Below are 144,179 nucleotides of genomic sequence, written 5' to 3' on the forward strand. Positions count from 1 at the left end.
AAATTAAATAAAACTGCTTACTGTAACAGGTCATTGTGGGTTAGGGGTTAAGGCTCCATAATTTCGTGTCCAACGGCAGGGTGGTGGCAATGTGGTTAGTAATTGCACACCAACCGCCTTTACTTCCCAGACAAGCTGATACACATCGATCTAAAGCTTGGTGGTCTTCAAGTCGTCACTAAGGATCGAATTTCAGTTGTGTTGTGAATATTTTCTACATAAAACGAAATTTGACAAAGATAAATTTGACTAAATATATTTATAATAAATAAGTAAAGTAAAATAAATTGGGTTCGCTAACTGCCGTATCACTAATTTTGATTTTGTGTTTTTACTTATAAACTGGTTTGTCAGTTCACTGATTTGCTCATTCGATGATTCACTGAGTCAATAATTTGTTTACTCACTGATATGGCGTTTAGCTGATTTTTCCAAACACTGATTCAGTATTGCAGCGATTCAAAAATTCGCTGATTCAATGATTTGTTACTTTTTGACCTTCTTTCCTTGATAGATATAACACTGTGTCATTTTTTTTAAAAAATCAAAAGTAAAAAAAAATCGGAAATATAATCACCAATACTAATAAATTAAACCAATTTAACAAATACCCAAAAAATATTTAATTATAAAAAAAAAGAAGAAAAATTGACCATTTTCATGGAAGCAGAAAATGTTAAATACTCTTAACTATTAAATGATTTCTGCTGAAATTAGAAACCTTTTTTCCCTGAGCAACACAGGTGTATAAAGACTTACAGAAATTCCAGGCCATCATTGTCATTAGTACTTGTTTGGCTTTAAAAAAAAAATCAATTCTTTGCAACCATTACTTATCTGTTTTTTTAATCTTCCTTCAAAAGAATACATTATAACATAGCACCTTGCAAGTTGAAAAAATACAGGAGCGATTTTCTACGCACGAGTAGGAGTACTGCAACAAGTAAGCAAATTAACATACTCTATCAAAAACCCGAAACTCAAAGCGAGGTCAAAAATAAATCACTGTAACAAAATCATGCTTCCAGTTGACTGTGATAACGCGTCTTGTCAAAAATCATTATCTAGGCGCTTTAAGAGAGAATTTTTAAAAAAAGAAACTAACATTTCGATGACAGTTCGAAGTCAAGACTTATGAGAACAGAGAAAATTTGTCGCCCGTGGAAGTTCATAGTCCTGACATTATCTTGTTTGCTGATCAGAATCCGGACCGGTGGGTCGCCAAATGCCGTTTTATTAATTGCTGGCGTCAAAGTTTATGGGAGATTTAATTTGTTTGGCGTTACCCCCGCAGCTTCTCTTCACCATATCGCAGGTCCTGTTTAGTATTTTGTTAGCTTTTTAGCACATTTCGTCGCCTGATTAGTTGTCCTCACTAAGTTTTCAAGATGGTTAATCACGTTGTTTTCGTAGCTATTTCTTCTTCTTCTTTTTTTTCCTTCTCCTTTTAGTAATCGTGAGACGACTAGGTAAATTTGGCGATAAAAAAGAAATCGTGGCGTAAAAGAGTAAGTTGATGTATCAGTGTTTAAATTTATTAGGGACAACTTATAAATGTTTTTCAAAGATTCTGCTTTGCTCCGTTCCATTGATTGAGTTAATCAAACAAAAAAACTTGAAAAAGTTTTTTTTAAAAACTTAAATTTTCATTAATAATTTATTCATGCGATAATAAATTGAGAAATTTTAATATCCATTGTGGTGTGAAATGGCGAGGTGATTAAAGAAGAAGATAATTTCTGCTAATTATTTGAAATAAATAAATAAAAGAAACAACAAAAATCATGTTCGTTAGAAGACAAAACCCCAATGTCAGCATACATATTACACATTGTATTCGTCGAATGCCATACAAATAATTATAGGTTTATCCATTTTTTTTGTTTTTTTTACTCATATATTGAATCACTGATTAATTTATTCGGTCATTTTATTCACTCACTGTATTAAGAGCTTGATAGTAATCATAGTCACGGTACAATAATAACCTTAAAAATAACTCCGATTAAAGCAAATAGCTCAAAAAGTAGTTTATATAAAATGGATGAATATAAGAAGTAAAAAAAAAAAAACACTCTAACGGCTGTCACAGTAACAGGCAATATAAAGTAACTCGCACCATTTAATGACAACGTTCAATTAAACTTCAATTAAACTTCAAAAAATAAATCTTAATTTGTATCTAGTTTATAAGCCTTCAATGATAAATATTTTCAACGTTATTCTTTTTCTTAATAAAAATTTCAATAAAAAAGTTTATCATGGATCTCAGAAATTTTTATATTGTCAATTCCTGCAAACATTTAATAATTTATTATTTCAATCTTTCGTGCACGGAGAATAAATAACTGAAAACAGCAGTGAGTATGTTTTCAGTAATTGTTTCTTCTCTATAAATATTTTGATTTCAATAAAAATTTCGATGTTTATTAAATTTAATTAAATATTTATTAAATTTCAAAATATATATATATACATTGTAAGACAGGGTTTCTCAACGTTAAGCAAAAATTTGTCAAAATAGCTCCGAAACAAATCTATATATATATTTCTCTTACACGGCACCAAAAAAAAGCCTCATTACAACTCCCCGAATGGCAACGTTAGAAAATCGACCCATGATTGCTGCTAAAAATGTCACATGGCAAATCTAGGTGAGGTGGCTCAACATATAGCGCTTTTAAAAACGGAAACAATAACCAGAGTGAGCATTATCAGGTTGTTCAATTCAGATTCATGCCATGAAAACATAATAATATTTAATTTAAACTGGCTCAACATGTAGCGCTTTTAAAAACGGAAACAATAACCAGAGTGAGCATTATCAGGTTGTTCAATTCAGATTCATGCCCTAAAAACATGATAATATTTAATTTAAACTCAATTAGGAATTAATTAATTTACCTTATTTCCTTCATATATACAGAGAACAGTCGGCAAAGAATTCTGTTGGGTTAAAAAACATTTCGCTGAAAAAAGAACGAATTTTAAAAGAAATAAAAATAAACAACTTAAAAAATGTAAATGCTGTTGCCAGCCATAGAATTTTTTGAAAGTTAACTTAGCAACATAAATCAAAATGACATAGAAGCGCAACTAGATCAAAATTATAATACCTGAGCGCTTGACGTAACAAATCCTTCAATTCTATAAGTGTTGTATCGCCAAATGCCCAGATTAACATTAATTGTGTTTTTAAAGAAATTCTATAAAAAGTTTTATATAAAAAAAACTTCTATCCAGATACTTCTACAACTGCTTCTTGAAGAACTTGGCTCATTGATTAAAAATATTGTTTTCATTTTACAGTACTAACTTTACTTCTACTTACATTATTGCTATGACCCTCTTACATTACATTTTACAACTTCATGCTAAATTTGAGGACTTTAAGTTGTTTTGTGGTTGAATACTCACATTTAGAAATGGGTACTTAAAAAAAATAATATTTAAAGGTTAAGAGTTGCCTCAGAAAAATTTGAATTGTTGACACTGAATTTAATAATGGAAACAATCGTTTTTGTGAAAAATTGCATTGTATTGCTGACATCAAAACTATATAACCTTTATATATATATATATATATATATATATATATATATATATATATATATATATATATATATATATATATATATATATATATATATATATATATATATATATATATATATATATATATATATATATATATATATATATATATATGCATTTTACAACTTCATATTTAAACTTCTGTTGTGTGTCTGAATGCTGACATTTAGAACAAAATTAAGGTTTAGAATTGCCTCGGAGAAATTTGAATTGTTAACAATGACTTAAACAAAAAGTTTTATTTTAACTGACAAATACTATATTATAATTTCAACTTTTTCTATAACTATACTCATTTTCTTAGTATTTTCTTTGTTTTTTATACATTTTATATTTCGGTGATAAAATAAAAAACTTATAGTTGTTCTGCTTCTGAACACTGATGAAAACACAAAATGATGGGCTTCATCAACAATCAAAAATATATACATTTACTTTACAAATTCCATATTATTAGGGTGGCGCCCTTCAGAGAATTAAAAATACAAAATTATCTTCATCGAAGCCGATGCTTTACATCCGGCGTTCAGTGGCAGACTACTATTTCATATTGTTTTACAACACATGGCTTTAGTCCTCTGGGGGGGAAAGACTTTAAAACAAAACTTACAACAGTTACTTTTCTCAACAACTGAAAGTTAGAATAGTGTGATTAAGCAAAATATGTGAACTGTTTGCAATTTCAAATTAATATTGAAATGTACAGGTTTAGAATTTTCTGCAGTGAAAAGTTTTCGGAACTTCAGTATTCAAAAAAGTATGCAAAAGCTAGACGTTAAGAAAGTATCCAATGAGCGAGCAAAGCGAGCATTGGATTGCGAAGCAATCCGAAAGGAACTTCGAAAGCAGTTCCGGGGGTTGACGAGCACCAGCGAGCAGGGGGCGAAGCCTCCTAGTATATTTTATTTTATGAACACTGTTGAACAGCTGACTCCATAACCTATTTTGAACCCAATCCAGAAGACAAAGGAGCCTCTGAATCAACTCTTGGGAGACATTTGCCATTTTGGAGGACTTTCTGATGGAAATAACCTGCATTTGCGTTACATGGAGAAGAAAACCCCAAAAATCTCACATGATTAGCCTGACGACAAGGGGATTTTAACCCATGGTCCGTCTACCACTGAGGATATGTTATGACCACACTTTTGCCGTGTGAGCCAGATTCGGAATTCGAGATCTCTAGCTTTGTAATTTTGAACCCAGTCCAGAAGACAAGGGAACTCCTGGATCAAGTATTGGGAGAAATTTGCCTGTAGGAAATTTTCTCTATGGGAACACCGAAATACTCGGTGATTTTTACCGAAGCTGTTTAGTAATGATAAAAACGGTATAAAAACAATATCAGACCTATTCTGACTCTGAGAAATAGTATAGCAAAAACTACCAGAATATGGTAAAATGTACCGTTTTTCTGACTCTATGGAATCCTGGTTAAGGGAAAACAAAACAAATCAGTTATTTTTACAGAAGCTCTTTGATAATGACTTCTGCAAAATTAACAATAAAATATGATTTTAATACCATGCTGTTTAGCAGTTACATGTGGTAAAATTTTATAATTTTATTATAATTCTATAGATCATGGCATAAAAACCATTTATTCGGTTAAATTAATTTATTTCAGTATCTTATTTCTTTCTAAATGCGCGGTAATATGAACTACAGTCAGACCTCGCTATAAGGTCACCCGCATATAAGGTCACCCCCGCATATAAGGTCACTTTTCCTAAGTCCCGGCTCACTGAATAGGAATTCTTTGTTACAGATTATCGGATATATGGTCAAGTTTTAAAAATCGTTATCGCATATAAGGTCATTTTTAATTGAGGTGAGGGAACTCTTTTCTAACAAAATCCTATTTAACTTCCATACAAGGCAATTACTCCTCTCGAGTTCTAGGAAGATGTTGCAGCCAACGAACAAACTACAATTTCTGAAATTGTTTCACAAGTTGTGGACAGTGAGGACAGTGATCCTGAGACTGTAGCTATAACCCAAGTAGAAGCCTTCAATGCAATAAATGTCAGACGAAATTTTCTTACAAACCATGAGGGAGCTGAGGAACATTTTGAGAAGTTACAAAATCTAGAAAGCATTGTTCGAAAAATGAAACCAAAAACGAGACAGACCTGCATAAATGATCATTTTAAATAAGGTAAGATGTAATGTATGTATGTACACTTTAAGGAAATTTGTAAATAGCTTTATTTTAAATTTTAAAAAAATTTAAAAATTTAATTTTCTTCAATTATTTACTAATTCTGTTAAAATTTATTGACTTAAATATTTAATTTATGGCCGCTCGTTTTCGTTTGTATTGCCATTTTTAAAAAGTCATAATGTGTACTATTTACGTACTTAGTTACGAACTGCTAATGAATCGGTTAAAAGGTCACCCCGCTTATAAGGTCACTTTTGCGATGTCCCTTAGGGTGACCTTATATCGAGGTCTGACTGTATTATTGTGAATACAGAATTGCCGGTAAACCGTTACCATGCATAAGTAAAAATTACCAATTAAATGGTTTACGTAACGTACATTTGGGTTTTATTAACCAAAACAATGTTCTTTTACTGAAAATGTTATTTCTACAATATTGTAATTTTGTTAGAGTTTTTCTCTCTCTGTAAATATAAGTTATTTACAGTTTCAAAGTTGAGAAATAGTAAATAAATAAGTTTAGTATAATAAGTTGTGTAATTAATATCATGCATTTTTTTTCCTGTTATGAAACAAAGCAATAGTATTTTTAGTTTTTTGACTTTAGGTTTGAATCATATTTAAAAATGAAATCAATATGATTTCTTAATATAATATAGTAAAAGGATGATAATCATGGCACGTAAATATAATTAAATAAGGGATAAATAAAATATTTTTTAGCAAATATCTCTGAAATTCAAACTCAATTAATTCATCATTTTAAATTCATCAATTTAAACTCAAAGATATTTTAATCTTATAACGGTGACATGAGATTTTTATTTCACTACGAGAATACACCGATAACAATTGGAAACGGTAAGACAGTAAGTTTGGCTCTTGGTCACCTTTCACAATTATCTTCTACAACTTCAACTACGGCTAAAATTAAACTATAATGATAACCACGCTGATCACACAGCACAACTGCATTTAAATATTCTAATTCTCCAACCCTTTCTTCAATCTATCACCTTAATTTGTTTTAGCATTATCTGTCTTACAGCTAGACAGGGAAAGAGTTTGCCACATGAACCAAATTTTTTCTCTGTCTAGCTGTCGACCGCACCTTTGCCTATGCTTTGATTTCTATTTTAACTATTCTCAAGAGATATAAGCAATATTGTTATAGTTTCCTATTTATGGAATCACACAAATCACCATAAATTAGGAACATTTCAGCATAGTAGGCGGCAGAAGTATTAAAATTATTTTCATATCGGTCGTGAGGTAAGATAGAAAATTAGTTCCAATGCTCCCTTGATTACTGTAATACTTCCACACGCACCTTTCGAGCCACCAATATATATATATATATATATATATATATATATATATATATATATATATATATATATATATATATATATATATACCACCGCGTTTATGTTTAAAATTTCTGAAGCTGTCTTAGTTAGGATCAAAAACAAATCTAAAAACTACTTCGTAACTAAGTTTTTCTTTCTACACAAAAACAAAAATATTTTAAATAAATACTCAGCGTATGTCCAATTATTTAACACAAATTATTACTTACGACAACCTAACAAAATAAATAATAACTATAGTGTTGCCAATAGATAGAGAAATACCCGGGTTTATGGTGCTATACAAGAGAATTATATACAGTGGCTCCCGAAAAAGTTCTAACATTATTAACTTTTAATAAAATAGGGCACTATTCATTAATTAAAATGAATATTTCAGAATGGTTATTTAATAATTAGGTATTTAATATGTTCTTAACAAAACTGCATGGAATATTTTAAAAACAGAGCATAAGTTTATATCCATTCTAATGTAATGAATAGAGCAATATTTTATTGAAAGTAATAAGTGTACGGACGCTTTTTAGAACCACCGTATACAGATAATATATAGGGAAATAATTTTTCATTTTATTTATTTTTTTGTGCATAAAATATTACCACTTTAAAGAAAAAGTATGAATTTATTCTCTTGTATAGAGTAAATAACGCCAAATCCTCAAAATGTATTTTTCACTTTGGAATTAACTAGATATACATAAAGAACGGAAACCTCAAAATAGCATTTACTTGGTTGTTTATAGATTTCTTTCTGTTTAATAATAAGATTAAATGTTATTCAGGCGTGAAACTCCATCATGCGATTTACCTGTGTGTGAGGCTTACATAGAGGTATGTATCCAATATATCTCTCCTTGGTTTTGATTCTTGTACTTTTTGTTGAAAAGACCCCCTAGATAGAAACAGGTAGGGGTTTTCTTTTTTGTATGATTGGTTTCGCAGGGTCGTTCGACGAAGCGTGAACCCTTAAATCTACAATAGAAGTCGAGTGGATTTACGATTTTTAGGTGTCAGGTTTTTGGAGGAGGTCTGAAAAAGTCGATTTTAAATCACTCCACCGAAAACACGGGAGGTCGGCTTTTGGAATGCTTTGTTGTTGATGCTCTGAGAGCAAGAAGACATCAGAAGTTGTGAATTCTATCCTTATTTGAAATAGTTTTTTTATCTAGAAAATCGTATCTTGCAGGAAATTTTGGAGTTTGTTAAACCATAGTGCAATTTTTTAAAAATATCGATTTATCAGAAACTATTTGACCAATTTCGTTCACAATTTTGTATTTCGTCACGTAAAATTACATTCCTTTATATGATGCAAAAATTTGTAGGCCTTATGATTCAAAATTTTTTCAAAAAAAAATAAATAATATTTTTTAATAGAATAAATAATATTCTTTTTATGAAATAAATAATATTTTTTTAATAAAATAAAAAAAATAATTAATAAAATAAATAAAAATAATAAATAATTACTAAAAGCTATTTTTTCATGGAATTATATTTTGATAAACTAAATTTATAACTGTGAGTAAAAATTTTTCAAATCGCTTAAAAAGCTCTCGAGATAGGATGAAATACACAAAAAGTAAAATTAACATCATGAGATCCAAAAACTATTGGGACCATATTTCCCAGATTGCGGGTCCCCCCCCTCCCCCATATTTAGAAGATTAAACTTCCGAATCGGTCGGGGAAAAAAAAGATTTGTTTACTCAAAAAAAAAAAAAAAAAAAAAAAAAAAAAGCACGATTTCGTATCTGAACTTGAAATATCGTCTGTTCCAATTAATTAGCATATTTGACGTCGCCCCCCTCGGACCATTAAGACTGAGTCCTGATACGTGAAGTTCCGATCATTAGATCAAAAGTCATAAGTTAAATTAGATCATTAGTTAAATTAGATCAAAACTCTTTTTTTTTTTTTTTTTTTTTAATAAAATGGAAATTCATATTTTATACTCTATGTATTCTGAAAACACCTTCTTAAATGTATATTTTTATAATCCTTGTTAAAATTAAGTACACATTAGTGCTAATAAATTAATTTAAGAGAGGAAAAAACATAAACGTTATCGAATTACGACAAATCACTACCGAAGAAGGCGAGATAAAAACATTAAACCCAGTTTGTAGTACCAGATTGTACTTGGTATTTCGAATTATCACCTTTCAACCTCACTGTGCTTCTTCGGTAATTAAACAAGCTTTTACTTTTCAGTTCAGCCTCCCTCAGTAGTGTTTATTTAAATTTCGATAATGAATTCTCCCCTTCGCTCAATTATTGATTTTCGACTTTATGTGTCTTTTTTTTTTTACTTCTTTTTTCAACAAGGATTTTGAATATATATATTATTAGTGGTCATTACAGAACACCCTTTATTTCAAATAAAAAAAATCTTTTTTTTTTCAAGAATTATATGATGAGGGTAATTTCCAGCTACTACACTTAAAACTAAAATTTCATAATCGAAATAAGTTGAATATTTGACTCAAGACAGAAATTACTTATAATACGAGTTCGATGAATATAGCAATAAATTAATATATAATTAGCATATATTAATTAGATTAATAGATTAATTTAATTAGCAATAAGGTATTAAATTAGCGTGCTTAAGATCACCCTCTCAAACTATTAAGATTGAGTCCTACAACGTTAAGATTTGATCATTAGATCAAAAGTTATTCTAAATAATCCCTTTTCTTTTTAGCACATTATACATTCAAAACCACTGCACGCTTACTATAAGTTGACTATAAAAAATATAAACAACATCTGTAACATTTGATTTTCAACATTGTCATTTGTGGCATAAACAACAAAAAACATTTGTTTTGTATAAAACAAAACGTAAAACAAACCTACCAATCAATATTTCAACTCTAGTTTTCACTCGGTTAGATGTGTCGAAACTAAAGTAAATAATTTCACTTTTAGACTAGAGATTATGAAAAATAAATAACTTATTTAAAATTCATATGACTGATTACTTTATTACGGTTCCAAGATGGAGCTACTAGGAGCGGGCAAACCAAATTGTGCCATTATTCAAATTTCGGCTTTGTTACACCTGTTTCCACGTTTATTTCGTTACAGCGTTTATAGCGAGTCTTTTACAGACGTTTTCGTGACTTCTAATTTTTTGCAATTTTTAACCCCTGTCCATAAAAACCAAAACCAAAGAGAAAAAAAAAAAAAAAAAAACTTATGTATGAAGGGTGCAAGCAACGTTACTCCATGGGTGGTTATGGCCACCTTTTCAACACATAACAAAATCACAAAAGGAAGCTAAATGCCCTTTCCCCAATACCTGACAGATTCGAAGAATAAAAAAAAAAAAAGGCGCAAGCATGAAATGACTGCTTAGAAAGAAGGCCATGAACTGTTGGACAATACTAGACAAGATCTCTTATACTCCCCACTGAGAATAATCAACGAATGCTTTTTGAGGGTCACCTTACGGGTGTATTGCCTTTTCAATCGCCAAAGATCAGCCTTCCTTGGAAAGTCTGATGCCATTTCCAATAAAACCTTAACCCTAAACCTAAATAACTAAAATAAATATATAAATAAATAAAAACAAAATAAATAAATTAAAAAAACTAGTCACTTTGTAACTAATCAGTGGACTCATAAATTTTTATTTGAAAACAAGATTTTTCAAACTCTCTTTATTTATGTCAAACAAATAGCCTAGCCTAAGGCTGTTTTTCGAAAACTCTGTCGTCAATTTTATTTTAGTTTACAACCGGTAATGAACAGCTTTATTTATTCTGAGTTAACGACTATCAATGTTCTACTACGCAGCTTGGTTAATTTTTAACCTAGCCCAGAGGACAAGGGAACTCATGTATCGAGCATTGGGACAAACTAGCTTTAGTTGAGCCCAAACTAGCACAAGTTGAGAGTCTATAAGATGAATGTTTAGTAATCTAAGGTTAACCACTTGACAGAGTTGATTAAAAAAAGTATTAATTAATGATGTTTAATATTGAAATATATTTCTTATTACCTAAGCTTGATCAATACTGTTACTAGCTCACAGGATGCATGGATAAGTGATAAAACATAATGTCTGTAGTCTTTGAATTGGTTAACGGTATTATGATAACATCTCGAATTACTAAATATGTCAAAAGATGGGTGTCCATTTGATGAATGTTTAGTTATCTAGGATTAAGCATAGTTGGATTAACAAAGTTACTTAAAAAATAACAATTAATAATGTTTAATATTACATAATAATATATATCCTATTACTTGAGTTTGATCAAGACTGTTACTAATTCGTAGGATATTAGTGATAAAATGTAAGTTTTGCAGTATTTGAATAAGTTAACAGTATTATGATAACATCTCGAATTACTAAAAATAACCAAAGTTGGTAGTCTATTAGAAGAATGTTTAGTTACCTGGGATTAAACACTTAACAAAGTTGATTGAAAAATAATAATTAATAATGTTTTAAACTATATTAAAATATATTTCTTATTACTAGAGTTTGATCAAGACTGTTACTAACTCGCAGCATATGTAGACAAGTAATAAGCTGTAATGTTTGCAATCTTTGAATATGTTAACAGGGTAATAGTAACATCTCGAATTTCGAAAGGTAATAAAATTTGGGAATATATTAGATGAGTTATCCAGGTTTAAACGCATAACAGAATTCATAAAAATATAATAAATATTAATGTTTAATATCGCACTAAAAGACACTCGCTTTTACTTAAGCTAATGGTCTTATGATCTTATCACACAGATGATCACAAAATAGTTATTTTACTAAATGTGCAGTTGATATGTTCTTTTTCAACAAATATTTTTTTTGCGATATCGACACACATAAAGAATAATTTTTATCTCAGAATAATTATTCTTTATTCAGAAATATCATTAAATTATTCCAATAGATGTGTCTTGAGGAAGACTATTGGAATTTCCCAATTATAGTTTTCTCTTTATATAATTTTATTTTATTATTTGTATATATAGGTTATATATATATATATATATATATATATATATATATATATATATATATATATATATATATATATATATATATATATATATATATATATATATATATATATATATATATATATATATATATATAAAACGATCAAAGTTTTATATTTTAAGACCTTTAAAACCTCAATGAAAGTGTTACAAATTAAAAAGAAAATTATAGGAAATTCTGGCGTGGCACTCAAATCGAACGAACGCAATAGAATGCCTCATTTATAGTTTTTTTTCTTTCTCTTCTTTTCAGGAAAGGTGTTATAGCTTGCTCAGAAACAAATATTTAGCCGCCTTCGTATTAGTTTTGGCAGCTTTTTTTTTTCTTCGCCTTTTACAGCTCTTCGCAATCGTGATTTTTGTTCGCAACTGTCAGCTATTGTTTTTTCAGCTGGTTGTATGCGACTATTAGGTAAGAGTGAATATTCGTGATGACTAACTGTGACTCGAAATAAAATTTCAGTTTTATCTCTTCAATCTGTCCTCGATATGAACGGTTCTTTTTGGATGAATTATTCAATAGTTTAGGGAATGCAACTTTGTTTGCTCATCTCTCAATTCTCGCCACGTTGAAGCATCAGCCTAACTATACACACACACGCCCACTTCTCCCCCTTGACGTCACATTGCATGGTTTAAGAGACATATACAAAATTGGGAAGATTTATTCTGGTGTGAAAATGACCTTTAAATAATGCGTACTTATATCGTTTAAAATTGGAATTACTTGTAAAGGGAAATGCTAGTCTATAACTTAAATAACTTAATTCTGGGGTGAAGAATAATTTTTAAGTAAAAAGGGACCTTTATTATATCCGAATGGGAAAAAAAAGGTGTTGATCTTTCTTTACTGAGAAAAAAAGTACAGTCAAAACTACCATAAAAGTTAAAATTTACCCTGCTTCCAACTCCATGAAATTACCAAGAAGGTGGGTAATTTTTACCGAGCCGCTTTGGTGATGATTTTGGTAAAATTAACAATTAAATATGGTTTTATAATATGAATTCAAATTTGGTAAATATGATAACATTTTATAATTTTATAGTAGTACATCAGAGCATGACATTCGGTTAATTATTCGATTAAATTTACTTTTCTGCTTCGTATTTTTAACAAAATGTGTGGTAGTGAGAATTATAATTTTGAAAACCAGAATTTCCGGCAAACCGTTACCATGTGATCAAAAAATTTACCAAATGAATGGAGTAAATATCGTATATTTTGGTTTTATTGGTTCGAAATTACAAGGCTACGGAATTGAACATTAGTGGTCATAAACTTAAAATTGGGTCGGCAGTTCAACAACGGATATTAAAAAAAAAAAAAAAAAAAAAAAAAAAAAAAAAAAAAAAAATGAAGAAAAAAAACTAATGCCTTGAAATTCTTTTTGAAAGTTTGCCCAAGAAGAAAAATTTATTAATATTTCACCAATGGGTAGCCATCGCAACAACCAACTTAACGAGCACAATTTTCTCTCTTTTGTAATTAATCGTCATTATATCTTAGAATATTTTATTTAACTTTTGTATTCATTAGATATTGTTTTAAATTGGATATAGTGCTACAGGAAAAATGCTTTTTTTGTTGTTGTTGTTAAAAATCATAACATTGATTTTAATTTTAAAGACTGATTCTGGAGTAAAACGTGACATTTAAGTAAGTTCTTAGATATGGTTAAAATTGAAATTATTTATTGTATTGTCTACGACTAATGTCATAAAATCTTTTCTGTGAAGATAAATCCCTTTGAATGAGTGTTCAGAAACGAATTAAAATTGAAAATATTGTTGAAGGGAAATGCTGTATTCATCTCAAAACATAAGTGCAGATTAATTTTGGAGAGAAAAAAAAGACTTTCAAATGAGTTCTTAAATAACTGTTTAAATTTGAAATATTAGGAAAAAATTGTCTTTATATCTCGAGACCATTGAGAATGACGGCCTCAAAACATTTTCAGTTAGTAAAAACTAATTCTAGAGGAAAAATAACTTCTAAATAAATATTTAGTCATTGGTTTGTTAATTATTTAAGATTGGTTTATTAACACTGATATATTAGTACCAATATTAGAAGTGAAAAATTTTGTGCTTCACAAGTTCTTCAAGAATAAAAAGTATTTAATCGATTGGTAAGGATTAAAATAATATTATTTTTTCTATTGGTAAGGGTTAATCGATTGGTAAGGATTAAAATAGTAGAGTTATAAGCAATTAAAATAAAATTTGCAGAAAAGCTTGAAAGTTTAAAAAAAAATCACAAATTTTTTAAAAAAATAATAAAAAAAATATAAATAAGGAATCATAAAATCTAACAATTTAAATAAATCAAGGTAAGTATTAGAATCCAAGCATTGAAATTTAAAATATCGCACGTAGAATAGTTAATAGTAAGGATTAACAAAATGAAGATGAGCATTCCAGTTCCCCCCGTGACTCCCCGTGTAGTAAAATGCTGACTGATACACGTTAAATCTGTCGAGTCGCAAAGTCCTCCATGTTCCCATAACAAATCAATACCTCTGGAGGTACTGATCCAGAAGTTTCCTTGTCTTCTGGATTGGTTCAAAATTACAAGGCTACGGAGTTGAACATAAGTCGTAAACTCAAAATTGGGTCGGCTGTTCAACGACGGATATAAAAAACACAAACTAATGCCTTCTAACCATTTGAGAGGTAGGTAATAAGCAAAATTTTCCTTCTTGGCGACATTTTATTCCTGTAGTCTGTTTATCTAAAGAACTCCTCACGCCATTTGTCTGGAGTAGTGGTTGTGACTATGGTTACAAGATTTAAAGCTGTTTTTCGAAGCTTTGTCACCAAGGAAAATAAAAAAGCCATAGTTTAAGTTCCTAACACTTGAAGCAATGCTGTGATTTTAAACTAATATACTCCTGCCGCGTATCTGGGCTTTAAAACAGACAAATAACTTAAATATTTTAAAAAGTTATTAAACGTTTTGAAAACTCATCAATTTGGTGACATTTTTTCACCTAGATGAAAATTTTCGAAATCATTGTCGTATTCTCAGTTTTTTGCAAATTTTTATGAGCCCAGGTAATGCCGCACTGGGGTAAGTTTTTAAATATTAAAAAATTAGATCACGTTTGCTTTTCATTTTTCACAAAGCTGTGGCTTTTCTCCATATTGACGATTTGTGCTGTTTGTGCCATTAGGCGTAGATAGCGGTGGCTTTAGATAGGCTAAACTTGATCCAACAGCCATGAGTAACTGCTGCAAACTCACAACAGTTATAAAAATAGCATGTTATTCACAAAAAAGCATAATTCCACATCACGACGGAGCCTTCGAAAAACAACCTTTTAACTATTTCAAGTTGAATCAATATTTAAGACGGGTTTTGAATCGGGTTTAGGGAATCAGGGTAGAGAAAAGCTCCCCTCTTTGAAATGCGCTGTTTCAATAGAATATAAAAGCTTTTTAAAAACCCGAATTTTTCATGTAAATTAAATGAAAAATGTTTCTACTTTTGTCACAGTTAAAAAGACGGTAATATTACTTCTCTTTTTATATACTTTTATTACAACCAAAAATTCTCAGCCCTTTCACCTTTTTCCTTTTATCCGCGTCAAAAATAGAATTATTTTCTCCTTTTTAGTCTGCTTGAAATAAATTTATTTTATTTTATGATTTATTTTTAAACAAAAGTTCCATCGCAACACTTTTCCTCTGCTAAGCGTACTGACTGCAGTCTTAAAGTACTGTTAGCATTGGAGCACTGTTCAATCGTCAAAGAATTCAGCACGTGTGTATTACATTATGTAACAAAGGTTTTTATCATTGTTTATCAGTGAACACTTTATCAATAAATGGATGAAAGTTAGTTTAAAATGCTGCATAAATGCCATAAAGAGAATGCCGGTGATAAGACTGATGTATCAATTTACTACTGTAAAAATACTGCATTCTCATTAAAATCTTACGGATTATCTATTAACTGCTGATTTAAGCATAAAGGTTGTTGGATAAAAGAATGATTCTCTGATTATGTAATGAGATTTTTTTTAATGAGCCGCTACGTTTGAGTTAAAATTTGAATTTTATTCAAGCTCTCATCTGATTACTCCATTGTGACAAAAACTGATAATTCTGCTTTTGATCGCTTTGATCTGCTTTTGATGCTTCTGCAGCTTAATAGTCACATAATTCGGAAGAAAACGGTCGTAAAAGTGGTGTTTTTTTTTTTTTTTTTTTTTTTTTTTTTTGTATTGAGGAAAATTATTTATAACTAAGTGAATGATCATCAATTTTCATTATTTGAAAATCATTAATTTTTGGTTTTATCATAAATATAATGAGTACTGACATCCATTTTAAATAAACTATCTCTAAACACATTACTGGTACTGCGATTTGGTGCATAGATGAAAAAAATAAGCGTGATTTTTGGCATAAGAAATATATTTGTTTAATCTTTTTTGGCTCGTTACTTCCGAATACTCCAGCGAGGAAATATCACGGGTACGAGAAATAGAGGACAAAAATTCACCCCGTCATTTTGACGGAGCGAGAAAGTAGTAGAAGACGTTATACCATGAGAGAAACTTTCAATCGCAAATTTTCTTTCACCTCTATACACAATTTAAAATTTAAAGTATAGAAAAAGTAAGTTCAAACGAACTTAGAGTAAGCTACGAAGTTTCAAAGATTGAAAAGAAATTTTCAAAATATCGAAAAGAAAATAAATCACGAGCGAATAACTAAGGATTACTCAACGGGGAAGTTCCCCTTCAATAATTTGTTTATATTTTGATAATTAGAATTTTTTTTTTTTTTTTTTTTTTTTTTAGTACTTGAAACTCCATGGCTTACTCTAGGTTTGCCTGAACTCACTTGTTCTATATTTAATAATTTAAGTTAGTTATAGAATTGAAACAGAACTTGCGATGAGAAGTTTCTCCAGTGGTATGGCGTCCTCTAAATAGGCTGCTTTGAAAATTACCATTTTTTTTCCGCGACTTATTTTTGTATGGCTAATAATATAATAAATAAGAAACGTAATGAAGTTCAGAAGTGAAACGAATGAAAACAGGTATTTTCGAATTTATATGAGTGGAAAAAACACAGACACATAATGTTTAAGTCTATTCATAATTTTCCAACAAGTTTTTTTTTATTTAATGGGTACAACAAATTACTCAATGAACCCTTGCTCAATTTTTTGCATATTTGTCCTCCTTAATCAATAGCTCTTTATCGATGCATTTTTTTAAAAAATACTATTTTCTTTATATTACATTAAAAAATAATCTTTCTAAACCATTTCTCTTAATGCTGTTAATGTTAATGCATTCTTTTTGGAGAAACAAAAGAAGATAAAAAAGCAATAAAATACGATTTTCATTACCAAAGAAATTCCGGAAATATTTGGTTGTTGATAAAAGTTTTAGTGGTGATGACCAGTAAATAATTTATTTATGTGTTTTATAAAAATATTTTTTTTTATGTTCTACTTTAATTGCAAAGATATTTAATGAACATTTGTTGAAGTTATCTTCAATTATTTTTCCATGTTATGCTGTTTACCATTCCATTTCATTTTCTGTGTTTTCTTTCTATTAAAAAGTTAAGTTACAATCATAATAATCTTATCCGAACTGGTGCAAACTAAAAGTGGTGCTTCCTTATTGTATAAAATAACTTTACGATAATCAACAATTTTATGGTAAACGTATTGAAAAAATGTTTTACTATCATTAAGAGGTAAATAAGTTCGATTTATTTTTATAATGTTACTTTTGTAATCTTTGTTAATCGAATCATTTCCAAATTATTTCATTAAATCCTTTTCAGTTTGATTTCTAAATCTCTTTGAAATCAAGAAACAAAAATGATTTCAAAGCAATCGTAACGGCCCTCAAACCCGTCTACATATTTTTCATACTTTTTTCAATATTCTGTTTTAATCTCAAAATAAGTTAAAAATATTGCACTTAACATTTTAATAACTTATGGTTATGAAATACAGCAAGAAACACCGGTGTCTTTTTTTGCTTTAAGGGAAAACTCTTCCAAACTCGGCTTATTTACAAACGATAATTTTCAAATTTGCACTCATTTGCAGCTATTCAGATTTAAGAGAAACAGCTATTTATCATTGAAATTTTTTCAATTTACAAAATCAGTTATGGATAAACATTTGAATATAAACGAAAGAAAAAATTTTGCCTTCTACTTTTTTTTAAAAAATCTCATTTTTAAGTCAAAATATAATTCCGATAATCTAACAGATATTTTTAGTATCTATTAGACTGTTTTTGTACAATTAAAACATATCAAAGTACATTTTTGTTGATAATTAGAGAGTCGAAAAAAAAAATTAGAAAGGGACACCGTTGTCCCATGAGCTTCAAAGGGTTAAAACGAACAATAATATAGTTCAATTTAGCATCATGTTAAAGTTTTTACAAAGGTGGACGATATTATGGTTCAATACGTTTCAAAATTTTCAAAAGTGAGGTAAAAATATACAAAAATAGAATTGTAAAAGCTGGGTTTTTGTATACGTCCTTTTTCAATTTTATTACTTTTCTGTTTTGAACCAAAAGAAAGTGACGTTTGACTCTAAAATTCTATGAGTGATTTCAGGTGAGAGAGCTAGCAGGGTCTGTAACTTTCTATGTGTCGTGTTTGAGGAGGTGAAATTTCTTCCTCTCTCACACTGTTGGTGTCCACTTTTATAGATATTTTGACCCCGGTGGGGTCGTGTGAAGATAGGAGTGTAATTTTTTTTTTCTTTCTTCTCCAGAAGTGAAGACAAATAGTTTGCTTTGAATTATGATCTGCTATTAATTGAGTTCTTTTTCATGCAACACGTGACACGCTATTGCTGAGAAAGACAGTCGTTGAAATGTCTCTGCGTCATCACAATTAGTCGTAACAACTACTAGAAAATTTTTATGTGTTACAATACATGTATATAAGTAACTTGAAATGATGTTTTTTCTTTTTTTTTTCTTAATCTATTTTGATGCATTTAAGGGGGTCACAATACCTAAGAAATGCCTAAAATATCGGAAATTTTTCTTCCATACTTTTTCTTTATGAATCTCAAACGGTTTTAAATATACTCAGGAAAAAAAATTTACCTAACCTAAGCTAAACTAAAAGCTTTTTTTTTTTTTTAAATGTTAAGAGTGATTTTAAGCAGCAAATAACAGGGAAAAAAACTACCTGAACTAGATTAACTAAAACCTATTATTTTTGTTGTTGTTGTTTTTAATGTTAAGAGTGATTTTAAGCAGCAAGCAACAGGAAAAAAAAAGAAGAAAAAAAACTACCTAACCTAAGATTAACTAAGAGCTTTTATTTATTTATTTATTTATTTATTTTTTTTAATGTTACGAATTATTTTAAGCAACAAACAACAACAAGAAGAAAAAAACTATTAGGAGGCCTTTTTCAGGCGCCATCTTGAATTTTAGGTTTGATTTTGCGGTTTTTTCAATGGTTTTTATTATTATTATATTTGCTTTGTTTTTAACAATTTTCTTTGATGATAGAGTATGAATCAAAAGCACTCTACCTTTAATTCAAAATAATCGAAAAATGAATGTAGAAGTTATGTGGTTAGTAGTTTTGAGCGAGTAAGAGTTTTAATCGTTAGGCATTTGTCTGTCTGCCGATATTTTAAAATTTACTTTTAATAATACTGAAAAACCTTTCAAAAAACTGACAACAGTATAATTATATTGATGTTATTTTTTTTGGAAAAAAACAATTAAAATTCGAAAAATAACACGAGCTATATTTTTCTCATTCTGCTTCGATGACAGCAGACTATAATTTTACATGTATCGAAAGACACTGTCGAATCGAGCAGATATCTAATAACAGTTTCTTTCAGAAAATTAACAAATAACGAAATGTTGCGGAACTGGACAATATCAGGTCAAGAATGCTTACATATTGAATTATTGAATTAATTATTGAAAAAAAGGAGAAAAGTATGATTATTGAATTATTGAATTAATTATTGAAAAAAAAGGAGAAAAGAGTGCCATTATTCAGGTCAAAAATACTTACATATTGAATTAATTATTGAAAAAAAGGAGAAAACTATGATTATTGAATTATTGAATTAATTATTGAAAAAAAGGAGAAAAAATTGATTATTGAATTAATTATTGAAAAAAAGGAGAAGAGAATGATTATTGAATTATTGAATTAATTACTGAAAAAAAAGGAGAAAAGAGTGCCGTTATTCAGGTCAAAAATACTTACATATTGAATTATTGAATTAATTATTGAAAAAAAGGGAGAAAAGTATGATTATTGAATTATTATTGAAAAAAAGGAGAAAAGATTGATTATTGAAATACTGAATTAGTTATTGAAAAAAAGGAGAAAAGAAGGATTATTGAATTAATTATTGAAAAAAAAGGAGAAAAGAGTAATTATTGCATTATTGAATTAATTATTGAAAAAAAAGGAGAAAGAGTGATTATTGAATTAATTATTGAAAAAGTAAAGGAGAAAAGAATGATTATTTAATTATTGAATTAATTATTGAAAAAAAAAGGAGAAAAGAGTGAACGCATTATTGCGATCACTTGGTTACCCATGCGATGCACTGGTTACCCATTGGTCAATTTTCTCCTAGACTTTCATAAACGCCGCAACATTTTACATACTTCCATTTCTTCAACTTATTAAGTTTGTAGCAAATTTGTACAGCAATCTAGTGATGATTCGCTCAACAATAAACCATTTTATTCGTTCAAAAATAAACCATTGTGCTTGTAAATTAACGCAAATTTTCAAATTTCGAGTTATAATTTTTAGATTAACATGAAACTGTATTTTAATTAAAAAAAATCTGATCCGTTAAAAATTTTGCAGTGGTGTTTCCAACGAAAACCGGTAAAATTAGCGCTTACAATTTAGAAGAACCTTGTAGGCCGTAGAAATATTCTTCGAAGTAACATTAAGCGCTAATTTGAAAAACAACACCTCTTCCTTTGATGTTCGCGTGTTACGCAACATTTATAACAAAAAAAGAGGGGATCATAGGGGTCCAACATCCTTTTTCTAGTCAACCGCAAATATTCTTCTTGATTCCGTTGAAAACAATCCGTGAGTTACTCCCTTATTAACTCCGCAGTCAATTTTACCAATCTGTTCTTCGTAATTTAATGATTTTGGCGGCATTTACCTTTGTTAAAAAAAAAGTCACCCCTGAAAAGAAAAGGGAAGCGTGCTACATAAATCTTAAATCCCCTTTTGATCCCTCCCATTTCTGGGGGTTATTTGATGATTTTAGTACTTTTGTTTTTTTTTTAATTTGTGACAGTCGCTTTATGAGTATAGTCTTGGATTGAGTAGTTAAGATGTCAAATGGTTCTTACCTTACCGGATTACGGAAGTTTAGGAGAGTTACGGGTGAATGGTTTTCCAGTGGTTCTCATGTTATTACCGCAATCCTTATATCACTGCCACTACTTATAAGAAAACGCCAAAGAACCATATACAGCCATTTTCAGATCTAGAATGGACGTAACTCACTGTTAGTAGTATCATGTTCCTAAAGGAATATTTAAGAACGAACGATTAAAAAGAATATTAATTTTTCAAAGTTACTAAGATTTTTCAAAAAAGAAAGAAAAGAAGAAAAAAAAAAGCAATAATAATTTTTTATATGAAAAATATATTACTCTCATAAGGTAAAACAGACACATCAATCCATTTTCACCTCATGGACTATTTTATTAAACTGCTGCGAGAGCCCATTACAATAGCTCTCTTTTTCTCTTCATTGTTACTCGCATCATTAAAGAAGTTAAATTCGTTGAATTCGTCTAAAAAGTCCTCCAAGAAGTGCCTCCTTATTGTTACAATCCGGGAATAGAACGCTTGTCTTCCAATGAGGCGTCCCAAGTTCGAATACCAGAGGTGCCTGATCAATTCTTATACCATTCCTGCCTCACATCAACGTAAGTGCTTTCGACGGGCTGACCAGGCTAGTTTTCCGTACTTTTTTTGAAGTTATACTTCTTATGCGACTTCCAACAAGGTTGCGTTAAGCGTTTAAAGCTACATTTTTATTGGCCGGGAAATCACGTGGTAGGATCCAGTTTTCCCTCATTCATTTCCATATTGTTTTGGTTCTCACTAGCAGAAAAATAATAAAAGTCATAAAAGTATTGTTTTTCTATAAATATTTTTTTAGTCTGATTTGATACACATATAATTTAATAGGGTAGTATTTTTTATTTTCAAATTTAGTGGATAACGATTGTAAAAAATAAGTGAAAACAATCCCACGGATAATGCGACGGATTTAAGGTTAGGTCAAGGTACGTCTCATGTGAATATCAATTGATTGTTTCTCTTCTGAAATTACATTATGACGCATTCACATACATTATTAATACAAATACATTTTCCAGGGCGAGGGATTCCACGAGGGAAAAATGCACAATATTACCGTGATTACAGAGCACGGAAGCGAGCGGAGCAGGAAAAAGAGTCGTTGAATAGAACTAGTGATCCTTCTACGACTGATGATTCTTCCACAATTAGCGTCGCAGGTTGCGAAGTTTAACTTCCTCCGCACGGAGGGACTCCACGCACTATTTTTCTCCGTGTAATGCAAATGCGGGCTAGTTTCTCTCTCAATGTTCAGCGTTTATTACGAGGGAGAGTATGTCCTAAGCCATGATCCAGGACTTACCTTTTAAAATGTAGTGTAGCTTTAAAAAAAATATTGAAATAAAAACATCTGACATTTCAACATATATCAAAACAATTTCATCACCATACCAACATTTCGGTGTTGTATTAAAGGGCGTTTTCTGCAAACGTTAGCTCTTTTGCACAAACCTACCGCATGAGACGAGTTTAAGAACGATTATCTTAATCTTAAGATTTTTGGGTGTCGAATAAAAGATGTTTAGACTTACTGTTCTCTGAACCATTGACGCAATACGCCCTCCCAACCGAGCATATTCTCATCTGTAATTAAAAATTTAATGGATACGCATCGCCGTTGCACGTGCCTCAGGAAGATGTATGTGATGGATCCCACCAAGGGTGTGGAGCTCAAGTGAAGCATTTAGCTCGAATTCGACAGGTACAGACAAGTTATTAGCACCTTGAAACTCGGAATTTATTTATTATTTTTTTTATCTCGAGAGCATTCACGTCGAAACCTCTAATTTTCTTCAGGTGGAGTGAAAAAGAGGCTTTTTCTTGACCCACCTTCCCGACTAGGGTAGATTCTTTGAAGCCGCAAGCCCGGAAGAATTTGTTGCGGTTGTCTTATTTCCTTCTAAAATGTCACGAAATACAACTTAATCCGCAATTAAGACTGAATTAAAAATGTACATAGGCATCGTAGGCAACAGTTCGTGCTCATGTAAAATATCGTTAATGATTTTATGGGAGGATGCTGTACTATGCCGTTAACTAAAAACGAGCTCACTTATTTCGGAGGGAAAAAAAATTCGAAAAAAAGTTAGAAATCTTTACTTCATGGAGCTATGTGGCATATTTACTTATATGGCATTTAAAACAATTCTTGGCAGTAACTTTAAAATAAAAAAAAAGTCGTTAACCAACTTGATTTAATTGTAGGTATACATTAGTGTAACAAGGTGAAAAACAGCTTTTTTTTTTCATTGACAAAATTGGTTCAGCTGTTGGCTCCAATTGATTTCTCAATGTTTTGTATTGATTTCTTGCTATTTTATTATTTACGGCAATGTATGAGGAAATAGAATAGAATTCGGGTAGAATTTTTTATTTAAATAAGCAGTGGTAAAAGGCAACTGACTACTGATGGTGTGTTGCAAAAATTAATTGCTTTATTACAAAAAAGTTCTGGCTGTAAAGTTGCCAGAGATTATCCATATGCTATGGAAGATACACTTAGACAGAAATTTTCTGAAAGAAAACACTATAACAATAGACGCCAAATAACTATAGACGCCAGATATTTTCCGCAGGTCAGGGAGAGGTCTACACTTTTGCACCTAGGCAGAGAAATTTGGCATGAAGATAGCTGTATACTCCCTGGATACTACACTGTAAAAAATCTGGGTAAATGTTTAACCAATACTTGGGGCAAACTTTCTAATTGCACCATAAATTGGATAAATGAAAAATTATTTTATTTAGGTCGTGCCATAAATTGGTAAATATGATCAAGAAATGCGTTTATGGAGCAATCGATTGCATCAAGCTTTCTTACTATGGCAGACACGAGCTTTAACCGTGACCGATAACTTATTTTGTAGCAGTTGACTAATGGCGGATTTTGTTGTCGAAGCTTGCTATCATCTCACGCAAGTTGTCTTTGAAATCGTCTATTTCTTTTGCAAGCAAGTAAACTTTTCTTATTTATTTGCAATAATTGCAGTTCATTTCTTTCATGTCATCTTTAAAAATTTTGTTGTGTGTTCTGAAAGAGTTAGTTTCAAATTTCTTCTAGAAAACTATATTCGTTGAATGAATAATTAGATATTGTAAAATCTATATTAGCTCCTTTTCAATAAATAAGGAGATACATCCATTTTATGCGCACAGAAAGTGCAATAAAATAATATGTACTTTCTGTTAGGATTAAAACTTCTTATCAATATCTATGCTTCTGTTTTGATTTTCATGTTCTATATTGCTCATTTTCGTTTGTAATGTCTCATAATTACACGAATTTTTGTCTATACATTCTTAAATACCGTTGTTGCAAAATTTTCAAAGTTAATTATATTTCCGTTCAAATTTCAAATTAGCACTTGAGATTTCCAAATGCAACCGTTGTCATGGAAACTGGGTTTCTCTTTGACCCACGAGGTAGGGGGGGAAAAGGACAAAGAAGCATATTGGCGTTAAGGAAAACAAAAGGCTAAATTTTTCTTTTATTCACCAAGAATCTTACTGGAATTTGAACAAAATACAGACCAGAACAAGATTTGTTTTAGAGCATTTAGAAATAAGCTGATTTCTTACGATAATTTTTTTTAAAATATATTATCTTATTAACATTTTTTTACTAGCGAAGCAAATTTTAAATTGAACAAAATATCGTATTTAATAAGTTAATAAATATATTTTCATTATATCTAAATAAAAAAAAATACTTAGATGCTCATAGATACCTTGCTATAGATACTTATTTTTTCATGAATTATTATTAGATATAAATCTATTATTAAGTTTTTTTTTTGTAATTTACCCAAATTTGCATTTTGTGAGGGGGGGGGAAGACAACATAAGCATAAAATCGAACGTTATAATTGATCATGAAACAGGTCATATGTATTCTTTATAATATTTACAGTTGTTGTTTTTTTAAATAATTTTTTTTTAAAAGTTTTATTTTAATTATAAAAGTAACAATATTTTATTCCGAAATATATTTTCTTCTATGAAACAAAAGAACTTTAGTTAAAAAGACAATCCTCACAAACAATATACATGTGGAGGTTTAATACCATCCACATGAATACTGCTTGTGTGTTTATCAGCAGCCATATCCCGCCCTCTCAGACTTAACACGAACTCTTTGATCTATCCAAGTGATGATCATATTGTTCATTTAATATTTTAACAGTTGACAGTACCTTCTACAAATTTTTTGCGGGGTCACCCTGCATGAAATTCAATTCAAAATTTATCATGAAGAGAAATTCTACTTGGGTGCTTTGGCGCATTTTAACAACAACAAAAATATGATAATATTTTAAAATATCAAAACTTTCCTTTTCAGGAACTTGGTGAAAGGAGTCTTAAGATAAAAGTACTCCCTTCCACTATAAATAGTTGGTCTCGAAAAAATATTTCAGATAATGAAATGTTAAAACATTTTTCTATGTAAGAACGACAATTTCTTAATTTATTTTTAATATCGTATTTTAAAAATAGTAATTAAAATATGACTTGCTTTGATTGATCTTTCTATGTTTTAAAAATGTAAGGGTTCAAATTTTACTTCGTCTGTAAAATTATTTCAATTCCTATACATTTTATTACTATAAATTACATTAGTTTTAATCTTCTTTCATTAGCACAAAGGCACCAACAACTTCAATGCTTTTAATCATGAAAGAAGCTTAGGAAAAAATATTGTTATTACTAGTGCAAAGCCTATTAATAAAAATATTCATTCTGCCGAAATTACTGGAATTCTAGGAGGTTATAAACAGTTTTTTCAAATTTCAAAGTTTCAAGAACAGCTTACAAACAGAACCTGTGCTTGGAAAAAGAATTATTATTTTGTGAAAAGGCTCCAAAGTTTCATTTGTGTGCAATCTTTTTAAATTTCGTTGCTATTTACAATCAATGTAATGTACTTAAAATAATAGCACCAGAAAAATCTATAATAATGAATATGTAATAAAAATATTGCTTTTTCTCAAATACTCACCACCACTTACTAATTTATAAAAAAAAATGACTGTAATTTCTTTCCAAACTGAGTTAAATTTTGATCTTTTTATCAAGTAGTAAATTGTGTTTGCAAAAAAGTAATTTAGTTATATTGCAAATTTTAATTCAGATGAGGCAAAGTATATCAAGAAATTTAGTATCTTATTAAAATATTGAAAAATATTTTTAGATGAACCCAAATTTCGAAACTGTAAACATTGAGGCTTATGCTAACATAATTTTTATTTTAAATTACTGTAAATTAAAAGTAAGTTTGAACTGAATGCACTCTCTTGGTAACAAAAGTAACTTGGTAACTCTCTTGGTAACTTGGTCTATCTATCATATTTTTGAGTGAATATTTTGTATTTTTTTAATGAATGCTGTGATATGCATAAAAAGTATAGGTAATATATTCTGATTTCAACATTTTGCATAAAAATTATTATATTCTGTCCATGTATACAGACATCAAAGTGATTGTTAATGAATAAATTATGTTTGAATATCGATCAGCATCTGTATATGTTTTTTTTCATATTTCTAAGCTACATCGTTATTTTTGCATTTCTTAATTTACTTCAATTTAATATTGCCAATGTATGGCGCATGTACAATGCAATACATACGCCAGTGTAATTAATATTGGAATTCTGAATTAGAGATTAGGGGTTGACCAATCCAATATTTGCCTACTCTTTTATATAAATTTTCATTTGTGAAAGTAATATTTTCATTTTTAAATAATAAAATAATTTCGGAATACATAGTAATAAGAATTTGCTTCAGCCCAAAATTAAAATTCTCTTTAAAACATTAGTGGTACTAACTCTATGGCATCGGTTGGATCTTTAACGAATGAAGTGTGAAAAAGAATTTTAATCTTACATATGTCAGCTTGAAGAAAGAAAAAAATTTTATATAAAAAAAAAAAATATTCGTAAAGCGCCAAAAATCAGAGAAAGTTGGCATCATTATTAAATATTTATTAAGAAAAAGAGAAGATAATTTAAGTCAAATTCATATATTTCAAATTATAACAAAATTATTTAAATCTATAAAAATTAAACTATTTTTGTTTATTTTAGATGTGTTATGTAATATATATATATATATATATATATATATATATATATATATATATATATATATATATATATATATATATATATATATATATATACATATATATATATATATATATATATATATATATATATATATATATATATATATACATTCGGTGTTTAAACCATTTATATTTTTCCGTTCATATGGTAGAGGCTTACAGTAAAATCTGATTTTCAAAATTGTAGTTTTTATTACCTCGCATTTTGTAAAACATATAAAACTGAGAAGTAAATTCAACTGAATAAATGGTTTTAATGCCATGCCTTTAGGTATCGTGATAAACTGCAAAATTTTATTACATACAGTTAAACTATATTTTATTGTTAATTTTACCTAAATATTACCAAAGCACTTAGGTAAAAATTACAGAATTTTTCTGATGTTCCCATAGATCCAGAAACACTGTAAATTTTACCATATTATGATAGTTTTAACCTAAAATATTTATTTTAAAAAAAATATTGAAAAAAAATATGCAGCCAAATGCTCATGAGAAAAAAATAAGAATTGAAAGAAATGGAAATGTAAATAATTGAAAATAAAAATACTAAATAAATTCAAACTATTATTAAAATATGTATTTAAATGTATAAAAATTTTCCACCATAGACCCCTCTCCCTTGCTCTTTTCAGACCAGTTTTTCGAACAATTTATCGCAATATATAATATTTTCTAAAAATTTGCATTTTCATAACTCTCAACAATATTTACATGAAAAAGTACCACATGCGTATCGAAGTTAGAAAAAAAATAAGGTGAATAGAAGGCCTAATGTTCGCTATAAAGCCAAAATGAGAGAAAATAACATTCTTTTTCGCAATGGCACCTCAAAGTGCCAATTTGCTAGCCATCAAAACCAACCCCCCTCTGTTGATGATTGCAAACAGAAGCGTTTCTCTTGTTTACGAATTTTCTAGCTGTTTCAGAGCCTTGTGAAAAAAAAAATATTTTTTTTCACCTTAATGCAAGAAAACTAGAGTTAGTATCGGCTATTGTTCTAAAAAAATGTTGCGAACAGCAAATTCCACCCCACCGCTTGCAATGATTACTTCACGGTCATTAACAGGTGTTAAAGCGGTCGAACAAAAATAGTTTGACACCTGCACAAGAGGGTGCTAGGCCTATCCGGGAGGGCGGCTTTGAATCTGTCTGCGGTTCTCTTTTAAGCCCACCCCAACTGATGAATCATTAGCCAGCAAGCTGTAATTACCAATGAGAAGTAATGCATATTTTAATTTTTTTTTCCTTTGCCGTACTGTAAATTTCCTGAAGGAAATGCTATAGCCTCAAGAAAAAGTTGGTATTAGGAGCCTATAATTCCATTAAAAGTACTTCCCATTAAGATTTAGTATGAATTAATTATGTGATAAATAAATGGTGAAAATTTAAAACACTCCGTCTGAATAAAAATGAAAAACATAGGCCATTATTTTCGTAAGACACAATAAGAATTTTCGGTGGAGATTATAAATTATTACACAAAAGATATTCATTTTGCGTTTTTTCTGACAAAAATGAAATTATATCAGTCTTTTTAATCTACCAGCGGGTGACCGAGCTCCGCTCGGAGAAAACAGGTATCGAAGCTAACTCGAAGATTTAAATTTTCAATTGTGATTTATCAAAACAATACATGCCATAAGAAAATTTGTGAAACCATTGGTGAAAAGATAACCGATTAAAGTGCACCATTGTAAACTATCTAAACAAAGTTAGAGTTTGGAAAGGGAACTATTCTATACAAAGGTAAAGTTTGAAAAGTCATAGGAAATAAAATGTAATTGATAACAAAAAATTATACAATTAAAGACACTGTTCACAACGAATTCGTAAATTTGCTTCCGTTCATCCGCTTCTTGAAAATTCTTGTCCAGGAAAAGGCGTCGATGAGAGAGGTATTGTCGAGCATAAAAGACGATGTAAACTCCGCAGGAAGACGCGTCATCTTGGTGTTTGTAAGCGTTGCGAGGTTTCACGATGCATCCTTTCAGCTTTTCATTCGTAACAACGGTATTCAAAACGTGTCGCAGTATTTTTCTCAAAACAGCATCGATGGGCAGCGGGTTGTCGACTGGATCGCAGACTAATAGTTGACGTTCTCCATAGCTTGCTTCGTAAATTCCTAGCATCCAGTGCTCGCCTCTATCCATTTGAGCTCTCTTGTGAATGGGAATGAGTAGCACGTCGAATCCTTGTTGAACGCCGTATAGATAGTTAGAAGCCTTGTTCTGGTCGCTGATATCGTTGAGAAGAGCCATTCCTTCATAAGCGCCATCCGCTGTTGTAACGTAGAAGCGTGCGACAAATTCAGGGTGAAGTACGGCAACTTTGACGGTCGGGTAAGCTTGTTCGGCGTAATGGAGAAGCATTCTGACAATGACGGTATCTTCTAGTTGTCCATTTGCGGGTAGAATTGAGTTGATCGCTTGTCGTTCCAAAATTCCGGCTCCTTGAAGAATTTCATGTAGAGGTGCGTTCTGTTGAAAATGTAGCTTGAAATCTGGCGAATGTTGAAATGTCGGACTTTGTTGACGGTGATTTTAACACAAAAGTTAAACTTTTCTCCACTTTGATAAATGTAAACTAATGCGAACCTTACAATTAAATTATTAATTCCTTCGTATATTATTGGTTTAAGTTGTCGAAAATTAATATTTCAATTGTAAGGTTCGCATTAGCATACATTTATAAGAGTGGAGAAAAGTATCTATGGCGAACTAATAAAGTTTGAAAATATCCTATCTGTAACTCCGAACTGCTCGACCGTAGCGCTTCAAAACCGGCGCCAATCGATTCCTCGTGGCCAAAAACCCCAGACCCCCAAGTTTACCGGAGTTTATTAATTCTGGGGCGATTTTCGACTTGGCAACCATTCCTCGTATTATAGTATAATATTTGAAATTTTAATTTTTGAGATAGATCTTTTGTTTCATCATTTTCTTTTTTTGTGTGTTTCTTTATTTGTTTATCAAAATTTCAGAATTTTGTAAATTTATCAAATTTTCTTTTTTTTTTGTGTTTCTTTATTTGTTTATCAAAATTTCAGAATTTTGTAAATTCATCAAACTTTCAGTTAACGGTGCACTATTAAAAAAATTCCGAACCAAATTACGGGGAAAAGTACTAGCACCACCGGCATACTTAAAATCAATTTTACCGTAAAATCTATATTCACCATAAAATTACACGTTGGAATTTTTACAGTAATTAACTAATCAAAATTATGAATGGAGTGTCTAACATTTTCTAATAAATGTTGAGAACGCTTAAAATAATAATAAAAATCTCCTTTCTAATATAATTGTTTAACATTATAAAACATTTCACGGAAGATATTAAAAATGAAAATAAAGAATTTCAAATTAAAAGTCTCACACTCACTTTATTTCCATATCTAAGTCATTTAAAATAGCGAGACAAAAATCTGTAGTGTATTTTTCCGAAAAAATTTCGACATGGCAGAGTTTTTCTTCTAATACCTTTTAGCCGGCACTCTTCTTTTTCTTCTTCTTTTAATTGGGATTCTTTTACTTAAATTGATAAGAAATTATCTCCGGTTCTTAGATTTTTTTTTCAACAAAATTCTTAACGCGAAATGTTCACGAAACATTTAACCCTTTGACACAGAGTGGACAGCAGTGTCCCTTTTACATACTTTTTTCTGACGCTCAAATTGCAAGTAAAAATATATTTTGGTACCTATTTATTTAATAATAAAAAACAGTCTAACAGTTAATATAAAAAAACTATGATAGATTATCTGAATCATATTTGTACTAAGGCATTAATATCCGAAAAAATTAGAAATATTTTCTCATACATATTCAAAAATGTATCAATAATTGATTTTTTAAATTAAAGAAATTTCAGTGATGAATAACTGTTTCAACTAGATCTAAATGACTGCAAGTTCAAATTTGAAACTTATTATTTAGAAATGAGCCGTGTTTTTAACGCCGAAATTCACATATTTTCTCCTTAATTAATACAAAATAATGAATAAAAGTTTGAAAAATATTTTTAATAAAAATTCTGCGACAAAGGGTTAATGAGTTTGATAACATAAGGTTAAAATCAGGAAAGGATACTCTCACGGATAAAACTATTTACCTTTCATAAAGGATTAATCATCTTGGGAGGTATATGGCTGCTTAAATAAACGAACTCTCTTACCACTTTGTTATTGTACTAAACTTTCCCAGTCAGACGATTCGTTTCACTTCGTTTCATCTTGGTTTTAAGTCAACACCTCATTGCCATCTGTGCATGGCAGTTAATAATGAAATGTCACTACAACACTGCTCTCCAATATTTTTATCACCCATGACAGATCAACGTTTGATAATTTAAGGAACAGGGAAGAGGACCTTTATATTTTAGATGGTTTTGAAGTAACAAGTTTAATTTAATTGTATTAAGACATGCCTTAACGGAATACAATTACATGTTTGGTATTAGGTGATTCTTTTCAGCTCCCACTTAATCGCTCGTGCATTTAGTGTCCAAAAAATCCGAGAGACATGTACCACAGTAAATAAAATGGAAATAAAATTCAATGTTCTTTGGGTGGCCCGGTACCGTTTGATCCACGGTGCCGGCCTGGGGTTGGGGACCATTGTGCTACAAGAGCACTCAGTGAACTTGTAGTGCAATGTAGACAGAACACATTTGTACTACAGTACATGTAGTGTAATATGTATGGTACACGCAATATCGACAGAAGGCCGAGATAGCCTGGTTGGTAGGGCACTGGGCCAATGTCCAAGAGTTCGTGGGTTCAAACCCCGCCGGCCGAAGACTCCCCGTGTAGTAAATGGTGACTGATGCACGCTAAATCTGTCGAGTCTCAAAGTCCTCCATGTTCCCATAGCAAATCAATACCTCTGGGGGTACTGATCCAGGAGTTTCATTGTCTTCTGGATTGGTTCAAAATTTCAAGGCTACGGAGTTGAACATTAGTAGTCGTAAACCCATTAGCTGTATCGGCTGTTCGACGATGGATATAAAATAAAATTTTAAAAAAAATGTAGACAGAAGGTAAGTGGTATTATTGCTTATTAATTTTTTTTTTAAATTTTCAATCAAAATTTTTAAACTGATGCGTTCGTAGTCTTTGAAGCACGGAGATTAAGCGATTGCTCAAATTTGGGGGGGGGGGGTTTCCTGCTAAACGTGAGCTACGCTGACAATTAATTTTAGCTTCAAATTCAGCGTTGTTATAGTTTAGTACGTGTTTAGATAATTATTATTTTCCGCACTCCACGTAACTAAATATAGAAATTATAATCATAAAATGTTTAATATAAGAGATAAAAATAAAATATAATTAATTAGTTTAATATAAAAGTAAGTGAAATTGGTTCAATGAAGGGAAATGATCGCTCTCATATAAAGACAGTGAGTTTCAGTAGAGTTATTTAATTTTTTAAAATCGTCTCCAGACAAGTTATTAGAATGTAATCTTTAAAACTATCTATGAGCAAAATACGTATAGATATAATGCTGATTTCAAAGAGAAGCAGACAAGGAAAAATATATTAAAATTTCGATGTACAGTGATCAAATAAAAAAAGATATCACTCTGAATAACTTGCGTTCTACTGATCAGATGTTGCGATCATAATGGTTTAAAGAAACAACCTCAAATGTGCTAATTAGTGATATCTATTAATAAAATTACAAAATCAGACACAAAAACATATTTCGTCTAAAAAACATAACCTTTTTTTCCTTGATGGATTTGGATTTTCAACTATCAAAATAGGTGGGGGCGGGTAAATTCAGTCAGGAGAATATGGTGCCAATAGTTTAGTTAGGAGAGCGGTTGAAAGTTTGGACCCCTTTGTGTTCATTTAATTATTTAGGGTATTTCACCATATTTTGAGAACTTTTTAAATTAATCGAAATTTTTTTTGCACACATAAATAAATAAAGCCATACTCATGCACATTACTGAAACTGAATTAACTTTGGAATGAATCAATTCAAAACTGAAATTAAAAAAAATTATGATCTCCAAGAGGCGATCACTGGTTAACCATTGGCAAAATGGTTGTTGTCTAATTTTTTCCCGTCTATGTTCATTCGCTTTAGCATTTTCAGCCTCGGTAAGCTTAAGCCTTGGCATCGTTTTTTTTTTTTTCTTTTTTTTTTTTTTTCTTCTTTTTTTTCTCCTGCTTTTACTTTAACCTTTTGAACCGTATCAATCAGTTTGGGACCCTCTTTATTTGTAATATTCATCTGAATTAGTTTTGAAAACGATCCAGTTTGAACTGTAGGATAGAATTTCTGATTCTTAATTAAAACAATGAAAACAAAAAATATCGTTCGAATGACGAAATTCTCTTTTATTCACAATTCAAGAAATATTTATGGGATCTCTCTGGTCCCAAATCTCAAAAATAAACTCACCAACTTAATGCATAACAAAATTAAAAGGGAAGAAAAGAACTCTAAAAAAATTATCAAACAGCAACGGTTTCCATAGCAATCCATGCAATGACAACTCATGCCGACTGTTTACTATTACTCTTGATTATTGTAGTTGAAAAGTGTGATGACGTCCAAAAAAGTGCGCATGCCATCAAACTCAAAACAAGACCCATTTCGCCAATGGGAAGAAGACAAAAAAAGGGGGGGGGGATTTTTACTGCTTTCCGAAAGATTTCGAAAACAGCGGCTCGACAACGATTTCATTTCCCTGCTAATCAACGCTGGAGTATAATTTCAAAAAACTAATTTTAAAAAAATGTCGCAATTTTTTTTTCTCGATAGGAAGATACGTTGATTTCTCTCTTGCATTGCAGTATTCTGGTCGGTTTGATAGAAAAATTCTTTTTTCCCACTTCGTACTTTAAAAAAAAATTAAGTTTAATTTTTTAGGACTAGGTGACTTTGAAAAACGCATGCAAATGCAAAACTAATTATTTACTAAGATCTTAGCTCTCTCTTACAATGAAGTATTTATTGCTAATTTCTTTTAACTTTTTCTAAAATTGGAGAAAACAAAAAAAGAAGAAGTTTATTTTCGTTTTTTTTTCAATTGTATCTTAAGAATCTGCAAAAATTCAAAAGTAGTTTATTTAATTTTTTATTTAAGCATAAAAATTATTTATAAGTGATTTAATAACAGTTAAAGGAGAAAAAAATTCAAAAACTCATTAAATATATTCTTGAATTGCCTATTATTATTCTTGAAAGATATATTCTTGAAAGAAGAAGAATATATTCTTGAAGGAAAAAATAGGATGATCAAAACAGGGTAAAATTTACATTGTTTCTATCTGTATGTGAACACCAAAAAGCTCTGTAAATTTTACTGATGCGTTTTGGTAATGACTTATGAAAAAATTAACAATAAAATATGGTTTTATTACAGTGCTTCTTTTAGTAAATGTGGTAAAATTTTTCAATTTTATCATGATACCTTAGATCATGGCATAGAAGCCATTTATTCAGAAAAAATTACTTTTCTGTTTTGTATTTTTTATAAAATGTATGGTTGTAAAAACTATAATCATCATGACCAGAATTTCCTTTAAACCGTTATCATATGAACGGAAAAATTATCAAATGAATGGTTTAAATATCGTATAATTTGGTTTTATTAACCACAAGTATGTTAATTTTATTTTATTTATTTATTATTTTACCAGAAATGCCATTACAATAAAAGTACGGAAATTTTAGCAGAATTCTTTTTCTCCGTGCTCAAGTACAAAATTCATCCGTAAAAATAATTATAATAATAAATAAAAGAACTAAGAAAAGTTGTTATAAGTTTTATATAATTGTTGTCAAAAAGCTCTAAAACACTTTTTGACAGATACAGAATTCTTTTATACAAAAAAACTAAAGTATAAAAGCCCTAGGAAAAATTGTATAACACAGTTGTAGTTGAGAAATTCCAAAATCCTTATGTACAGAGCAAAAATAACAATAATAATATAATAAATAAATTAAATTCCCCCAAAAATATATACTATAAGCATAACGTATTTTTTGTTATGACATAATACTTATCTGCCTGGAATATAATATTGATTGCATGAAATATTGTATTTCACATTTTGCAATAGATATCTTTTAAAAACTAGTGAATCCGATCTATCAAAATTATAGTTTTATAAAGTATTCTTATGTGTTGCATAGTTCATTGCAAAAATAATCCAAATAAATAAATAAAATAAATAGAGCTTTTCCTTAAAAATTTTTTAAATGAAGACGGTATTATGTATTCTAAACAATCAGTGAAAAAGCTGAAAATGATGTTTATTATTTTTAATAAACTTATACAGTAAAATATTCTCATCATTCATATCTAATTTTATGGAATGCCGTTAACTAGTAAGTATACGTATTACAAGCATAGAATGTTTATTACTACAAGGTATATTTTTTCTCGAATACTTATCATGTAGGTAGTCTTCTGAAAAGATAGTCCAAAAAATTTTATTTAATGAACTTATAAAATTTTTATAAAGATTATTATACTTATTTATGTGTTTAAAATAGCAGTGAAAAAAGCAAACATTTTTTATTTTTTAAATTACTTGTAAAATGCAAATATTCCTAAAATTCACAATATAATACAATACTTCAGTGCATTGCATAATTCATTACAAAACTAAGCCACAAAATACTACGATGAACTCTAAACTTTTATAAAGATTACATTTATTTATGCATACAAAATAGTTATACAGAAAAAATATTAGTGATTGATATTATTATTATTTTAAGTAAATTACAATGTAATAAAAGGTTTTCACCATTTTACATCAGTTATAAAAACGATAAATTTGCAAGATTCTGCAATAAGTTTTTTAATTTGTTTTTATTTTTCTGTGAAGATAATACTTATTTATATCATTGAAAATATTTAGCGTAAAAATATTAGAGATTTTCTTTTAATTAATCTTTTCAATATCCCCAATATAGTAAAATATTCTTGTCTGTTTAATTCATAGTTTATTTCAAAGAGAATCCGTAAACATATTACAATGAGCTTTAAAAAAAATTTAATAAATATTATACTTATTTTCGTATTAAAATAGTCATTAAAAAAAACAACTATCAATTTTATTTTCTAATAAATTAAGAATAACTATTCCAATACACGCAATCGAACTCATTCCAGATCGATTTAAATCTCAGCAAAGAAAAAACTTTTTCTAATTGTTTGCAATTTTTCTTCAAGTGGTAGAAAATAAGATTGTTAAGTGCTTAATTCTACACCTCAGAGTCACGCGACGACAGCTCATTCAACGTCTTTTGACCAATAATAGGTGATGTCCCTTAAGTGCGCTTACTCTCATTCGCTGAGAAACAGCTGTTGCTGATTAGTGCCACGCCTACCAATAGCTGATGAGTTCTCCTACAAGTCCCGCCTACTGCCACCCATGTAGGTGATTTTCCTCCTCGTACAACAGCGCCCTCTGCACGACTGTGAGAGTAAAGCTGTTAGTGGCTTGAATAGCCTTAGTCATAAAGCAGAAAGAACCAAACGAGTGGTTTGTTTGGATCGTTATAGCGTTACCTCTAATTATTCGCGATTAATTTTTGACCAAACGATAATTTTGCTCATCAAAAATCATCGCCATTATTAAAACTAATTACCTCACCTTGATTGATGGGGTTTTAGAATGATTATGTCCGTGAATTTCAATCACGAAATCTGAAGTTTGATCGACGGAACCGACTCGAAATTCAAGCGGCAACCCCAGCGGACGAATATCGGTTTAACCGAAATCGCTTACTGATGCTTCCAGAAACTGAATTCTGAAAAGAAAGCAATTGTTCATATTAGCAGAGATGCTTCTAGTGTGCGTTTTATTAATTTAAGTTGTATTATGTCTTAAAAAAGAACTTTTAAGCGCCAGTTCCGGGAGTCATTTTCGAAATTAGAGAATTACCAGCATGATTCTGACTTTTATATAATTCTTTTCTGAAGAGTAGAATTATTCTTTAAACAAATAAGTGGAACATTTTCAACAAAGTGGAAGAACTTTAAATCAAAATGTTGATCTCCGAAGAAGTGATAGGGACCGAGGAATCGTCTCGGTCTCCCCAAGCTGTGACCAAGCCTCAACCCTGTCAAAGGGCTACTGACTTTTCTATAGCTGCAATAATGGCAAAAGATATTGCTGTTGCTCCTAAAAGACGATCTAGTCCTTTTCAAGGTAATGACTTTTTTTTTAATGTTAATAACTCTTAAAATTGTATTTTCTTTAATCAAATTTATTTTCAGTTTTCTTTAAATGTAATATTTTGAAGCCAGCAATTTTTATTTATTTTTATGACAAAATTATTGATCGCAGAAAAAGAAAAATTAGTATGCTCATAAAGCTCTTTTCTGTCTTTCTTTTACCTCTTTTTTTTTTTTTTTTTTACTTTAAAATTTGAAAGCTTTTCCAAATTTAAATTGTTTTTACCTAATCTGCAGTTTTTTTCAAATATTAAGACAGATGTAATATTTAGAAGACCAATGTAATAATATTAAGACCAATGTAATACTGGTAATTTAAACGTAAAAATTTGTGTTCCACCAAATTTAAGGAGAGTTAAAGAATTATAGAATCTTTTAGGAACTATACAATTAAAAAAAAAAAGCTTTTAACATTTTATTTTATATAGATAATGAATTTATCGAGACAAGAAGTAATTTTCATAAATGTTTTATGTGTTACATTTACATAGTTGTTACTTTGTAAAAAATAAAGAAATGTTGCTATTGTTATGAAACATCATAATCAGTAAAAAATAATATTTAAAAATGCAAAACATTCAATTTATATTTAAGAAATATTTAATAGTATGCGTAAGTTGTAATTTATGATTGTTACGGAATCGTTTGTTATATAATTTTGTAAACATTATTGTTTTGGATGTTATTTTAACGTTTTTGAAGACAATTTAAAGATTTTTTGACACTTTTAAATTATAAATAAAAAGCAAATCAAATAAATACTGTAGTTTTTATAGAATGAAGAAAACCATTCTTTAAAAAAAAAAAAAAAAAAAAGAATTTCTGATGCTTTTTACATTTTTGAAATGCAACAAGGGTGTTAATTATTTCTAGCGTGTTTTTACATTACTTATACTGTGGGGCTGTTATGTTCTCAACAAAAAAATCTTGTTAATGTGTTTCTCTTTTCTCAAGCTTGTTTTTTTTTTCTTTTTTTTTGTTGAACATTTTGCTATTGTTGTTATTTGTGATGCCTTCAGAATAATCGATTTAGTTTTGGGTCGTAATTTTGATACCTGCTTAGAACGTTATGCTGTGTAAATTTGCTGCACATTTAATAAGGTGATAAACCACAGTATTGTGTCATCAAGTTTGAGAAGTACCATAATAGGATTCAAAATTACCCCAAATTTGGACGATAATATTGCTTAACACATTCCAAACTTTCTTAATAGCCTTACAAAGAACATAATAGCAAATTTTTATATTTTAATTAAAATATTGATTGTTATTCTTGTATAAAGGGTCCTAGCTTTTTTTGCCATTCCGTCACGGAAGTGGGAATAAACTCTTAATTCGTAACATTTTATTTCATATTATAATTAGACACATCTAAAGTATTCTAGATAAAGATATTTTGAAGAAAGGGTTAACTATTTTACATGATTTGTCTATCTGTGTTCACTAAAAAAAAATGGTTAAAACTACCAGAATATGGTACCAAAATCTACCTGTTACCAAAGAGCTCGGTAATTTTTTAATGAAGCTCTTTGGTAATGATTTTGGCAAAATTAACAATAAAATATGGTTTTATAATATGTGATTAAATTTGGTAGTTTTATCATGTTACTTTAAATCATGGTACAAGAACTATTTATTCGGTTAAATTTAATTTTTAGTTTTAAATTTTTATTAAATGAGTGGTAATACGAACTATAATTAATGTAAAAGCAATGAATGCAATGAAAAGCATTAGCAATGAATGTAAAAGTTACCAGGCAAAAGGTCATTACCGATACAGTATGGTAACTGTACCAGAATTTATTTATCTGTGTGAAGTAAAGTATTATTAAAAATTGTACTAGTAACATAACGAAATATTTGACACTATTTGAATTTGTTCATAAATCATTTGTTTTATTTAATTATTTGTAAAATAGTTTACATACTTTGAGTTTGTTTCTTTCAACTTACCGTTCCTTTTCATTTATTTTTCATTTCGTGAGATCTTATAAACTTTAGTCTTATCGAAATGCAACAATGCTAGTCAAGGCACTATATTGTATTTTTGACATGCGGAATTAGTTTTTTTTTTTTTAATTTTTAATATTCAGTCTGTAATTGCTTGATATTAATTAAATAATAAAATCTCAGTTTTTAACATTTTTTTTTATTTTTACATTAGTTCTATATTTTAATAATATTGACTATGTAATACTTAGTTGCATTGAACATTAAGTGTTTTTATTTAATGAAATTTTTACATTTTAATCTTTCTTGTAATTTGAAGTGCATAAGGATTGACTGCGCTTTAACTTTACTAGATATTTGAAAATCATCAGTACACGATTTTCCATTAATTATTTGATTTTTCTGGTAATCACTTAAGATTCATTTAATGGATTTAATCGATTCGGCAAGCGAGACATTCACATGATAAGTGATGGTTTGAAATCATATGAGACTTATTAAATTACCCTTCAGCTATGCCGCTCTATTAGAACACCCCGAGTGCAGAACAAATCCAAAACATGCTAAAACCACCCACGAACAGAAGGGTTTACCTCCCAAGTTCTGACCACTGACTTATTTCTGTCCCGTCTCTGGCTCTCCCTCTCTCGGTGAATATGACAATCCTTCAGAACCAAGAAATGAGAATGTTTTGAGGGTTATTAAGAAAGTAGAAGAAGGCTGTTATTTTCTATACAAGAGAGGATTCATCTGCAACAAAAAACTCTATAATGTTTTCTTTCACTTTCAATAGCTTAAATTAATAAGAATGAACTAAACTTTTTATTACAAACGTATTCCGCCGAAAAAATAAACTTAGCTACGTTATTAAATTACATTAATCTCGATTGTTCAAAAAGAGAGTATCTCACACTGTAAAAAATTCCGGATCGAATTTCGGTAATTAAAAGCACCGGCACTCAGGTTGCCGGTACTTTCTATGTAAAATCAATTTCTACTGTAAAATATTATTCCCTAATTTTTACAATAATATTTACATAGATAGAGTGATTCAGTGAATTTTGGTAAATATTACTGTATAGAAATTGCAGTATATTAGATTTTTGTTTCGTTCCATGTTTCGGTAAAAATTGAATTTACTGTAAAAAGTTTCGGAACCTTGAGTGCCGGCACTTTTTACTGTAATTTGATCAAGATTTTTTTTACGATACACATTTTTTTTATATTTATGCTAAATTTTATCCAATATTAGGATGCTGAAATTTACACAATGTCGAAAAAAGAACCACTGCTTAAATTAGATGTTTCATACAATCTTAGACAATGAATGCAACAAGAAGTGTGTTAAATTTCGATTATATTCGAATAAGAAACGCAATAAAATTTAGACAATGAACACATTAAGAAGTATGCTAAAATTTAGTCTATGCTGAAAAAAGGCGGATGATAAAATTTGGTTCATGTTCAAATTTTAAACAATGAACTGCTATGCACCGAAAATAGTAACTATATATTTAAAAAGGCTATATTTAAAAAACTGGGAGGAGTGTATGTTTTTGTTATTTAATTACATATGTTCAACAATATTATTTTTGGTGTATAAATGAGTTTATATCAATTTTTACAAATTTGAAAAGTTTAATTTGTTTTATAGTTAACTTATATTATGTTTCATAAATTCGTTTGATATTAAGCATTCAGGGTAGAGTTTTAAATAGAGTACAATATGTTTCGTAAAAAAACTCTTTTGGTGCTTATTATAATTTTAAAAATCATGAATATATATGCAGAGATTGACTTAGATTAAGAAAATATCTGACCAAAATTACCAGAAAGTGATAAGATTTACCCCATTTCTGGTCCTATGGGAACACCAAATATCTCGGTAATTTTTACCAAAGTGCTTTGATAATGGCTTTTAGTCAGATTAGCTGTGAAATATAGTTTTATTATCATGCTGCTTGGTTGTAAATATGGTAATTTTACCATGATACATTGTATAAAAACCTTTTATTCGGTTAATTTTACTTTTCAGTTTTGAATTTTTACTAAATGTGTGGTGATACGAATTATGATTTTAGAAAACCAGGATTTCCAGTAAATCATGACCATACAAACATAAAAATTACCAAATGAAGGGTTTAAGTACTCTATGTTTTGTTTTTATTTAAAGAATTATGGTTTTTATTTTAATTTTTATTCATTTATTTATTTAAAAAAGCGTAGTTACCATACCAGTACGATAATTTTATCTAAACTATTTTCCTCATGTAGAATTAGTTATTAAAATCTTAGAAGTAAAATCGGTTACGTTTTTAACTTTTATTTAAAGATTTAAATTAGTTTCCAATTAATTTTAACAAAATATTTTTGAAATTTCAGACACCTTTTATTTCACATGGTATTATTATGCTAATAGTTAAGTTTAAAATTTTTCAGTTTTAAGATGTAATTCGCGGTATTAATGTATTTCATTTTATTGACAACGAGCTGTTTTTGAAGCTGAATGTGAGAAAATTTTTTATTTTGGTCTATATTTGAAACTTATCATTATTAGAATTTGCAAATTATTGCTTTTAATAAAGACTAAAGACCAATTTAAAACAAGATGTAAAAACAAATTTACAAAAGAAAAACCTAGGCAGTTGAGCTGTGCTTTTTTAACTGTTTGAGTAATGAATAATCTTTTCGATAACGAGCATAAATACAGTTTGTTAAAGTCAATATTTAAATGAAATAATTGTTACTGGAGTAAGAAAGTATGTTCGAAACTAACGTAATGTGGTAAAATTTACCGTGTTTCTGGCTCTTTGAAAACATTAAAAAGTTCTGTAATTTTTACCGAAGTGCGTTAAAATTAACAATAAAGTAAGGTTTCATAATGTGTTGAAATTCGATGAATGTGGTAAATTTAGCATGATGCCTTAGAGCATGGCATAAAAACCATTTATTTGGTTAAATTTACTTTTCAGTTTTGTATTTTTTTACTGAATGTGTGATAATAAGAGCTATAATTCTGAAAACCAGAATTTCCGGCAAGCCCTTACCATATGAACGGATACTGTTTTCAAATTAATAGTTTAAATACCGTATATTTTGTTTTTATTAATCAGAATTAGGTTGTTTTTATTTAGAATACTTTTCTAAAGTTTTTTTTAATTGTTAGCATATAAATATTATGTTTTTCTGAAAGAAACTGAATATAGAAACGCTTTTATTTTCTTTCGACAAATTTCAATACATTTCATTAAGGTGAATCAATGTCTTCATTGATTCTCATTACAGTAAATCAATTTCTTTAAGGAATCTTAAAATAAATCAAAATTTTCAATGAATCTCATTAAGATGAATCAGTGCCTTTAATGAATCAGTGTCTTCAAGTTGTGACATGTAAAAGTTATTTGACAACTTCTTCATTCAAATCAGACTGATTTTACTTCTTTCAGATCAGCTCGAAATTTTTGAAAAATAACTTTTTTATTCAGCACTAATGCATAAATTCATTTATCTAACATTTAGGCACGTTTAATTCATCTTCAATACCTTTATAATAATTTCGTTATTTTATGTATTAGTTTTTTTTTAACGGCTTTTTTCATTATCTTGGCCATTTGATTTTTTTTTTTATCAGATTTGATTTATTGCGCCTATTAGGATAAAAGGAAAGGAACTAAACAAAGCATATAAATATCTCTCCATACACTGTAAAAAATGATTTCTTAAAATGGAGCAAAAATGTGTTGAAATAGCTTCATAGCAAATATATAGTCGAATTTTGAAACCTATACACTCATTATCTGGTATAGTGATTTGCTCAAGATTGATGCATCATAACGAAATGACACATCATCAGATGTGACAAAGTTCAAACTTCACTTACCATCATTACAAATTTATTTCAAGAATAAAAAATGCCTTCAGATCAACTTTCTTCCACCTTGCCGCCATGTTTATTTGCAAACGAAGAAGCATTTTTCAGAGTTGTTTCAATATTGAACTTGCCTCTAAATTCAGTAATGAGTACATGGGGTTTTCATATTCGACTATATTTGTTTCGGAGTCGTTTCGACACATTTCTGCTCAATTGCGGAAAAACTTTTTCTTACAGTGAACGTTATTTTTAAACATGAAAATCTTATACAATCAGTCAATTATTTATTTGCAACATAAATGAGGCTCTAATTTGTAAAATTCAAATCCATTACTAAAGAACAATTTATGTAAGTTCGCAACTTATTTTTGTATACATAATTTAATACTTTAAAAGTGTGCTAATTTTTTCTCTTTACTAAATACCGATATTTTGATATTACAAAATGAAATTATCATAATTAAAATTAAAGCTCCATTTGTTTCTTTTTTTTTTTTAATGAGTCTTGTTCTATTGTAATTTTTCTTGGTTTCATAATGAAGAATTCATATTTAATATTATAATTCCGACTTTTACATACTAATATGTAAGTTTTGGTGCTTTAGCACTCATACCAATGAATTTTGTTAACGAACTTTATAGATGCTAATTGTATTTAACATCTCTAAGCATTATTAGGATTAATTTTGATAAGCAAATATATGGTGGTAACAAATTCTTCCTAATCTAATTTTACTAATGATAATTACTAATGGTAACCTAATGTTACTAATGAAATATTTTTAATACGTTTAGCTATTTTTATTGAACCGTGATTAAAGTCTGATTTCGTTTTTGAAATCTGCATTTTATATAAAAATATTTTGCTACATTTTCATTTAAATATAATTGTGAATATAACTGTTACACTAAAAAAAATTTTAACAGTAATTTTGATCTAACAATTTATCGTATATTTAATTATTTTATCGCTTGATGTTTGAATAGTTCATCGTCTGATGTACGCACCAGAAAAAAAAAAAAAAAATGAACGCATTATTTACCAATGACGAGTTAACTCGGCTTCGTATGCCAAAACGCTGGGGACCGATAGCTAGTTAACTTGTCATTTAACTTGCATTATCTATTTCAATTTAGGAAAACCAGGGCGATACAGAATGTGGTAAAAACTTTGCGCGTCGTGTTTAGTCTAAGAACTTTGGACATAATATATCGAAAATAATAGCCGATGGCATGGCATAGCTTTTATGTAAAACTCCCATGTCAACCAATTGCCATGTTATTTAAAAATGTATTGCATTTTTTCTTGTAAAGCAACCTTATTTGTTATTAGGAATGAAATTCAATTTGACTTATATTTATTAAACTTTAATTTTGATTTTCCTTCAAATTTCTTTCTGCAGAAAATAAATAAGCTTTCTTTTCCAATTCTTACATTCTTCCATTGAATTTTGGTGCGTTTTTTATTCCAAATCAAACAAATTTATTTGTAATGAGTTTTTGTTAAGAAGACAACTGGAAACTTATTTCAATGCCTGATTGTTGTTTATAACAGCAGAGAACTATTCACGTGCCTAAATATGAGTATAATTGATTTAGTAATGAAAAATAAAACTTATTTATTGTGATATTATCCATCAGTAAGGCAATGACTAAATGCTTATATCTTTCAAGATTAAATATACTAAATTGTCATAAATGTAAAGTTTTTTTCCTTTTTTGTTTTCTTTTTTTAAGGACAAAAGTAGAAAAAAAAGGTGCTAAACATTGTTTTCTTAATATTTCAAAGTTATGCATAATTTGCTAAGTAAAAAAGTATTATTAATGCTTTTTATTTACATTCGATTCAAATTTACACACATTATGTCATAATTAAAGTGTATTGACACTTATAGCATAATTTAATAATAATGACAAAATTGAATAATAAATTTGTATATTATTTATTTTTTTTAGTCGAAAATAATTTAAAAAAATTCCAAGTGGCAACTAGTGAAGAAAGTTTTCACAAGTGAATTTTGCTTGACTTTGATAAATTTAAAACACCTTTTTTGGAAAATAAATATTATAAAGGACAAAGAACATTTAACTTTCAGAGAAAAAAAGGTGCTCTAAAGATTGTTTGTTTTATTTTAAAGTTCTTTCTTATTTGAATTTGCATGCAAATCAAAACATAATAGCCTAAAGAAATTTTTTCAAATTTATGTAGTCATAATTATCTCATAAATGACATCATTTAGTAATATTGATAATATTTAATCGTTTTTGTATATTATTTTATATAGATAAAAATAATTTAAAAACGTGTTAAACAACAAATACTAAAGAATGTTTACAGAAGTGAATGCTGGTTCATAGGTTTTTGTTAACTTAAAGATTACGACTTATTAAATAAATGCTGCTTTTTATAAGACATGTAGATTTATTATTACTATTTATTTCCTTCTTTTATAACTAGAGGTTCATTGTAGTATTTTATACGAGGAATAACGTAAACATGAGAACAAGGAATAACGTATTATACAAGGAATAACGTAAATAATAAGAAATAAAATATAATCCCATATATTGGTTTTATTTTCCATAGTAATATATACAATTGCTTAATTATTATTACTTTTATATATTATTAAATTCGATTTATTTTCTGAGCAAAATTCTTTTTTGAAATAGAAGAAAGACACTTAAAAATTAGTTTATGCTGATTCGAATAGTTGTCATTATTAAATTTATTTCTTCACGATTCTCTTTATCTCTAAATCCTTTCAGAGAAATGCAATTTCTTATGTCAACACGATAAAAACGATTTTATTAATTTTTTTCTAAAATTGCAAATAAAAAATATTTAAATTTTGAAATCCCTCATTTAATTCTTTCCTTTTTTATTTTTTTAACTTCAAATATTTTCGATAGTTAAGATAACTAATTCTAAATAAACTCAGTTTCATTTATACCTTTATAATAAATTGCCTCAAAACAAAGACTTTTATGATTGATTAATTAACGTCATAATTCCAAACGATATATAGAGTAAAAAAAAAAAAAAAAAAAAAAATTAGATAAACTCGTGATATCAGACGATTTTGTTGGCAATAAAAATCAGCTTTATTCCGAGCGAAATTTTTAATGGTGTGTTCACACTGAACGAATCTTATACCTCGCTGAATGCAACTACTCATGAAAATATTTCAAACGAAATGGTTCTGGTGTTCTCTTCTCACTGAAATTTCAAACTCGAGAGAAATAAAAGACTGAGAGAGTTTTCGTGTGATCTAGAGCAGGTGCTTTAGCGGACATTGTCTCAGCTGCTTTTCTGAATGGGAAGCACTACTCGTGTTCAAGATAGAAACTTATGATGACGCTAGAAGCAGAGTTTTAGAGGAGAGGCGCAAATATAACTTGAGGTTTCGCCACGTTAGCACCCAGTTATGCACGCGCACAGATAAACGCAGCACTTGTGTAAATTGACATTACTTATAATCTACACCACTTCCGGAAGATGTAAACTCATTATTTTTTAAAACCCATAGAGTATATATTATTTTAGATCGAAACGAGACCCCATTGCTTACAGTGTCAATTACGTGTCAATAACATACAGTACTAGAAATACATTCTCTCTCTCTCTTCTAAGAAGGAATATATATATATATATATATATATATATATATATATATATATTGCCAAAAATTTTAATTTTTTTAATTCCGCTAAAAAATATTCCAATTTTTTCAAAAAATATACCTTCATTTCATTCATATATATATATATATATATATATATATATATATATATATATATATATATATATATATATATATATATATATATATATATATATATATATATATATATATATATATATACATATATATATAATGAAGACGACCTCGGAGGAGCGTTTGATCTTATAATTAATTGTCTTTTCTTATGCTACAGTATTATTTGTTAACTAATTCTGACTGACACTGGCATATTAAGGTACTATTTGGATTTAAAAAATGTGTTTTGAGGTACATTTCGTAAGTTTGAGATGCATCGAATGATGCTTCCGATTTTAATAAATATCTATAGCTGTAAGTTGAAAATGCTTTTAAAAATGAGCCTCGTACAAAGTCGTTTGTTTTAAAAGCTATTTTTCAGAATAAGCTCCTTCCCTTATTTTCCCACCCACCAAAGAAAACAGGACAATCATATTTTTGCGTTTTATACACATTTGCTTAATGATAAATTAAACATTCTCGCTAATAATAATAAATTAAAAACTCTTCTTCAAAGCAGAAAAACTGCACAATTCGAGTAGAGCTCTCCTCTAAGTAACAGTGCTGATAAAAAAAAGTTCTAAAAAAATACTAATTGCTATTATTTAATTTTTCTCATAGAAATTGCATAAGTCATATTTTTGTCCCGCGTTATTTACTGAAATTTAAAACGAGGAAATTGTTAACCCTATTTTCGTTAGGCTTTTCTAATTTTGTCCGAAAAAAAAAGAATGATCTAAAACAAAAGCTGTTTTCCTAACCTTGTCACTGTCAAGCTTTTAAAAAACAATTATTTCCTCCTAATTAGTATAGCTCTGCAGATTCTATCTTAAAACTAAATAATCTCACCTATACCCCGAGGCGTAGGATTTCATTCATTTTACAAACAAATCATCTAGTTATTATTCAACATGATCTCGGATTTACCCAGTTAGATTATAACGCTGTCGAAAACTTCTTAAATCTCCCAGATTCTCTATTGATAAGTGTTATTATTCAGTGTATCATTTATTATGTATTATTATGGCACACTTGCAATATTATTGGAAATTACTTTCCTTTTATTCAAATTTTCAAAAAATGTCAACACGTTCAACTATTTCATTCATTCATATTAAATTTATCTATTTATTTTACGATTTCGAATATATTTTACTTATATCCTGCACAACACTGCTACATGGAAGAAGAAAAATTCGGAACAATTTTGTTAAAAAAAGACCGCAATTCTAGTAATAAACCAATCATTTGGAAATTTATCCATTCAGATGGTAATGGTTTACCGGAAATTTTGATTTTCAAAATTATAGTTCTTATTAGCGCACACTTAGTAAAAAATCAAAAGCAGAAAAGTACATTTAACCAAACAACTATTTCTATGTTATGCTCTAAATAAAATTACCAAATTTTACACCAAAAGGTCTAAATTTTTTCACATATTTGGAAACCATATTTTATTGTTAATTTTACCAAAATTAATGCCAAAGCGATACGGTAAGAAGTACCGAGCTTTTTGTTGTCCCTAGAGACAGAAACACGGTAAATTTTAACATATTCTGGTAGTTTTTCTTAGTGTAGAATGATGCAAATATATGTAATTGTCAATAATATTACATGCTTTCCTGTTCTTCTGGACATATGTCTTTGAAATTGATTTTATTATTTATTACTTTTATTTTGTTGCGATAAAAAAGCTTTCCAGAATGGCACGGAATGGCACTGTAAAATAATTTAATGTATAGTTGCCAGCATTTTTGGTGTTGAGGTAAATTATATTTTTTTGAAGTGCATGTAGTCACATTTTTTATTTACTTTATCACTGTTATAGTTTTAATTATTTATTTATTCCTGCCTTTTTTGTTTGTTTGTTTACTGACAACACATATTTTCATGCGCATTAGAATCAATTTTATTGGTTGTGTTGTAAAAATATTTCGTTTAAAAAACAAATACATCTTTAGTAATATATTTACGTTTATTCTTCCAAGCAATTGTTATTTTGTTAATTTTAAATGATTTTTTGCACAATAGCTACAGTTCTGTGCTTAAAAATGTATATTTGGTTTAACACTGAAAATGGTGGCAATTATGCACCCAAGTTTTCTACAGTTTAGTATCATGAATTAATGACAGTAATACACATAATCAATAACTTAATTAACGATAGTATTATAAATGAATTAATTTTATTTTGTACTTATGTTGTATTCTAAAGTTTTAATCAGTTCATTTTCTTAAATTTTAAAAATATATGGCATTAAATTTTCGACTGAATTTCTTTTCCATTGGAAGAAGGCTTCTCGTTTTCATAAAGTTATCTATGCTTATGATTCTATTGGTAGAAATTAAAAAACCTTGTTTGAAAATACTAATTTTATATAATTTTACCGCTAAGTGAATTATACTATTATTTTTGTTGTCATGACTTATTTTTTCTCAACGTTATACTGATAACTTTATCGCATGTATAAAACAGCAAGCTCTTTTTTTAGGATTTTGAAAAACCGAAATCAAACCAAAAATAGATATAATAGTTCTTTAAGCCACCCTGGATATGTGTTTGCAGCTGTTAGTGTGAGGTGATATTTCATGCAAATTTTCACACCAACAGCGTAACAAACCGTTAAACGTTTCACACAGTTATCTTCCGAATGTGTGTTATCTTATTTGTACATCTTTTACTTACTAAACAGACTTTCTCATTATAATGACTGACATTTCCACCACTTAGTCATGCAATCGCATTTTTTTCTTCTTCTTCATACAGAGTCAAAGGAAAAAAAAAATTCTAAATGTGTTTATTAATTTCTGTAAAAAATATAGCACTAAAATAAAAAGATATTTTACATATACTATAAGTAACTTTTTTTTGTTCAATGTAAAAAAAATTGCTACGAGTTTATAAAAAAGTTTTTTTTCTCTCAAGAAGCTTTCAAATCAGAGGTTTTTTTGGGTTATAATAATCTCAAAACGCTTTTTCAAAATTGATTTTTTATTTAATTAATTAATTTCTTTTTTTCTAGTTAGCACTGAAAGCGATTCTGAACGAAATTATCTTTCATGTCAGATCTTAATGACCACCTTTAATGCATAGTTTTAGAATGATTGTGAAAAACTAAGTTAAAAGAGTATATGAGTATAAGAGTAGAGTATAAGAGAGAGAGAGAGATCAGGGATTAATCGCACAGTAACATTCGAGTAAAAAAAATGCAATTGAAATCCATGGAATCACTAGTGAGCGTCAAATCACTTGTAACAATCAAAACTGGTTTGATTGCCTTATAAAATTCTGAAAATGGAGGTTTAAACTACTGTTTTGAAAAGGGACTCTTTCAACAAGCTCACCAAATCTGAAAGTTTAAGACTTCGGAGCGATCGACTTTGGAATCGGGCCCACAATGCATTTCGTCCCGGCGGGGCCCGTTAAGTCAGCGTTCGAACTTGTTAAAGTTCAATGGTTTCAAGGCTACTTTTTTAATACTTTTAGCAAATTATGATTTAAATAGCGCAAAATGGTCCTTTTAAAATTCCTAGTTTTCAGCTAAATTCTTAATCATTTAGTTCTTCTGTGCGACTTAAGAAAAATCAAATCTAGATTGGCGCAATGCTGCAATTTTCCATGAGTAGGCTAAAAAGTTTTCTTAAAAAGTCAATGATTTGATTGAATTATTTCAAATAACTTTATCGAAAACAATAAAATCAAAATATTGAGTTTCCTGTTTCAAAGTAATCCGGTAATTTTATTTTATTTATTGCATAGCTTCCTTTCGCTTAAATGCTTTAAAAACATGTTATGGTCATCTATAAAAAAAATCTCTATAAAAAAAAATGACTGTAAATAAGCGATATCAATAAAACAGCAATTTGTTTCTGAAATATATATTGGATTCTCATACGGTGATTGATTGTTATTATTACAATCATAATACAAATATTGACAAAAAGTGCATTTTTATGAACTTCGGAAAAGTGCTTTGAAAAATTATGAAATGTTGAAATTTAGAGACCAGGTGCTTAAACTCATAAAGTTGAATTGTCGCCACGTGCCAAGGTTACACAGGATCTTAATTTCTGTTGTAAAATAGCTCTCTTTATTTATTATATTTAATAACAGAATGCTAAAAACATTTCGTCATAATGGCTCATCGTGATGTAAACATTAAATTATGGGACATGCTGTAATCCATCAAATTTACTGAAAAGTGTTGTTTATTCCGAGCAACTTGATTTGTTTATTGCATAAAATTTCTTACGTGTGAAATTTAATTAATATAAAGTAGGGGCCATTCAAAAATTACTCTAACATCTTTTTGGGCTATTTTTAGAACCTTGCTTACAAACTTATATTTTGATCTGTCTTATATGTACGCATACATTGAATATCTGATTTGAGCACTTGCATAGGAGGAAAAACAACATCCATAATTGATATTAAGTTTATTTTTAATGTTTCAAGCAAAATTTAAAATAAAGGAATAATCAGGCCAGAGAGAGAGAGAGAGAGAGAAAAAAAAGACATAATTTTTAAAAAAATCAAAGCATCTTCTTTGTACCACTTGAAGTCTTTTTTTTCTTCTTGTTCCAGTTTCTTTAAAACTCGGGATTTTGGATTCACTTTCCTTTTTTTCAGTTGTAAATCTATAATAAAAAAATACTATCCTTATAAAGTATTTTCGATTATGGCAAGAGTTAAGTGTTAATACCAGAGATCAGCGATAAAACTAAAAAAATGTCAACATTTATTGTCTTTAATTCTTATAATTTTTTTAAGTTGTTACTTTTTTCTGTGTTTCGAATTTCACGAAAAAAAACGTGATTTATTTCATTCATTTTACTGAAATAAAATGTTTTGTTTTTGTATTTAAATGAATATTAATGACCATTACGTTAATTCAATCAGACTAATTTTTCTTAAAATTTCGTTGCAGGCTTTGAGAGTCAACACACGAGTAATGGTGAATCAGATCCTCGTTCCTGCTATGTACCACCTCAACCCTCCCGGTTAAAATCCTTACCATCTCAGCAACCAGATTCCGGTATAGTGTCACCCCGTTCCTCTGTTTCCTCGGACTTGGAAGAAACGATGAGCCCTTCGCCCCGGCCGGGTTCATCCCGCCCCAGCTCGGAGGCAGGAGAAGGGGAAGGAGGCAGCAGGGAGGGGGAATCACCCCGACCGGCAAGCAATGGTCAACAGCAGGGATCGGGCAGCAGTTCTTCCCGGTCAGCTAACAATCCTTATGCCGGTTTGTCCAAGCCCCGGTGCAATAGCGAATCCTTACAAGGCGTCGACTGTCTTTTGGAAAATAAAGATCTCTGGGACAAGTTTCACGAACTCGGAACAGAAATGATTATTACCAAAACTGGAAGGTAAGTTACAATTGTTAATGGTAATTGGAGATTATATTGTATTTATGCATATCAAGTTAAAAATGCAAAGAAAATAAGGGGAAAAAATATTCCTTCTAAAGGGAAGAAAAAAACATTGTTTATAAAGTAATTTTTGTTTAAAAAAATTAAATTTAAATTAAAAATTTGTAAGACAAAATAAGGAAAAGATATAATCTCGTCATCAGCTCGCACGATTATTTGCGCAAAGTAGAGTGCTTTCTAATATTGTATTAATATATCGAAAGCAAAATATATCAATGCAATAGTGTAAGGCCCACCAATATATATATATAGTGAATAAATTCATCGTAATCATGATATTCTATATTTATCCCTCGTTTGGCTCAAACTTGATCTGATTCTAAATCTCCAACGTAATTTTTTAAAACAAAATAGTCTGACTTTTGTTAAATTATAGAATGTAACATGCCCAATGTCTTATTTGTTTTCTGTTCTTGTAAAAAAAAAATTCTGCTCCTTTAAAAGTTGCCATTCTTCAGAAATCGAATGAAAAGATTGTGAGGAAGGAGGTAGCCTAATCAAGTTCCGAAAGTTAAAGATTTTTAAATTCGAATTTTAGCTTGTCTAAATAGTAACATTTACTAGTTTTTTTTTTTAAACATTTTAATGTGAAATTACAGCATTTACCAAAATTATATTACGTTCGCTATCGTATGCAAATCGTTTGAAGGTGATAAAAAAAATAATACTGATATGTTACGTTTATTTATTAACCACAAAAGCAAAGTTATGATAATTAAAACAAAACTGTTCAATATTATGCTCCCTTATGACTACTTATCATAAAATAATTTTTTATTTCCCACTTAATCAGTTTTAGTTAAACACATTAGCTAAAAGTTTTGCTTTCTAACTGAACCAATTTTGTATTAATAACTGTTAATATTTTACAGCAATGTTTGTATTTATACCGGAGCAGAAGTCTTATATGAATATACTCATTATTTAATACTTTAATATTGAAGCAGTGTTAATCGAACAGTTAATCTTAAAAATTTGCATAGTTTCTATATAAATATATAGTCAGAGCAATTCTATTCCAAACTTGCTTGTCCAAAAATTTATTGGCTACAGTTTGGAAAACATTTTGAACAGTCCACGTCCAGAATTAAGTCCCAAAACAATGCACCGGCCTCTCTCTCCGGATATTGATTTTTCCTCCTCTGTGCTATTCTTCTCTTATGGCCCATAATTTTCAGCCGAATGATTCGTTCCTAACCGATCGCTTTACGAAATGCTGCGCCGCCGAGAAGAGAAATTGAGGCGTAACGAATCACTTTCCGCCATTGAACGAGACGGTTCGGCTTTTAAAAGGTAAAATTATATTAAAATAAAATTAGGCTTTATTGAAAGGATGAAATATGAAGTTACCGACTGTGAACTAGCTTTTAAATTATTGATAGCTCTTTTATTAGATTAAATAGAATAGGTTATTTTTAAAATCAGTTGAAAATACATTTTGACGCAAGAAATTTGTGATTTATTGCAATAGAATAAGTGGATATATAGATAAGATGATATACAGTGCAATGATTACCACAATTTTGTTTAAAAAGTTAGTTGTTCGTAAAATCTTATTGTTTGTAGTTCTTTATTTCTCGATATTTAAAACGTGTTAATATACATTGGTAACAGAGCATACAGTGGCATATAAAAATTTGAAAGATTTCCTTCTTGCCCTGTAATATATATATATATATATATATATATATATATATATATATATATATATATATATATATATATATATATATATATATATATATATATATATATATATATCTGCGTTTTGAAAGAAATAGGCTTAACGATTTCAAAGTCTACGGTAAAAATAAATAAAAAATATGATGACAATATGGATAACGGACGCCTAAGGATATTTTTATACCTTTCAGTTTCAATTTAAAAAATTGATTGTTTTTGAATGGAAAGATAAAAAAAATAGAGTTAGATCATCTAAAAATTGTTTCGACTTAAAATAATAATTTAACTAATTATTTATACGAACCTAGTCTTTTAACTAATAATTTATTAAGTTGTAACTTAAAATAATATACAGCCATGTGTTGTTAATTAATCCTCTGTGCAAGTTTTTCGGTAGCTGAGTATTACTTTAGGACTACAAAAAGTTAAAATATTAAGAAAGTTGAAAGCAATAATTCTTAAATAAGATGTAAATACATTAAAATGAAAAATTTAATTTTTATATAAAATAACATTAAAAATATTTTTATGGAAATTAAGTAAAACCTTAGAATCAATTAATTTTTATCATTGTTTGTAAAACGTTTTTGAATGTTGCAAACTCCATGCGTAAAAACAGTGGCTATAATTCTTTTTGTTCTGAAGTAATCTAACCAGAACTTAGTAAACTAACACTGAAGTAATCTAACAGTATATTTTTGTGTCTACTTGCATTAAATAATTAATACATATACATGATTTAACGAGACTTCGTTTTTTGCTTACTGTATGATTGTTTCTGTAATCATGTTTAAATATTTTATTAAAGATTCTATTGAAAATGGTTAAATAGAACAGGGAGCTTTGAATTACAATTTCAAATAAATATTAGCTATTTCGATTAATTTTGTTAACGTTTTTTATTATTTATTTTTATAGAGATTTTACCCAATTCCAAAACTATTCTTAATTATTTTTTTTTGTCTCAAGAAAATAAAGTGATTCAGTGAAATCATCGCTATTTCAAAACACCTTAAAAATTTATTCGATTAATTCTTGTTGTCAAAATCGATCGAAACTAACGTTAACGTTGACAGCTTTCACTCCGTGCCAAACGATTTTATTTATCAACAACTTTCCAGATACAATATCGCTTGCTCATACTCGCACGCGCACCAAATTCACGAACAAACATAAGCAGTTGAAACGCGAGTGAGAGTTCTTTTGCTGTTTCTGTGGAAGAACAAACAAATCGAATCAAAAAGGCGGCAGACGATTTTGCGGTCACACACACGGTCTATTCGGTCACGGACGGACATCTTAGAAGAGAGTTCTCTGTTCACGGCCATGGCTAAAGGGGTCTGGAAAGAAATGTCTATATTTCTCCCTTCCTCCACCCCTAATTTCACGAGGTTGTGTACATAAAAAAATAAATAAATAAAAGATCGAAAGTACCTAGAATCGAGATGTCAACTTTCGCCGAAATCACGATTTTGAGTTGCGTGCAATCATAAAAACGACCGCTACTAAATCACGACGCCCTTCCCCCCCAACCACTGAGAAAATCTCTGTTTTAGAAGAGACTTTTTGAGACAAAGGTGCGGTTATATATACAAATGTGATTTCATACATATATTTTCTTTTTATTCGGCCTGTTTTTTTATTGGTGCATTGTTTTTATTTCTTGGGAGGATATAGATGGTTTTTCTTTAAAAAATGTTTTCTCCCGGAAGTTTTGCAGGTAAAATTTGAATAAGTGTTTTTCTTGTTTATTCCTTACGATCTGACGAATGATGATTTTTGTGAGAAAAAAATACGTGTGAACTCGTCCATTTTGCTTTATATGGCCTTTTACGAAGAACTTTCTATGATTCACTTCTTAATTCTTTTCATAACAATAAACCTCGTCGCATTTCGTTGTAGAACTAACTACAAGAAGTACATTCTATTTCAGTTCGAATTTTTAAGTGATGTTTATTTCCGTTCAGTTAGTTTAGAAGGTAACAACATCACCTAATAAAGTATACTAATTTTATTTGCGTTTGTAATAGTTTGACTAGTTAATGTGAAAGTTTCAAGCTAACAAAAAAAATTTGCATTTGCAATTACTTTTCACGTGAGTTAGTTAATAGTTGCTTAAAATTATAAAAGTAAATCTCATGTTTGTTTGTCAGCATTTCTTGTTCAATTTTTAGAAAATTCTGACTGAAATTTCAGAAAATGTGAAAAAAAAAATGCTTTAAATTTCAGTAAATAAGAAATTTCTTATTGAAAATGTGTTATGCATGACATTTGTATTGCGTCCTGAGCTCAAGCTCAACGTTGCTCGTTGGCGATGTCCAAACAAAGCTGCCAAATCTGTTGCACTTCCTGATCAATTCTGATTGCAGATCAGTTCTGCAATTTTTATAAGAAATGTGAAAATCGAACTTCCTAATTCTCCACGATATATAAAGCGCTAGGTGATCCACACGAATAAAATAGCATAAATATTTTTTTATTTAATTTCTGTTGATGAAACTTCAGAATCAGATATATTTACTTAACGAAAAGTATTTACTTGATGATTTTCTCAAAATAAACTTTTATTAAAAAAACTCCAAAAAAAATTTTTTTATGGGTATATTTCAAACATTCAGCATTACTTTTGATACTTACTTCATAATTCACGTACAATTACCTTCCTTTCTGATATAAAAAAAAATTAAGCATTTTGTCAAGGCAAATAAAACTCCTCAAAATTAGCACTTGTATGAAGAATTTATAAAAATGACATTTTAACAAAACAATGGTTAATCCACTTCGTAAGTAACGAACAATTGTCTTCATTCCTGATAATGAAACTTCAGCAATTAGAAGGTTGCAGAAAATCTAATCCCATCTCCCAACAGGTCCGTACAAAAGACCCATGCATAAGCCCCATCAACTCTCTCACAACACAAACCTCAAAGCTGTCATTACAGAGGGGCAAATAGTATTAGGAAATCCATTTCCTCAGCAGTCTCCCCATTCCTTTTCCCAGAGTCATCCTGCTAATTCAGGATTCCACCTCAGAAGCTACGAACTGCGCTGAAACCCTTTTCCTTCGGTCCAAAGTGAGGCAGTTAACAATGGCCCGTCTAATGACCATACTTATTCCAAGCCGAAATGACTTCAACTAATTGAATGACCCTTAGGGAGGAGATGTCCAAGGGCCTTAATGAATTTTGCGCCGATGTTCACCACTGGCCGGATTGCGTAGTCTTGAAGCATTAAGTTGCACGGGGTGGCAACATTAAAGTGAAGGGCTTTAGCGGGAAAACGATGGGTCTGATTAATGAACATGTCCTGACTGTGGCCAGCGAATGTGTGTCTAAGCTTGGAAGAACTTAAGCCATGCTTTCCGATTCGCCGAAGAGAATTCTGGAAACGGGAATTAACTGGATTGTCCAATATTCTGAGGGAAAGATTATTCTAGAGTTAATGCAGTGGTATTACACATATAGCTTCGAATTATTCGGATATACGCATAGAATAATTTGCTGATACTTTTCGCTGTTTTCGTCACATTTTTTATGGATAATTTTAATTATTATTTTACAAAAATAATACTATTGCTCAATGGAGTGAAATAGTTATTTTTATTTCTGCCAGGGATAGATGCTTTGAGATTTTGTTCTATGTTCAGTTATTTATTATGACAAGTAACGAGAAGTCTTCAGGTTTATTAGGAGTAAGATTTCGATGTTCTTGTTAATTTTATTTAAAACTGTCGTATTTGGTTTTAAAAAAATGCTTATTCAGTTAGAATTTATGAACGAATGTTGCTCATCTTTGCAACATTCAAACTGATTAATGAAAAACACCATGCAATGCCATATTAACTTACACTATAGAAATGTTTATTGTGAAAAAGTAATTATTCTGATTTGAAATTTTCGAGAACTTGATTAGGAAGCCAAACTATGAATAAGTTGTTAAACGTAACCAAAGTCTTCTATAATTAGTTCAAAAGATTGAATTCTTCTTATCTATGTCAGACCTTAAAATAAAGGCTTCTATCAGCGACATCTTGGAGTTTAGGCTAAATTATTTGTTTTTTCGTTCTCTTGATGTTCCTTTGTACTTAAGTAACTTTTGATGATGTAACAATATTACAATATCTTAAAAACAAAGGGGTCGCTTTGTTAGATTAGGAGAAATAGAACTTGATAATTTTTAGAACTTTAATGAAATTTTCCTTAAAACTTTAAAGTAATAAAAAAACTGTGACTTGTGGCTTTGAATCAGTAACTTATAACTACACGCTTGTTATTTTTTATATTTTTTTTAAATCTAATTTTATTGTTTAAATTGATAAAAACTTATTTGGATGATTTTCATAACGTTAATTGTACAAAAAAAAAAAAAAAAAAAAAAAGACGATTATCAAAAATTTAAAAACAGACAAATGTATACTATTAAATTACCTTTCAAAAACTACTCATTGCATAACTGTATTAGAATAATTTTGTCAGGAAACAGTGAAAGTGAATTTAAATTATCACACTCTTAAAAGCATATTTAGAGTTTTCCCTCCTCGTCTCCATCACTTCAACAGATGGGGTCGGTCGAGGGAACAAAGGCCCCTTAATGCGTATAAATTGAGTAAAATAAACAAATTCTACTTATATTAGGGTTCAAAGTGAAGTCCAATAACCAAACTTTGCGTACCTATAGTTCAACTGTGACTAAGCCAGGTCAATTATTAAATTATCTATATTGAGATTCAATATGCATACCAGCTATTATAACCTGCTTTCTTGTTTAATGTTTTTTGGATACTGATAGACAACAAACATTATTACTATTATTATCTTTCCAATACTTATTTCAGAAATATAGTTATCTTTAACCAAATGAACCTGCAGTGAATAACTCTTACTCTGTTTTCAAAAAAACAAGGAAATTCCTTGTCTAGAGACTAGAATATAAATCGAATTCAATAAGCATGCGTCGAGTTAAAATATCAAATGTTAAATTTTGTTAGGCACTATTTCCTTAAAATTGAATCATATCTGTCATGAAATCAAGGGTGTCAAGTAATTTAAATCCCGAATTAAAGCAACCATGGACGTGAAATTTGTTTTAATTCCCGTATCTATCTCTGTATCTATAAAGAGTTATAATTCAATTATCGAAGAAAATATTTTCAACTGTTTTCCCATACAATGTTATGATACTATGTTGATAGAGCTTAGATACTGACATAAATGAGCTTGATAACATCTCTAAGTTGTTATGATTGTTTATATACCTCAGAAAACAGAAATCATGTGTTTTGGCAAAATTTCATGCCTCATTAACCAAGAGACAACAACGTGGACTTAAGAATTCTTTATCTGTGAAAAGAATATTTTAACGAGTTAATCCATGATTTGTAACATTATCTGGTATGTTTGATAAGATAAAATACTTGATAAACTAATCACGCTTATTTATTCATTAAATACGATTTTAAGGAAAAATAATTTTGATGTTAGGAGCAAGATGGAATGTTAAAAATATAGATATACATGCTGCACAGAAATATCGAATAAGTTTGCTGCAACCCTCGCAAAATCGCCATAAACATGAATACTTCTTAAACTATTTCAACTTGAATGAGTTACATAAGTAATTTGTACTTTTAACATAAAAAGATGCGTCATATAATCAACAACTTTTGTCACTCTGTATACTTTTAGAAATTTTCGACTGAGCACAAAGCCTGTGATTCGATTTTGAACTTGATTACACTATTACGATAGTTTTCACCAAAGAAAGTAAAAAGGTCACAATGCCGTAACTTGAAGTAAATCTGTAGTTTTAAACTCGAAACGGAGGGAAAAAAATTCTAACAAAATTACGGTACTGTATAGTAATCACATTTCTGGAGAAAAAGAAAAGAAAAAAACTCACAATTCTGTTTATAAAACCAAAATATATGGTGTTTAAACCATTCATTAGGTAATTTTTCCATTCGCACGGAACGATTTTCCGAAAATTACGGCGTTCAAAATTATAGTTCTTATTAACAAATATTTAGTAAAAAATACTAATCGGAAAAGTAAATTTAACCGAACAAATGGTTTTTGCCATGTTCGAAGGTATCATACTAAGATTGCAACATTTACTAAATTTTATGCAATATTTGAAACCATATTTTATCGTTAATTATACGAAAATCATTAAAAAAGTGCTTCGGTAAAAATTACCGAGTTTTTTCACACTCCCATAGAAACAGAAACACGATAAATTTTACCATATTCTGGTTGTTTTGACCATACTTTTTTCTCAGTGTACATATCATTTGAGCTGAAAACAAAAGTGTGGTTTTTCTTGATACGCACGTTTGCTCCTTTTTCGTAATAAGCATAGAAGGCACTGGCTAAAGATAAGCAAAACTTAACATTGCAGTTACGAATAACGGTTACATATTGACAACAGTTATAAAAATAGCATTTTATTAATCGAAAAACAATATTTCAGGTAAAAAGAGCATATTATTTGTCAAAAAATCGATATTTCACGTTTATTCTTCAAGAAGTGTTATTTCGTATAAAAGTAACGTATTGTTCTATAAAAAGCGTAATTTCCTATAAAAATTCTATATTATTCGTCAAAAAGCGCTATTTGATGTAAAAATAGCGTATTATTCGACAATAAAAGTTTTTTCATTCTAAAATAACCTATATTAATCAAAATGCATTATTTAAAGTGATATAATACCTTATTAATTTTGCTTCAAATTTGGACGATATTATGGTTCGAGGAGTATTATGGCTCAACTTTAAGTCGTATTTCCTGAGAATATACAATTTCGATTGCACATTAACATGGGATTAACTCTTTAAAATAAAAACATTTGGACTGTGGAAACATTTTGAAAGAAAGAAAAGAAACCTAATAAAGAAGGACGTTTGTTTTGAATTAATAAATAAAAACGCTCGCAGGACTTGAAGCATGAAAAACTGTCAACTTCGCGACTAACTTATCATACACAAATGATGAAGTTGCAACTACTGACATTAGCAAGGGCAGCAGCCCCATTCGATTCAAAATGTCTGTCTATGGGAAGAAGGGGGGTTTCAACTATCGGTTGTCAGTTTCTCTCAATTAGTGGCCACTTTTTTCTCAGATGAAAAAAAAATAAAGGGTTGCTGTAGAAGGAACTGAGTAATTACGGTTTTAAGGGCTCTCTCTGTTTGTATCATGGTTTCGTGGCTTTGTTTGTTAAAATGATTACAAGCTGTCGGCTATTGTTTGTTGGGCGACTTCCTATGTTTGTTGATGGGGTGTTATTGTCACTTTTCGAAAATATCTTTTAGAACAAATATTACATAAAATTTACCTTATTAAAAATTAAAAGTGTGGCTTTTAGAAATTTTTAATAAAAATTTAAAATAAACTTATTTTATATAAAAGGTATCAGAAAATAAAATTAAAAAAATTTTGATTTTGACTTAAAACAGTTATAAAAATTGTTATTCATTCGATTTAACTTGTCAGGGAAAAATGGTATTTATATATGTTCTAATTTTTATGTTTAAGATGAAGTATTTTAACTACGGAAAATAAAGTAACGAGTATATATGGATTTAGTATAATTTTTTTAAATTTTATCCCCGCGTTTGTGATGATATTGTATTGAAAATTTATTTTAGGATTTTAAGAATGAATGAAAAATTTATAAATTTTATTATTACTTTGTTATAATTACAACAGCTCAATAAATTTACTAGCGGTGTTATATTCCATTTGGCTTAGAACACATTGTTTGCCGTAAATTTATATTGCAAGCCAAAAAGTTTAGAGAAATGTTGTTAAAACTTGAAATAAAGTGAGGTTAGAAAATATTATAATTTCATTTATTTATAATTATCATATTTACATCTCCTTCTCTATTATTTAAACATAGGTGTAATTTAAATTTTTACTCTTTATCTACTTTTATGATATTTTATACATTTGTAATGATTTTAAGAGAGTTGAGTTGTCAACGAAGATACACGTAACATTGCACCTGTACAAATAATTTTCATTTAATGAAACGTTTTTCATTATCATTTATCTAAAAGTACCAATTTCTGTATCATCACTTGAGGATACAATCAAAAAACGAATTATTTTATCTATTTCGTGATTATTCAATTACTGTTATTTGCAAGAGACTTCCGGTTCTTCCACTCCTATTCTGGGGAGGTATAATTACGAACAATTATTACGTGAATAAATACGACAATTGTTAAAACTGCTGGAACCAGTAATCAGAATAAGAAGTGTAATAGCAGTAATCTGTTGAAAACGATTATTTGTTTAAGATAAACGATTCTTGATAAATCGTTTTAAAAACGATTATCCAGGAATAAGTTATGGTTCTCGTATGGTTGAATGTAAAATTGTAAAAGAACATTTTTTTCAAATCCTTGATAATTTAGGATATATATTGATTTTTTATCTTGAAAAAGTGTATTTGTGGTTATTTATACAGCAGCAAAGATTTAATAATAAAAATAAGAAAACGATTATAAAAACATCCGTTTATAATAATTTTCTTACTTATAATTTCGTTATAGTTTTTTGGAAGAAAATTCTTTTTATTGTTTTAACGTATTTTTCTCATAAATGATTTCTTTTTTATTATAAATGGATTATTGTGTTATTTATAGCGTTATAATAATTATTAATTAAAATAATTAAAAAATTTCTTTATTTAATCAGTGGTCACGTTTAAACTAATTTTTCCATCAAGAGAAATAATACGAAGTTTAGAGATTGCATATGTATGTAAATATAGCATGCTTTGAAAATTAAATTCATATCGTATTACATATAAAGGTTTTATATCCTATTAATAGATCGTTAAATTGAGCAATTTTACTGCAAACAATGGTTGTTTTAAGGGAAGGGGGTGGTCAGATATCAATATTCGAGATGGAAGGCCGGATGTCTTTTTGTGACGGAGTGCCGGAGATGGATATCGTCTAATAAGACACTGTCACCGTTCTATGATTATCGGGATGTATTATCTACAGAAGAGAATTTAATGAGGCATCTATCATTGTTTTTTGCCCCTGTTTTTTTGTGGGCTGCTTTCATTTTTATTTTTTCTTAAACGCATGCTCTGTTTTCATGTCACGATTTTACTATGGTTACCAATCTGTGGGAGTAGCATGATTTACATGTGGTGTTGAACAGTATTAAATGTTTAATAGGTGTCTTCTTAACAAACGATGCAGTGTGAATGTAACTGAAGAAGCATGGCGGTATCGTTTGAGCGCTTATTTATAAATCTTATAGTTTGACTGTTATGCAATTATCGTTTTAGTAGTAGTGCTAATTTTATTTTTTTAAGCAATTATAAAAATGTGATTAATAATTTTAGCATTGGAAATTTTCATATTATTTTAATATTGGTTTCCAAAATGTTACGTTTCATGGCGTTTTAGTTGTTTCATGGCGCTTTAGTTGCAAATTTTACGTTTCATGGCGTTGTCGCTTGACTAATCTCCAAATATTATATTATTTGGGTGTTAGCTACATTTTGTATGGTTTCTACGCTTATATGAATTTCTAAACTCTGTGAATATTTAATAATCTTTATTTTATTTGACATTTCGTTAAATTTATTACTTTATAAATATTTAACATCGTTTGAGAGTTAACTTATAATTTAGATCGTTTGATAGTTTTTTAAATCGTTTTATTAGATTGATTGAGATTTAATATAATTCTTTTTATCATTTGAATTATTCATATACATTTATTTTTATATGAAAAATTAATAATTACGTTTCCCTATTCATTTTTCGTACTAATTGAAATTTATTATGAATCTCGTACTGTTTAATACTTCCCGAAAATTTCATGCTGTAAATTCATTCAAATTTTGTATTATTTTTTTATTAATTTAATTTGTTAATTTATGCATTTTGAGTACAATAAGATAAATTTGTTCACATACGACTTAAAGGGAATGCTTTAGGAGAAAATTGCGGATATTTTGTTTTGATTGATTTGCAAAGTAGTAATTTCACCAGTGCTAATATTTAAATTTTATTAAAATATGACCTTTTTTTTTACATAAATGATTATTACGCGAGCTAAAAGTAACACTATAAAATCGCTTAATTTATTATTTTATTTCACAACTCTTAACATTTTTAATGCAGTATACTTTTAAAAAATAAAATTGCACTACTTTTAGTTAAGTATTGTTTTATTTAAAAACTAAACTATCAAAATATGATTTTTAACTGAAATGGTTGTCTCACAAACTAGTAAAAGTTCCAAAGTATCATTAAGTTTATTATTCCAGCATCGCAATACTTAACTAAAAGTATTCTTGAAATATGTTTAAGTCATTGCCATTTTAAAAACCCAACCCTATCATTAATAAAAATTCTTCTTTCAACTAAATTTCTAATTTCTATTGAAAATCATCATGCGAGTTTTAAATATTCTTTTTTAGTAACCATGCAAATAAAGTAACATAATGAAATGCCAAACAGCTAACCCTGACCTAATTTATATTAAATTACATGAATTTTATGTTTATATATATATATATATATATATATATATATATATATATAATTTACAGAGGCTTTTGCTTCCTTCACTCTCATTGTTATCAAAGATCGGCAGTTGAGTCACGTGACCGCCGATGGACCGTATCGGTTGTTGTATAGAGGTCCTTGTGACGGAGCACTCCGTATTTGCTAGACCGTATCTGCTGCATGAAAAATTAGCTACGGACGAAAGAGGGGTGTAATACGTGCAAATTTAATCCATTTGAATTAGCATCTCACCCTCTCCCCTTATCGGTAATGCATCCCTTATCCAGTGTCTCCCCCCTTTAATCGCCAGTGATTGCTTTTAACTAAATACACATATCCTCTGCATTTTATCTACCGCAAAAACGGTTACGAAATTTTGTATTCGAATGTCATTTGCGTCAAAGCGGCTAAAGGTTCGTTTCAGATTTCTAGAAAATTTTTCACTACAATCGATAATCAATATGTAAAGGAACATTTCTCGCTGTTTGCGGAACAATATGTGATTTTATTTGAATACCAGTAAAGGAAATAAAATAAATTTTTGAACGATCTAAATTTTTTTGCACAGAAAAATATATTTTGTGAAAAAAAAATTTGAAGAAAAAAAAAATTTAAGCTTTGAAAGTGTTTATGAATGTCTAACTAATGTATATCTGAATGTCAAAATTAAATATGTGTAAGTGAAGTCATTTTTTGTATAGAATTGTTTAATTACAAGTGATTTTGATCACTGATATTTGAGAAAAACGCTGCTTAAATATTTGTAATATTTTTACATGTATTTATTTAGTAACACTTTTAATCAAAGTAAATCTGTTAATGTATTTAAAGCGTTTAATGGTAATGATTATTCTATTTTATCACTTTTCACAGTTGCGAGTGGGGGGGGAAGCCAAGTCAACATTCATAGAATTTAACTATATTCACACTTTATACCTATTAGCTTGGGTATTTTTCTTCTTTAAAAAGACAATTGGCAATTAAATGTTTTTGGAACGTGAATCTTTTCTTCCTCCAATTATTGACTTAACCAATTATGACAGTCTGAGCTTATGAAATCAACTAAAAAAAATTTTCGAGTGCTTTTAAAATGCGATATAATACATGATTTTTTTTTCCTTTCAACTCGAATCCTCTTATAAGAATCAGCTCAACTCGAATCCTCACATAAGAACACGTATAATTCATGTAAATTTTCATCAAGTTATTAATTTACCAACATTTGCACCGAACCAAATTTATTTAAAAATTTACTTGTGCTTGAACCAAATTTTCAAATGCTGCTCATGTTTATTTTTAATCGAAATAATTATTTTATTTTTAAAAAAATGTAATAATAAAAGTGGAATAGTTCATGGGCTTAAAAAACGGACTCAAATCTCCGTGTGTCTGAATGCATATAAAATTATATCATTAAATAGATATATTTTTACAAAATAATTGGAACATTTTTCCATCTCAGTTTTGTTATTAAAGTTACTTCAAGGGTAGAAATTTTTTTATAAGCTTACAGCCCAACTCGTATCCTCATGCGTATAAAGTATGTAAATTTTCGTCAACCGATCAATTTACCAACACTTGTCTTCATACGCTTGTTACACAACTATAAATAACTTTTATGCCTATTACAGTACATTTAGTTTATCTAGTAATCTTTCTCATAGCAATAAATACATAGGTCAAAAGTTACAATCCAACCTCCCAGATTCAAGTAAGTACGTTTCATATTGTGGCAGAGCGTGTCTTTTATATGCGCATTTCTACAATGCAATTTAAATTTTCTTTTCATTTATTTACTTTGTATGCTATTACATCAAAGCAAAGACAAATAGTTTGGGGATGTTCCGGGTGCTTAAAGTTCAACCATAATAACCCTAAATTACAATTTGTTTATGCCAGAGCATTTCGTCCAGTCGTTTTTGTAGCAGATTCTGTTACATATATTTAGCTACATTGTTTGAGTTTGAAATACAACCCAGACCTACCCCTTTCTTTCACCTCCACTAATCATTCTGAAGTGCCAGCCTCCTGCTTTACCTTTACCACACCCAATCCCGTCTACAAATATAGCTGGATAAGGGCTATTTTTTACTGATTAAGATGAAGAGGGGGTAGAGGAAGGATGAGAATGGAGGCAATCAAAACCTCTGTAAATATTACCCCTCACGTGTTAAAGGGTGTCAAAATTGCCCCACAAAAAGAAATTCCCTCTTCAATCTCCAATAAAGGGCTGTCGTACCTCTTGTACTCGTAGATGGGGGGGGGGGCTCACTTCAGTTTTTGGGGATAATGAAAGGGGAGTGTCCCCGGGGTGACATAATGGTGTTAGGGAAGGGGGAGAATGATGTGTACCCCCTGACAGAAGTGATACATTGAGGGAGAGGGGGGTAATCCTGGACAGGAAGGTTAAATGATGTGAAACTTCAGTAGTGCTTTTCGGTTAAATAGGGCATTTGTTAAATCGCCCTGGATAATATAACAAGTACCGTGTAATTGTGATCTAAAGTATTCAGAAAGAAATGCGTTTTTGCAGGGATTTATTACCTGTTTGTTATTACATTGTTTAGTGTTTGTGTTGCATGATGCATTATAAACAATTGATTATTTTAAAAAAATCAACAGAACTAAATAAAAGGGAGCTTTCCAATTATAAAGTGTATTCTTCAAACTATGGGATTTATAATTCGGAAGTTTTAAGATAAAAAATTTTTTTAATGCGTACGATTTAATAGATACCCTGAATATTTCGTGATTTATTAAAAGAAGAAGAAAACTTTATTTGCTGCATGATTATTCACAACACGTCGTGGTTTAAGTTTTTAATCATTATTCGATTTTATTAAATCAATTAATCAGAAAAAGTTTGAAATATTTTCCCATAATTGATTATATTTTAGCTCGTTTAAAAATTAATTATAATAATTAATTAATGAACTTTGAAATTGTATCAATTTTTGCTTTGTGTTACACTTAAAGTAAGTAAGTAATAAAAGTAAAGTAAGAAAAGTAATTTTAATTTTGCTAAAATGAAAAAAAAAGAAAAAAAAAAAAAAGGAGACAGTATTAAAGATTACTTGTAACTGGTCATAATTAATGAAAGTTCTTTTTCTACAATTTGAATTTAGTAAGCGGAGATGAGGAAGCGTCAGTGATTCAAATTTGTAAATATTTATCGTAATCAGTCAAGATTGTGTCACACTTAAATCACGTAAGCTTGAAATTGTTATTAATAGTCTTTTAACTACAATTTAATTAAGTTTCCAAGAAGTTTTTACTTTCAAAGTTTATTCATAGTAAGATACTCCCAGTTTTATTTCACGATTTTAAATTTCGGAAATATTATAACTAGGAATGTTTGGCTACTACACATGGCGCCAACGGAGCCAACAATTAATGAAGCGGAACCATGTGTAACAGATGGGGAGCAAAATCCTCTTCGGCAGACCGTTCAGGGATTAGGATTGGGGGTGGTTGGGGATTTCGACAAAATGATTCGTTCACCAACTAAATTTTGTGTAAATACCGTGCTTAAAAGTGAATTTATTTTGGATTTGACGACTTACCGATAATCCACGAGGAGACAGTGAAATAGGGGTACTTGGTTTATCAATTTTTTTTTCTTTCTGCTCTCACTGGGATAAAAACGAAACAGGGTTTTTGCTTTGTACCATCATCCAAAAATTGACCTAATGGAATTTTTTTTTTAATGGATGTGATTTACTATTTGTGTTTAAAAAAATATAATAAATAGATGAGAAAAGCATATAAATTCAAAATCTTAATAAATATATATATATATATATATATATATATATATATATATATATATATATATATATATATATATATATATATATATATATATATATATATATATATATATATATATATATATATATATATATCCAATTTGTTCGTTTGTAAATGTCCAAATTTTTATTTGCACTAACTGAACTGATATCTTGCTCAACAAATTAGGCACTTGTAATAAATAAAATGTTGGTTATGATTATGCGCTTTTTCCTTCCCTTTTTTTTTAGAAATCTAAATTTAGTATATGCTGTTGCTCAGAATGTTTTAGTGTAACAACAATAAGTCGAAATGTTGTTGAGTTCGTGTTGCCACCGCAAATGAAAAGAAGACTAACCTGTGATTTCTGTCTGAACTGTTTCACACAAATATTGCAGTTCACTTATCTCACACAAGTTTCAATAATTCGGAGTGTTAATTATGCGTTGTTCATGTTCCTCCTCGCAAATGCAAAGAGGCCATATTTTGTGTCAGATCTCTGGACCTAAACGTCACATGAACAGTTTTTGACGACAGGACGACATATCGTGACTTGGGTGCCAAACAGCGTTGCGTGCTCGGCAAGATGATATATGTGCACCTTTCACAACAGTTGACGACCCTCCCTCCCATCACCCCTTCCTTGACACCACTGCCATTTTTTTTCAACATAATATTATTTATTTATTTTACGATTTTTCTGAGTATTCTGCTATAGAGTGAACTTGGAAAAGTTTTCTTCTTCTTTTGTATTTATTTTTTTAAACAAAATGCTTCTTTTTTTTATCTTTGCTTTTTTTGTCTCATTAAAAAAATATTTTAACCCCTGATGATACATCTGCTTCCTGTTTGAAGCATAACTTCTGGTGTCGTTATTTTGTTCGATAAGAATTCCACTGGGACGGAAATGATTTTTCTTTATTACTTTCACGAGATAGAAAAATGTGTTCTTTTTTATATTTCAAGATCTTGGGAAAGTTGACACCTGCTTTTTTAAACTGCAGCTTTCATTTAAAAAAAAAAATACTTTGTGAAATTTTGAAAACATACTGCTTATACAAAACTGCATGAATTATAATTGAGTGAGGCAAAAAGACTTATTATAAGGGCAAATGCAATAATTATTTGAATGCTTGTCATTTTCAACAGCTATAACTGTGTTATACTTGTCGACATTTAAGGAAACTTTTTAAATCTTCAGTTAATACTAAATTATCTCTCTAAGATTTCGTTTTTTTTTTGCTCGAAAATCTGTCTCTAATATTTTGCTAGCATTAGATTCGGCCGCATCGATAATTTGTTCTGTTTCCTTGATATTTCATTTGTGTGAGCTCTTGTCTCTTAGATGTTTTGTTTGCGCGAGTTTTTGTTGCATCAATATTTTAGATTCTATTTCATCGATATTTTCGTCGGTCATAAATTCTGTTCCTTCGATATTTTTTTTCGAGCGAGATTCTGTTGCCTAAATATTTTTTTCGTGTTCGATGGTCTCATCGATGGTTTCGACGGTCCAAAATTGTCACATTTTTTTGTGAGTTATTTATTTATTTATTATTATTAGTTTCGAATGATTAAAGGCTGTAAAAATATTCCTTTAAACCTATTCAACACAATTATAAACAAATAACCCGTCCCAATTGCATTATCTACAGAAATCGTTTAATGCCATTCATTTCTGTAAATAAATTAGACTTCACTGTATTTGGTTGTAAGTAACCGCGAACAATATTATCCTGTAAAATAATTTTTAACAAAGCTTGACGGTACACAATATGTTTTGCAAACACCAAAATCACTTTTTCACACGCATAAATCGATGGAAAAAAAAGTTAACCTTGAATAAAGTGTACAGCAATTTTAATTTTATGTCTATTTAACTGTTCCATTGAACAAGACAAACCGAAAACAAAGTGCGACCCTAATCCCCCTTTAATTGACATAAAATTTCTACGTTCCTCCTTCTATATTAATAGATTTCAAGGTGCTAGACTTCATTAAGATTTCCGGCAACTGGCTGCCACTGCAAAAACATTAAGTTATAAATTATCGTTTTGCGGTGTTTTGAAAGGTCCCCCAATTTAATCAGTTAATGCTTTTCCTCATTCGACTTTCTCACCAGAAATATCTATCTATCCTCCATTTTTTTAATATAATTCCAATTTCATTGAGATATGCGATAAAAAAAAATTTTTTTTTCTCAACTAATGATTTTTCTTTTATTTGTTTATTTTCAGGGGTATTCTTAGAAACGAATGAAGCGCCGATAGAAATTTTTTGAATCGTTTTGATTTCGTATCACGATAATATCGTTTAAATTTACCACAACCTCACAAAAGAGCCAATTTGAATTACATCATCGCGATTTTGATTCTTCTTAAATTTGACTAAACGATATTACCGTTCAATTCAAACAGAAAAAAATATAATTTAACACCTTTTTAAGGTTATACAGAATTTGTATAGTATTAGGATTCAATGCTGAATCAATTTTTTTTTTTTTTTTTTTTTTTTTTTTTTAAGTTAACGCTGTCTATTCACTTTTAAAGAATTGTAATCGACAATAAAGGGAGAAAAAAATAATTAAAAAGAACGTATCGAACTGTGGCGATTCATTATCGAGGCCGTTTTAAGAAAAAAGAAGATAAATTTCAATTATCAAATAAATTTTCGGATAAAACGATGAAAATGAAAAGTGATAGCACCTCAGTTCCATCTGGTAATTAAATTGTTTTTAAATGTTTTTCCTTACTTGAATATTTATTTGTGGCATGATGTGTGTAATTTTTTAGCTTCAATTTTCAAAAAAATGCCAAAAAATATGTTTTGAGAGTGAAATATAATACATAACAATGAAATATGAAATATAATTACTTAATAAGTATTTTTTAAGTTTCATTGTTACTAGTCTCAAATACAGTGGAGCATCGTTTATACGACGATCACTTATACGACGTTTACATTTATACGACGTTTTAGTGTGGTCCCAAATCATTCCTATTCATTTTAATGTAAAAATATATCGTTTATACGACGCACAGAATCGGTTATACGTCGGTTTTTAGATTTTGTTCACGTTTATTTAATTTTTTTCTTTCTTCTTGTGTATTTTAAAAAAAGGGCGTAATTTGCCAGCATGAATGATACAGAAAAGGGTGCCAACAAGAATGCTTGGATGATGACCGTAATTTTTTCTAGATGACTGAAAAAACTAAACAATGTTATGAAGAGGCAAAAACGAAAAATTTTGCTATTCATCAACCAATGTCCAGCGCACCCATCGATACTAATTTCTTTGGAAAATGTTAAAGCTCTCTTTTTTTCCTGCAAATTTTTTCAGCTATTAGATTTGGCCGTGATTAGAAATCTACAATTGCATCATACAAGTAGAAAGCAATAAGTTCAACTCGCTATTCAAAGCATTGTAGAGACTAATAGCAAGAAAATATAATTAAAGCTAACATACATTCAAATTGCTCACTGCAATTTTTCTTCTTTGGTTATTTGTTTGTTTTGCTTTGTCTAATTTAGAAATTTATGTAAATCAACTCGTTAAACATTAAAATTAACTGAAAACAGAGTAAGTTTCAGTTTTAGAAGTAAAAATCGATTATACGACGTTATCGTTTATACGACGTTTTTCGGTGGTCCCTTCGGCGTCGTATAAACGATGCTCCACTGTACTCCTGTTATTGTTTCAAAAATGACATTTAATTGTCCTAAAACACATTAAAAGAATATTTGAGGTGTTTTTACATTAATTTTTCCTGCATAGAAAATCGATACAAGTAAATTCCCCTCTTTCTCATTTTTATAAGGGCCAGCGATGACGTAAGATCCCTTTAGAACATTGTTTTGTTCGAAGTCGTAAAGTGTTTCAACAAGCCTTATGACATACATGAAGTACTTGTCGAATAGCGAAATGCATTAGCGAGAAAGCACGAAAAAATTGTCGAAGTATTTTTCGCACGTATACCTCTCTATTTGCCGAAAAAAAAATCTGTTACAAAAAAAGGCAACACATCCAAAGTTACTGAGAAGAAAAGAGATTTACGGATAGAAGCTCGTAAATTCGATACCTGTCAATGAGTTACTATAGGGTTGACGAGGTATCTCGGCCGTAATCGTGGCTCGTGCCTATCCAGTGCTGAATGGTCACGTGCCTAAAAAATACCTTCATAGAAGTACCGACGCCGGCAGTATAACAAGCGTTTATAGATCAGATAGAAAAGAGGGAATATTTTTCCCTTTTGGTTGAAAGCATCAGAGCTTTTCAACAGAATAACATAGTTCTGTCATTTTTCGGGTATTCACTAAAAAGTGAAAGAGGGAAAGACTTTTTTTTTAAACAAAATTTTCCCTCTACTTTTATTGGTTTGATGTGTTGATGCGAGTTGAGTTGTCTTTTTGCTAGATGCTTTTGAAAAGATTAACTCCTTTTTGAAAACTACTCATATTTTATTACTCTTGTAGATGCTTTTGGCTGCTTTCTTTGTTAGCTGAGGATTTTTTTTATCTTTTTTTTTCTTTGGTGTATGCATTCCTTTAAAAATTTCTGCCTCTTTATTGCTAGAAAAAAAATTTTTTTTTCCTTGTCTGAAAATATTTATACCTTACAACTGTATAGTATTTACAAAGATAATGCTTTAAGTCATTCTTATGGCATCAATCTCAGAAGATTCCCCCCCCCCCCCAATTTTTCTGGGTATCACGTTGCTAACTAGAGAAAATTTCCAAAAGTTGTTTACGTCGTACTAGAACTGTATAACGGACTATTGGCGACGGTTACGTGAAGTTGAGCACATTACGATAGAACAAGTCTAACGAGGACCGATACCGTACACCCTTGGTCCCTTTATAGCCTGATTAAAGTGGTCACCCCACTGCACATCGATCGCTAACAGTGATGCTGGATTTCATTGTTCTACTGTGGTACTCGCAAAGTACCTAGCTGAAACTCAATACCAAAGTACAATTTGATGTCATCTTTGGAAAGCCTTATCATAGTCGTACCCTTTCAATCTTTGTTTTATGCTGCTGTTATTTACCATCTAAAAGGGATTTCATTGTTCTTATGAAAGTTTATTTTATTTAATAAAGTTTATTTTATTAAAAATTTTTTGAATCGTGCTGATTGTGAATTGTGGTCATTAGTTTTGTCTGCTCAAAATTTAATACAATGTATATTCTGAAATTGAGATAGTATTAAGTATAACGATCTAGTTCACCTTACGTCATTCCGAATCAGGAATAAATGTCGATATAGCGTCTGGTGACAATTGATGTAACGATCTATTCTTAATCAGAAGTAACACTCAATATAATGAACTTTGTATACATCAAATACAATATCAGCATTATATCACATAGCTATAGCGCTATGTAATAATCATATTAATAGTTTTTAAACATGTTATTTCAACAGAGCTCCATTCCGTTAAAAGGAAGAGTATTATCGGGGTTTAATACTGCCAAATATCGCCAAGTGTTTAAGAACCGTCTCTTGTCCACTTTAGACTTTTGGCACCAGACGCGACGAAGGTCTGCTCATGCTATCACTTTTTTTAGCGTATCTCCGGGGTGCCCAACGTGGGAGGGCGACAAAAATTCGACTTTAGTTGATAAGGGGCGCTCTGGGGGACCCATGAGATAAGGAAAAGGAGGGCCCCTTTCCTTTTCATGCCTGGTTTCTGTGGTCACGCGTCGGCTGTTGATCCTGTTTGGCGCTGTCAAACACTTTTGAATGGAGTAGTTATAGTGTGTGCCAGTCCTTGAAGAATCCCTTTTACCCCCTTCGTTTTCAAGTGTGCACGCACCCACACTTTGGGGGGGGGGGGCAATGAACACTATTTTTAAATGTTTGCTATCTCATTATAAGTGTAGTGTAGAGTCTTGTGTTAAAAACTTTTATTAAGTATATTCAACAAGGAAAGGTAGTTTGAGAACTTTATTATTTGTTTAGTAGTTTAATAAATCGTAAATTGGAATTTAGGCTTTTGATTAGAGAAATTAAAATTCTGCTTCATATCTTCGAAGATACATTTCTTTAGATCTTGGTCGATCATAAACCAAAAATTACAGATAATTGAAAGGTTGTATTTTAGCTTTTTGAATTCCAAATAATTTTATGGCTTTATAGTATCTACAAGCCATTATTGAACAAGAGTTTAAAATTTCTAGATGTACATTTTCACGAATTAAATAAAAAATTGAGAAATAATATTAAAAATTTAAAATATTAGTTGCTTGTTAATTTTATTTATTAAATTTTTCATTATTATTCTCGCTTACTCTAATACGTTACATGTCAACAATATTTCTTGGGGAATTAACAAAGTCTGAAATCAATAATCACCAATCACACTTGAATTCGGTAATAGAATTTCTCTTTTTAAATTTTTTTATTATGTTTTAAATAACACGCTTTCATGTCTGTGAAGATGGAATGTTGGAATCGAAATTTGGACTACTTTCAGACTAGCTAGAGCACTGAAATCTCTTTTGGTGTTCATTGCTTGATGAGTATACAAATTTAAATTTCTTTCCGACCTTTAAAAATTTATTGTCATTTTATCGCCAATCCAAACTTCGTCACTCAAATCTCTGCTTGAAATTCGTGTCTATTTCCGTCGTTTCCTGACAAACAAAATCAACAGTCATTTTACCTCAAAAATGTAATATATATTTAACTGTAACTTCAAAGTTGAATAAAACTGATTTGTAGCTTCACGTACTAATAATTCCATCTCTAAATTCATAAAGTCTAAATTTTAATATTTTAAATTGGATCGTGACATTTATATTACTTAAACAATAATTATTAATGTGTTAGTCGCACACAACTTGAAATGTTTTATTGAATAAATTTTTTCTTCATTCTTAAAATAATTAATTTAAAAATTCATAATTCTGAAGTTCCTTTCTAGTTCGTAAAATAATTATTTATAAATATAATATAACTGTAACTTCTTTAATAAAACTGATTTTTAGCTTCACGTACTAATAATTCCATCTCTAAATTCATAAAGTCTCTAAATTTTACTATTTTAAATTGGATCGTGACATTTATATTACTTAAGCAATAATTATTAATATGTTGGTCGTACACAACTTAAAATGTTTTATTGGAAAAAATTTTTTTAAATTTTTTTATTCTTAAAATAATTATTTATAAATTCATAATTCTGAAGTTCCTTCCAAAAAAAGCTCTAATGTCGGCGTATACAAAAGAAACTTAAACAAAGGCACAGTAGCCGACTTAATTACAAAGCCAAAAAATCGTTTTCTCACGCCGTGATAGCGAACAGAAAAAAAAAGAAATAACATGGCTGCAAAAAAAAGGGGGGATTAACTTTCTTCGGCGCCGAAAACTCAGTAAAGACGGGTGATACCGGGGCTCCGTAGTCCTGATACCGGACCCGAGCTGAGCATATCAGGGGCTGAACTCGATAACTGCCCCTTTCCATCGGGTTATCTCTGTAAATGGGGGCGGCCACAGCTTGGAAGCTAATAAAGTACTTAAAATGGAAGTCGTCGCGCGCAGCGCCGATCTGCTTTTCCGCGGGTCCATTTGGAGAAGACGATAGCGAAATTCTGTAAGTAGTTGCATAGCGAGCGCTATCTGCCATAACACTTTGGTGAAAATACATTCAAAAAACAATCAAGGGCATGTCCACAAATTAAATGTTAAAAGAACGGGCAACATTTTACTAATTTAATTAAATTACAACTGCCAAAATCTGTGAAGATTTCATTTGCGGGAAATAGATATTACTTTGTTTCGGATCTAGTACATTATTTTTGATTTTCTACTCTAGTTAATTTGTAAAGGGTTAGGGGGCAATGTAATGATAAACCACACTTTAAACTGTCCAGGGGAGTGGTTTTGGTGAGGAGAGAGAATAATGTCCGTTTTTAGGTAAGTTATTAAAAGATATTTCTCTTTTTAGTACTGTTATATAGTGGGAATCACAGAAAATTGCTAAGCCCTATTCGGAAACAATACTACAGTACAGTTTTGTTAGACATTAGTTGCCTCAAATCCTTCGGTTATAAACAGAGCTAAAAAAAGTTTTTACAACTCTTGCTAATTTACTGGTTGCATTATTTGCAATTGAATTCTAATATTTGTTTCACAGCTTTTTAAAAAAATAATCTCACGGAATCTTTTTTATTGAGTTTAACTTTCGAAAACCACTTAATTTGATGAAATGAAAAAAAAAAAATAATAAATAAACAACTAAATACTTAAATATGAGTCACTCATATAATAAACTGATTATTATGATTATTATCAGTTTTTGTTTAAATTTTGAAAAATGCTTTCATAAATTTGAATTTAGGCATTTCATTTAAGAAACTAAAACTCCGAATATTTATGTGGAAATTAATTTTTTTTTCCTTCTGATTCTCGGGGGAATCTAATTCAGAATTATAGGTGACTCTGTAGTTTTTTTTTTAAATTTTATTTAATTGATTTGCTGAAATAAAGTATATTGCTGTTCCTTGTATAAAGCATGCGTTTGGCTAGTTGCTTCAACCGGCCATTTTTAACTGTATCTTACTTATAAATAAATAAATTAAAATAAATCCATTGCATTTTGTTACATTAAAATCAAATTCTGAGTTACTTTTCTCTCATTATCTCTTGCGCTTCAAATGTTAAATTTGGAAAACGCCCCTTAATGGAAAAGACATTCGTTAATGTGAACAAAGACAAGGAAGAAAAAAAATTAAATTATATTTTGGCCATGATGGAATAAAATGGGGGTCATCACATCGAGACATTCTCTTATCCAAAACTTAATTGACATGGAGACTTACAGTCCTTTACTTGTATAGATGGAGGGGTGAGGACGAAACTGATAACATGACCTGCTGAAGCTTTTATGCAAATGTGCTGTTTTTAGAATGTTTTTCTCAGAAATCACATTTAAATATGAAATTGAGCAAATTATAAAGTCGCCTCCATTTTCTGTGAAGTGTTGTTAAGTTTGAGAACTTCCGTCTTCAAATGGTTATTACAGATCGTTTTCTTAGGAAATACTCGAATCGCTTTTAAGTGTAATAAAAAAAAAAAGCGTTTTTGTGGTTAGGGTGTTTATTTTGTTGAACTGATGTACTTTTACTGAGAAATTAGCAGAGTTGGGGCGGAATTTTGTTGAATCGCCACAACTGTGTTCTGAGCGATTCTTCAGCACAATTATTGTTTAATTTCAATATTGTTTAAACAATATTAAGTTCAATAATTTAAGCAATAATATTTGAAGAGCTTAGAGGAAAATTTTGTTTGGAGGTATAGTAATGAGTTTAAAAATGAATTTTAAATATCATCGAGAAAATATATACATTATTTTTTCGACGTAATAAAAAAAATAGTTGATGATTTCAATAGTTGAATGTTCAAAAATAAATGCAAATGCCATAAAATGTTCAAATGCTGTTATACCCTGATACAATCAAATTCATTCAAAACTTCATTATTTAACTATTCATATAATTAACTTCAATATTTCATAAATTTCATCTGTTTAACTACAGTTTTAAGAACTCGCGTTATATTTATACTTTTGTAATCTAATTTTAATTCATCTAACTAATTCATCTAATGAGATAAAAATTCCATTCCATAATTAAATAATAAAATAAAACTTACACTAAGTTTTTCTTTAAATAGTTCTGAATAAAATTTTTAAAACTGGACCTTAAAAAGAATTATATATTTTTCAAACTACTTTATTAATTACAACAGTCGCATGTTATTTCATTTATTTTAATTCCCATATTTTAAGATGTTAATTTACATTCCTTGTACTATGCACCTAATTTCGTTTAAGATTCTCTGTGTAAATTTAATAATTATATCTAATTAACTGTTTATTATTAGTATAATTTATTATAAATTTTCTAAAAATATTTATTAAAACTTTTATTAAACTGATATGAAAAAAAGGCGTTAAAAAGCAATACGAAATAAAATGAAAAATAATGGTGATATAATTTACGAATTCTAATCAAAATTATTAGTCATATAAAGGTTATTAAGACAAATATTTAAATTTTGACAAACATGGGACTGTATTTAAAAATAATGAAAAATCTATACATTGCTCTTATAAAGATAATATTATGATGAATATATTACAGATAATCTAAATTTGAAGATAACAATGTACTTTTTTTTATATATGCCAGTTAATATAATACACCAAATAAAATATCAATACGATGTGAAAAATTTGTCAAAGTAATAGTCAAATAGTGTTTCGTTGGCGAAATTGAGAAAACTAAATACTGAATCAATTATCGAATTATGACGTGAAAAATTTGTTAAAGTAACTGCACGTTTTACAAATGAAAAATCATATTTCGAATAGTCTTTGGCGAAATTGTGAGTTACTAAATATTGTATCAATTATCGACCACGTTGCAACAAAAATCAAGTGTTAGATAGAAGTGTTTTTCACACCAAGATGTGTTATTTAGTAATTTTTAATCGCCGTCATTGAACAAATGTTGTATTAAGAGGTTTTCAAAGTGAATGTTTACTTAGTTCAGACTTTTATCAGCTTTTTGGCGTCTTTCAGCCATTTAGGTAGGCTTGCGCCTCTCCGTCTCCCCGAGTCTCGATATTAAAGGAAGCGTCAGCAATGTTGTTAAGTGATAACGATTATTGGCCATCCCCCCTCACCCTCTTCAACAGCCTATCTACTTTTTCTTCTTTTTTTGTTTTCGAACTATTATATCGCTATTTTATTTGTTTAATGATGGTCGTTGGGCGCCTACTTGGTTTTGTTTGTTTTCACTGGGGGTGAAAGTATGTCTTCTTTTCTTTGATGAGAGGCTTCTGAAAAAATTGTCGCTCTTATTTCTAATCAGTTTGATTTGATTTTTGGCGCTAAAATTAAAATTTGTATTAGAGCAGTTTGATTGTATGCCTTTCCTTAATCTTATTTATACTCTCAATGCATCGCGTTGAATGATTAAAATAATATAAATTAAATGAATGCTTATTTCAATGAAAAATATTATTTAATTAAAATTTTCTCTGAAAGGAATTGATAATTTCTCAAGCGAAATAACATACACAAAAAGTTTGAAATATGCACTTTAAAAATATTTCTTGTTAATGTCACTGCGTAATGCGTATATATATATATATATATATATATATATATATATATATATATATATATATATACAACAAACAAGTAAATACAAGAAAACACGAAGAAAGTTAACAAAAACAGTTGTTTGTTATTTTTTTTTTATTATTATCCCCCCCCTTTTTTTTTTCTTCATATGTCTATAATTCTCCTTTGTTTTATCTTCATTTCGAACTTATACTATGAGTTTGTTCACTTGCAGCTTATGCGCAATAAATGAAACTTATTGTATTTCTTAATTTTCCTCGTGTTCTTTTGTATTTATTTTGCTATATATATATATATATATATATATATATATATATATATATATATATATATATATATATATATATATATATATATATATATATATATATATATATATATATATATATATATATATATATATATATGCGTAATAGAACAATTTAACTAAATAAAAAGTCACCGAATAAAACTTTTTGTACTGAATGTAGGTACACTTACAAAAAATAAATATATTGATATAAAGTTAAACATAATGTTGCACGAATATTCTGCAATATTAATTACAGTTAGTAGAACTATGTTTCCGTTCCAATTAAACCACAGAATCGTGTAGTTAAGTGTGGAAAAAAAATTAACTTGCTTCTCGAATGATTCTTTAATAGAACTGCAACAAATCTGGGCCAATATTTTTAATAGTGTGCAATGTTATCGGGTAAAACAATTTATGCGGGTAAAGAGACAACGGATAAAGTGTTTTTGGAAGTCTCTATCAGCAAACTGCTAAATAAATTATTTGTTTCGTTACATTTACTATAAGGCAGTTGAAATTGTTTACTTAGCTAATGATTGAAATCGTTAAAATTGTTAAAAACTTTGTTGATTATTGAAGCATTTAAATTGTTCAAATTGTTAAAATCGTTGATTCCTGAAATTATTGATAATTGTTCGTTTCTTTGTAGACGTATGTTCCCCACAGTCCGAGTTTCTTTCTCTGGAGCAGAACTGCACAGCAAATACTTAGTGTACATAGACATCGTACCAGTGGACAATAAAAGGTACAGGTACGCGTACCACAGATCATCTTGGCTAGTGGCTGGTAAAGCAGATCCACCCTCCACCCCAAGATTGTACTTGCATCCAGATTCACCTTTCACTGGAGAGCAACTAAAGAAACAAGTTGTTTCCTTCGAAAAAGTCAAACTGACCAACAATGAGATGGACAAACAAGGACACGTGAGTTATGATTCAAATTATTTTTGCTTTTTTTTATTATTTGCGAGAGAACTTTCCTGAAACTTATCAAATCCCATGTCAGCCCGACATATCCATGGTTGTTAAAAAAATTATGTTGTCCGCATAGGCTTTCTCTTCAATGGACCAATGTAATGATAACCCGCATTATTCACTTTTGGAAAAAATTGTGGCGTATCACTATATTTCTCTAAGTTCTTTCAATGCATAAATTCGAATTTCAGAATCAGTTAATTAACTGAGTTATCTTAATTGATTAACTAGGAATAAAATGGTATGATTATTTCTAGAAAACGTGATCTCTTTTTATGTAATTACCAAGGCACAAATGTAAATGTTTGAATGTGAGAAAGTAAAACTTTGTAACAGACATAAGCAAAGCATGTCTTTATTTTGCTGTTGAGTTGGATTCTGTTAAAGTGTAGTTTTATAAAATCTTGTTTTTAAAAATAGTTTACTCATCTAAACGATAAAAAAATGTCTTCTTCGGGAGAAAAAAAGTGGCGAATATGCTTAAAGAATATGCTTTCAATAGAAGTCAGAAAGATTTTGATTACTCTTTATTAAAAAAAAAAAGAAAAACGGAATATAAAAGAAAGAGAAATTTTAGATGACTTAAAAAAGGAAAGAAAATAATGAAAAGATAAAAAGTCAAGCTCCTCCGAAGTTAGAGGGAGACAGAAATTATTAGAAGATCGGCCTAATCTGAAACCAACAGCAAACCTATGTCGCTAAAAATGCGACAAGCCGCAGTGTCAAAAAAGCGATGAAAAATCGACGCCTATCACGAAGAGACTCTTCATTAAATAGAAAAAATGAAAGCATAATCGTTTAGAGGCGGAGGGGGAATGAAAAAAGAGACAGGGCAGAAAATACATAACACCCCTCATAAAGCAGGTACACCAAATTAATAACGCTTGATAAATAGGAGTCTAATAACTTAATACGGGGTCGCAGAGAAACAACTTTCTGAAGATTCAGAATTTCGCAAGATCCCGTGATTTCCTGTATCCCCCTGCCCCATGTCTTCATATTTATGATGCTCATTTTTTTTTTTCATTATTATTTTTCTTTTAATAACCTACTTTCTGTTGGCGTTAACTCAATAGTAATAAGGTTTTCATTGGCAGAAACAGTTAAATGGTAATTTAAGCTGTAATCACTGTTGTTCAAGTGTTAAGAGTGGAATAGATATATTTCAATTTCGCCTAGCTTAATTCGATGCGTGTTGCCACCGTTGTTAGGGGTTTTCAAAGCTTACTGTTATTACAGTGATAGATTTTTGATAAATAGAGAGATTATAATTGGTTTAGATAAGAAGGATTTCTTATCTTACTTATCTGATATTGGTTTTTCGTCAGATAGTGTTATTCGATAATAATGCTGATTCCGTCATATATATACAGTAGAATATTTTTAAACAATGAATTTTGTTTACTGTTAAAAATACACAATAGTTATAACACTGTTAAAAAAATATTTGGAGCATGTTAAATTACAAAATAGGGCACATTTAGTGCAATTTTAACATCATAAGGAACCATATTATTGTCTAAATAAACCTTTCTTAATATAGATTCCTTAAAAGCATGGTTTAACATGAATCAAAATAGGGTTCAAATTAACCTTTCTTAATCTTGGTTACTTGAAAGCATGGTTCAACATGAATCAAAATTTGGTTCAAACTAACATTTTCAGAAAATTTTCACGATGTTATTGTTGAATTTATTTTTCTGAGAGAGTAGAGCATAAAAATTATGATTCTTCGATTCTGCGCAAGCTTCCTTTACCTCTTTCCCCCCAAACTGTTGAAAATAATTGACTCGCGCTGAACAAATTATTGGCAACTATTTTTGTTATCAAATTGAACTATCGTGTGTGTATATATTTCTTGCATTTAGTTACTTACTTCTATTTAACAATTTATTAAGGTTCGAAAACAAAACAGCTCATGGCTCAGCATTAAACCTTTCTTTTTTAGAGAGTAAAATGCTCGATATTATGAAAGTTGGTGAAAAATCTATCAATAATTGCTCCGAGAAATAAATTTGATTGCCCTTAAAGATTAATATTAATATAGAAGCTATGAAGAGGGTTAAAGGAATATTTTAAGTCACAGTACGCATCAATATTCCTGTCATGAAAGAATAACAAATTAAAAATTTTACGATTTTTATATATTTGCAAATTCATTCAACAACGTTTTATTAAGACACTTTTACAGTCAACATCGTTGTATTAAAAAAGTTTTTCAAACTCAAAATCGTTTCATTAAGAATTTTTTACAAACTTAAAACCGTTTTATTTAAAATCTTATAAACTAAAAAACCTTACAAATTTATTATTAAGAGTCTCTCACAAATTCAACGTAATTTTTATAAGATTCTTCTACCAATTCGTCATATTGTTAATAATATCAATATCATCATATTATGAGAAATTTGGAAATTGTAATGGTAACTTGTTCGCAACCGTAACTTGTTCTAAAATAAATATTTAAATAAAAATGCAAAAAGTGGTTCGGATAATTTGTTGAAATATACGAACTAAACTCGGGGCATAAACTACGTTTAATTTAGGTCTGAAAACAACTAAATGAACTTGTCTAGTTGCAAGAAAGACACTGATTCTCCGCCCTTCCTATTTGAAGAGTGATTTAGTAACGAGGCTAAGGAGACAAGCGTGAGATATTATGCGATTTTCTAGAATACCTTCAACCAAAGTTTTGCGTGCACCTCAACTCATTTTACGAGGGGCGGAGATATTATTATTATTATTTTTTTTTTTAGTTTTTGTTTTTAAACTCTCAACTAAACTATCGAAAGTGATCTCCAAAAAAAATTCTTTTGGAAATAAAAATTAAGATAACAAAGCCATTCGCCGCAGTAAGGTATAAAATTATTTTTTTTAAACGTCATTTTGCTTTCAGTGTAATTCGACTGTGAAGGCATTTTGTTATTTACGATTGTTTCCCTCTGCTCCTCCGCTTGTAGCTTTCATTGTCATTTTAGAATTGATAAAGCTGTGGTCTTTAGCGCCCGCTGACCACGATTTTTTTTGTCAATTTTTTTGAAGGTTAAATAAGATATGCTTTATACTTTTGCGGTTCACACCCTAAACGTGTGGCTATAAAAATACTAAAGAAGTGCATTGGACTTATAAAGCACGGAAGAAAAAAAAAACTTTGATTAGGAGTGTACTTTATGACCGGCATTTAAAAGATTAAATGTTTTTGAGTGCCCTGTTATAGATTTAGCTTTGAATTATTTGTTGTAATGGCAGTTAGACGAGTATGCTTGCTATCTGCTGTTTGGGGAGAAGCATTTAATGCGTTAAAAGAATCGGCTTATACTGTTTTTATCTCTGTTTAAAAAAAATCTAAATTGAGTTTTTATCACACCACGTGAAGTGCGAAAAAGATAAGTAAAAATGTGTTTTTCTAATTACAGACGTATTAATCTTGATAAAACAATCGAAAATTGATTGTATTTCTCTTTTTAATTAAATATTTACATTTTGAATGCTTACATTCACCCTCCCGATGATTAGGTTTTCTGTCAAGAGGGTCATAGAAGTTTAGGTCGCGCCATTGGAAGATCACTGGCAATGTAGTCAGCATGCTTTTCCATAGATCATAATCTAGGACTTTATTTTGCTGTTAAATTTAAGTGCAATTTTATAAAATCCTGTTTTTAAAATTCGTTTTATGATCTAAGTAGTAAAAAAACGATTACGAAGAGATATTCGATGATCCAATTCGAATTTACGCTTAATTATTCTTGTACGGAACATATTAACCTAATAACTATGAATTAGGAACTCTCTTCTAACTATTTATTATATTCCATTAATTGCCCAAAATACTTTTGAGGGACTGTTTTGTTGGTGCCATGGCAACGATTAGGAAGAGATCTCCGGGAAAGAAAAAGAAAAAAAAACTCATCGTTTTTCCAAAATCTCCCGACACCTAAACAAATCAAGCAGTCAGCTTCGTTGAGACAATTCTTAACACCCAACTGTGTTGGTGAGCTCAGTTTTCTAAAAGGGAGTCTTTGATTTTGTATGCACATTACACGCACGTCTTCACGTAATTTCTATGGAAAAAGAGAACCCAGCGTGAGTAAGTTGAAGTTGATACGCTTTTGAAAACTGTTTCTAAAAACACAAGCGAATTTATAACTTACAACGCCCATGCCACACTCTGACAAATCACCTGCCTTACAAGCCCCGCCTAATTCTAACGCTTTTTCCCAAGTCGGCAAACTTCAAAAGAAGATTTTTTTCCTTTCATGAAAATAAAAAAAGGAGGCGATGGGTGGGCCTGGGGGGATTTTCTGGAAACATTAGAGGCTACTGGGCACGATGTTCATTATTGTTCTTTTGATTATGAATTTTTTATTTTGTTTTTTGTTCTTGAGGCTTTTTCTTTGTAAAAGGATTTCTTTTATGCTATCCCGCTGTATTGTTTAGTTAGGGATAATGCTGTGAAATAAAAGGTATAATGAGTATAATATTGAAAAACTGCGGGAAATAATGGTTATTTATAAATTATAGAACCGTAAAAAATACATGTCTATATTGAGTATTTTTTTTTAAAAATAATAAACAATGGACTAGTGCAGGTTTATATGATTGCTTTTGAAGTTTGGGTCGGAGTTGGTAGGTGGCTTATGAAATTAGATTAGCATTTGCCTTTGCGTTCAACTTTTAAGAATATATAAAACCAATCATCAAGATTTATTTGAAGAAAAAAATTAAGCTCTATTTTATTTATTATTGCTTGTAAGAAGCTTTCTAAAATTGAAATATCGAATAAGCATGTTCTCCATCTCTTTTACAAAAATTAGCAATACAAGACATTTTAAAAAGCTAATTTTTTCAAACAAGGATTTTTGATCGCACTACCTAATATCATCATGTGATTAGCATTTTATGTGTAGTCCCAAAATAGTAATTGGAAGAAAAAAACAGCAAAGAATAAAATTAAAAAAAACTTTTATAAAAGAATAATTAAACGTTTACTTTGTCCCAACCGTAATGTTTTAAAAAAAAACAACGAAAAATTAGATTGACGTGCCATGTGGATTTGAATTGGGACTTATTCTCATCATTAATTTGTAAATTAAAAAAGTCAGTAATTTTTTTTGGAAGTTTAAGATAAATTAAGGCGTTCTTACCATTTTTATTATTTATATGGAATATCAAACACAATATTTCAAAATATCAAAAAATAGTAAATAATAAAAAGGTTTCAAAAGGGCTTTTTCTTGTCGTATTATAATATTTTTCTTCCTGGCAGTCCTAAACTATGGAATTTTTTCCCCTCATCTTTTTCCTTTTCTTTCCTCTTTTGTTACGTACTTTTGTTAGATACTTTTGATATCGATTCAAATATTTCTAACATGGAGGAAAGTCATTTCGAAATAGATCTGAAATATCTATTACATGAAATAAAATTCATTTACGAACAGATGCAAAATGTCATATGAAATATTAGTAATTTCGGAACAGATCTGAAATATCTGTTAAGTGAAATAACAGCTATTTTGGAAATATTACTAAAATATCTGTTACACGAAAGAAATACAATTTAGAACAAATCCACAATGCCTGTTGTATGAAATGAAAACCATATCAATTACAGGCCATGATGTTCGGAAGACAGCGTAAAATCTAGAAGACGTTTGCATGCATTGAAAAAAAATTCTTTAAAATTTTTTTCCCAAGGATTTCCTCTTTTAAATTTTCATGAGTGAGAAAAAAAAATTCACTTTTTTTCAAGGTCGTCCAGTGGCGGACGCAGTTACGGAAATTGAAATAAAGGACGCAATTGGAATAAAATTCCTTTCAGCATTCGAACATTAGAGGCCATTGCCAGATGGAAAATAGCAAAGGGGGGGAGGCGAGGTTGAGTCACCTTTCAACACTGCCAATTTCTGGATTTGAATGCTTTTGCAAGGAAAGCTTTGTTGTCACCGGATGCACGCAACAGCAACAAATCACACTCTAATGTCAACCGATTCCACCCAAACCATCGCCAATAAATAACGTTTTCATGACATTTAGTTATTGCTATCACCCACGGTAAAGAACCCCTGCTCCGCCAAGTGTGGCTCCAAATAGAAATTATAGGCGGAATTCGTTGGAACACTTGCACTACAAATGAGTTGGTAAATTTATTGAGACATGATCTTCAAGTAGTGTTGATTTAGCATTTCATGTTGTGAAATTAGAAGAAAATTATACGATATTGCGCCATGTTTAGAACAGTATAATAACAGATCTGTAGGCTTCTCTACCTGTAAAACTTATAGCTCATGTTTAAGCGAATTCTGATTTTATATAGTGTAGTGTTCCAATTCATTTCATATTGTGACATATGAATTCCAATTTCATATTGTGAAATTGGAAGAAAATTATACAAGGTTTATATATTGCATCATATTATAAGAATATTATGTTATAAGTATGGAACTGTAGGATCTATACCTGTAAATCTTATAGTTCATGTTTAATTGAATTCTGATTTTAAATAGTGCAGAATTTCCTAATGTGAAATTAGAAAAAAATTATGCAGGGTTATATATTGCTTCTCTATTTAGAACACTATAAGAACAGAACTTTAAGATCTAAACTTGTGAAACTTACAGTTTCTCATCTCTCTCCGAAACTCATCTATTTTAGGGGAGGGAGGGATCTTAATTAAAACACAATTTAATGACTAACGGGCAAGAATAGTAAATAAAACAAACATATAATTGGTTATAAATAATTGTTTACATTGACATCAAAGTTTAATTAATAAAAACATATGTCAGTATGAATTCCTTTTTTTTTTCTTCTTCTAAAATTTACATTTTGTAAATTTTAGAATAATATATTGTGGTTGGGGTGTGTACGAGGTTCTTACAAATTTATAGTAAATTTCAAGAATATTTTTATTTGAATTATAAAATAAAATACAAAAAAATTAATGAAATAACTATATATAATATAAAAATTATGAATGTAGAATAAAACAAATTAAATTAAGAAATATTTTGATGTTTTACGAGCAACTATGAGGAGGTATTTTAAAAACAAATCTGAATACTTTTTTTCGTTTTAACATTTCAACATTCATAAATTCATTGTACGCTTATTAACAAATAATAAATTGATACACTAATAATAAATGTAAAAAAATTATCAATTATAATAAAAATAATAATTATAAAATTAATAGGTGATAAATTAATAACTGTTACGGAAACTCTATTATTTATTTGTTACTAATTTCTGCTTTGTTTATTAACAAATTCATAGCATCAATAAACTTTTTATTTATTTACTTTAGTTTTTATATAAAGCTTAAAGGTGTTAAAAAATTTATAAACACTACTTCTATTGTTATTATTTTGAAAAATATAAGATATAATTTCTTTTTTACAGATTGTTCTTAACTCAATGCACCGGTATCAACCTCGTATCCACCTGGTAAAAAAATCTGGAAATACAAATTTAACAATTTCGGAAGACCTTCTGAAGGAAGAATACCGGACCTATATATTTCCTGAAACTGTTTTCACTGCAGTTACAGCTTACCAAAATCAACTGGTAAGTGTAAATTATTTTCATACGGAATCGCACTCATTTTTTAAAGAGATTGCTGAATCACAATTTTTTTTTCATTAGAAATGGCCAATCAGAAGTTTAAAATTCAAAATCAGAAGTTTATGCTCATATTCGTCCGTATTTCGAATATAAATAATGTTAATTAAACAAGTCCTAATTATAACTGTCAAGTGTAATATTAATTTTATTGATAAAATAATTACAATCCAATTTGTTTGAAGTTTTTAATTTTAACTAAGCGGTGACTAAATTAGATTTGCTTTTTCAGTTCTAGGATAAATATCCAAAGATTTTAAAGTATTCATTTTAATTTATTCATGTTTAAATTAGTTTTATCTCTTTAAGTTCAAAATAGATCATTATTGAAACTTATTTTAAACAATAGATGTTTAAATTAAATTGTATTCTAAATAGATTTTGTTTTCAGATCACCAAATTAAAAATTGACAGCAATCCATTTGCCAAAGGTTTCAGAGACTCTTCAAGGCTAACAGAATTAGAAAGGTAAGCTTACACTCTAAACTTGATATCTTATTTTAATATACTCGAATGACAGTTAATATACTCGAATGACAGTTAATATACTAATGTATGTAAATGTAATGATGTAATGCTTGTAATGATGTACACCAGTTAACAATTGGAACCACAAAAATATCTTTTATGAAACACTTTTCCTCAAATTAAATTTTCTAATGTGTCACGTAAATATTAAAATCTTTTATTGCGAACATCTATGAAATAACACTGAACAAAAATGATATTTTTATAACTAGATTTTTTATTTTAAATAGCTAAGGTTTGTTTCACCGGGGCTTATGGCCCACTTATTCCTTTAGTGTTGTGTATTACAGTAATCAGTTATTCTTTATTTTATTATTTGTTTATTTCAACGTTTTTTTTAAAAATAATTGTTTGGATATTTTACAACAAATCGCTTTTTCAGTTTTAGTTTATTGATTTTTAAAAAATATATATTTATATATATAGGTTAAAAATAAGGCTTTTATTTTTAAGCAAGTTATTGTTATTGAATTTTCATGAATTATCAAAAAGAAAAAAAAAATAAAGCAATAGATAAGGTTTAAAAAAAAACGTATTAGGTTTTGGGTTTGTAGCTTTTTAATTCGAGTAATTTTTTTGTATATATGTCCAAACTATAAATAGTGATAAATAATATAAAATATTTTTATTATTATTTAGAATATAATAATTAAAACTTCTAATAGAAAGCTATGATTTTGGGCGTATTTCTTCAACTATTTGATAAAAAAATAATTCAATCAATGATCACTTACAGTGTTAGTATTTTGATGTGAAATGTCGTTTTTATTGCATCCAAATCTATCCACAGCCTATTTACTCAAATACTATTACTACACGCAACTAAAATTATTTAATAGTGTGACCCAGACTTAACACTTAGAAAGAAACACTTATTTTTACGACTGTTATAAAATGTTTGCGGTTTTCGATCATTTTTAGTGTTTCTTAATGAAATTTGTCTTGACGTTCGAAAAAAAGAATTTTATCCTTGAGAAAGTTAAAATATTTACATTACATATATTTTTTTCTTAACCTCAGATGGTTTTTTTTTCCTTCCCTTCTCCCGTAGCGTTGTGTTGTTGATACTGAGGCAACATGCGTAGTGACATTTCATATAGAACTTCCCGTTTGGATTACGAGATATCATTAGAACATCACCAAATGACTGGGGTCGAGAAATTTTTTATGCTTAGCACCGCCAGAAGACAAGGCGACAACATCCTTTATCGACTTCTCCAGTTATTTATCTTAACCGAATAAAAAAAAAGCAGAGAAAGCAACCGACTTAAAGGAAAGAGAATATCCTAATCTTTATTTCAAATCAAATACATTGAGAGCAAAAAAAAGGAAGGTTGTTTCAGCTCCTTAGTCCGAATTAGAGTTTCAACAAGCCAGCTTGTTTGGCACTCAGCCCTGTGAAACAGAGTAAAAAACGTTCGAGACCTCCCACACTGCAAAATATGTATATGAAATTCAATCCTGCGGGTTGTGTCCGACTTGTCGAGGTTGTTAATTGCCTTCTTTCATCTTGGCATCTTTTGGAGATCATCTTACCAGAGCAAGATGCTGAGCTTGATGACGGCCGGCAATGGCCCGTGTCCGGACACCCAACACTTATGCCACCCACGTTCATCTTGGAATGAGCTGCTAAAAGTTACATTTTTTTATAATTCAGTTTTGACTTCTGTCCACACTTGGGATCTTAACGGAAGATCTCCAGAGCTCCTTTTCCCCTCGTCATAACAGGAAAAAAACAATCCCCCCCCCTCTCAGTCAGTAATCATATTTCACTGTTTGCGAGCCGGATTTGCCTGTAACATGTCTGAGTGCAGACGTTTTGGCACATTAGTAGAGTTAAATTTAATTAAGGAAAATACCAGTCTTTGTAAGGACGTTGTTAGGGATTTGCTGATGCAGGAATATATATATATATATATATATATATATATATATATATATATATATATATATATATATATATATATATATATATATATATATATATATATATATATATATATATATATATATATATGCATTCACTTTTCCTTCTATTGTTTTCGTCTGAACTGAAGTAAAATGATGAATCCCTTAATTTACAACTTCTATATGCTGAGGTCATAAATAAGCTTTTGTAATAATTTTATTGATTATAATTATTGTTCCATATTTATTAAAGTATTCAAATTAAGTCATTTTACTTCTCATTCTGCAAAGCTTGTGAATATCCTCAATCCGCTTTCTTTTTAAATTTAAAAGTGCTTCCATTAAAAAGATCGCGATGGAATTAACGACAGCTTACGCGCCGTTGTATCTTAAAATATTTATAAGAGTTTGTCTACACCTACGTGTCCAAGCCTTTCAGAATTTCTCCTCCACTTTAGTTACCGTTCTGGATAATTTCATAAACCACGAAAGGCAGAAGCTATGATGTATTACACGATGTAATGAATAGATAGCACTTATTCGATTAGTGCTAATGACATGTGCTGAAAAGATAGCCGAACACACTTTGGCAACTCCCTGCCACAGAGTTGATGATAGAGCAAGTGCAAATTTGCGAATTTCCCTCGGGATATCAGTTGTGGTATTTAGAACAGTAAATACTTCGTCGCTAGGGGGCTGTAGCAGTTGATTTGGCGTCAAAAGCATATCTAATATTAGAGATGAGTTAAAGTGTAGATGTTTAGAGGAATGGCTGGGGTTGAAGTAATTGGTTAAATTCAAGATCATTTATAATCAAACCCGATGAGGAAGGAAGCCTGAAATGATTTGGAAATTGAATAAAAACATTTGTTATGATATGTCATTATTGGGTGCATGTTTTATTTTGAATTAATATAATAAACGATGAGGTTTAAAGCGATGCAATTATAAATACAGCTGACATCAGAATTTATTTGTGGATATAGAAAATAGAAGAACTGGCTAAATTTGGATTTCACATCAATGATAACAAAAATAATTCAAGTAAATGAATTTGAAATAATTTAATTTAATATTTTATATTATTTATTTATTTGAAATTTTAGATAATTAGAAGATAGATTTAATCTTAAGAAATCAATTTGTACTCAATATCGGCTTAAATTCAACTTGCAACTAGTTCCTACATTTGTAATAGTTTTAATAGAAAATGATTTTAAAAAAATTTTTTTTAAAGTAAATGATAATAATTTTAAACGGAATATATTTACTAAAAAATTATTTATTTTCTAAGAATCCTAAATAAATAAAAATAAATACGTTATCATTAAATTAATTTGCACTGATTTTCATTACGAAATGCAATTAATAACTAATGATAAATGTAATAGTAATGAGTCATAGCTTTAATTATTGAATAGTAATAATGGATTGATTATTATTTTTAAGAATTATAATATTTTTTAAATTTTATTTAACGTAACTAAGTTTGGTCCTAATATCACATGCGCGAAATGCTGTAAATACTGTAAGGTTTATAAGAGTAATTATTCGCATATATAAATTAGTTTGTAGATTTTAAAGTATAAAATCCTTACTTTTTCGAAAATTATTTACGAAAAGATTTAGAAATTTTTTAAATATCTTTCTTGAAGTTGTAATTTTCAAAATAATTCCATAGCAAGACTGCAAAGAAAACAGCTAATCACTATTTTCTTAATCAGACTATACTCTTAGAAAAATTGGTTCAACGTTTAACCGGTATTTTGAAACCTGCAACGTTAGCCGGATTTTGCTTTTCTGTTTCGCATTCTTTACTAAATGTGTGGTAAAATAAGAATTATAATTTCGAATACCAGAATTTCTGGTAAACCGTTATCATGTGATCGGAAAATTTATCAAATGAAAGCTTAAATACCGTATTTATTGATTTTATTAACCTGAATTATGTTATCAGAATTTCTCCGTGTAGCTATTGAAATGCTAACAGTTGAATGAAAATGCTAACAGTTGAATTTAAAGAACAGTTAAATTAAGATCGTTTTGCCGATATATTTTTCACTTTAATCACCGTTTCTTTTTTTAGCAAGTAAAACTTCCTTATTCCTTCCTATAAAAAAAGAAAAAAAGAAAAAAGAAAGTTATTTTCCTTAACCCGATTTTCACAGCATAAAAATTCATTCCATTTCTGTCGAAGGCAGGGAATAAAAAAATAAAACGATTTTAAGCACTCTCCGGCAATCAACACTAACGCAAAGCAACAGCCAGGAGGCTATCTAACAGCCCGGCATCTTTTGAACTTTCCTCCCACCCTGTGCTAAGCTCTCAAAACATAAGCAAAACAAAAGAGGCCATAATAATAATAATGCATACCTACTCATAAAAGAATAATAATAATAAAAAAAGGGGGGAAGGGAGACCCTTTGGAAGTGTAAAAGAGATGGACAGATAACCCGCCCACCCAGCAAAGGAGTGTTGCAAAGGTCTGTTATTGAGGTACATCGGCGGTATTCAGTCCCTGTGATTTAGGTTTGCCGATAAATGGTTGTCAAGGTATGATAGATGGCTAAATTCAATCTTGAGCTACGTTGATTTTTTTTTCTTCTTACCTACTTCAACTTCTTGGTGTTCGAAAGTGCCTGTGTGTGGTTATATTACGCTCTGCGATGAAATTAGACGCTGAAACTGATTTGATATCACCTGCTTTTTGCAATTCATTTACGACTTCTCGAGGATGGTTATTCTTTTTGACGAATTCCGGTACGTGAGCACCTTTTGACTGATGCTTTTGTTGAGTCGGATCTTTAATGGTCATGAATTTTTAGTAGTTTAATAGGTTTCATAGATACTAGCGAAAGTGCATTTGTCGCATGGAATTAATTAGTCTTATACATAGTTTGAAATAAAATAGTTTCGACCAAAGCATTGTTGATTCAGATTCAAACAGTTGTGGGTTTGCCTTAACTTAACTTTTAATTGTATTTTATAAATATTGCTGAAAAAATTTTGTAATTATTTGCAATGTTGTTTGACTTCGCCTTTATCACTTGGGCCTATTTTGAGTTTCTTTTTTTTTAATTATATTCATTAGGTTATTTTGCAGAGATTCGATTGTCTTTATAAATATATGGCCACACCATATAATTGTTTCATTTTAGATAGACATGAAATATGTGAATGGTTTTAATACATATAATCATTCACCCTGACGATTTAATTTGAATTTTAACTTAAGACTTAATTTGAATTTCTTTAAGATGAATGACTTAATTCGAATTTTCTTTGAATTTTACCTCAGGACTTAATTTGAATCTTAATTTAAGACTTAATCTGAATTTTTAGTTTGAGCATTTGAAATTGAGGTTCAGGCAAATGTTTTTATATGTACTATGTAATTCTGTCAATGTTTTATGTGCTGTTAAACCCTTGTTAAATTAAATGATTTTATTACAACATGTCCTTTATTTCTTTGATTTCAGTTTAGAACTACAGGATCTAACCCTGTATTGCTCTTCCAGGGAGTCAATGGAAACGTTGATGACAGAGCATACTTACTCAAGGACTCCGCTACGTCCTTTCATGGATGAAAGAGATGAGTTGAATTGTTTGCTCATGCGCGACAAGGCTGAAATGTTAGGCCTTACATCTAGGCCACCCTATTACTGGAGAAACCCAGCTTCGGGATACTCTGCTGGTGATTCCTACCCACTTCTGGCATCCCAAGCAGGATGCTTACCACCTCATTCCTATGGATTTTCTAGAGCAGGGGCCATGATGGTACCGCCCCATGTGCTTCAGCACTGGGCTTCAAGCCCTGCGTCTTTATCTGGACTAAGTCAGTATAATATGCTGATGAACAATATGGCCTCTGGGGCATGTCCACCGCCTATAGGTGCACTGAGGCCAATGCCTAGTCATCCTACAACAACTGAAAGTTCACAAAATCATCGATATATGCCTTACATATATGCCAGAAAAGAACAGACCAATGGCAATGATGCAGAAACAACGTCACCAGGTTTGAGGTGAAATGTGAACGTCGCCAAAGAATTTTTTCTCTCCTTTTTTTTTGTGGTTTTTGATTTGAAGTTGTAGCCAAAGACATGAATCGATGACTGTTCAGTGAAATAATTGATTACGCTGGGAGAGGAAATTATTGCCGAGTGAAAAAAAAATTATTTGAGAGATTTTTGCGATGAGTCGTAAATAATGTGTAAATGTGTTCACCGTGTGTAAAATTGTGAAAACAAGAAATCACTTTGTGCAAGCTAAAATGCATTTGTTACAGACTATTTTAAGACAAATGTTTGCAAACTGAACCAAAATAAAAAGCACCAAAATCGTAAATATCTATTATGTGCCGAAAATCTACAATGAGCAAAATTTAAATATTGCCCATTGTGGGTAAATATAAAATAAATGATAACTATTATTATTTATCTAAATTAATTTTATTCATTTGAAAGTGGTAAAAAGCTTAGCATTTCTGAGCATTTAGGGTAATAAGAGGAATAATTGTATCCTGTCAAAATAAAATTAATTACAAGTATAATGCAGTGATTAATAGTTATTCATGTAATACACAAATAGTATTCATATAATTAATAATTAATATTCACATAATACTTCAAATAATATAATAATAAATAATATAATAATAAATAATGTAATTATAAATAATATAATAATAAATAATGTAATTATAAATAATATAATAATAAATAATGCAATCCCAATTTTATGCATTTGTATATGAACTATATACAACGATAGATCCTTGCTTATATAGAATTATAATATTGTGTTTCCTAATATGAGTTTATGAATAACGATAAATAATTCAGCATAGATACACATTAAAACGTTTCGATTATATGTTTGCATAAAAAGAAGTATAAGATTAAAAAAAAATATTATTAATTTCTTTACAAAAAATGCATACATGTCTAAGTTCTAAAGGAATTAAAACAACTATTTTTTTTTTTGCTATACATTTAAAAATTGAACAGTATAACGATAAGTCATATTTCTAAATTATCCAGAAAAACTGTTCTAAGATGTTGAAAAACATTTAGATTTACACGTAGGGAATAAGAATTTTGTGCTGCCATCTAGTGAAAACTTTGGAAATTTGCAACTACATGGATGCAATACTAAGGAACAGTTTCATGTAAGGATATAACATTTGGGGGAAAAAGTCTTATCATTATATTGTTCAAAACTCTTCATTTTTAGGACTGACTTTGTTTAATTCATTTAAATAGGATACGATTTTGAAGCTTTTTATTTATCTCGCCGATGAGAGTTGCACAAATACATGTTCTACCGTGTACATAATATATTTTCTTGATTCATACTCTATTATGTTCCTTCAAATAATAAGTCTTTCAACTGACACGTCTAGTAAAAAAATGTACCAAAGATTGTATAATTTCTATTTATATGTAATAAAATACTGTAAAATTGTGTAATATATTCATTGTAAATTATTTGTTTTGCTGTTAAACGATTTTGTCTAAGAAATATCTGTCTTATATAGTATGCATTCAATGTAATAGTACATTTTAGAAGAAAAAAAATATCCTTTTTTTTTTCTAATAACATTGTAAATATATTACAATTAACGGACTTGTAAAACTAATATATTTTTTATTATTCAACTTAAGACATGACAATTACGACATAGGTATGCTTTTATGAAAAACTTTAAAAAATATTTTTATGCATTTTTAAAAAATTGACAGACATTATAATAAATTATTGTTTCCTTAGAAATCATTCATGAAAATGTTACTCAATTATTTGTTAGATATATTGTAAATTGGAAACTGTGTAAATATATTGATTATATAAATGTAGGTTTTTATATTGTGCTTTATAAGAAAATTTGTAGAGTACTTAAACTTTAGTCGTTATGTTGTGATGCCGAGTAGTTGGAAGATGAATTCTTATAAATTATTTATGTTTCCGAAAAAGCATTTATTCTGAAGTCAGTTCAGAAAAATCTTATCGAGTGTTCATACTTGTTCAAAAATATGTTTGCATTTATGAGCATTTAAAGAAGGATTTCCGAATTAAAACTTTTTTTTTTCATGAATAAATGACTTATCCTGATTTCACGTTGTGTGTGTCTTATTTTATGAAAACTTGTTCTATATTAGGCCTAAAAAAATCAATAAATTAGTATAAATTAGCACTACGGAATTATATACAAAATTTAAAGGCATAGGCACAGAGAGAAAAAAATTCTGGTAAAATCATCATACTATATAATAATGACATTTCTGGTAAAAAAAAAATAAATAAATCATAATTCTGGTAATAAAAACCAAAATATGCGCTATTTAGGGGCCGTTCAAAAAGTACGTACAAAAAAATGGAGAAATTTTAACCTCCCCCCCCCTTCGTACATTACCGTACATAAAGTCTTACTCCCCCCTTAGAGTACGTACATTTTATTAGTCCACCCCCCTTTTTCATAAAAATTAAAATAATTATGTTTTAAATAAAATTAAATATTTATTTAAAATAATTTATTCATTTAAGTTATTTAAACAGTTTGGTGTTTGCAATTTTTTATTTTGCGAGACAACTTTTTTTGAGAACTGATTTACTCATTCTAACAATTGGTCGCCGTGTGAAAAAAAATACAAGAACAAGCATATGTATAATACATGTGTAGGAAAAAGTCAAATTTAAATTTGGTGTATGCTTATAATGTACGTACTTTGTATAATACCTACCCCCTCCCCATTGTACGGTTTTGTACAAAATAGCAAATCCCCTCCCCCCCCTTCGGGATGTATGTACTTTTTGAACGATCCCTTAAACTATTCATTCGGTAATCTTTCCGTTCATATGTCAACGGTTTAATAGAAATTCTGGTTTTCAAAATTATAATTCTCATTACATTTAGTAAAATACACAAAACTGAACTAAAAAGTAAATTCCACCGATTAAACGGTTTATATGCTGTGCTCTATGGCAGCGGTTCCCAATTTTTATCGGCAATGGAACTCTAATTGAATAACCATCTTTCGTTGGAGCCCAACTTCATAGATAAAGTTAAATAAAGACAATTGCTAACGTATTTACCAATGAAAGACTTTATTCAAAAGACATGAAAGAAGAAGGAACTTTTTTCATCGTTTTATCATCAACAATCTTAAACCAGTTTTTATGTCCGACAGTCTAGTATTTAGTCTAATGATAAATTTGTTTTATGTGTAATGTATGCTTGTAGCTGAAAGTGAATAAAATAAGCAGAAATATGGTTTTCCTTGAAATAAAAACTAAAACGAGCTGCTATAAACGTTGAAGATCGTTATTCAGGAAACGTATTTCGTAATTAATAAATATGATAATTTTATTTTCTTTTGAAATAATAAAAGTCTTATAAATACATGATCTTTTCATGATTTATGCAAGATATAGTTATTAGAAAAATTATATTTATTAAAACATTATCCATTTCTTTATCAATGACATTTTACTTTAAATAATTTAATAAGGACAACCGAAATACGAAATAAATAATGGATTGTTTTTTGGATCAAACTCTAATTAAATGTTTCAAGGGTTGCTGGTTGAAACAAATGTCCGAACTCTAACCCCTTTAACTCTTTCAAGAAACCCTAGGGTTCCTCGGAACACTTTTTGGGAAACACTGCTCTAAGGTATCATGATAAAATTAAAAAATTCTGCACCATTTTCCTAATTTTATCGCATATTATAAAACCATATTTTATTGTCGATTTTATGAAAATCAGCGCTTTAGTGAAAATTATCGAGCTTTTTGGTGGTGTTCCCATAGATCTAGAAACCGCTAAATTTTCTCAGAGTGTCGACCATACTTTTTTTTTTTTTTTCAGTGCATCTATAGACAAAATGAAGCTTAAATAATTGAAAATTTTATTTATTATTGTTTGTCGCCCTTGCTGGTTAGTTTAAAATAAGCGATAAAACAAATAACTTTTTCATCAAACTAAAGTGTAACTTGACACCGAAAGCGATGTTACTAATTGCGGATATGGTATGTGCCTAGCTGCAATGAACTATATAGCGTCATAATGTGGGTCTGGCTGGCGCAGATAAAATTACGGTTGTTTAACCGTATTAGGTTAAAAAAAAGTTAAAAAACAATTTTCTTGCAGTTAGCAATTTGAATACAATATTTTTTTATGATTATTTGACTGTTTTTTAGTGAATATGGTAAAATAACAATTTAAAAGATTGTTATTTAACAGTTTTTCTCACGAATTAACAATGTACACGTTATTAAATTTCACTCAGATAACATAGAAAAATATCTACCTGATGCTTTGTTCAGGAGCAATTTCGAATTCAGTTCACGAATGTCAGACAGTTACTTATTAACTTCGTGTTCTCAGCACGGACATTTTTTGTGGAAATTTTCCAAAATTCGTACCCTTTGTTTACATTCAGATAATGTAATTAGTGAATATATAGAATTACATTTTACTGCATAGGATGAAGGAAATTTAGAAAAGTTAGTCAGTTATTGGTCTATCTGCGAACTATCTACCAATTAATTGTAATTGCTGCCATTTTTAATTCTCTAAGTATTTTAGAATTCAAATAATTACTATTTGCCGACAACTTATTAGTAATTCAGTGATGAATAATTAAACTTTATGTATAATTCATTTAAATTTCAGAGGAATCTCTGACTGTGTCAGCGCTTGTTTTCATATAGGTCAGATAGTTTTCATTGTTTAAAATATATATAGATATTTAAATTACCCAAGAATTATTTTGAAAATATAGTTACTGTCCATTTAGCTAATAAAATATAGTGAATGGTGAGAGTAAAGTCTTTTAAAAGATTGTCTTTTACAAATTGTATGTTACAAAATACTTTGTATTTTGTTTTGTGAATGCCAGTTACAAATAAAAGCTACCCACAGTGTTAATTCAGTTAATTAGTGGTTAAACTTCTTTCAATATTAGAGATCCGAAATTGGTTTAAAAATGAGCAATAAGAGATTATATTTAGGGCAGAATTTCACATTTTTTTGTTTGTACTTTTATGTTAAAAATTTATGTATTACATAAATAATTATTTACTTTTTAAATTAATGAAAATATTTTGATGGTGGAATTATACAGAGTGTTTTGTAACCATTCCCCTTAATATGTTTTAAGAATCCTTGCCACATGGAGAAAAAAAATTCTGATAAAATTACAGTTGTGTATGGTAATGACAATTCTGGTTTTAAAAAAATTACATAATTCCGGAATAAAATTTATAAAACTCAAACGGCATGAAATGTTTCGGATGCTTATATCACTATTTAAAATGCTTTCGCAAATATCGCTAAATGCTCGTTATCCATCCATCTAACAAATAAATAAACAAAAGCTTGGCAACTTAATAAAAATTGAAAAAGTTAAAAATGTGTAACAAATAATTACAATTGCAATCTAACTATTAATAAATAATGTTAAAAATAAATATTTATTGAGAAATTAACATTAAAAAATAACATTTAGAAAAAGATATTTTAAACTCATTACCGAATTTTAAAAGATATGCTTGGAGAGATCTTAGACTTTTTCGGAATAAATAATAGCGGAACGATATTAGCAACCAAATTATTAAACGATTAATTTACGGCTGTATAGTTACTTTTAAATAAGAATAAAATAAAGTTCCCAAAGAAAGGTGAGCATTACTCAGAACAAAATACTCTATTAAAATTTCAGGTATATTTCTATCTTCTAACGTATTATAATTTTAATATGCTATACAATCAGCAATATTAATATAATGTTATTTTTGGATGCATAACATTTAAGACAAAATATCTTTACATGACGTTATTTCTTAATTGTTGCATTTAGGTTGTGGAATGTAAGAAATATGAATATATTGGAATGACATAGATTGGTCATATATATCAAGTAAACATTTGTCATTATATTAGTATACAGAATTGACCTAAAGAATTGCTTGAACTATTTTAGAAAAATAACCTTCTGATCGGGATAAAATTTTCATTTTCTTTTTTAATTCCTCAATTTAATTTTAAATGCAATCTTCATTTTGAATTCCTGAATGAATTACGCACAAAATAATTTTTTAATTAAGTTTGGTAATTAATATTTAAAATTTTGAAATTAAGTCTCAGAAGATGCTGTTATTAAAAAAATATATCCAAATAAAAGGTTCATATCCCCATTAAAGTGTATTTAAAAAAAAAAAAAAAAACACTCATTGAATATTATAAACAATTGGGTTTAACAAATATATCATGTTTAACTGATGTTATCTTAATGCAACAATCAACAAAGATAAGGTTCAGATTGCAATTCAGAGGTCAATGCAAAAATAGTCTAGCATTCATTCCCTCCTATATATATTAAATTAATCGACTTTTTAGTCCTCTTTGAATGATAGTATTCAAGCTGAAAAATATAAAAATACACAATAATAATTATTTAGAAGGAACTTACAAGCTATTTTTTTTCTTCATATATAATAAAATATATTAAGGGGAATGAAATAAAATATTTATATTAAATAAAATATATATATTTTATTTAATTCATATAATAAAATATATATTATATAATATATGCTTTTCATTTTTTTTAAAAAATTTGTTCAAAAGATTTTAAATTCCTTTCTTCCTTACATGATAATTAAATATTTAACTACAAAGCTAATAAGCAAAATAAAATTCAAATAAACAAAATTCAAATTAAAATGAACAATAACTGTAATAGATTTTAAATACCAAACGAAAATAGCGAGCAGGGAGTGGAGGGCTAGTAGCAATTATAAATTTTAGTGTTACCGAGCATCAAAAATGGGGGCAGCAACTTTACACCGAGGTGCTTGACAGAATGAAGTAAAAGCTTGGGAGGTTTTCCTCTCCATGTAACGCAAATAAGGGTTAGATCCCTTAAAAAAAGTCTTCTCCGAAGGCAAATTATCTTTCATACAGGAGTTCCTTTGTCGTCTGGATTGGGTTCAAAATTACAAAGGTAAGTAGTTAAACATTGGTAGTCGTAAACTCAAAATCGGGTCGGCTGTTTAAGGATAGTTATGAAAAATATATATATTGGGAGCGTGATATAGAAGGATATAGGATCAGGATGCAGAATGCTTGCGCCCCAATGTTGTGACCCTGGTTCGAATCCCAGCGGTGGTTGGTTGATACGAATTCTTCATCCGGCTCTCATCGACCACTTTGCTGATGCAAACTATTCTCAGTGGTAGGCGGATCATAGGTTGAAATCTTCCTGCTTTCGGGTTAATAGTGTAAACAGTTATCCTCTTCATGTAACGCAAATGCTGGTTAGTACCATTAAAAAAAGGTCCTCCATGAAGAAAAGTTTGTCCCAATGCTTGATCCAGAGTTGTCATATCTTCTGAGTTTGGTCCAAAATTATAAGGATACGGAGTTGAACATTGATAGTCGTAAACTCAGAATTTGATCAGCTGTTCAATGCTGGTTATATATATATATATATATATATATATATATATATATATATATATATATATATATATATATATATATATATATATATATATATATATATATATATATATATATTAAAAAAAGAAGAGAAAAAAAACAGTAGCGCAAAGGAACATTCTTGGCGCAATGAAACACCTGGATCCAAAAGATTTGTATGGCGTTTTACTACTTACACCACTTTGCTGTAAATCAGTTGAAAATTTTTTTTTACCGTGTATCTGAGAATTCAGAAATGTGGTATTCATATAATAGATTATACTGAATAATCAGGCCTCAATACCCAGTCAAAAATACGAATAAATATTTCATTTAATTCTGAACTTATTTATAATTATCGGCAGTAAATGTTTCAAATTCATTTGATCTGTTTTGGTGTCATCTCTCACACTATATCAAACATTATAATTAACACTATTTCTCTTTCTCTGCTCGTTACAGAAAGAACCCGTTGAACTTGACACTCAATTAAAAGCGGCTATAAATTTGGCGAAGCGGCGGCAAAGCTTTGATATTTTGCAACATTACGCAAAGAAGTTAAAAAAGTAATGGGCATCTGTTAGTGCAGACCGTCACCTTTCACCTTTGTTTTTTGGTCTTGCCTCCTTGGCGTTCTCACGAGCGAATTAAGACTGTTTCCGGTGTTGGACTTGATTTGGAGCATGACCGCCAAAAGCAAAATCTTGGCTACCTTTGATTGTAAAACACACGTTAAAGTTTTTGAAAACTGAGCGAAATCGTTTTTGAATGCCATTGCTGCGTATGTTGTCGTTAAATATGGAGAAATGGTCTGGTTTTCTTTTATTTTTTTCTCAAATAAATACTACAATTGCATTTTAACATTCGCATGCTATTAACAGAAGTACAGAAAACGAGTTTCATTAGAAAGTATGTGATGAATTAATTAAAATTGTATGTATTAGTTTTCATTTTTCTTCTTCTTTTTATTTCGTGGTACTTTTAAGATCTACTGATTTTAAAATTAACTTTATTTATCAAAGTTCTCTAGAAACTTTCAATTTCAAAAAAAAAAAAAAAATATTTCAAATAAATTTTAATAAAAAGAATCGTTTAAACAAATTTTAAAATGAAGTTATCATTTCAATGAATTATGTAAAGCCGTGATGGCTCATGGGATAGAGAGTTCGCCTACCAATGTGGTGCACCGGGTTCGAATCCCGAATTGTGCATCCGGCTTGCAGCAACCAAGGTGCTGACGTGAAATATTCTCAGTGGTAGACGGATCGGGGTTTAGAGTCCCCATTCTATCAGATTAACCATCGGAGGTTTTCGAAGTTTTCCTCTCCATGTAACGCCAATGCGGGTTAGTTCCATTAAAAAGTCCTCCACGAAGACAAATTTTTCCTAATACTTTATCCAGGAGTTCCCTTGTCTTCTGGATTGGGTTCAAAATAACAAGGCTACGGAGTTGAACATGTAATAGGTGTAAACTCAAAATTTGATTGGCCGTTCGACGACGGTTATAAAAAATAAAATAAAAAATGAATTATGTAAGGCCACAACTATCTATTTTCACATTCGAAATTATGTATACATTATCCACATAAAATAATTTCCAAAACACACTTCATTGAAAACAAAGTGAACAATTGATATTAACATGACTTATACTACCACCTTTACTTCGACAAATTTCAATTACAAAGCTTATCTATATTGCTTATAGACTTATATATATTTGTATTTATTTGTATTTTTTATAAAATATCACATATGTATGACAAATATAAGAAAAAGAACCATTTTTTTCTAACTGAAATTCTGCATAGACATCTGATTTGGTGATTAGAGTATCTATCCTTCTTTCTTTATCCATTGTAGCTAATTGTTCGATAATGATAATTTTATTTGAAAGTATACCATTTAATTAAATAATTTTCTGAATTATTTACTTATTTAAGAAAAATACTTTTAAAAAATTAACTAGATAGTAGATGCAAGCGTTAGAATGAATAGTTAAATAATAAGTAGTAAATCAAAAAAACAATAAATTCAATTGTGATTATTATTGCTGTTTGAAACGTTTACCTGAAATGGTGGTTCGAAAAATGCGCAGCTTTATTTAAATTTTTTCTTCGTATTTAAATACATATATGATAGCGATTTTTTTTAAAAAAATTTGTGTTGCTTTTTGTTAAAGACTTTTAAAATCATATTCGAATTTTATCGAAGGTGAAAAAATATAAACTTTTTTAAGTGTAAAAATAGACAAACATTAGGCAAACATTAATTTGTAAACGATTAAATAAAGCATTAATTTGCAAACGATAAAATAAAACATTAATTTGCAAACGATAATATAAAATGGAAGGATTATCGATTTAAAAAAAAAGAAGGAAATAAAATAAAATATTAGCTGCAGTGAAAAGAAGGCTGAAAAAAAAATAGACTTCTTTCCTCCACAGCCAATGTGCAAGGGTAAGAATTGTCTTTTTAGAGCACATTACCATGCATAACATCGATTTCGGTGAGTGTGTTTGTGATAACGGCTTCGAAGCTCATACATGAGATAGTTTTAACCCTGGAAGTAGAGCCCTAACTGCGTGAAACATTCCAAGTGATGCCATTTTGGTGAAAGTAGTTTACGTTTAGGGGATATATATAATTTGCAGTCTCGAAAAGAAAATATGATGTTACCTTAAAAGTAAACAAACGACATTTATCGCTTTTTAACTTTTCTCTAATAAAAAATTAACTCATTAAAAAAATAATTAAATGACGTATTAATTAGAATAAATATTTATTGATCTGTCTGGTGACTTGGTGGGGGGGGGGGGCACCAACTTCTCCTTGGAAAGTAAGAAGAAACCAATGTCAAAAAATCTACCAATGTTTTGCTTTAAAACGATTTGAAATATTTTGTATAAACTTGATGTCTATAAAAATACATATTCTTTATGTTCATTAAAAAATGGTTAAAGTAATTGAACATGCTAATTTTTATAATCCGTTTATAAATTATTATTACATTATTTATTAAATTATTATGACATTATATAAAAACAAATTTTAAATATCCTCAGATGCTAAATTTTTTTTTCTTTCTTAAATTCACGTATTACTAATTATTTAACACTACTTAAATTATTACTTAATACAACCTAAAAAACGGAATCTAAACAAATACTAAGCGCATGACTTATTATTTAACTCTACTTAAATTATTACTCAAGACAACCTAAAGAAATAAATCTGTACAAATACTTAACTTACAACTGGTTATTTAACTTTACTTAACTTACGACTCAAAATAACTTAATAGGATGAATCTAAACAATACTTAACGTATAACTTATTATTTAACACTATTTGCAATAAATTATTACTTAAGACAACTTAACAAAATGAATTATTATAGAATAGATGACTTTAGTGTTGCTAATTTGGATTGAGAAATGTCCACGTTTTTCATGCCTCATAGGAGAAATAAATATATGGATTACGTGGCACCTCTTACAGATGAGACAATATATTTTTCGTTCTGAGATTTTGTGTGCGTGTCATTTTTGGGAAATAGGTTATTGTACAGCAATAGAATGTAAATTTCAAAAAATTAAGAAGTTAATTTTTCCACTTTTTTGTTTTTAATGAAATAGAAAATATTAGTTTAAAGCTATTAACATTACAGGTTCAAGATGCATCGCTGTTGCTTATTTCGTTTTACTTCTTTAAATTCAAGTTTGGTTTTAAATACTCAAAATTGTCTTCCTGATTTTAATAACATAAAAGATAATGAATATAGCCGTGATTTCAATGCAAGAACTTTCATTGATTTCTATCGCCACTCAGTAGAGACAAAGAGCACAATTATTGCGAACTTTAAATTTTAATTTTCGAAAAAAAAATTAAAATGTGTAAAATCAAATTTTTAAGTAGTTGATTTCTTTTTGATTTTCTAGAATTTCATCAAAAGTTAACAAGAAAAAATATAAATTGCCTGAAACATGAGAAGTCCGAGATTTATTAATAAACCGCGTGGTAGAAGTTGAAGTACAGAGTTGGCGAACATTTTTCTATTTGCGTGCCAGTTAAATTAAAATTTAATAGTTTCGAGTGTACAGTGTCCCATTTGTTAGTTTCCTTCTATATCATTGCTGCTCTGTTATTAACTTGCTTGCTTTTCTGTTAGCATATTTTTAAAAATATTTCAATTTGATGTTGAGCTAAGAAAAAATATCCTACAACGGGTACCCACTGGGGAAAGCAATAAAATGAAATGGAGATAATTAATGAATGATTTTTTTAATTTTTATACACCCTTCTACAACATTTGTCTTCCAAAGTGAAACGCGTACTCAGTCATAGTGACACTCTAAACCATACTTTTTTCTGTACCCTACTATGATGGGTGCTTGATTGAAGATGTGCTTTTCTTAATGTTTTTTAAACCACTAATTATGGGAGGTTTTCGAGGTGTTCCTCTCCATGTAACGCAAATGCGGGTTAATTCCATTTAAAAAAATCCTTCGTGAAGGCGAGTTAGTCCTAATGCTGGATCCACTAGCTCCCTTGTCTTCTGGGTAGGGTTCAAAATAACAAGGGTATGGAGTTGAACATTGATAATTGTAAACTCAGAATTTGTTCAGAATTGGCTGTTATAAAATAAATAAATAAAATGCATTCCGTCAATTTCCTATGTAATTCTCGCGTGTCATCAAAATACCAGTCCCGTCCCACGTAGTGTCACGCGTCTCATAGATTTGCTATCTCTGATCTATAACTCTTCTTTCTATTTATATTACCTTTCTTCTTTACATATCGGACCAAACGGTACGATGCGCTAACTAGAGAAACGAGCAATATTTCTTCCGCGTTGCAGCCTACGTGAGAGAAATAAAATCTAAATTTTTTTGCTTCGTCACCATAACAACGAACATAAGAAAAAAAAAAGGTAGCCTCCACACGAGCATTAAAAAACAAAACAAAATAATAGGAAAAAGTGCTCCTTTTCCAATTTTAATGTTTTAAAGTTGTAAAGAAAGGGGCAGTAGTTTTGGATGGGGAGAGCTACTCATAAAAAAAAGGGGTCTTTTCCTTATTGAGGGATAAAGGGGTAAAAGAAACATTCGGCTATCCCATCATCCACTCCATTATCAAGAGGGCTACTGAGATCAGAAGTGTGTATATTATTCGGCAGTTTTTACAGTACCACGTTCTACAATAGCGATTTGCTCTCACTTTCCAGTACTCTTAGATTACATTGAGGGACACGATTCAAATTAAACATTTTATTTTCAGGTAACGTGACCTTTCGGTGGCATGACTTGCATAGCTAGTCATTTGCTTTTGTGACATGCTAGTTATTTTAATTAGTAAGCAAACACGACTTAGACTGCCATAAATAAATGTATCGGCTTCCTAAAATTACATTTATTTGTATTTTAATACGTGTCATTACATTCTGACAGTCCTTAATAAATCCTAGCTTCGCTTGTCCTTAATAAAGCCTTTCTTAAAATGAGATAAAATTGCGTGCGCATCGGGGGTTACTGATTAATAATTTAGTGCGAAAAGAAAAATGCATTAAAATCATTCGAATTACTATTTGGAATGTGAGATTGTAACTATCAAAAAGTGTTTAAAAGTCGGAATAAACAGAAATTAATTAACTGCTCGTTTACATACTTCGGTTCTGCTCAAGTTAAGTAGAAGGACAAGTTTGTTCTGCAGTGGCTATGCTGCACAGAGCCTACGTATGAAGATGCATGCATGATACATGCAAGTGCAAAATCTCCTTAGTTGAAATACTTCTAAGTTTCATCCGATAATCAAACTCATTTGAATGCTTTTATTTCTTGCTTTCCTCACAGATGATATCGATATCGTTTTTGTTTGCTTCTCCCTCTTTTTTGACGAGCACTTTAAAATTAAATACATATTAGGGGTGGTTTTCACGAAACACTCTACATTTAAAATAGCCAGTACTGAATTTTAGCAAATTAAGCTTGTATGTGGCACTGACGTAAAACTGATCTACCAAGAAGGGTGGTTTTTAATGAATTTTTCAATTTCATCGGAATTAAGATTTTAACAAAAACCAATATACACTTTAATTCAACCATAACACACTTTAAGTTGCACGTAGAACTATTTCAAAAACACATTTTTGACCTAAAGACAGTATATTAAACAAAAAATAGCTCCTAATTTGGTGGTCGTTAATTAATAAACCCAAAACAAGCTCAAAAAGAGCGTGTCGCAAGAACTACATTAATGAAATATTTTTTGCTAAATTTTCAATCAAATTAATTGAAAATCAACATGAAACAATAATTGAATGGACGAAGTTTTTTTGAAAGAGAAAAAAAAACCGACTTAAATTATGCGAATCTTCATTCCACTACATTTAATTTCTTTTATAACCTTCGTTGTAGAGCCGACCCAATTTTTTGGGTTTTACACTGCTAACGTTCAACTCCGTAGCTTTGTAATTTTGAACCTAATCCAGACTACAAGGGTACTCGTGGATCAAATATTGGAAGCAATTTGCCTTCGTAGTGGACTTTTGATGGAACTAACCCGCATTTACGTTACATGGAGAAGAAAGCCACGGATTCCTCCCATGGTTAACTTGAAGGCAAGGAGACTCTAACCCATGATTCGTTTTATACTGAGGGTATTTTACGTCAGCCCTGTGGTCGCTGCAAACCGGGTACAGATTTTGTATCATTTAGCCATCACAGGGATTCGAACCCGATTTACCTCATTGAAAGACGAACTCTCTATCCCTTCAGCTATCACGGGTTCCATTACATTGAGTGCAAATTTTGTTCTGAGTGCTAAATTTTAGGGATAGAAATCGGAATCCATCGAAGCAAAGGTATGCGCATTCAGAGAAATTACATTTTTGTGTCTGATTTCGTAACTTAAAATGTCGTCTGTACAAATTAATTAGCATATTTGAGGTCACTCCCTCGACCCATTGAGATTGCGTCCTAGAACGTGTGTAGATCCAATCATTAGATCAAAAGTTATTCTGGGTAGTCCGTTTTTTATTTTACGCGCTGTACATTTCACAAACGCATAAATAAATTTGAATCATTTTTTTTTCATGAAATGTTTTATTTGCTTCTACTTTTCTATCTCGGACTTAGATCAGAAAAACGTCCATCACTCACCAATGCATACTTTATATGGCGTTTCAATATATGTCAAAATGTTTGCAATTGAGTTGTTGTTTAAGATCTAAATAAAGAAAATTTTGACGAATTTAGTTACTTTACGGAACATCTGTCCCCTACTGATTTTTTGAACGTCTTCAAGATAATTCAATTTGACGTCGTTTTATCTCTAGAGATAATCTCCAAGATTTTTTAATAGCCGATCCATCATGGAAATCATTTTTCATCCGGGTTCCATTCAGAGAACAACTTTGTCGCCTGTCATTGCTACCATTTTCGCTATTTTTTTTCTCTTCTTTTCTAGTGACGAATCAACTGTTAGTTTGATGAAGATGGTAGTTTATTGAACAACAGAGCAACAACGCTGCTTAGAAATCTTATAAACAAATGCATAAACTAATTAATATTAAAGACAAAGCAACCAAGATTACTACTTTTAAATGCTTCATTAGACAGATCCTAACCTATGCAGATGGCAGAGAAAAGGATAGGAAACTCTATAGCAATTAAGGGAATAATTTAAAGAAGTACTTTTGAGAATGTCCAAGCAAATAAAATTTGGAGAAAAAAGGACAAATATAGAATTATGCAAAATTTGCACCTATTACAAACGTAATTAATTTATAAGCATCCAAAGGATGGATAGTTTGGAGATCTAGTTTTTCTTTATAACCAACGTTGAATAACCGACCCAATTTTGAGTTTAAGACTACTAATATTCAACTCCATTGCTAAGTAATTTTGAACCCAATCTAATAAACAAGGGAATTCCTGAATCAAGTATTGGGAGAAATTTGACTACGTGGAGGACTAACCCATTTTCGTTTCATGGTGAGGAGAGGAAAGAGTCTTACGGTTAGCTTGACGGCAAGGGGAATCTAACCCATGATCACTGAGGATATTTTACGTCAGCACTGTGGTCGGTGCGAACCGGATGTGGAAGTAGTATCAATCAACCGTAGTTGGGATTCAAAACCCGGGTCACCTCACTGGGATGCGAGAGCCCTATCCCCTGAGTCACCATAACTCTGGAATTCTAATTAGAATAAAAGACATTAGGACCCCAAAAAAGTATTTGTGACCACACCAACCGGCATCAGCATTCGAAGGAGAGGGTGTCCCTAACTTAGGATGTCGGATTGTCTAAATTTATGTTCGATAAACATTTAAAATAATTGAATGGAAAGAAAAGGCAAAAGATAGGGTTTCATACCATCAAATTCTGAAAACTGCTAGGGCCTATTGTGGGCTAAAACTCCACTGGGAAAGGAAGGAAGGGAAACAATAGTTTAATGAATTTATATATATTTATGTAAACAACTCATCGTGTTACTTATATTTGAAAACTCATCCAGATTCATAATTTAATGATTCGGAGATAAAAAAAAAAAACTGCATTTTATATATGCGGATAAAAAATGCAACGAAAAGAGAAGGGGGGGGGGGAACTCGAAATAGAGTACTTCGAGATAAATTTTGAAAATGTAAAATGTATATAACCCTGAGGTAGAGGACACAACATTAGGGTGTTGTGTAAAAATCCCATATAATATAGTTTTTTAAAAATTCTTGTTAAAGTTGAGGGTATAAACTTTAGAAATCGAAAATTGAAGGAAAAACAAACACGTTATCAAAAGAGGACGAATAACTGTTGAGGGAGGTGTTCTCGAAAATATCAAAATCAGGTAATCGAATGAAGTTTAAAGATTTTTCCAATGATCTTCTTCTCCAATTTAATTATTTGTCGAATTGTGATAATTTTTTAAAAAATTCTTGGCTTAAATATTAATTATCGAACCCTATTTCATATTTTTGGCTTGGATTTCGACAAGAATTATAAAAATCAACAGTAGGGGTGGTGGTTCAGATTGTTTTAGCACGTACCTAACATAAATATTCGTAATTTCTGACTTTTGAAATCTATTGATTCGAACAAGAAACGGCCATTGCGTTTTCACATTTTTTTTCTTTTAACTCTTAAATATTATGTGACATACGTAGCTTCTTTCATTTGAAAAGTGATATTAAATTCTTGGACTACTAAGAAAAATTAGCTCAATTTGAAACTTAAGTGTAAACTAATATTTGCCAGGAAACTCAGGACATTAAGAATGACCATAAAACCAACCACAAAGATTTCATCTCCTTATACGTAAAATCAGTTATTGTTCTGAGAATGTAAGAGAACCATAATTAAATTTATCCCTCTGTCACCTACATCTACGTTTATGAGACGGATGTATATATGGCTAATAAGATTTCTTATTTCAAGTTTAAGGCTGTTTTTCGAAGATTCTATCGTCTCACGAAATAACACTTTTTGCAAATAATATACTATTTTCATAACCGCTGTAAGTTTGTAACAGTTACTCATGACTGCTATGTCTATATTTAATCTGAAAATTGCGTAAAACGTCAATATTTAGGAAAGCCCCAGTTTTGCTAAAAAAAAAGAGTTTGTGGTCTAATTTTTTATTATTTATAAACTTATTCCATTGCTGTATTATCTGCGTTCATAAAAATCAGCAAAAAATGAGCATGTGGCATTTTGATAATTTTCTTCCAGAAGGAAAAATATCGCAAAATTGGCGATTTTTGTAAACGTTTAATAACTTTTAAACTAGTTAAGTTATTTGTAAAACGTGAATTGACAATCTAATATTATTTGAACTTGACTCTCTTTTTTACCTTATCCTACGTTTATGCATAAATGTATAACGTCACACATAATTCTGTAAAATCAGTTTCTTGATATCAGCCACTTTAAAAATAAAATTTCTAGTAAATCACACACTTGATAATTTAGATTAAATTGCATTGTTGAATGTATTATATTTTATTGCTAATTGTATTATATTCATTCCACTAAAATAAGGGTATTATATTTCGTTTTAGATTTCTTAAATAATAAATATATAATTGATTTCTTTTTTTTTTTTTTTTAGAAATATGTAGGGAGCAAAGTCGATTTATTTAACAATGACTTTTAAAGATCTTTCGCCAAGGAAAATATAAAAAAGCCACAGTTTAAGTGTCTTACACTTGACTTACTAAACTGTAAGCGCCTTACTTACTAAACTGTAAGCGCCAACTTTCTATAGGGAATTATATGTACTTCAGAAGGTTCAAATAACTATATTTTAAAAGTCATTAGGCTTTTTAAAACTCCCCAATTTTACGTCATTTTCCACCCAGATGAAAATTGTTAAAAACAATTCCTTTTTCTATTTTTTTGCAAATTTTTATGTACCCAGATAATACAGCATTGAAGTAAGTTTTCAAATATTAAACAATTATACCACAAACGCTTTTTAGTTTAACAAACCTGTGGCTTTTCTACATATTAAAGTTTTGCGTCATTTTCAGAACAAACACAGGAAACGCTGGCTAAAGGTAGGCTAAACTTGATCTAACGGTCATGAGTAACTGTCACAAACTCGCAGCAATTACGAAACCAGCATATTATTCGCAAAAAAGTATCATTTGATGCGACAACAGATTATTCGAAAAACATACTTTTATGCCAAATAGTTACTCTGTTTTGATACATATTAATAGCTTTCGAACATTTTACATCTGATTCCTTTTTTTGAAGATAATATTAGATTAGATGTTTAATTTTGTTTATTTTAGAATAGTATAATTTTTTAGTTTTAAATCAGTAGCGATTTGTCACTTTTAAAATTAGATTTGAATTAAATATTACACAAGGTATCTTAGATTCAATAAGAAGATAAAAAGAAAAATAAGTAATTTTATAAAGGAAACATATTTAGTAAGGTACGAAATGATTTCGTAGTACCTAAAAATCTATTCTATTTTGTATACTATTTTATTCAGAAGTATCAGAATGATAGCAGTATGAACTCAAAAGACCAATTAATTGTGTCGATAAACATTGTCAAATATACAAAGCATTGCCTTTTAATAAATAAAATAATATAAAAACATATTCTTTGATCAAACGATTTCCTAAAGCTGCTTCCGGTAAAAGTCAAATCTTTCAATGCATCCCACGAGCCAAGCACGCGCAGAGCTCACATCTCCTAATCGATTCGCAAACGATAATCTATATTTTATTTCCGCTCCTTTGATTCGAAATAATTCAAAGTTTAACTACACTCGAATAATAAAACCTCAATATGTGTTTGTTTGAGGCTCGCTTTCAGCGCGTGTGGGCAGCCCGACTCACCGGAAGTGTCTGAATGGAATTAGAAATTTACTAAATCATTCTAAAAAATTGGACACGCGTATTACGTTTAAACTTTGTAGTTATTGTTGCCACAAAATTACTGCAAACTATTGTGAGCCTTGTTTAATAAAGTATAATAGTATATATTTTTTTAATAAATAGGATATGGGTATTGATTTTATCTAAGTTTTTTTTAATATCCTGTTGAAACTACCACAATGCTACATTTGTACGTATTCAAAACAAGCGCGTGTATATGTCACTGAGTCAAGCTTTTGAATTGCTGATGGTTACAACAATTATTCTTTTACGATTATCAAATAAAGAAAAAGGAAACAAAATATTCTTTTATTTGGAATCTAATTTTATATAAATTACCTATATTATAGATAAAAGAATTGGGAAACGGAAAATGCCGAATGTAATCGAATGTAATATGCATATAATTGCTTGTCGTTTTAAACTATTCTGATTTCAATAGGTTGGGCGGGTTACATGACACAAAGTTAGTAAACTCAGTTTAAAGTTTAAAGATGTAAAAGTGTTTTGAAATCGTTTTGCTGTAGACTTTTCGAACAACAAAGTTTCGTAGTTCCAATGTTATGTCTTAATTCTTTATTTAAAAGTAATTATTTTTTTCAATATTTCAAGGAATTCTGCCAGAAACTCCAGAGGAAAAGATTAATGCCTTATAATAATAATAAAAAAATGACATTATAAATAATAATAAAAATTTATTTCATTCATAATGAGCAAAAAATAATTTTTTTTGTATTGTTTTTATCTGGAAGCAGCCTGTTTAAGAGAAATAGTTATTTTTATAATGTTTCTATTCTAGAGAAATCTGTAAGGCACATTCCAATTTTCAACACTTTCATTCTTGTAGGGGAAAACAAAACAAAAAAATATTGTTTTTCTCTGAGTAAACAATCGATTATTATTATATTTGGTAAAAAGCATTAACATCAAATGGTTGAAATTAACAAATAAATGGTAATAGGAATGAGAATTCTAAAAAACTTTCAGAAGTTTATCAAAAGACCTCATAGCATGGAATAAAAACCTTGAATTCTGTTAAATATACATTAATTTTGCATTTTTACTAAATATCTGCTAATAAGAACCATAATTTTGAAAATTAGAGAATTTAAGGAACACAATTACCACAAAGCGGAAGAACTACCAAATGACAGGCTTAAAAATCGATTTTATTAACATTATTATGACATTATTATTATTATTATTTTAGCAGAATCGTCATTACTGTAGGGGAGAGAGGGGTCAATTTAGAATTTTTTACTTAACTAGTTTTAACTAACAAAAAATCCAATATATTACTAGTATTAATTGACAGACAAGTAAAATAGACTATCCTCTACTAGAATAAAAAATACCTTATTTTAAATGTTATTACATTAGTTATTAACAATTTTTGACAGTCGTGTACTTGTTACAATTGTCCCCACTTACGGGGTCAATTGCAACAGTTCAAAAATTCAACTAAAGCATAGTTAATTATACATATTATCATAGTTGTGATGTATTTTTTTATTGATCAAAATAGTAATGATATTTTAGGAATAAAAATAATAATGAACAGAGACCTAAAGGGTTAAACTTTTAACTTTAAAGGGTTAAAAATTTTAATTTATGCTGTGAAAGGTGACAAATAAAATAATGCACATGCAACATAATATTAATGATACAGGAAACTATTGGTGGTTCTTAAAGAGTTAAGTAATGGTTTGTAAACATAAGATTATTTATTTTCAGCTGTTACAATCATCCCTTTACTTATTGTTACAATCGTCCCCAAGACGCCATTTCAGCTTCATTTGTTAAAAACAATGCTAGTTAATTAACAAAACTAATCTTTTTTTTTTGAAATGTTAATTAAGGTGCCCACTTACATATTCAGTTAATAATTTTTATTTGTTTAAACAAAATTACTTTGTTACAATATAATATTCTAATTCCAAAAAAAGTACTTACGTAGCATGAAAATATCTTTTGTGATGTAACTCTTTCAAGAGTACATAAAAATGGTTGCCAGAAGGGGTGTACATGTAGATTTATTAAATACAGCTTCTGTGCCCCCTAGGAACCAAATCTAGAACCCGACACTCGAAATTTTTGCTCTGTTACAATCGTACCCTGTTACAATTGACCCCACTCTCCCCTACTGTAGGAAAATGACATTTCTGGTAAAATAAAAACAAAATTCTGATATTAAAATAAAAATATATGGTATTTATAAATCGGAAATCAGGAAATTTTTCCGTTCATAAGGTAACTGCTTACCGGAAGAATAGCAATAATAAATAAATGGAGAACACAAAGGAAAGCGTCAAACATAAAATATTGCAATATTGCATATCATTTCATATGGATTGCAAAATAAAAGAAAGAAAGAGTGTTAGAATCGAAGTGAAGTAGCCATTCCAAAATATTTTTAAACTTCGATTTTTATTAACACCTAAAGATTAATAAATATAATCATTAAATATGAAGTTAGCAAAGAGAGCAATTATTATTTTTTTAATGCTTTATTTGTAAGTATCTAAAAATAATTTTTGCATGTTGGATTAAAAATTCCCCTAATTGTCCCAATCTGTCATATGGTTACCATAAAGCATTTAGCTACTCGTTTAGCAAAATATATTTTGTCTTTTTATTTCTACAGTTATTCTAAATCGAGGTACTTTAATTTTTAAAGTAAAAATAATTCGTCGCAAAGAAGAAGAAAAAAAAATTGAAACGACAGCGAATTCCACATTAATGCCAACAATAACTGCAAATTGTTCCACTAGTAGAAGGTTTTACCGGAGATGCTTGTCTTAATCGGTAAAAAATACCATATCACGTGATGGATGTGGCACGTAAGGTGTCCAGCATCACTTACCAGGCAGCAAGATAAAGTCATTTGCTCGCGTCGGCGAAAAATAAATGAAGACACATGCTCAATCCCAGAACAGAGGGAAAAAAAGGAAATTACCAGTTCTGACATTCTTATTAGACATCTTGATGGAATGTAAAATCGTCTGAGGGTGGTCCTTTTTCTTCTACTGGAACAAACTTTTGCGATAATAATGCATCTTCGTACGAGATCTCTCAGATCTGGAGCAGAGAAAAAATAAATTTGAAGATCCGCATCTTCTAGAGCCGATCCTTATCTCTCCATGACATCTGCAGTCATTAAATGAATTTAAAACTTCGCTGCGGGTCTTTAAAACGAGATTTTCTGCTATGGTTCGCTCTATCTTGGTTGATATTTGGTTTTCATTAGATTCGGTGGGGTGTTGGAATCAATGTGTTTCTTGTTTTACGCTCCATTCGAATGTGTTGTACGCTTGTCTGAGGTGGGTTTGGAGTAAAATCTTTTCCGCGTTTGAAGATTTATTTAAGCGCTGTTTCGGTTGCAGAGTTGATAATGGCTATGTGGCACCATATACCCGATGCTCAGTTGCTTATGGAGGCATGGAATGATGGATCGCCATAAGGGGGCAGATGTCACCACAGTGAAATCGTTGTTTAAGTGAGAATGATTTTGAGATAGGAAAGTAGAAAGTCAAATTTTTTTTTTTTTTTTCATTTGCTTACCATTCGAATTTATTTAGAGACTTAAATAAATAAGTTACTGAAAAAAGCTTGCTCTGCATCTAATGTATAAATAAAATACTCCTCCGTTAAATACTTCTGAACATGGTGCTGTGATGTTGTGATGACTCATAAATTTCGTAACTATTGCATCAAAACTAAACTGTTAAAAATATACATATCTTTTTCGAAAAGAAGAAAAAAAATCCCAGTTTCAGCTCTTTAAACTCGAATCAATGCTGTAATTGTGAGGGAAAAGGAATTGACTGAAATTTATGGGATTAAATATTTTATTAAACTAATAAACCTTTTTAAAAAGCAAATGTATAAGTAAATTATTCCTCAGTAAAACACTTCTGAATATGGTTCTCCGATGCTGTCATGACTTATAAATTTCATAACTATTTCATTGAAACTACAGTTCAAGTAACATAGTTCAAGTACCTTGCACTTGAAGCAATGCGCTAATTTTAAACTACATATATACAAAATCATACATTGAAAAATTATCTGGGCTCTAGAACAGAGAAATAACTTTTAAACTTTTTAAAAAATAACCAATTTGGTGACATTTTTCCACTTGGATAAAAATTATCAAAATCTCTGCCTTATTCTCAGTTTTTACAAATTCTTATGAGCTCAAGTAATGCAACATTGGAGTAAGTTTTTAAATATTAAAATATTAGACCACGAACGCTTTTCATTTTCGCAAAACTGGATTTTCTCATTATTGATGTTTTGCGCCATTTTCAAACTCAGCGTTGACAGTGTAGCAGTCATGAATAACAGTTGCAAGTTCACAGCAGTTATAAAAATAGCATATTATTTGCCGTAAAAAAGCATCATTTCATATTACGGTGGAGCCCTCGAGAAACAGCCTTGAAGATAATCGACGTTTTTTCGGAAAGAAAATGCAATCTCAGTTTGAGTTCTTTAAATTCGAATCAATGCTTTAATTGCTAGTGGAAAGGAATTGACTGATTATTTTTGGATAAAATATTCAAAAAACTAATAATTTTTTTTCTTTAAATGTTAGAAGTTCGGCAAATTTTCAACTGTAGATTTTCTTCAACTATTTTAATTTCTATCATTTTAACCGTTTCAACCATACAAATTTTTTTAATTCGTAAATAAACGGTGGGTAGTGTGACTGGTCAAAATGTAACTGTTATCAAGTTAATAGAGTTAAGAAATTTAAGAGTTTTTCAAATTTTCGGTAAATTAGATTAAAAATAATGGAAATATGTTTTTATTTCCTTCCTCTACTTTCTGTTTCTTTTTTTTCAGGTAGAAAAGTATAGCTTTTTTTTTCTTTTTTAAATTGTTACAAAAGTCAGAGTTATTGAAATTAGATGAATAAATCATCTTTTTCTCAAATTAATTTATTTTTTATTATATGTGAATGTGACATTCAAACATAATTTTTTCTTTGAATTCTTCATAAAAGCTAAGTCCTAAATTTCTTCAAAATTTTTTTTAAAAGATCTATTTAATGTGTATCAAATCCCATGTGTAAATTAATCTTCAAAAAATAACATTTTATTATTTGCAATCAGGAAAAGTTAATACGTAAATTAAAAACACTACTTTTTAATAAATTCCTGAAGGATTAGATTTAAAAAAAGCGATTTCAAATTATGTTAATATTTTATTTTATAACCTTCTTTCAAAAGACGACCCAATTTTGTTTGGGTTTACGACTATTGATGTTCAACTCCGTAGGCTTGTAATTTTGAACCCAATCCAGAAGACAAGGGAATTCCTGGATCAAGTATAGGGAGAAATTTGCCTTCGTGGAGGAATTTTTTGGAGGTGACTAACCCACACTGCGCTACATGGGGAGGAAATCCTAGAAAATATCTCACGGTTAGTCTGACTACAAGAGACTCTAACCCATGATCCGTCGACCACTGAGGATACTTTACATCAGTACTGTGGTCGGTATGAGCCGGGTGTTGCTGAGATTCGAACCCGGTTCAATCAATGGTACAGAAAATTCCTCCGAAATTTCAAAGTAATAAAAAAGAAATTATACTTACGAATAGAAAAACTCAAGTTTACCTAATTTAAATTTTAGCTTGAAAAAAAATGCTTTAATTTTTTACCTTATTTAAAATTTAAATGTGGAAAGGTACAAACAAGCATTAGTTCCAAAAGAAATATTGAAAAGTTGCGTTGCATTACCCCTTAAAAAAGCATGTTATTTTTTACTTCTTTAATTTTCTGATTAAAATCAAAAACGTGTCTTGAATAAGTTTCTATTTTACATACTGTTTGCATTTCATGTAATTGTTCTTAACTTTTCTCTCCATCAAAGAATTTAACTTTAATAATCTATAGTATTACCTTTATTATCTCTATTATCTTTATTTTATTGCCTAAATTATCCAAATATATTTACAAAATATATTTTGCAAATTCATTGTTTTTTTCTAGGAAGCAATAAATGTCACAATTATTAAAAATACGCTTTTCTTATTTCCGAAATTGCACGTACGATACCTATTTTTGTTAAATTGTTCGGAAGGAGACAATTAAATGGGTTAAAGCGTTTAAAAAAGTGATTACTCTTTTGAAAAAGGTGACTTACCTGAGCTATTCTTTGGCTAATCATATTATAAATCCCTATTTCAAGAGTAATAATAATTGAATGAACTAATTTTTATGGCCTCTAATTACTCCCAGGCTTTTAAATGCAAATTGCAACTTGTGGGATCAGTCGTTTTGTTAAAGTGGCGGCGATGCCTTACAAAGAGAAATTGAGGTTTAATCGGTCGCGTGATGGAGGCTTATTACAGCTGTTTTCCAATTTGTACAAAATGCTGAGAAGTATCAAAAGAGACGGTAACCGACTTTTAAAAGAAGCATTGATCGCTTCATTTAATCTGTTATTTTTCCTATTTGATACAATACCCATATGAATGCGTGCCTTCAAAGTTGAAAGAGATTATTCTTTAGTTTGCGTTCATAAAAATAATAATAATAATAAAATGAAAAAAATTCGTGCCCTTTTTTTTTCCAATGTGAATGCAATATATAAGCTAAAAAATAATTGAGTTATTATTTTTGCTTTGTTTGAAGTTAAATAAAACTGAATTTCATCTTTATATGGTATTTAAAGGGGAAACGGTGGACGGGGCACAATGAAACTTTGGGTACACTAAAAAAAAATTAAAATTTGACACAAAAAATTGCAATTTAAATGTATGTTACACAACTATATTTTCTATTTATTGGTGTGATTTGAATACATGCACATTTTTAGAACACTAGAAAATGAAGACAATTAAAATTTTTACCATTGAAAGTAAATTTAAAAAAAAATTGTTTTTTTCTCTATTCTTGTTGTTATTTGTAACAATATAATCTTCGTATTTGTGTCTTAATACTTCCGAAAACAAAATTAAGAAATAAGTATTAGAAATTTGGAAGCATTTTTTTAGTAACTTCACTGTTGCAAATGAGATACAATGTTTCTTTTTTATTTTCCTAGTAAATTCATTTACTTTAAAAAAACATTACTGGTTGCTATTGAGCTGCTACCTCCAGATTTAAGGTTTTATGTATTTTTATTGCATGTTCATTGAACATTTCGTATATACAACTACGTACTGAAATTTTTTTCTGTTAAATTGATTGATTGATTTCGAATGGATAGATTTAAAAGATGTTTCGATGTTTAGATAATTTTTTTTTAAAACGGCGTATTGATTAGAAAGGTATAGATCTAATAATGCACAAAGCCAAATTTTAAAATAGTCCATATTTAAATAAAATCTAATTTTTCTTCGATTACTTTAAATCAGTATTTTACCGGTATTTAATTGTACCGCGGTTGTAGGGTACAATGATACTCTGTCATATTTTTAAATTTCCCTGCTCTTCAAGTTTTAAAATTTTGTGCTTTTGAAACTAAAAATTATTTATTTAGAGGATACGCATGAATTATTGTATTGTGTAGCCGCCCCCATTTTCTGGGTTGAATGAAGCAAATTTCTTTTACAGTGCAAGTAGTTACATTTATTTACTTTTTTAATGCTATAGCTTAATTTTTTAAAATTATTTATTGATTTTTGTTTGTTTGTTTGTGACAATACATATTTTCATGTGCATTAGAATTAATTTATGTCTCCATTGTAAAACTATTTCATTTAAAAAAAAATTCAAAATAAAAATTTATATTTTTAAAAACCACGTTTTTGTAGTGGAGAATAATAATTAAAAGAAAATTGAAAAACGAAAAACGTGGGGCGCATGAAATACATAACACTAATGTTATATTAGTGTGTATGTGTGCTCTTGAGAATATGTGCATGTATATCTGTAATTGTATCTGAATGTGGATGTGGAATATGTTTGAGTATATGCATATGTATGTGGATGTATATGTGGCTGTGCATGTGTATGAGTACGAAAATGTGTATATGTATGTGTATATGTACTGTTATGTATTTCATGCTCCCCACGTTTTTTGTTTTTCAATTTTCTTTTAATTATTATTCTCCACTACAAAAACGTGGTTTTTAAAAATATTAATTTTTATTTTGAATTTTATTATTTTGAATTTTTTTATTTTAAATTATAATTTTTTTTAATTTTTATTTTATATTTTTTAAAAATTATTACTTTCCCATTATTATTCTTCACTACAAAATATATATATATATATATATATATATATATATATATATATATATATATATATATATATATATATATATATATATATATATATATATATATATATATATATATATATATATATATATATATATATATATATATACATATATATATATATATATATATATATATATATATATATATATATATATATATATATATATATATATATATATATATATATATATATATATATATATATATATATATATATATATATATATATATATATATATATATATATATATATATATATATATATATATATATATATATATATATATATTTATTTATTTATTTAAATTATTTTTCTTAGTCAAGAGTAGTCAAGACTACTACAGGACCACTACTAAAATAATAGAACTTTCATTTTAAATTAGGGATACAAAAATATTTATAGAAAAACAATTCGCGATCGCAACGAACTATAGGGGGCGTTGTTGTATGAGACGCTTACCTGCGATTTCCATATGAACCGTCATTCAGTTACTCTGGAGACGTCGTTAATGTAGCGTGTAGCATTGCAACGTTCCTTCTTTAATGTGGCTTATTAAATTAAAAAAAGAAAAATGCTTGATCTTCTTTCTTGTACAACCGAAAACAAAATGGTATCTCTTTTTATTAGAGAAGGAATATCCAAAACACATCGGAAAAATATTTGTACATTAACAGAAAAAAATATGTATATTCTTATAAGAGTTAAAACCTAATGCCCGAGAAATAGTATTACTAAATGTAATGATATAACATGAAAGGCCCATTTAAACTTTACATTCTATAGTTTTAAGAATCATATTAGTTCAAAAATTAAAATGAACAAAAAGTATACATAAGCCTCATAATTTTATGAAATTTAATTTTGTAAACAACGTTTTTTGACAACAATTTTTATCAAAAAATTTCAAGTTTCAATAAAAATCATTATTTAGAAACTAAGAAACGTAAAATAAAGAATACTGACGAAACAAAAACAATTCTTTTTTGTCGCCATTTTTAGTGCTACAAAAATTCGTCTTTGGGATTTGCCAAAAACAAAACAAGATGCAATTGTATTTTTTTAGGAGGGAAATATTTTACCGAAAAAACGAAAATGTACCAATTCCCACAACATAAAACTTTATCTTGGTAAACGTACGTTTTGGAAATGTTATTTCATTTGGAATCTTATTCATCAGAGTTCATATGGCGATATGATTGTTTTGAATCTATGCTAAACTCTATATCGGCTCATTTTCCACCGAAATCCAATTAACTATTTTGATTTTAAATAAAGTGTTTTATTTTATGAACTGTCCCAAAAATTTTAAGTTTAGATTGGCGGCACTTAAAAACCGCCAAATCTGTAGCGGCGGTGGCGTTAATACGTCGTAAGTACCGAATTTTTATTCCATACTTTTCTGAATCATATTATTTCAAACATTGGAATATACAAGAAGTATACATAAACACATAATGTTATACCATTTAATTTTTCAAAAGTATTTTGAGAACAATTTTTATCAAAAAATTATAAACTAAAAAACGGAAAATAAAGAATTCTTAGGATAAAAAAAACGATTTTAAGAATTATTAACATTGAAGTAAAAACTTTCATATTGTTTCTTTTTTTATTATTCTTATAGTTCTTAATCAGACGTAAAAAACCATTCTGTAGAGAACCATCATCCAATGAAAAAAAAATATTTACAAGCAAATTTTTTATTGTAAAAATCATTGCACTTACCTGATTTATGATTCCCGGAGAATTCCAAAATGATAAGTTCCTTGTTTGAAAACTTTATTCTCAAATAATAGATACATAGTTTATACCTTCATTACTTTTAGATAACATACTACACAGCAAAATTTTATAATTGATATGAATTTGAATACGTAGCTAAAAACAGAATAGCTGAATTCTAGTTGAACTTATTCTTTCAAAATTAAAAAAAACTTACCAAGAAAACGATTTAAATTAATTAAGAATCAGCACAAATGGCACTATTTCAAGTAACTTGGATAATTTTTTATTGTTGTTTTCCGAATTATATGGATACAGAAATATATACTATTCTATAACGAAGAAGAATATGCTATAACTATTACAATTCTGTATGTTCTGAATTCATATTTATTCACTGGAATGACGAAAGCAATGTTGACTTCACTTTAATTCGTAATGAATTGAAGACAGAAGAAATGCATTTTACCTTAATACACACATCTGTAACAGTATCCGAAATCGGAAGTCATCAGTTGCAAGTTTGTTGATAATAGAAATTAAAAATTATTGCGGAATTTTTCTTCAAATGTTTGGCGTGTTCTGTTCCTGAAAGATTTACTAATATTCTGGAGATTTTTTTCAAGTTCTTCGGCCTTTTCCTTAGGGAAATTTTGTTTCTTATTTGCTGCTAAAAAATGGCGTCTGATTCAGTCAATGACTTTGATGGAACTAAATGAAAACGTGATAAATTAATGTCCGATATTTACAGGCTCCCGCTAGACGGCGTACTCGAGCGTTGCGATCGCGAATACCTTTACGACTTTCATTAGTTTTATGCTGATGACAATCAAAACAATCTGGAAATGAATGAGGAAAAACTGGATCCTACCACGTGATTTTTCAGCCAATAAAAATACTCTGACAACAAAAATCTTTTCACCTGACACGCAATAATTTGAAATAATGGAATCGACAACAAAAGACAATTTCGAAAATAATTTTTTTTTTTAAATTTTAATTTTATTTTACTTTGCATGTCTTTTTTCTCTTCATTTTCATGCATTGTCATCCAATTCTGAACTATGTGCCAAATTTGAAGTTTGTAGCTAGTCGGGAAGTTAGTTTAAAATCGATTACAAAATTCCACCCGGACAGACATACACGAAGGCAAGTTTATATAAACGTGGTAAAATAAAGCACAGTTTTAGTAATATATTTGGACTATTTCTTACAAACTAACTTATTTTGTCAATTTTATATAATTTTTTTGCTTTGCACAATTAGTACAGTTCTGTACTAAAAATGTATTTAGTTTACCTCAGCACCAAAAATGGTGGCAACTATACACCAAAATGTTTTATAGTGTACAAAGCTAAAATTGTATATTAATTATATCTCTGTGACAGCAAAACTGTGGATAGGAAATTAAACTAAATTCTTATGTTTTGTTACATTATACCTTATTATTATATCTTAAAAATTATTTTCACCCCTATCTTAAGCAATTTTTGAAAATATTACTTCCACTAAAAGTATTACCACTTTAAGAAAAAATATTATAAATTAAAAACCAAAACTATTACCACAGTAATTCAAACTTTTTCGGCAATTACACTGGTACAGAAAATTCATAAGTTTAAAGGGAGTTTTTTTTTTTTTTTTTTAACATCCGTCATTGAGCAGCTGTGTTTTGGAAATTATTTTATGTGGATAATGTATACATAATTTCGAATGTAAAAATAGATAGTTGTGGCCTTACATAATTTTTTTTTTATAACCATCGTTGAACAGCCGATCCAATTTTGGGTTTACGACTACTAATGTTCAACTCTGTAGCCTTGTAATTTTGAACCCAATCCAGAAGACAAGGAAACTCCTGGATCAGTAACCCCAGAGGTATTAATTTGTTATAGATGGTTTGTTATAGAAGGAAGAGGTTTGAAACTTTTGACATTTATTTTATATTTTTTAAAATTTACTATCATTCTCTTTTAAACCGCGATGGCTCAGGGGATAGAGCGTTCACCTTCCAATGAGGCGAACCGAGTTCGAATCCCAGTCGATACGAATTCCGCATCCGGCTTGCACCGACCACAGTGCTAAAGTGAAATATCCTCAGTGGTAGGCGTATCATGGGTTAGAGTCCCCTTGCTGTCAGGCTAACCGTAGGAGGCTCTCGTGGTCTTCCTCTCCATGTAACGCAAATGCGAGTTAACTCCATCAAAAGGGCCGGGATAGCCTGGTCGGTAGGGCGCTGAGCCCATATCCAAGAGGTCGTGGGTTCGATCCTCGCCGGCCGAAGACTCCCCGTGTAGTAAATGGTGACTGATCGTGTAGTGAATGGTGAATACTCGATTCAGGAGCTCCCTTGTCCTCTGGATTGAGTTCAAAATTACAAGGCTACGGAGTTGAACATTAGTAGTCGCAAACCCATTAAATTGGGTCGGCTGTTCAACGACGGTTATAAAACAAAAATAAAAATATAACTCCATCAAAAAATCCTCCGCGAAGGCAAATTTCTCCCAATACTCGATTCAGGAGCTCCCTTGTCCTCTGGATTGAGTTCAAAATTACAAGGCTACGGAGTTGAACATTAGTAGTCGCAAACCCATTAAATTGGGTCGGCTGTTCAACGACGGTTATAAAACAAAAATAAAAATATAACTCCATCAAAAAATCCTCCGCGAAGGCAAATTTCTCCCAATACTCGATTCAGGAGCTCCCTTGTCCTCTGGATTGAGTTCAAAATTACAAGGCTACGGAGTTGAACATTAGTAGTCGCAAACCCATTAAATTGGGTCGGCTGTTCAACGACGGTTATAAAACAAAAATAAAAATATAACTCCATCAAAAAATCCTCCGCGAAGGCAAATTTCTCCCAATACTCGATTCAGGAGCTCCCTTGTCCTCTGGATTGAGTTCAAAATTACAAGGCTACGGAGTTGAACATTAGTAGTCGCAAACCCATTAAATTGGGTCGGCTGTTCAACGACGGTTATAAAACAAAAATAAAAATATAACTCCATCAAAAAATCCTCCGCGAAGGCAAATTTCTCCCAATACTCGATTCAGGAGCTCCCTTGTCCTCTGGATTGAGTTCAAAATTACAAGGCTACGGAGTTGAACATTAGTAGTCGCAAACCCATTAAATTGGGTCGGCTGTTCAACGACGGTTATAAAACAAAAATAAAAATATAACTCCATCAAAAAATCCTCCGCGAAGGCAAATTTCTCCCAATACTCGATTCAGGAGCTCCCTTGTCCTCTGGATTGAGTTCAAAATTACAAGGCTACGGAGTTGAACATTAGTAGTCGCAAACCCATTAAATTGGGTCGGCTGTTCAACGACGGTTATAAAACAAAAATAAAAATATAACTCCATCAAAAAATCCTCCGCGAAGGCAAATTTCTCCCAATACTCGATTCAGGAGCTCCCTTGTCCTCTGGATTGAGTTCAAAATTACAAGGCTACGGAGTTGAACATTAGTAGTCGCAAACCCATTAAATTGGGTCGGCTGTTCAACGACGGTTATAAAACAAAAATAAAAATATAACTCCATCAAAAAATCCTCCGCGAAGGCAAATTTCTCCCAATACTCGATTCAGGAGCTCCCTTGTCCTCTGGATTGAGTTCAAAATTACAAGGCTACGGAGTTGAACATTAGTAGTCGCAAACCCATTAAATTGGGTCGGCTGTTCAACGACGGTTATAAAACAAAAATAAAAATATAACTCCATCAAAAAATCCTCCGCGAAGGCAAATTTCTCCCAATACTCGATTCAGGAGCTCCCTTGTCCTCTGGATTGAGTTCAAAATTACAAGGCTACGGAGTTGAACATTAGTAGTCGCAAACCCATTAAATTGGGTCGGCTGTTCAACGACGGTTATAAAACAAAAATAAAAATATAACTCCATCAAAAAATCCTCCGCGAAGGCAAATTTCTCCCAATACTCGATTCAGGAGCTCCCTTGTCCTCTGGATTGAGTTCAAAATTACAAGGCTACGGAGTTGAACATTAGTAGTCGCAAACCCATTAAATTGGGTCGGCTGTTCAACGACGGTTATAAAACAAAAATAAAAATATAACTCCATCAAAAAATCCTCCGCGAAGGCAAATTTCTCCCAATACTCGATTCAGGAGCTCCCTTGTCCTCTGGATTGAGTTCAAAATTACAAGGCTACGGAGTTGAACATTAGTAGTCGCAAACCCATTAAATTGGGTCGGCTGTTCAACGACGGTTATAAAACAAAAATAAAAATATAACTCCATCAAAAAATCCTCCGCGAAGGCAAATTTCTCCCAATACTCGATTCAGGAGCTCCCTTGTCCTCTGGATTGAGTTCAAAAATACAAGGCTACGGAGTTGAACATTAGTAGTCGCAAACCCATTAAATTGGGTCGGCTGTTCAACGACGGTTATAAAACAAAAATAAAAATATAACTCCATCAAAAAATCCTCCGCGAAGGCAAATTTCTCCCAATACTCGATTCAGGAGCTCCCTTGTCCTCTGGATAGAGTTCAAAATTACAAGGCTACGGAGTTGAACATTAGTAGTCGCAAACCCATTAAATTGGGTCGGCTGTTCAACGACGGTTATAAAACAAAAATAAAAATATAACTCCATCAAAAAATCCTCCGCGAAGGCAAATTTCTCCCAATACTCGATTCAGGAGCTCCCTTGTCCTCTGGATTGAGTTCAAAATTACAAGGCTACGGAGTTGAACATTAGTAGTCGCAAACCCATTAAATTGGGTCGGCTGTTCAACGACGGTTATAAAACAAAAATAAAAATATAACTCCATCAAAAAATCCTCCGCGAAGGCAAATTTCTCCCAATACTCGATTCAGGAGCTCCCTTGTCCTCTGGATTAAGTTCAAAATTACAAGGCTACGGAGTTGAACATTAGTAGTCGCAAACCCATTAAATTGGGTCGGCTGTTCAACGACGGTTATAAAACAAAAATAAAAATATAACTCCATCAAAAAATCCTCCGCGAAGGCAAATTTCTCCCAATACTCGATTCAGGAGCTCCCTTGTCCTCTGGATTGAGTTCAAAATTACAAGGCTACGGAGTTGAACATTAGTAGTCGCAAACCCATTAAATTGGGTCGGCTGTTCAACGACGGTTATAAAACAAAAATAAAAATATAACTCCATCAAAAAATTCTCCGCGAAGGCAAATTTCTCCCAATACTCGATTCAGGAGCTCCCTTGTCCTCTGGATAGAGTTCAAAATTACAAGGCTACGGAGTTGAACATTAGTAGTCGCAAACCCATTAAATTGGGTCGGCTGTTCAACGACGGTTATAAAACAAAAATAAAAATATAACTCCATCAAAAAATCCTCCGCGAAGGCAAATTTCTCCCAATACTCGATTCAGGAGCTCCCTTGTCCTCTGGATTGAGTTCAAAATTACAAGGCTACGGAGTTGAACATTAGTAGTCGCAAACCCATTAAATTGGGTCGGCTGTTCAACGACGGTTATAAAACAAAAATAAAAATATAACTCCATCAAAAAATCCTCCGCGAAGGCAAATTTCTCCCAATACTCGATTCAGGAGCTCCCTTGTCCTCTGGATAGAGTTCAAAATTACAAGGCTACGGAGTTGAACATTAGTAGTCGCAAACCCATTAAATTGGGTCGGCTGTTCAACGACGGTTATAAAACAAAAATAAAAATATAACTCCATCAAAAAATCCTCCGCGAAGGCAAATTTCTCCCAATACTCGATTCAGGAGCTCCCTTGTCCTCTGGATAGAGTTCAAAATTACAAGGCTACGGAGTTGAACATTAGTAGTCGCAAACCCATTAAATTGGGTCGGCTGTTCAACGACGGTTATAAAACAAAAATAAAAATATAACTCCATCAAAAAATCCTCCGCGAAGGCAAATTTCTCCCAATACTCGATTCAGGAGCTCCCTTGTCCTCTGGATAGAGTTCAAAATTACAAGGCTACGGAGTTGAACATTAGTAGTCGCAAACCCATTAAATTGGGTCGGCTGTTCAACGACGGTTATAAAACAAAAATAAAAATATAACTCCATCAAAAAATCCTCCGCGAAGGCAAATTTCTCCCAATACTCGATTCAGGAGCTCCCTTGTCCTCTGGATAGAGTTCAAAATTACAAGGCTACGGAGTTGAACATTAGTAGTCGCAAACCCATTAAATTGGGTCGGCTGTTCAACGACGGTTATAAAACAAAAATAAAAATATAACTCCATCAAAAAATCCTCCGCGAAGGCAAATTTCTCCCAATACTCGATTCAGGAGCTCCCTTGTCCTCTGGATAGAGTTCAAAATTACAAGGCTACGGAGTTGAACATTAGTAGTCGCAAACCCATTAAATTGGGTCGGCTGTTCAACGACGGTTATAAAACAAAAATAAAAATATAACTCCATCGAAAAATCCTCCGCGAAGGCAAATTTCTCCCAATACTCGATTCAGGAGCTCCCTTGTCCTCTGGATAGAGTTCAAAATTACAAGGCTACGGAGTTGAACATTAGTAGTCGCAAACCCATTAAATTGGGTCGGCTGTTCAACGACGGTTATAAAACAAAAATAAAAATATAACTCCATCAAAAAATCCTCCGCGAAGGCAAATTTCTCCCAATACTCGATTCAGGAGCTCCCTTGTCCTCTGGATTGAGTTCAAAATTACAAGGCTACGGAGTTGAACATTAGTAGTCGCAAACCCATTAAATTGGGTTGGCTGTTCAACGACGGTTATAAAACAAAAATAAAAATATAACTCCATCAAAAAATCCTCCGCGAAGGCAAATTTCTCCCAATACTCGATTCAGGAGCTCCCTTGTCCTCTGGATAGAGTTCAAAATTACAAGGCTACGGAGTTGAACATTAGTAGTCGCAAACCCATTAAATTGGGTCGGCTGTTCAACGACGGTTATAAAACAAAAATAAAAATATAACTCCATCAAAAAATCCTCCGCGAAGGCAAATTTCTCCCAATACTCGATTCAGGAGCTCCCTTGTCCTCTGGATAGAGTTCAAAATTACAAGGCTACGGAGTTGAACATTAGTAGTCGCAAACCCATTAAATTGGGTCGGCTGTTCAACGACGGTTATAAAACAAAAATAAAAATATAACTCCATCAAAAAATCCTCCGCGAAGGCAAATTTCTCCCAATACTCGATTCAGGAGCTCCCTTGTCCTCTGGATAGAGTTCAAAATTACAAGGCTACGGAGTTGAACATTAGTAGTCGCAAACCCATTAAATTGGGTCGGCTGTTCAACGACGGTTATAAAACAAAAATAAAAATATAACTCCATCAAAAAAATCCTCCGCGAAGGCAAATTTCTCCCAATACTCGATTCAGGAGCTCCCTTGTCCTCTGGATAGAGTTCAAAATTACAAGGCTACGGAGTTGAACATTAGTAGTCGCAAACCCATTAAATTGGGTCGGCTGTTCAACGACGGTTATAAAACAAAAATAAAAATATAACTCCATCAAAAAATCCTCCGCGAAGGCAAATTTCTCCCAATACTCGATTCAGGAGCTCCCTTGTCCTCTGGATAGAGTTCAAAATTACAAGGCTACGGAGTTGAACATTAGTAGTCGCAAACCCATTAAATTGGGTCGGCTGTTCAACGACGGTTATAAAACAAAAATAAAAATATAACTCCATCAAAAAATCCTCCGCGAAGGCAAATTTCTCCCAATACTCGATTCAGGAGCTCCCTTGTCCTCTGGATAGAGTTCAAAATTACAAGGCTACGGAGTTGAACATTAGTAGTCGCAAACCCATTAAATTGGGTCGGCTGTTCAACGACGGTTATAAAACAAAAATAAAAATATAACTCCATCAAAAAATCCTCCGCGAAGGCAAATTTCTCCCAATACTCGATTCAGGAGCTCCCTTGTCCTCTGGATAGAGTTCAAAATTACAAGGCTACGGAGTTGAACATTAGTAGTCGCAAACCCATTAAATTGGGTCGGCTGTTCAACGACGGTTATATATCATTCTATTTTAAGTAGTATACAAATTAAGTTTTCATCTAAAGTGTAGCACGAGATAAGATTTAGTTAAATTTTTTTCCATGTTAAACATCAAGTAATGAATTTTTAAAACACAATAATGATGCATAGTTTCTGTTACGCATAAGTGTAAAACAGTTCTGCAGCACGAAAGTTTCCGTCATTTATTTATTTCCATGCTTTTCTCCTTCTCCCCCCTTCCTTTGTCGAAATTTTTTTTCGAAAAAAGTTGAATTTCTTTTATTTCACTTTGATTTATTTTATGAAATATACGCTTTCATTTTTTATGGTTAATATTAATTTAGGGTTGAAACTGTCGATTAAAAATATTAATTAAAAAGTTTTTCAACGATTTATTATTTTTATGAAATTGCAGCGTATTAGTTTCGTAAAACCCTTTTGGAAAAAGAATCTATCTTTATCAAGCATAAAAGTCACGATTTATAAAAGTAAAAAAAAAAAATTGCAAGATTTATTTGCAATAAGTAGCGAAAAAATCGGTACAAAAAATGGCTACGACAAAATCTTTGCTTAACAAACGGGCCACTAAATCTTTTCTTAATCCTTTATAATATACCATGTTTCATTTCTCATTGATGAAAGTGACTTACACAGATATAAAATATTCTTCGCGACAACCTTTTTTCAATCATTTCACTTAATCTTTAATAAAAAAGAAGGTAACAAAATTATGTATAGGTAAAAAATATTTTGAGAAATTATTTGCTCTGAGGAAATATTTAATCTCATATTTTAGACTAGAAAAAAGAATTAAAAACTGATCTAAGCTTGGAATTAATAATACAGTTTAATCATAAAAAAATTAATTTCATCATAAATAACTAACGTAATACATGAGGAAAAAAAAAAGGCCTTTTTTTACAAAAAGAGCTTGCATTTTTAAGAAATATGTTGGAAATGAAAAATAAAAATTATACTGTCTATGGACAAATTTAAAGATAATATTTTGTTAGGAAAGCTTTGATGAAATTAAAAATTAAAAATCTTTTTTTTTTTTAATTTTCATTATACTTAGTTTAATTTCTGTTATCCAATTTCATTTATTTAAAAATATCAATTATAGGTTTCCAACACAGGATAGGGTACAATTTTCCTATGTACAAAATGAAAGTACATAACTAAACACATACACATGAATAAAACACAAATGAAAGTACATAGCTTTCATTTGTGCTTTATTTGAGTTGTGTTTTACTTTGGTCAAATAAAGGGAAAGTTAATATTTTTTTGTAGATAGATTTCAGAAAAAAACATTACACTAAAAAAAATCTTACCATATACAAGTATTTAAAAATACTATTAAAAAACTTCGCAAAACAAAATAAATCACTATTTTTCAAAGAATATATATTTTGATTTGATAAAACTTCATAAAGTAACTATTTTGAACAAAGTTTGAATAAAATCGATACCTTTAGTTCATCATACAAATTTGCTGCAAATTTAAATGCATGTTAAATTGCACCATCTTTTAGTTCAAGTTGAGCTGCAACATATTGTAATCATATTAAGAAATTATCAAATTTATATGATAATGTAGTTCAAATTGACCTCAAATTAAGGTTGCACAAAATTTATAGGTTCAAGAGCTCCAAAATTTCTGACAGTGTACATCAATATTTTTAACTGCCAATATAATTTTCATCAATATTTTTAGCAACCATTTCATGAATAAACTATTCCAATTGAAAAGAAGATTTTTTTAGACTAATTAGGGAATAATTAGATTAAATCATAGATTTGACTACTAATGTGTAAATGATTCTTTAATAATTTTACAATTTGCTCGTCCCCTAATAAAAGCAATGAAGTCAATTGAGTACTTCTAAATACTAAAATAAAATTCAACTTCGTTCAACTAATAAAAATAAAGATTTAAATCTAGAGTTTAGAAGGAAAACCTGTTAAGTTTCATCATGAAAACATTGAATTGTTAAAGCTTGTTTCATCAGTAAAGATTAAGTATTAATTTATTCTAAGTCTTTGAATAAGGTACTTTAGAAAGGTATAAAGTACAGTTAATGTATAAAATATTGATACTTTACAAATGACTAAATAATGTTCAAAACCAACTCTTGATACTCTGTAAATTTTCAACTTTCTTATACTCACTAACACATTACTTAACAAGCTCTTGATTTGTTACAACGGAAATACTAAATTTTCCAAGTTTGATCCAGCTGTAAATGTAGAACATAAATTTTTTCTAGCTTTTTTTTAATTAGATTATTCTAAATAGAAAAATTATGCTCAAAAACAATCACTTAATGCTTTGTAGATTTCCACTTTACTCAAATTCACTCGAAAACACTAAATGTTTCAATTTTGATTCAGCAGTAAATATAGATCATTAATTGATTCTACCAAGTGTTTAAAGGAGGTAGTTTTAAAATGTGAAAATGCTCGATAAATAAACTTCTGATATCTTATGCATTCTTGCAAGTTTTTGATGTCTCTGTAGTAGCATGAAATGATTTTCAAGTAATTCTTCAAGATTTTTTTCAAGTAATACCCTATTTTCATAACTTCTGTAAGTTTCTTTTACTTTATTTCAAAACCGACTTTGAACAATGGACCCAAGTTAACGTTGGTCAATGCTCAACTCCGCAGCCTTGTAATTTTGAAACCTATCCAGAAGACAAGGGAACTCCTGGATCAAGCATTGTCGGATCAACTGGCCTTCGTAGAGGACTTTTTGATAGAATTAACCCTCATTTGTGTTAGATGGAGAAGGAAACCTTCCACGGGTAGCTTTGTGGAATACGTATCGACCAGCCATAGCTGGGTATCGAACCCGAGTCACCTCATCGGCAGTCCAGCGCTCTATCTCCTGAGCCACAGGGACTGGCTGTAAGTTTGCAACAGTTATTCGTGACTATTAAGTCAAGTTTGGCCTATCTTTAGTAAATCCCCTCTATGATCATTCTGAAAATGGTACAAAACACCAATTTGGAGAAAAGCCTCAGTTCTGAGAAAAAGAAAATCGTTTGTGGTCTAATTTTTTAATATTTAAAAACAGATTCCAATGCTGCGTTATCTGGGCTCATAAGAAGTTACAGACTATAAATAAATTAAATACTAAAAATAAAAAGCATTGATTTTTAAAATTTCTAGCAAGGTTCAAAAAATGTCGCGAAATAGGCAATTTTTAAACAAGTATAATAACTTTTAAAATATTTTAAGTTATTTGTCCGTTCTAAAACCCCGATACGGCAAGGTGGCTTATGTAGTTTAAAATTATAGCTTTGCTTCAAGTGTTAAGGCACTTAAACTGAGGTTTTTTTATATTTTTCTTGGCGAAAGAACTTCGAAAAACGCTTACAAAAAATTAATTTGTTTCCTTTTTCCATATTTTCTACTGCTCTTCACTTAAACGATGACTCGTTTATTTATAGTCGTAAGTTATTGTGCTGTACGATGTTTTTAAGCACGTACTCTCCAGACAATATTTTTTTTGTACTCAGCAGCAAAAGCATAAAACACCAGTGCTTTTTTATTTCTTCGGTTCCAGTTTGTGAAGTGATGAATAACTCTCACCAACTTCAGTTGCTGATTCAGTGTTCTTTTGCACAACACTATCACTTCCCACCCCCCGTTCAGCCCATCCTTTATAAACTTCTCTTGACAGACGAACATGTTGCAATATTGAAAACGCGAAATAAAAAAAAGCACACGAAATAAACTAGAAAGGCAAAGAATATTATTTCAGCAGGACATGCTAGAGAAAAGATGTAAGGTGACAAGAGTGTGGCATCACCCGGGTCTATAAAAAAAGGGGGGCAAAAGGGTCAGAATATCTATAGGGCAATAATTCATTGCCGTGGACTGCATGAAAGACAAGATTAAAGTTTGATGCGAATTGTATTGTTAGAATAACCAAAAGTTAAGCTTCTTATGTGCTTGCTTATGGTAAGGGGAAGTTGACCACCTAAGTTCAAGGAAAGTTTCTTGTCACTCGTTGTATTTTTCTCTTTCATTTAGAATGTTTCGACCCCCCCCACCACCATCTGATTTCTGAGAAATGGACTATTTTGTTCCGCCTTCCTTTTGGGTTGCAATGGCTCTAACACAAAAGCGATCATTTCTTTTTTTTTTATTTGGGAAAAAAGAATGAAATGGAGTTAGATGTGCTGAAAACGGATAATTTTCTTGACGAGGTGATAATTTAGGATTATGAGCGTGAATGTGATGACGTAAGTCCGGAGGTTCTTTTATTTTCAGGAATGTTTTAATGTATTGCGGAGCTTAAGGGGGGTTTTGCTTAAAAAAAATTGATTTATGCTGTATTTAATATTTTTTTAAGGGAAACATTTATTTATGTAGTAAGAAAAAAATTCTTTACAAGCATTTTTGAAAATGCATTGAAATTAAGTAGTTAAGATTTCCACATACTTTGAAACATCGGGGTAACTCAATACCTTAGCATGGTTGCAACATATTTCTGCTTTATTATGATTCATTATGCATGAAAATTGTTAATTATGTTGTTAGAGCCCTGGTGGCTCAGAGGATATAGCGTTCGTCCTCCAATGAGGTGAACCGGGTTTGAAACTCAGCGATGACTGGCTGATTCGAATTCCGTACCCGGCTTGCACTGACCACAATGCTGCTGTAAAATATCCTCAGTGGTAGACAGATCATGGATTAGAGTCCCTTTGCCGTCAGTCATACCGTGGGAGGTTCTCATGGTCTTGCGAGTTCGTTCCCTCAAAAAGTCGTCCACGAAGGCAAATTTTGCCCAATACTTGATCCATGAGTTCTCTTGTGATCTGGATTGGGTTCAAAATTACAAGGCTATGGAGTTGAACATTAGTAGACGTAAATCCACAAATTGGGTCGGCTGTTCAATAACGAGCGGAAGAAAGTCAGGTGAGAATGTGGGCCATTCCATACGAGTGATATCGTCAGATAAGCAATTCCTTTGCAATGTTTGCTCGCTAAGTACTTTCGTAACACGTTGTTATTCATATTCTGAGCCTATGGCATCCCTAAACAAATATACATGTTTTTCCAGAATAATATCCCGATAAATTTGGCCTGACATGGTTCCAATTCGATCATGCAAACCTGCTCTGAAGCCCTGCATAATTCTACCCAAAAGACCAATCCTGCAACACGGTATCGGTGTCGTTCAATTATGTTGTCTTGGTGGTAACGATTACCTGACGTTCTTCCTATGAAAGTCCGATGTGAATCAGACTGCAAGCTAAACCTGGATTCGCCGGAAAATATCACACAAGCTCACTGTGACGAAGTCCATGTTGCATATTTTCTACTCCAGTCAAATCAGTGGCGACAGTGAGTTGCAGTGAGTGGAACACATCAGGCAGGCTTGCAAGTGCATAGACCAATATTTTCCCAAACGTTTGTACTCGGTTTATTTTGAAACTGTGTTACCCGTTTTTGCCAAAATAACTAATGATACAGGATGGATGCTGTGCTCCACGTGTCTCATTCCAGTGGTCGATAGCTGTATCACGTAAAAAATCAGCAGTATGTGACCTCTGTGTAATAATTATTCGGTTATAGCACTAAGCGCCTTACAGAACGCTTGCGAACAATTTTACTTTTTGAGCATTTGGTCTTGTTGCTCGGTACTAAACCAAAAGCATCCGCCGCTTCATTTGATATGGTAACAATAAAAAAGACGATAAAAACGTGGCTTGGAATAATAGAATATGGAACAAATTTACTTCTTTACCTCCATTTCTTATATACGCCTCTCTGACACACTCCTCATTGTGACGTAATATCGGCGTCTCCTGGTGGCTTCCTGATATTCGCATATTATTTTCGAATAAGACTATGATAATTCTACAGGTAAATATTTACTTCAGAGTTCAATTTCCGTGTGATTATGAATTATGTATAATTTATGGACATCAACGTAATTTACCAAAAATCACAAAATTATTATTCTTATTTTTTTTCCAGGAATTTATCAGAGTATTGGAAAAAATCAGTCAAGTCTTATTTGAAAAATAGAAATGTTAAGTGATATTTTCTGTTTCCTATTTATTCATTATGCATTTATTTCTTCCGTTAAATTTGGGAATAAATCAGCATATTTTTAAGATCTAGAATAGTTTAAAATGGTGATTTTTTGAAAAATTGTGGGTAATTTAATCAAAAACTTTAAGCAACTTACAAATAACAGCACTAAAAATAAATATCATTCCTTTTGATATTATTGAAACAAAACATTGTAAACATAATAACATTTAAAAAACAATATACTGTCGTCATCATATTTTTTTAACCTTTTTATATGACAAAAATATCTCGTAAGAAAAAAAATAAAGTTTCAATTAGAAAAAAAATATTCGAGTGAAGCTTATTTGACATTAAGTTTTTAATTAAAAAATCTGACGTTTTCTCATGTTACGATATATTTAATTCCTTTACTCATTTGTTGCCAATTTAGATAAAGAAATATCCGTTATTTTGATGCCACGTACGATAATAGTATAGATATCTATTTTTGATACCACTTAACATAGAAAATATAAAAAATTTAGGTATAAAATATAAATATATAACCTAGCAATATAGATTTTTCTTCTTACTAAATATTATTTCTTAAAATACAGCATTGAAAAGAGAGTTATTGGCAGCTCTCGCCTTAAAGCAATACATAAAAATGTCAGAACCGTTAAGAACCAGTACACGAAAGGAAAAAAAATGGAAAATTGATACAAAGTGTTTAAATTTTGCATCAAGTTATGAAAAAAATGGTTCGAGAATGTGGCATATGTCATCAGAACAACGCAACGTGACATAAAGACGTGACACCATCGGCTTAAAACACATCTTCACCGGATTATAAGAGAGGAAACCGTTAAAAATATAAAATCTTCAAAGCGAACCCAAATTCCCCTGAGTGATAGTGGTTGAGTTGTAAGTGTACACACTACTGTACAAAATGTAGAAAAATAGAATAATAATATATAAAAAAAAGTGAGATGCACCCCCGCATTTTTCTAGAAGCTCTAAATTTTTGATCGGAGCTAGAAACGTCTATCCATCAATTTCTTTTCACCCTTAAAGCTTGTGGAGAGAGTTACAAAAAATAACAGGTAAATAATTCAGCAGCATCTCTGATGTAAATTGCCCGCAGAGGGGACAGGGGGTGTTGTTTTCAAACATCCCTCCACCCCCGCTTCGCTCCTGATCGCCCTATCACTCTTGTTACCAACGAATCACACCTTGATGTGAATGTTCGAAAAGAAAAAAACCCTCAAATTCTCATGAGGGTGGAGATAGAAGCGGGAAAAAAGAAAGTTTTTTCTTTTTTTTTCCCGCTCGTCCCCCCTCCACCAAGCCATCGCTTGAATTTTACATTTTCACTAAAATTTCGCTATCATAACGTAATAAAACAGTCAGTAAAGAAAAAAGGCGAATCACTTCCGCGAAATGTTGCGTTACCTAGTCCCACTACGTTGATTTCTTTAGAATATTTTTTTTATTCCATCCCCTACCCCTATGCTATTTCCACTTACTTAGTTTTTCCAATTCTATCCTATAGAAGGGAATGCAATCGAAAAACGTAATGTTCTCTTCTCTCGGTCTGCTCTCCCCTTTGCACGTGCGGCCAGCGAATGCAAAAATTTTAAAACGTGATGAAGTTTGTGTTTAGAGTATTGCGCCTGCACTTAGGCTTTTTTTTTATACCACTCCTTTTCAGTGTGAGGGGAATGTTTACACATTACCAGTTATACACATACGCAGCAGAATATAGCACTTGAAAGCGAAACATACCGGAGGATACAATGGTAAAGTCTTGTTTGATAATTGCTGAATTGTTGCTGAATGGAGACAACTGCATCAAAACTGGTCATATATTTCAGATGTACGTTCTCAATTTAGGGGGCTGTATTATCCAAGTACTGGAAGTTACAATGGCAAAGACTTACTTGATTATTCTTAAATTGTTGCTTCGGGTCCAAGCATACTGGAGGTTACATTGGCAAAGACTTACTTGATTATTGGTAAATTGTGGTTTCGGAGCCGAGAACATCAAAATGGATCATATATTCCAATTCTACGTTCTCAATTCCAATTGTAGTGATTTGGCATTTGATAACTCTAGTGTTTTGGTATTTGGCAAGTTCTGTTATGAGACTGTATTGGCCCACGGTGAGTGATCTAAGGTAATGGAGCGAATTCTGATTTTGCCTTATGAAGCAACAATATTTCGATATTACCGTTATACGAGTTGAATTAATTTTATCTAGTTTCTATTTCTATCGAAAACTTTTTTCTCCATTTTAGGTTCTCTGCATTTGATCCACGAATGCTAATGCACTAATATCATTTTATTTCTGTAGTATCATACCGTCTGCATAATAAATCAATCGTATATGATACGGCCTAACACGTGATCTTGATTACATGTAATGCCAAAAGACATAGAAGCGTTCACTAGCTAAATTCTGGCCGTCCAATGCTGCATTAAAGTTATGGATCATAAGACCTGCAAGCGTTAACAACATTTCATACAGATAAAATGATTTATATTATCCTAATGTCATGCCCCAAAGTAATACTTAATCATTATATATCCTTAGACCGACGTTATGGATAACTTCATGCCACGAAACCTTTTCATCTCATTAAAATAATAATATGTAAGTCTTATTACAGAAATAATGAAATTCGACATTCTTCTGATGTCATGTGATTAGAGCATCTTTAAAATCACATTTTATTTTTATAAATAAATTTTCATAACTGAAATAATTTCATAAAAATATTTTCATAACTAAAACTAGGAGGTTCTTATTACTTGTATTTGAATAATAGTTAACTGTTATTCAAATTTAGGAATTCTGAAGGAGCACCACACTAAAAAATATTACTGAATGGTAATTTTTCTTTTTTACTTAACTCGTATATTATTCTAACAGTTCAAATATAATATTTGCTTTTTATCTGTCCTTAATTAAGTTTTTTAGATGTTGTTAAAACTTTTAACATAAATTTATGCCTGTCAGAATATAATCCCTAACGTTCTCTCTCCTTCGCTCTCTTTATTAATTTTGACTTGCACTCGAGCTTATGAAATAGAGATAGATCTGAGAAAGATGTATAAATTTCCTTACAACAAAATGATAACAATGACCTACAACTACGTAAAAAAAAACACTTAGCACTTTTGAACAAATTATAATTTATTTAAAAAAGAAATCATGTTATGTTCATAAATTTAGATAGTTCTTTCCGCAAAGTAGATTTCTGCTCAGTAGTAAAATTTCCGCTGGCTAGTTGCTTTATTAGACCACAGATCTCATGAGTTTTTTCTAACTGAAAGTTTAACAGTTACAACTAATTATGTAACTGTAACTCATTCTCGAACTAATTTTCAAGAGTCAATTTTTTTTAAATTCACTATACTCCATGTATGTAGATCTGTACCCCTTCGTAATTTGAAGTTTCTTAATCCTATAGCTTATGTACAACAAAAGATACTGATATATATACAGGGTGTCTCAGTTAAGCGTTTCAGAACTTCTAAGAGGGGTAGGGGGCATCCTTACGACTCGAAATCATATAGCAATGTGGGGTCGGAAATGCTTTCCTGAAGCGGTGACGTACACAGATGCATCATAAAGAAAAGAGACCGTAAGTGAAAAATCGCTATAATAATGCATTGAAAAAATTATATGGCCTCCTCGGTCACCCGACCTATCATGTTTTGACTTCTGGTGTCAAATGAAAACACTGGTTTATGACACCCCTGTTGATAATGCTGGTTGCAAGAATCGCAGTAGCTGCCTGCGAGATATGCCTGGAGTATTGCAGAATGTTCAAATGTCCATGCGCCGGAGATGTGAGGTGTACATTGTAGCCGGGGGCAGAAACTTCGAACACTTACTTTGGCCAATGTACCATATAATTTTTTCAATGTATTATTATAGCGATTTTTCACTTACGGTCTCTTTTCTTTATGGTGCGTCTGTGTACGTCACCGCTTCAGGAAAGCATTTCCGACCCCACATTGCTATATGATTTCGAGTCGTCAGGATGCCCCCTACCCCTCTTAGAAGTTCTGAAACGCTTAACTGAGACACCCTGTATATATATATATATATATATATATATATATATATATATATATATATATATATATATATATATATATATATAATATATATATATATACACTGATTAATACGTTTTCATACTGATTAATGCTGCCTCAAGGATGGACAGTTAATAATTGAACAATAATGTATTTTACGTTGAACTAATTCGAAATTCATAACATCATGTCGTTAAATTCCGCTTAAAATAAAATAAACAAAGACTAATATTCATAGGATCCTATCATAAATTGGCAAATAAATTATGAGCTAGAGCACTGATAGGGACAAAATTTCCATTTCTTAAGTCATGCTTTTGAAATGGATCTTGATAAATTTTGCTCGACTTTCACGAGCAATACGTGATTGAGATAATAAAAAATATATATAAAAACTTAGACTATAAAGTTTTACAGAAACTTGAAAGATGTCATTTTCTTTTTCTTCAAAAATGACGGTGTTTCTAGTGTTGATGCTTTAATTGTTGAAACTTTATGAAGTGTTCTTTAATATTCAGACAAATATTTCAAAAGTTTGTGAGAAATAGTAGAATTGTATTTCCAATGAAATTATAATTTTCAGGCAAAGCATAGGTACACTGTTATAAATTAAGGAAAAATCATAAAAGGGATCTTAACTCAACAAGTTATGCGTGGAATTTAATGAACTGTCACACATTATAGTGCACTGACTGGATGCAAGTGCACTATAAACGCATAAAAAGTTTTAAACACATAAAAAGTTTTAAATAGACAGTTATGGTGTTACAGAAATTAGCATATGTATTAAATTAATAAATCAGCCGTGTCAGTTTGGAAAAGAAAAAGTACTTTCAGTATGGAAAAATCACCGTGTATGATCATCTTTAGCAGCAATACAGCACATAAAGCGATGTGGGATGCTTTCAACTATACGGTCTACCAGTTCCAACCAAACAGTATTTCAAGGGTAAGAGAATGCTTGAAAGCAGTACATTTCTTCTTAAAACATCCCAAAAATGCTCCATAGGATTGATTGAGCTAGCCACTCCATGCGCTGAATTGTTTTCTGCTGAAAATAATCATGCATGATGCGAGTCCTGTGCTGAGTTGCTTTATCGTTCTGCAGCATGAAATCATCACCTATTGCATCAGCATAGGAACGCAAATAAACATCAAGGATGTCATCTCTATACACGTGAGCAATTACTGTTCCATGTGGAAAAACATGCTGGTCTGTGCGTCCACCCAAAAAGATACCAACTCGTACACAATCACTGCCTCCTTGGTATGCATCTCTTTATCAGATGTTTGATGAATGATATGGGATTCTAGGTTCCCACCAAAATAGCCTACAATCGCTTTGGAGGCTGAAACGGGACACATCTGTGAAGAGAACAGCCCTTCATTGGTCAGTTGCTCAGTGGACATGTTCCTGCGCCTTCCTCAAACGTTCCTTTCTATGGCGTGACGAGAGTAGCAAGCAAATGGCTGGTCGCCTAGCGAATAAGCCACGTTCGTAAAGCTTTCTACTCACAGTAGACGGTGTCACCATTCTTCCTGAGTACTATTCCTTCGCGCACATAACAATAAATATCGGTCATCAGCTCTCGTCGTAGTTTTTGACCGTCCAGTGCGGAGAATCTTCTGGATGCCGAAACGGTTGTTAGAAATTGTTACATAAGTCTATGGACTACAGAAAGACTCACATTTAGCCCCAGTTCCACTTTTATCTCTGTTCGGCTTTTATTCTTCCAGTAGATCTCCTTCTCAGTTCTTAGGACAAATGATGTCTGGAGGCCATTGATGGTAATTTCGAACTTTTTATTTCAGAAACTCAGTGAAATTCGAAAGGCTTGCGATTAAACTTAAAATTTTTTATGCTCATTGCAGATGACGTCATTCCAT

General features: G+C 30.1%; 1 protein-coding gene across 2 annotated transcripts; it reads left to right on the forward strand.

Moving 5' to 3' along the window:
• Window positions 1-37,086: 37,086 nt before the first annotated feature.
• LOC107436847 (T-box transcription factor TBX20-like) lies at window positions 37,087-95,537 on the forward strand. 2 transcript variants are annotated; one of them, XM_016048665.4, is made up of 6 exons: window positions 37,087-37,845; window positions 52,382-52,820; window positions 80,985-81,258; window positions 88,708-88,872; window positions 89,318-89,394; window positions 94,881-95,532. In XM_016048665.4, exons 1-6 carry the CDS (start codon window positions 37,683-37,685, stop codon window positions 95,389-95,391), a joined length of 1,629 nt encoding a protein of 542 aa, XP_015904151.2. In that variant the 5' UTR covers window positions 37,087-37,682; the 3' UTR covers window positions 95,392-95,532.
• The last annotated feature ends 48,642 nt before the right edge of the window (window positions 95,538-144,179 follow it).

This window comes from Parasteatoda tepidariorum, chromosome 1, assembly GCF_982258835.1.
Source record: "Parasteatoda tepidariorum strain Cologne lab strain chromosome 1, Ptep-v5.0, whole genome shotgun sequence".
Lineage (NCBI taxonomy): Eukaryota > Metazoa > Arthropoda > Arachnida > Araneae > Theridiidae > Parasteatoda > Parasteatoda tepidariorum.

Excerpts from the sequence above, each read along its gene's own strand:
- LOC107436847 (XM_016048665.4), top strand. The coding sequence starts at position 37,683 with ATGTTGATCTCCGAAGAAGTGATAGGGACCGAGGAATCGTCTCGGTCT. Across the intron at positions 37,846-52,381 it reads ACGATCTAGTCCTTTTCAAG|GCTTTGAGAGTCAACACACG; the intron begins GTAATGACTTTT and ends ATTTCGTTGCAG. Across the intron at positions 81,259-88,707 it reads AGATGGACAAACAAGGACAC|ATTGTTCTTAACTCAATGCA; the intron begins GTGAGTTATGAT and ends TCTTTTTTACAG.